Raw genomic sequence first — 113,082 nt, forward strand, 5'->3', positions numbered from 1 at the left:
AGTCCCCATCACCCCCCGCCGGCTGGTGCTTGAGTCAGTGACAAGCTGGGCTGTTTGCCGGGGAGCCCGTGGGGGGAGCTGAAGCCTGGTGAGAGCTGGGGGGGGCCGCTGTGTGCCCCAGGCAGGGGAATAGAGAGACAGGTCCCCAGTGTCTTTTCAATCCAGCAGCCCTCTTGAGGGTCTCCAGACAGGGCCTGCTTTAGGAGGTGCGGAGCCCGATTCGAACAGTTTTGATGGGGCCTCGGCAGGGATGACTTAAAAAAAAAACACATAAAAAAACATATGAGGCTTGTACTCACCGGGCGGTGCTCCACGTCTTTGGTGGCACTTCGGTGGCGGGTCGTCCACTTGCTCCAGGTCTTCAGCGGCACTGAAGGACCCACCGCCAAAGTGCCGCTGAAGACCTGGAGCGAGCGAAGGACCCGCTGCCAAAGGGCCGCTGAAGACCCGGAGCGCCTCCAGATGAGTAAAAATTAAAAATGTGCCTTTAGCCAGGGAAGGGATTCTCACTGCGCGCGGGACCCTCTTAGGTGCGGGGACCGATTCGGGGGAATTGGTGGAATAGGCCTAAAGCCAACCCTATCTCCAGACTCCATTAAAGGTCCTCAGGGAACATGGCTGCTCTGGCCCCTAGATAGAGGCCCTGGTTGCTGAATGAGTTTCCCCCCTCTCTTTTCAGTGCAGGGGGCCATTTATTTGCAGAGTGCCCCCAAAGTGGGCCTGGCGCTTTACTGCCAGATAAAACGCAAGGGCTTTAGCCCATGAAATCACCTCCCTGGGGCTTTCATCTTGCAACTGCGTCTGCTAGCCTGGCCCATGCAGAGCCCACGTGAGCAGGTCCCATTGCAAGTTTGTGGTGGGCGTGACAAAAATCTTGTTGCATATCTGTCCCTTCTAATAAACCTAGGGCTATATCTATCCCCATCCACCCCATCTATCTATCTTCATCCACCCTATCTATCTATCTATCTATCTATCCCCATCCATCCATCTATCCCCATCCACCTCATCTATGTATCTATCGATCTATCCATCCCCATCCACCCCCTCTATCTATCCCCATCTATCTATCTATCTATCGATCTATCCATCCCCATCCACCCCATCTATCTATCTATCCCCATCCACCCTATCTATCGATCTATCCACCCCCATCCACCCCCTCTATCTATCTATCTATCTATCCCCATCCACCCCATCTATCTATTGTAGGTACCTATATGGCCTTTATCATTATAATGTTGGAATACCTCATCTGAAGTCTCATTCAACTTCAGAGAGTATGCCCAGAAAATGTGTCCCTAATGGGCTTTTCTTGCAAGATGTTCAATTGCAAATAATGTATTTAGCGGACAAAAGCATTTCAGTAAAGACACTGGTTTTTCTGACCAATAATTTACACATGCTCACAAAAGCGCCCTGACCTGTTTACAGTAACTAACCTGTGAGAGCGTTCTCAGTGCTACACATTTTCTTTTTGGTTTATGTTCCAGTAGATGAGGCTTATCATAGAAACTCCACAGAGCTACTCTCATAGCCAGAAGAGACCATCCTGATTATCCAGTCTGACCTGTATACCAGGCCACAGCACCTCACCCACCCCCTCCTGTAATAGGCCCATAGCTGCTGGCTGAGTTACTGAAGTCCCGAAATCTTGATCTAAAGTCTTCAAGTTGCAGAAGATCCACCACTGACACTAGTTCAAATCAGCCAGGGACCTGTGTCACAAGTGGCAGAAGCAAAACAAAAAAAAAAAATCCAGCGTCTCTGCCAGTCTAACCTAGGAGAAAATTCCTTCCCTGTAGTGAGAAAACAAATTCCAAGTTTCTTTCTTTCATCTTATTAATTTAACAGTAACTGATAAGAATATTAATTATTGTTGTTTGTATTACATAGAGGCCCCATTGTGCTAGGCATGGTACGAACTGATAGAAAAAGACAGTTCCTGCACCAAGGAGTTTGCAATAGAAATAAACAAGGAAGAAAAACAGCAGCACAGAGGGGGAAATGACATGGATAAGGTCACACATAAAAGTTAAAACTCATATTTTTAAAATAATTGCTTGCCTGTGTTACTAAGAGCACTTTAGATTATTAAACCCGCACAGATATTTTTGGCGTTGGTTTGCTTTGCTTTGAATGTACTTTCCTTTTCAGCATGTAAGCTAGTTGTTTACTTTTGCACTTCACTCAGAGGGGACTTTGAAACCAGAATGTGCTCACTTTCACTTTAGTTTCCCGTTGGTTTCTATTCAGTTTTCCTTTCTGGTTCTTATATATTAGCACAAAGCTGCTATTGTTTAAGTTCATAACCCTCTAGGGATGTGCTTAAATTAACAAATAAATAAAACATCCTGTTTATTTAATTTTGCTTTTAATATAAAAAAAATATTCTAATCATCTTAAATCCCCTAGAAAGATTTTATTACCTCTGCCCTGGGAGTTTGAAACTACTAGTTAACAGCATCCCTTTCATAACAAGACTGGATTAACAGCCAGCTACGGCCTCTGGAGGTCTCATTTACTCAGTATTCTATGATCTGATGAAGTTGTCCATCTTATTTTTAGTTTTAATTGGCCCAGGAAAACAGATAAGTCCCTTGAACTTTCTTTTAAGCACCATTTTCATGGAAAACATAGAGAGCAAGAAGACGGTTGTGAGAGACATTTACCAAAACCCCTGGTACAAGTAGGAAAAGTGTCAAATGTCCCAGGCAGCAAGTGTTCCTCTTAACACAAAGAGATCAGCCGGGAGACCCATGGCATAGACCACCACAGTGGGGTGTAAATATATTCCACTGGGCCAGGAGAATTGTTTATCTAAAGTCAACCCAGTGAGTAGAAGCACATTTGAAAAGCACGTTGCCAGTGTCACTTGCAGTGTGGGAAAACAGGACCTCCTACCGGATCAGTTTGTGCACTCATTGCACTCAGTGATCTGCCTCCAGCATCTCATGTTTCAGAGGAAACCAGCACTCCCCCATTCTCCCCCACAGGACCAGTGCAAAGATATTTTGCGCTCTAGGCAAAACTTCCACCTTGTGCCCCCCGTGCACATCTTTTCATTGAGGGACAAATCCCAATAAGCCTTTATAGATCCCAGGGGCCAGCCATGCCCAGGGGCTGCTCCCCAGACCAGGTTCCCCGCTCCCTGCCCCCTGAACTCCCCTGGAGGGTGCACAACCCCCCCGCGAGCCTACCCCACCCCGTCGGCCCCCACCCCAAGTCCACTCACTTGCAGCAGCCCTGCAAAGGCGGCAGCGCCGCAAGAGAGAAGCAGCCGTGCCCCCCCCCCCCCCCCCATCCCTCTTGCCCCTAGCTGCGGCCCGGCACCCCTCCCGAGGGCTCCTGCAGGCTGCAGTGGATGCATGCGGGCCTTGGACCCTGTGCACCCCCTGTCTCCTGTGTGCCCCCCTGCACCATGCCAGCTCCTCCATGGCTGGGGCTCGCTGCCCCCGCAAGCTGATGCTCTGGCTTTCCGGTACCTCCGGAAGACGACTCCTCCCTGCTGAGCCAGGGCAACGCTTTTTGGCACCCCCAACCACTTGGCACCCTAGGCGACTGCCTAGTTCGCCTAGTGGTTGCACCGGCACTGCTCCCCCACCCCAAAAAGCACATCTCCCAATCAGATTATTATATCCTTAAGCATAAGACTTTCCTGCCCCTATTTTAGGACCTGACCCTGGAGGTACTGAGCTAGAAGAGGTCAGACTAGATGATCGTAATGAGCCCTTCTAGTCTTAAAATCTATGATTCACCTACTGACTACCGTGAGAGGTGAGAGCACTCAGCCTCACTCAGGAGGTACTCAACACCTTGCAGGATCAGTCCCTTTGCCTGTATCACCACAAATGCTGCTATAGTCCATAAGTCCAAGGCTGGATCAAGATTCTGAACACTTCAATGTTCATGGGAGTTCAGTTCTGGATTTTCAGTTCAAAGCATTATAAAGATAGGGAGGCAACTGGAAAAAGGGAATTAGCTCCTGGATTCAGAGTTCAGACAATCCCATATTTCAAGGAGGTTTAGATGCAGGGTTTTCAGTCAAGCCTGTAATGCCCTGGCAACATCCCATCATGATTCCTCTTCAGGACTTTGGAACCACCATTAGAGAATCCATCCCAGGTTTTACTGCAAGTTCATGGAAGACAGGACTTTTAAGAGTTTAGTCAGTGTAGAGTGGATGCCAAGCTCTGTAGTTCACTACCCTCACTGCCTAGACTCAAGTGTTTTACTTCAGGAGGCCCTCAGAAACCTGGAACACAGCTGGGCGTATGCCTAGCTTAATGGGATCCAGGCATTTGCCAGAGCAATTAAAACAGTTGATTGACATCTGATCTGGACCAGATGCTCCTGGAGCAGCAGAGTAAAGAAAAGTGACCAGACAGGTCAATTCCGCAGGGCAGTGTTGGACAGCAGTTGGACACCTACTTGCACAAGTTTAGTTAAATTGGAAATGGGATGCATTGCAGCTGCTACTAAACCAGTTTAACTCCCATTAGTAGAGGGTTGCTTTGGTTGCAAGTCAGATTAATTTGTGTCAGTGGAAGTCCAGAGAATTCCCCCAGGAGGACATGTGTGCATGCACACACAGCAGTTGCTACTGGTATAAGGAAAGTTATATAGATCCAGGTTTGGTGTACAGACAAGATCCCCCAAGTGAAATAGAGTGAAAATCCCAAATGAGCCCAGCACATTGCAATGTGCCGATTACCATTTTAGTTGTAGGGAAACATCTGTTTGGAATAAGAGGGATCCGTGGTGTGTTTGCTCACTCACAAGTGTACGCATGCACGCACGCACACACACACTCTGTCCTCTCATCCATCTAGCATTTCATTTCATAACAGAACATGGCATGGTTCTCCCACACCCCCTCATCATCCCCTCTTCCTCATCATAGACTAGGGTCATAAAGTCAGGAACCAGCCGTGTTCCTAAGCAATAATTCATTATTTTGCTTTGAATCTTAGGATCATTATTTTCACATTTGCCTGATCCTCATTGGCTTGGGGATCCATGAAGCAGTCTCCAGGCCATTGTATATGTGTGTGTGTGTGTATAGATATAGATATATATGTTCTCTTGAGGCTTTTGTATCACAAATGGCAAGGATAATATTCCTGTTCCCCACACCTTCTCCCCCGCCTGTCCCACCTCCATCCCGGCTCTCTACAGCCAGCCAGAGTCCTTCTGATAAGACTATGCAGCGATCCTTGTTTTGTATTTTATTGACAGGTGACCTAACTGACCTACTTGCAAAAAACCCACCACTCTGGCCCCTCTGTGTATGTGGAGCCCATGCTACCTAATAAAAGCACCAGCATTAGTATATAGCTCTGCCTTTGACTCCAGCAGCATCCTGCTTTCGCTGACGTAGCCCTGGCAGATGTACGGCTCTTGATCTTTCGCTCCTACACCCTGTGCTGGCTATTAATTGTCATTCTTCTGCTTGAGATTTATGCATTTTAAAAGCCCCAAGAGCTGGGGCAGAGCTCCATTCAGACAGGCACAATCGTACCATGTGTGGAGGCCTGGTGGAATAAGGAGCAAGATGAGAAATGACACATTTGTGAGAAGGGCTCAGAGGGGTTTGAAATGCCACAGATTCCCATAGAGGTTGTGTAATATTCAGGGATGAACTGTCCAGACTATCTAGCTAGGCGTTAGCAGACCTTCCACAACAGCATCCTGCCAAGTAATTAAGTGATTAGTATTGATTGTTGAGATGCTTAAAGCTCAGTTATCACTGAATGATTAATTAATCCAATAATGAGAGTAATAAAAATTCTACAGGTGTGATTATATCATCTACCCACTGAGCATGGGTAGACGAATCTCTCTGCATCTCTCTCTGATTCTGATATCTAGCTACATGTATTTACATACTGTGCGCATAGAGTATCTGACACTGAACACTGGGGTAAATCAGGAGTGCCGATTCTGTTCTAAGGGTCTGATCCTGCACCACTGAAATTAATGGGAGTAAGATCAGATCCTTATTCCAAGGTAAATCTGGAGTAACTCCACTGAAGCAATTGGAGTAACACCAGTATAAAACTGGAGTGAGATCAGAATCAGGCCTTATGGCCTCTTGCATTCAGATCAACCTCCACAAAAGTCCTTGGTGCCCAAACTGCATTGCTCTGACTCTCTGCCTTCCCATCAGGTGTGTGGGGATTTTTTAGATCATCCTTTTGTTCCAGAAAGAGCTGAAATCCAACAAAGGATCAGTGGCTGGCTGGGAAATTATATAATTTCCCATGGAAATTTTGAACAAAAATAACTGTTGTTTTTGTTAAAAATATTCATCATTTTTTTCAGGCTTTGGCATTTTTTGTTTACAAGATACCCAAATTTTTCAAAAAAAGTGGACATTTTTCATGAAATGTCAAAAAAGCCATTTCCCATCCAAGAGTTTCAATGGAAAGTTTTTGGCCAACTGTACAAAGAGCTCATTAAAACACCTCAGCTCTGTTAGACTGCCAGACCCAGAGAGGCCAGGCAAAGGAAGGAGAGAAGAGGTATGATGGGGTGGGGTGGCAGGAAATCAGGGTAAAAAATAACTCATTAATTAAGGGCCTTAGGTGCCATCCAGGCTCTGTTGAGGTATCATGGGAATTGTGCCATGTACTTCAAATGGAGCCAGGATTTTTATCCCTTGTTTCCAATGGAGAAACTTTTCTCAGTGGCCTATATGGCTCACACCACACTGGCCATATGGACCCTTTGATTAACTTGTTTCAGCTTCTCTCCAGTAATTTAGATCACAAAAGCCCTGATAATCTCCAATAAACCCACAATAAATCCACAAACCCGGAAATCCTGGACGCCCCATCATCTCGGGCATTGGCACTCTCACTGAGGGACTGTCTGGATATGTGGACTCTCTACTCAGACCCTATGCCACCAGCACTCCCAGCTATCTCCGTGACACCACTGATTTCCTGAGGAAACTACAACGCATTGGTCACCTCCCAGAAAACACCATCCTAGCCACCATGGATGTAGAGGCTCTCTACACAAACATCCCACACACAGATGGAATACAAGCTGTTAGGAACAGTATCCCTGATGATGCCACAGCACAACTGGCTGCTGAGCTCTGTGCCTTTATACTCACACACAACTATTTCAAGTTTGATGACAATATATACCTCCAGATCAGTGGCACTGCTATGGGCACCCGCATGGCCCCACAATACGCCAATATTTTTATGGCTGACCTGGAACAATGCTTCCTCAGCTCTCGTCCACTCACGCCCCTTCTCTACCTACGCTACATTGATGACATCTTCATCATCTGGACCCATGGGAAGGAGACTCTAGAAAAATTCCACCACGATTTCAACAACTTCCACCCCACCATCAACCTCAGCCTGGACCAATCTACACGGGAGGTCCACTTTCTAGACACCACGGTGCAAATAAGTGATGGTCACATTAACACCACCCTATATCGAAAACCTACCGACCGCTACGCCTACCTTCATGCCTCCAGCTTCCATCCCGGGCACATCACACGATCCATTGTCTACAGCCAAGCACTGAGGTACAACCGCATCTGCTCTAACCCCTCAGACAGAGACCAACACCTACAAAATCTCCACCAAGCATTCTCAAAACTACAATACCCGCACGAGGAAATTAGGAAACAGATCAACAGAGCCAGACGTGTACCCAGAAGCCTCCTACTGCAAGACAAACCCAAGAAAGAAACCAACAGGACTCCACTGGCCATCACATACAGCCCCCAGCTAAAACCCCTCCAACGCATCATCAGGGATCTACAACCCATCCTGGACAATGATCCCACACTTTCACAGGTCTTGGGTGGCAGGCCAATCCTTGCCCACAGACAACCTGCCAACCTGAAACGTATTCTCACCAGCAACTGCACACCGTACCATAGTAACTCTAGCTCAGGAACCAATCCATGCAACAAACCTCGATGCCAACTCTGCCCACATATCTACACCAGCGACACCATCACAGGACCTAACCAGATCAGCCATACCATCACTGGTTCATTCACCTGCACGTCCACCAATGTAATATACGCCATCATATGCCAGCAATGCCCCTCTGCTATGTACATCGGCCAAACTGGACAGTCACTACGGAAAAGGATAAATGGACACAAATCAGATATCAGGAATGGCAATATACAAAAACCTGTAGGAGAGCACTTCAACCTCCCTGGCCACACTATAGCAGACCTTAAGGTGGCCATCCTGCAGCAAAAAAACTTCAGGACCAGACTTCAAAGAGAAACTGCTGAGCTTCAGTTCATTTGCAAATTTGACACCATCAGCTCTGGACTAAACAAAGACTGTGAATGGCTTGCCAATTACAGAACCAGTTTCTCCTCCCTTGGTTTTCACACCTCTACTGCTAGAACAGGGCCTCATCCTCCCTGATTGAACTAACCTCGTTATCTCTAGCTTGCTTGCTAGCATATATATACCTGCCCCTGGAAATTTCCACTACCTGCGTCTGACGAAGTGGGTATTCACCCACGAAAGCTCACGCTCCAAAACGTCTGTTAGTCTATAAGGTGCCACAGGATTCTCTGCTGCTTTTACAGATCCAGACTAACACGGCTACCCCTCTGATACTTGACTCCAATAAACCGGCTTCCTAGAGAGCCACAGTCCTGTGATCTCTTCTCAGCCATGGTGCGTCTTTGGCAACCGTTTCACTCTTACTGGCTGTGTGTCCTTGCATTGAATCGATACATTCGCTTCTAAAAACACCCAAAGTGTCCTCTCAAGAAATGTAGAGCCATGGGAACATTTCTGTGTATAATGAGAGTAGGATAGGAGTATGTTCTTTTGTTCTGAAGTGCTGTTGAGACCTCATGAATTCCAATTACATCTCCAGAAGTTCTCAAGTGGCAGCACTCAGCTTTCTGTCTCTTCCTGAGACATACATGCAAATAGTATAATATATAATCCTTAGAATAGTGTAATAAGTATCCCCGAATAATAAATAGCCCTTATTTATGAATGACACTTCCAACCCCTCCATCATTTGGCAAAACGTTTACCAGTGGACCAGACGATTTCCCTTCCAAACAGATGTGGTAGACACAATTGTGATAACACATCAGACCAATATCTCTTTGGCGTTGATCTCCTGTCTCAGACAATGTCCAGGACCAGATGTTTCAGAGGAAGGTGTACTAGCTTGCTACACCCCAGGATATGGGCCTGGCATCTTTCCTAGTAAGGAGGGGGAGCGGAGAGGAATGAACAAATCCTGAACATCAGGAAGCAATTCCTGTCTGCAAGCTTTATTAGGCTGGGTGCAATTCATGGCCTGCGTTAGGCAGGTCAGGCTGGGTGGACATGGCCTTGCAGCCTAAGACCCTAGACTGTGGTGGAGTTTCTGAAGGGAAGTGATGGCTCTGTCCCTTGGGTAATTTAGGAGTAGAATTGATAATGTGTGAGGAGCGATCCTGCATGGAGTGAGAGGACCGGCAGCAACACCCTCTTTGTCCTTTTGTGCCTCTGGCTCCTGGGATGGACGGATGAACAGACAATGGGGCACGTGCTTGATTTTCCCCAGTGCTGCCTCATTATTAGCAGCCCCCAAATGCGGATAGTGATGATTGTCCTCAGGGGATACCAAGCCCTGCCCAAATGCCAGTAACTCCGACAGTTTGTATTACAGTAGCACCTAGAGGCCCTCATGGACATTAGGTTCCATCGTGCTCGGCCCTGTGCAGACACAGAGTAAGAGCCAGTCCCTGTCCCTGAAGAGCTTAAAGCTGGGAGAAAGGGAGTATTATTATTCCCAGAAGGGAAACGGAGGCACTGAGTGATTAGGTGACGTGCCCAAGGTCACACAGACTCCCCAGAGTGACTCCAGCCCCTTCAGAACAAGGCCTCCTTCCCTCTCCTCTTTGCCTGTAATTCTGAGTAAAATCTCTCCAAGCATCTGGATCGTGTCTGCCAGCAGCCTTTGTGTGGGGGCCCTGCCCTCGGCACACTGCTGCCATGACAGCCTACCTATCAGGGTGACTACATCGTCCTACCCCAAGACCGATGGTGCCTTCGCCGGTAGCTGCTTGGTGTAGGGAACAGGCACATCGTCGGAGACCTGCACTCGCTCACCACCCAGCATCATTCCAGATTACAGCCTCAGGGATTTTATCTGCACAGAGTGGATGTGAAAAGCAGATGGGTAGCTCTAGGGTGCTGCTGACGCCAGGTTTTCCGGAGGGAAACCTCCAGGGTGGAAGGATGGCAGCTCTCCCTTCCAGACACAGCAAAGGGAAAGGAATCAGAGACAGAGCGTCGAGTAGAATTCAATGGGATTGTTTGAATTCACCCTAGTGGGACTGATTATGCTGCTAGCTCTACAGGAAACACAAGCAGTCAGAGTCTGCTTTGAGTTGCACTGGTGTAAATTAGCATCCCAGGGGTGAGCCTGGTGGAAATAAAAGCAGAATCCAGACCCCAGCCTCTCCTATCATCCCCATGGAAACAGTTTGTGCAAAAATGGAGAGCAGCACAGCAGCCTCCCTGCTTCCTCAGGTCCTATCCTACAGGAACTTGCCTTCAGGGGGTCGGGGCAGGTGCTCAGCACCTCTCAGGATCAGGCCTGCAATCTGTTATGAGAAAGATTAGGGACCCAGTCCTGCAAGGTGCTGATTGCCTTCTGCACATGCAGAGATGAGTTTAGGGAACTCAATCCACTACAGGATCAGGCCCTGGGCGAGGGGAAAGGAACAGCTTTCTCTGCCGGAGGGATTAACTCACAGACCAGCCAGGCCATGGGAGTGGAGCAGGGGATGGGGCCTTCCAAAGGACACGCACACTGTCAGGAACACCCAGACACACACTACCGCACAGAGACACAGCCACTCTCACACACTAACTCACAGCCACACGCGTGTAGACTCTCACACACCCGAATAAGGAGATGAGCTCCCCAGGAGGCATGTGCCCCTCTTGCACACTGCATTTAAAGCGACTCGGTCACATTGCAGAACATATGTGTTCACTCCCGAGAGCGCCCAGCTGCCATCTCTTGGGAGCTGTTCTGCAAATGACAGAGGCGAGGCAGGATCCTGAAGAGGAATCGTTAGATCATTGCTATGCAATATTAGAGCAGGTTGGATCCCCTGGGATTGGTAATTGGCTGATTCCTTGTGCAGAGACTTGCCCTCATCACATTTAGCCCTTGCTACCAATTTGATCTTGTCAAAGGAATGTGGCCCAGCCCACAGGGCTCAGGGAGGGACAACAACTACTCACAGATCAGATCTTGCTGCTTGATTTGAAAGGAGGAGGTTTTGCTTTCCCAGCTCCCTGCTGTAAGCCAGCTCTGCTGACTGTCTCTCTGAAAAATCCCCCTGAGCTGCCCCAGTCTTCACGGCTCATCAGACCAGCCGAGAAGGCAGGAAGTTGGATGTTGGCTTTGCGTGAGAGTGAACAGTTCCCGCTGGTGACAGCCCAGTCATTCTGATGTGTCACTGAGCACTTGCCCACTCTTAAGAGGCATCCAGATTAAACCATGATCCAGTATCTGAGGCAGTGTGGTCTAGTGGATAGGGCACAGGTGTAAGATTTAGGAGGGTTTGGGTTCTATTCCTGACCCCACACTGGGTGACTGTGGATAATCCACTTCCTCTGTCTGAGCCTGTCTATAAAACAGGGGCCGAGGACGCTTCCTTTCTTTGCCAGTGCACTGAGCTATACAGATGAAGGCTCTGTATAAGGGTTAGATGTTGTTATTCTGAAATCCAGTGTTTCTGCCTCCGCTCAAATGCTAGAGGTTTCTGACTGTGGAAGTTCTGCTTAGCAAGGTGTTTCTCTAAATTAATTTCCTAACAGGACAGGTGTCCCCGTCACAGAACCCATCAGGGCCAACTGGCAGCTTCAGTAGAGAGTCCTCGGACTCAGAGGCCCATGGACAGAAATCCCCAAAGCAAGGATATTCTGCTAAGCAAACTCACATCTCTGGGTTTGCCAGTGAGCTAGTCTGGTATGTCAGTTCTTATTCCCTTCCACGTGGGATCTCAATCTCTCCCTCACAGACATGCGTCTAAAAAGAGATTTAAATCCACATTAAGCTACTGCAAAGAGCCTGAGATGAGCCAGCACCACGAAATGCAGAGCTGAAAATGAGATTCTTTCTCTTCCACCCACCCACTCTCTCCCCTGTTATTCCTGGGGAGGGGAGGCAGCAGGCACAGTGCTTACTGCATGTGGTCGAACACGGCAAGGACTCCAGCTACCTGGAGCCCTCAGGTCAAGGTTTCCAGGCTGGGTCAAGCTAATCCAGGGCCCCCTACCAAGCCCCTTAGCTACGCCTGCTGTTGTAAAGCCCAAGATTTAGAAGCCTTCTCCCCATCTGCCCCTACCTGTTCTACCATGAGGCTAGCGGATCGCTTGAGCTCAGGAGTTCTGGCTGCAGTGAGCTAGGCATCTGCTCTAAGTTCAGCATCAAGACGGTGATCCCCAGGGAGTTTACAGCCACCACCTGTAACACTGTGCCCTTGGGTGGGTTATCATCAACAGGGATTGAACCTTGGATGTCTGGTTCTAACGGCGTGCTACAGCCTCAGGTAAAAGAGCCTGCCCTGTTATCCGCGGATGTAGCAGGCTCATAGATTCATGGATTATAAAACCAGAAGGGACCACTGCGACCATCTTGTCTGACACCCTGTATAGCACAGACATAGGACTTCCTTGAATTCCCATGTGAACTACCGTGTTTCTTGCAGAAAAACATCCACTCTTGATTTCAAAATTTCCAAAGATGGAGAATCCATCACAGCCCTTGGTAAATTATTCCATTGGTTAACTACCTTCCCTGTTAAAAATGTCTGAATCTGTCTAGCTTCTTCCAGTCATCGGATCTTGTTATACCTCTGTTTTCTAGATTGAAGAGTCATTTATTACCAAATTCCTGTTCCCTGTGTAGGTACTTATAGACTGTGACCAAGCAAACCCTTAACCTTCTCTTTGTTAAGCTAAATAGATTGAGCTCCTTGAATCTATCATAAAAACACGTTTTCCAACCCTTTAATTGTTCTCATGCCTCATCTCTGAACCCTCTCCAATTTTTCAACATCCTTCAGGACTCATGCGCTGGACACAGTATTCCAGAGGCAGTCGCACTAGTGTCAAATAAAAAATATAACCCACCCACCCCGCACTGCTCTTCAGTATTGCCCTGTTCATACATCTAAGGATCATGTTAACCCTTTGCACCACAGCATTGCACTGGAATCTCATGTTCAGCGGATTATCCACCAAGACCCCCAAGGTTTTTCAGAGTCACTGCTCCCCAGGGTAGACCCCCTCATCCCCTAAGTATGGCTGACATCCTTTGTTCCTAGATGTATACATTTACATTTGTCTTATTAAAAGGCATATTTTTGCTTGCCATCTAGCTTGCCAAGCTATGTATCAGTGACCAGTTCTCTTAATTATTTACCCCTCCTCCAATCTTTGTGTCATCTCCAAATTGTATCAGTGATGATTTCATGTTTACTTCCAGGTCATTAATAGAAATGTTAAGTAGCACAAGGCCAAGAAAGAACCAGTCCCTGCAGGACCCCACTAGAAACATATTCACTTCATGGAGATTCCCCAGTTACAATTACATTCAGAGACCTACTGTTAGACATTTTTCAGTCCATTTAGGGTGTGCCATGTTGCTTTTGTATTGTTCTAGCTTCTGCATCAAAATGTTGTGTGTTACCAAGTCAAATGTCATACAGAAGTCTCTTACATGGATGGCATTACCCTTATCAGCCAAGAAGGGGGCTAGTTGTGATGCACTCCAGGCAGAGCATTGAAAAAAGGGATAATGCCCTGAGCCACCAAGAGCCCAATCAGCATGAAGCAGCTCACACTGCACTCTGTTAGCATTAAAGAGGAAACATCATATTCAGGATTTCCCCTTCTGCCTAGTGAGGTGGGAACTGAGGGCCCCACATGGCCGCAGGTTTGACCCATCGCCCAACCTGGGATTCCCAGCTCCGCTCAGTAGATGACAGACCCCTATTTTAATGTTATTTTCTGTTCATCCTTTAAGTGTTTGAGGCAGATCATCCATACTTCCTGCATCTAACTCACAGCTGGCTGTACACAATGCCATCAGCTGTCTCTGACTGCTTGACAGGGCTGATGTTGCTGGGTGCAGCAGTTATAATTAGAAATGCTAATCGGCTCTTGTTTTTCTAGCTTGGCAGCCCACCCACCCCCAACACAATATTCCCTTTCTCTGTGTGTGTGTGTGTCCTCCACCCCTTCTCTGAATTCCCCATTAATTAATTAATTATGATTAAACTCTACTGAAATCAGTGAGTCTCCAATTTGGGAATTCAGGGTCTGTTCAGATCAGCATGCAGGGCGGGTTAGGGGGAAAGAAGCAACATTTGTATTACCTGCCTGCCGGGACTTCTTGTTTGCAGAATTGGGCCAGGATTCTCGAGAGTTCAAGCGGATTCCCAGCACTTCCCCCTCTTGCCTCAGCCTGAAACAGGGCATGCAGACACGGACCAGGCTGTTTCAGAACCTGAACGAAAAGGCCGGTGAAGATTCGGGAAGTAGGAGGAGAGGAAGGTTCTGTCTTTAATTTCTTCCTCACCCCATGGGACGTCAGGATTCCATTCCCTCAGCTGAGACTCTTAGCGTCTCCCTTTCCTATCCCCATCCGCTCTCCCTCTTCCCCAGAGGACCCCTGGGTTCTATTCCTGGCTCTTCCGCTGTCTCCCTCGTGCGAGTCCCACACAGCCACAGCACTGGGACTTCTCCAGGGCTCTGGGATGCTCAGATTGAGGGCTTGGGGCATGCCCCCTCTCTGCGCCTCAGTTCCCTGTCTCTAACATGGAGATAATACCAGCCAGGCATAAGACTAAGGACACTGAGCCCCTACGTACCACCAGACATTTCTCAAGGCACAGGGTGAATATGAACAAAGTCCTGTTAATGATATTGTTCCCCAGGGGATAATAATCCTTCCTCACCCCCTAGCAGGGCCTTGTGAGGCTTATTCCATTCATGACTGTAAAGTGCTTTGAGATCCTCGGATACCAGGGGCTAGAGAAGGGCAACGGATTCTGGGTTCAGCTGGATCCTTGAGATGGTTTGTAGAGACAAGATGGTTTCTCAGGGACTGATTCAGCTTTCCCTGCTTTTACCCCAGTGTCATTCCATTGACTTCAGTGATGTTGCTCCTGATTGACACAGGTGCACGCTGGAGGAGAACGTGTCTTTGCCTTGGCTGTGTCCTGACCCAGACAGCCCCATTTGCAACCGGATTTAGCACAGCAGGAGCGAGAGCCGAGCCCCAGGGTCTCTCCTCAACCTCTCATACAGTGACAGAAGTAATTGCCTATTGACTTTGTAAGTGTTTCCTGTTTCCGGCAAAATGTACATTGTTATAATTGTCCCTGTATACCCCGCCCTGTTGGTTCAATCCATTCCCCATGCTAAAAACATTACTGCAGCTCAGGCTCTGTGTCACGGCAGCCTTTCTACCTCTTGCCCCCTCGCCTCATCTCCTGACAAACCGAGATGGAAAACACATTTCTCAGGGAAGTGAAATCCTCTCAGGCCACATGGTGAAGCAGTGGGGAACAGCTGCACTTGGCTTGTGTCTGCAGAGCTGTGGAGTGGGTTTGCCTCACTCTGCCCAGATGGGGTGTGGCAAAGGGGTGGGAGGATGGACCAAGGGGGCAGAGGGCAGCAGAATCCTGCTTGGACCACGAAGTTCTCATAAAATAGGAAGCGATCTGAATTTTTGCCAAGGCACAAACTGACCCCAAAGTCTTTGTCTGCAGTGGTGCGGTGGTCATGTTGGTCCCAGGACATTAGAGAGACAAGGAGGGTGAAGTAATATCGGTTATTGGATCAGCTTTTGCTGGTTAGAGAGGCAAGCTTTCGAGCTCGCACAGAGCTCTTCTTCAGGGCTGGGAAAGGTACTCAGAGTGCCCCAGTGCAATATGAGGCGGACTGGATTATTAGCATAAGGAGTTAACACATGTTGCAAGAGACCATGCAAGGTGAAGTGGGCAGTTAACATCTCTGCAAACATAGGGCACAGGAGGGTTAATGGGATACAGATTGTTGTATTGAGCCACAAATACAGGGTCTTTACCATCATTTCTGGTGTCTAGCAAAGTTGGAATTTAAGCTCCCAGGCTCATCTTTTGAAGGGGTTGTGCAGGTTTCTTTGGGGATGAGGACTAGGGGGTCTCCTCTAAGAGGCATGAGTGCGTTTGGAAAAGTGTTTGCCCGGGTGATCAGGTGTTTTTGTCTTTTATCGCTTTTCCGTGCAAATTCATTTTAAAGCCTAGTGATTGTCTCATTTCATGCACAAAGTTGTCATTGGGACATTTAGTGATTGAGCAGAATGTGCAAGGTGAATGTACCCACAGGGACTCTGGATCAGCACCTGAATCCAAACACTGAGCCAGCAAAGGTTTCCCCATTGCTAGAGGAAATCTTCCTGGGCAGCTAAAGTGGAACTCAAAGGCCCAGGCCTGGAGGTTCTGGGCTTGTTTTTGTGCCAGGATTGTCACAGAAGAGAGAGGGATGGACCTACGTGCCCAGCCCCAGAACAAGGGGGAGGCAGTGCCCTTTGCTCAGCTTACATGACTTTAATGATCCCAGTGCATCTCTGGGCCATGGTGTTCAAGGTCACAACCTATCACTTGCCCAGCACCAGGGCAGTTCCTCACCTTATCTGTGCCAATAGGGTGCAGAGGCAACAAGCTGATACAGTGTGGGATGGGGGAAGGAAGAGGGCCGGCCTGTTCTGCACTGCTCCTTTCCTCAGTTTCCTCTGTCCTTTGATTTTTTTTCCAGGAGGGACACTTCCCCAGGCATCAGGCCGGTGGAAGTGTGTGTGCGCGTGTGTGTAGGTGTGCTAGTGCATGTATGGGTGCTGTCTGCACGAATGGGTGTGGTTCCCAGGAGGGCTGACCAGCAAGGATTCCTTCTGCATTCCCATGCACCCGGAGAGTTCAGCAGCCAGGCTGTGAGTGGGTAGGGACAGGGAGGGGAGAGGCTAGGCCATGCCCTCCCACCACTAGCCACCTTGCACTGCTGTTGGCCCTGTCATCACGTCTGTTCGTCACGCAACACACTGAGGATCTCCCTACAGCTTAACTCTTGTTGGGGAGATCTCAGCTGGGCCAGAGCCCTGATATCAGCCGGGTGCAGCACCCAGCCTCCACCCAAGCCCCAGGTAAGCTGAGTTAGGCTTAAGACGCAGGTGACGATCCCTAGCAATGCAGAAGCCAGGGAAATGTTTTTCCTCTTTGCCTTTCTCCACCAGGAGATTCCAAGCTCAATTCACTGGGCTCGGCCCAAGCTGCTTGCTTAGCAGCCCAATTCATCAGCTTGCCGGGGCTCAGATGCTGGAGTTAAAGGCAAAAAGGTGGAGTCAGGAGGAGTGGGAGGAGGCTGCCATTCAGAACAGCCAGCCAGGCGGCTCTGAAAGGGTAGCTGCTTTCATTAGGATTTCTGTCATGTGCCAACTGCAGGCTCTTCCCAGCTAAGAATCCAAGAGCAGAAGGAAGACAGGGGGTTGCTGAAGGAGCCTGAGACAATGTAGGAGAAGAATGTAGCTCACTGAGTTAGTGAGTGAGTGAGTTAGTTAGTTGTTAGTCAGTTTTCACTGTTTGTGCTGGAAGATGAAGGCTGCAGAGAAAAACCCTTGGAAAGTGTCCTTTGCTTCCCTCACCTCTAATCCCTCCCCCCCCCCCCCCACAAGGCATCATCCCACCATTAGCTCTTAAAACAAAGAAGCCTGGGTCTTCTCCAGAGAAAGAGGCCGTGAGCCAAAGCCATCTTGTTCTCCCTGCAAGAGTTACGGCCAATGAGATCAGTTCCTTGGAAACAAGGGCAATGGACTTTGGATGCAAAGTTTTATGCACAATAACGCTGTACACACAGGGCTGTACACACGGAACCGCTATACACCCTGACCCCCCCACACACACATACAGCTAATACCACAGAGCAGACACACCCAGAGAGCAATACACGCAGAACTGCGGTTCACACACACACTGCTACACAAAACCACTGGACTCATGCACAGAGTTATACACACAAGCTATGGCATACACAAATGCTGTATATGCAACTACCGTAAATACACACAGAGAGCGATATACGTAGATGCTGTATACACACACACAGAGCTATCGTACACACACACACACACACAGAGCTATCGTACACACACACATATACAAACACAGCTAATCAGTTCCTGTTTTGGCCCATCTCTAATGTGCACGCGTATATTTACTGTGTATTTGTCCCATTCATACAAAGCGTGTGTGTCTGGGACTATACTCTGGCAGGTGTGCAGATAAGCCATAGTCAGACAAAGACAGAGGCCTCAGGCTGATCAGTCACTAATACTGGACATGTGCTTAAAAATGCTTAAAAACATTGAGCTCCTCCTGGCATCAGAGCAGTGCTCCGAGCTGGTCCACGTTCTGAGTGAACCGAGCTCTCCAGTGCAGCATCAGGCAGTGCAGTGAAGAGGTTACAACATCATTACAATAAAGCTTCAGACACATGGAGGCAGGAAATGAAATTTTATACTGAGCTACACTTCTAAGAGCGTCTGCAGAATCCATGAAATATCACAGCTCCTTTAAGTGGTGTTCTGCTGGGAAAGAAATACACAGCTCTCGGGTTTATTAAAGTCAGTCTTCATCTCCCAAGTGCGTCTCATCTACTGACATAATATGTCAGTAGGAAAGAGCTGGACTCGAATGAGTGAGCATGCAAAAGGGCCGGATTTGCAATAACACCGGAATGGCCAGAGGCCCAGAGCAGATTAGAATTATTCCAGTTCACCTGTCTCAGACAGTAGCTGGCACCAGTTGATTCAGAGCAAGGTACAAGGATTTCCGTAATGGGCAAGTATTATTATCTATTATTTGTATTACCATAGTGTCCAGGGGCCCTAATCAGAGACCAGGACCCCACGGTGAAAGGTGCTGTATAGATGCAGAACAATGCAATAACCTGCCCCCCAGGTTAATGCCCCTTTCTTCCATAAGCTACCACCCAAGCACCTAATTCTTCTTTCAGAGACTCCTCAATAAATCCCCACTGAAGTGGGAACTGAGGATACATCATAGAGTCAGCCTCCTAGGCCCCGATCCTGCAATCAGATATGTGTGGATGGACCCCTGGCTCCCTGCAGAACTCAATGGGACTTATGTGGACCTGAATGCAGGATTGGAGCCTTGTAAGCCCCTTGGGGCAGGCACCTGTGAAAAGGGTATGTCTGCGAGCTGCAGAAACAGGAATGCAATCTTTGGGAGAAGCCCTGTTGTTTAACAGGTGAGCTCAGGGCTGTGAAGGTGCTGCTGATTGCAACACGAAGGATCTCGGGGAATGGGGCTGGTGTGATAAGACTCCTTTCCTGTGCAGACTGATGCAGGCTGCACGGTCTCACTTCCCCACAAGGCCTGGAACAAGCTGTCAGACTCGACAAGGTGACACTTAACGTAGCGTTTACCTGCTCTGGGCCTACAGTTCTCTCCCAACCCCGCTCACTCCCCATGTCCCAGGGCTTTCACCACAGAAAAGCTACCACGAGCTCCAGGCAGGGAAGGGAAAGGAGACAAACAGTGGGGTGGGGTTTAAAAGTAGGAAAAGCTTTGTTCAGTCTCTCTTTGCCTTAGTCAAGGGTGTGTTACTGAGCGTCACACTGAGCGGCAGGTGGCGCCCAAGGGTCAAGTCCTGCCAGAGGAGGCTGGGTTTGACTGGTGCTGCTGGAATATGGTGTGACACTTGGAAGAATCATGTAGTGGGGACACTGCTGTGCATAGTCAAAGCTGGTCACACGCACGCACACACTCGTATCCGTGTGCACACACACGATGGGCACATTGCACCTCAGAGCACCCGTTCCCCACAGCCTGTGGGAAATAGATGCCCCAGCTATGATCTGACTCGTTTGCAGCCCCATCTCTTTCTGGAAAGAGCATCTGGGCCTAGGGTGGTTTTTCTTCTTTCATATTCTGAATATAGTTCTGATGTGGGGGCATTAATCCATTGGCCTTGCACCTCAGGATACTCGGGTCCAGACCCCGGGTTCAGGTGAAGATGGGAGTTGGGTGGTCTCACCCCAGCCTATTTGTGCCTGACACACACTTTAGCACAAGGGGAACACTAGCCTCTCCCAGTCCTGGAGAATGACAACAACAAGACGCGTAGACAGCGGAGGTCCATAATGCCAAGTGTCCATGACCACACTGCACGGCTTTATTCCAGTGTCTCGGAGAGCCGCGGACCACAAGGTTATTACTGACCTGAGGCAGCCAGGGGAATTACGGGTGATGGAGGAACTGCCGCCCGTTCTTGGCAGGGCAACATCCCTTCCTGAACTCAAGGCCCAATCCCGGAGCCTTCCTCAAATTGTTGTGTCAGGGCAGAGGTTCAGCTGCTCAATGGAGCCCACCTCCAAGATTGGCCCACATGTCCGGGATCCGCTAGATACCCAGAGTCATCCCGATGGACGCTCGGTGCCAGTGGTTCTCAGCCTTTCTGGGCTTCCGACCCATTTGTAAACCTTGATGGCCCATCATAAGCCAGGAAATACCTTTAGTGCAAAAAAAAAAAATCTGGCTTGCTAAATATTTCTTACCCACAATATAGAATATACACATTAACATACGTACCCCACAGCCTCTGTCCTGTGGTGCTGGCTCGGCTCAGCTCTCTGCTCCGTGCAGTGTGACCTGGGTGACAGAGCCTTTCAGGTTTGGCCCAGCTGCTGTGCCACTCATTCAAATATGGCCTGGCTCAATCCCCTGCTCTATGCCTCACTTCAGCTCAGAAACCTCCTGTTCTCCTGGCAGTGTCATTCCGCTGCAACCCATGTCCTCTGCACACCTGGATGTGGCCTCTGGTCCGGAACACCAAGGCATTGGTGCTTTGATTGTCTAAGGTGTTGGGCAGAGGAACCAGTGAGGCAGATAAGTCCCACTTGTTTCTTCAGTTGCATCCTAACATCTGACTTGTGTCCTGCCTTGCTATACAGAGCAGGAGATTCTCTGCTGCCCTCTGCCCCAGGCCAACCTCCATCATGTGAGCAACAGCCCAGTTTCCTTGGTTCCTTTGCGAGCCTCCAGGCACCCTTTTTGTTTCCCTTTGATGCAGTGCCAATAGTTTGTCCAGAATACATTAAAGGGCTGGGTTAAAGAGTGATTCTCATCCCTATACAAATCTCCCAAAGACTCTGTAATCACCGAGAGACGCAGCGCTGGCAGTCGGGGTTCTCAGGTACTTTTTTCTCAACTCTCAGGTGATGACATTGGAGCAAGAATTAATTACCAGACCATACCAGGAGTATCCCTGGGCCTGATTCCCACTCCCTCCGTTCCCACAATAGGAGCAGGGATGGAACAGGTGAGACTTTAAGCTGATGTTGTGCTTTCCACACCGTGGGGCTGTGCTGGGTCCTGCTTGGGCCCTGGCGTAAATTAGAGCAGCGCCTGCACCACTAGTGTAGAGTCAGTCTCACTTCCTGGGGCTTCTTTTGCCAGCAGGGAGGTGTTCAGTTTGTGCTTTCCATGATTCGGTCTTGTTTATTTACAAGGAATGTAGGAAGTCCTGCTTCTGTGAGGGCTGGAGGAACTAAAGCCACTGGATCGCTTCTTTCAGCCAGCGTGCCACCCCCAAATTTTCCTCTAGGCTTCTCCCAGAGCCCCCCAGGCTGCTGCATCACTTCCCTGCTCTGGATCTGAGTCTCCCTTAGTTTCTTGTCTGCACCCCAGCTTGCCTTTTTCACACCCACTCCCAGTGATGCGGACACATAGATGCAATATTCAGTGGAACTGTCCACACGGTGCTAGTTTCTCCATAGTCTCCTCCTGCCTCTTATAGGTGAGGCCCCTTACATATCAATTACTGTCATATTAAATGAAAGGACCTTCGCACCCATCAGCTTCAATGAGGTTTTAACCCAGCTCACAAGAATACTTTTAATACCATGTAATTTTTAGTCACAATCGGTTTTGTAACTCCTCTTACTTAAAAAAAGAAATCTGCTGCAGCTGAAAATAGCCACCCATCCTGGGAAGTAGATTATCTTTGTATCTATGTTCATCTGCAACTATCATGTGAGACCAAATTAGGGCCCAGTTCTGCTCTCCATCACGCCAATGTGAATGCCCGTGAAATCAGATTTAATCCAGATTCTCCCCGGTGTCACAAAGAAGAATGTAGCTCCAAACCATCTCAGCTACCCAGGGCCTGTGCTGTCTGTGTGATTGCCCCTTAACCAAATAAAGGGTTTACACAATGAAAGGCACTGCGGGAATCGTGGATGAACAGGAGCCAAAGCGAGTGTTTGCAGCAGCTCTTTCACATTTGGGAAAGAGCAAACAGCCTTCCCTTCCCCTCGCTTGGTTGCCAAAACATTGCAGTTTTCAGAGGGGGGAAATAGAAGAAATAAGGCTGTGTAGCAAACAAGAGAATTGGTCCTGGTCTTTGCAATCAAAGCTTCTTTCAGAGATTTTCTAGCAACTTGAAGTTGTATTTATTTGCTAGACTCCAGTTTGTAGGGTGTTCAGAGACTCTCAGTTTGATTGGTCAGGGAACCTGACTGTGTAGGTGTTTAATGAGCATCAGGTCACTTCCTTGATGCTGTGAGGGGGCATGGTCCCCCCAAGGGACCAGTAAGGGGATGCTGACCCTTTAGGACTCTGTTCTCATCGAATCATAGGACTAGAAGGGACCTTGAGAGGTCATCTAATCCAGTCCCCTGCACTCATGGCAGGACTAAGCACTATCTAGACCATCCCTGACAGGAGTATGTCCAACCTGCCCTTTAAAATCTCCATGATGGAGATTCCACAACCTCCCTGGACAATTTATTGCTGTGTTTAACCACCCCGACAGTTAGGAAGTTTTTCCTAATGTCCAACCTACACTGCCCTTGCTGCAATTTAAGCCCATTGCTTTTTGTCCTATCCTCAGAGGTTAAAAAGAACAATTTTTCTCCCTCCTCCTTGTGACAACCTTTGGAAATGGTTATCATGTCCCCTCTCAGTCTTCTCTTCTTCAGACTAAACAAACCCAATTTATTCAATCTTCCCTCATAGCTCAAGTTTTCTAGACCTTTAATCATTTTTGTTGCTCTTCTCTGGACTTTCTCAAACTTGTTCACATCTTTCCTGAAAAGTGGTGACAAGAACTGGATACAATACTCCAGCTGAGGCCTAGTCAGTGCAGAGTAGAGCGGAAGAATTACTTCTCGTGTCTTGCTTACAACACTCCTGCTAATCCAGCCCAGAATTATGTTTTCCCATTGCTGTAGTTATTCCACCTCCCTGACAGGCGGTAGCTAGTTTGATGGAAGAATTCTTGAATCAATGTAGCGTTGTCTACAGCGGGGCACAGATTGGTAGAGCTATATCTCTCTGGGGTGTGGATTTTTCAGTGTAGACTAGCCCTCTAAGCTAGCTTGATGGAAGTATTCTTCCATTGACATAGCTGTGTCTGCACTACAGGTTAGGACAGAATACCTATATCAGTCAGAGGTGTGGTTTTTTTCACACCTTGCACCGACATAGCTATATCAACCTAACTTTTAAGCATAGACCAAACCTGGCTTTGCAGAGTATTATTCTGTGTCTTCCCCTCCCCTCCTGTTTATTTTTACTGGGAACAATCCCCAGTAACCAAAAATCTGGGTCTGAATTTTGGGAGAGTGCTGTCCCAGGATCCAAATGTCACAGCTTGTATGAGGGATGGAACCAAATCTCAACACTCTTGGTGTTTGGGTAAGTCTGGATCTGCACCCAAACACTGGGGGAGGCCTGTAGCTCTGCACAGGACTGAATCCAAATTTTGGATACAAACAACCCTGGTCAAAATCTGCGGCCTACATTAACGAGTGAAGAAAGAAAATTGACTCTGACATCAGTGAAAAGGTCTAACCAGAGCAGCCAGCTGATTGGGAAGTCTCTGGGGATGAGTAGTTAAAATTTGCCAAAGCTAATTGAATTTCTCTGGAGCTCAGGTTCCACAATCCATAGGAGACAGGTTCCAAGCTTTTAGAAACTAATGAGTTTGACCCTGTCTGTGCAGCCATTGGAGCTTTGCCAATAAGTCGCTTGGCTTAAAGGGCCTCCTTTTTGTTTACATATCAGATCAATTGGGATAGTTATAATCTAGTCTCTGTGAAAGACTTGAGGACCTGCTTTGTTATCAAGCTCTCTTGGGGGAAGAGGGGAGAGAGAAGTCATGATGAAATATCGATGTGGTGGTTTTGCTCCCAGAGAGGACTTTTGAAGAGACCCTCCGCCCAGGAGATCTTTTCTCTGTGCCTCTTGCTAATGCCTCTCCATTGATCTCCCCTCACAGCTGCAGCTACAAGATTTTTTAGCTGGAGTCATTCAAAGGAAGCAATCAATAAGAGGTAAATGCACATGAATGTGTTGGGGGGGGGCAAAGGGAGGGGAGAGAGAGAGAGAAACTGTTCCCCAAAGACATTTTCTCCGCAGGAGTTTTAGCAATTCTGGATTTGTTGTTTTTCAGCTGAGAGTGAGGCCTGCCAAAATAGTCAGGTTGCCCTCAGCTTTGGCAGCTGGGGCACTGTCTCCTAACCCAGCCGTGCCCACCTCTTGAACTCAGCCCTGTCAGTGTGATAGAAAGAGGCAAAGGTAGGTTTAGTTTACAGTAGTATAAACTTCAGTTTAGAATAGGGTGACCAGATGTCCCGATTTTACAGGGACAGTCCCAATTTTGGGTTTTTTTTCTTAGATAGGCTCCTATTCCCCCCACCCCCTGTCCCGATTTTTCACACTTGCTGTCTGGTCACCCTACTTTAGAAACATATAGGGCCAGGCTCCCCAGTGCTCAGCATTCACAATTGGAGCCTTATCTTCCAAAGAGTGAGGCCCCTATCCAGACACCTAAATAAGAGGCAGCATTTCCTAACAGCTCAGCTCCTGGCTGCTCCCATTGTGAGACTTGTGGTCAGATTTTCCAGCGAGCACATGAGACTGGGTGTGGAGCTGTTCAGAAAAGCTGGCTCTTGATTTTCATGCCTAAATGAGAGCTGAGCTCCTTGGAGAATTCTGGCCCCTGGTGGCTGAATTCTAGTCTCATTTACACCTGTGTAAATCCAGAGTCACTCCATTGAAATCAATGACATGACTCTAGATTTGGACCAGTGCACATGAGGTCATAAACCAGCCCCAGACACTCCCCTGCACCCAGTTTCACATCTTGCAGCATTCCTTTGTCCTTTTCCCTGCTGATGGAAAATGAGATTCCTCGGGTGGAGAGTGAATGCGTTTGTGAAAGAAACGGTTTGTGTGTGAAATGCCAAAGATGGCTCTAAATCTCCCCTTCCTCCCTCCCTCTCAAAAGTCATCTTGGGAGTTACACAACTAAATACCTTTGGGGATCAGAGTCATTATGTCTAATCCACATTAGCATTACCCAGATGTGGGATTATTCCTGGCACTTGACTTTGATTCTGCAGTGTTTGCAATGCAAGTGTCTCTTTCACAGGGAGTCTTACAACTAGAGGGCTAGACTAGTTGTAAGGTGAACTGCTAGAGGGCCGCGTGGCTTAGCCTACCACAGTGCTGTCCTCTCTAAAGATCTGCTGAGCAGCTCCTGACTCCCAGCTACCTGAGGATAAATAGCCCATAAGGGGTTGCTCGACTCCTTCCTTCTTCAGTTTTTGGAGGTTGGGAAGTAAAATGCGGTTTGGAGACACAGCTTCAAAAGAAACAGCAGGAGAACAGGGTAACGTTTGAAGCTGTGATGCAAATATGGGGGACATTTTAAAGACCACCTGAGGCTCTCCCTGCCCAGCTCTCCAGCAGTGGCAGGATCCTTAGCATCTTTGCAAAAGAGATTTCCAGGCAGAGAGGCAGGTACTGCATGCAGGATAGCTCTGAGTACCTCATGCCTTGCAGAATAGCATTCATTTTGCAGGAGATCCCAGTTAGAGCCAGATCCTCCACAGTGCAGGTGTGGGGAGGTGCACATGCAAGCAATGAGCTGGCCCGAATGGGCGGGGAACCTTATGCTCCTTTAATGACAGTACTACTGGGAAGACGCCACCTTCTTCCTGTCTACCAGCCGATCATTAGCACTATGCACTCCAGACACTGTTCTCCACTCAAGCCCTACCCTTCTGCTAAGTCCTGCACTTTTGCAGGGAAGCAGGATTCAGGGCCTTGCTACTCTGTGCAAAGGGTCATGCCAAGCATTTAATCCAGTATCGCTGATCCCAAGTGTTCAAAAAACATGGGTCAGGTCCCCAAACCTTGAGATTGGCTTAAAAGTCATTCAGAATTTTTTAAAACGATCAATGTTGAGTTCTCTTTCTTTGTCTTCTGGTTTCTGAGTTTTTGCTTTATGTCTCCAAGCTTTTCTCATCAATCACAAGGGCTGGAGATGAACTTTATGTCAATGAAAATGGAGATTCTCAGGTAATTTCTTGATTCCAGCACCTGGAGCATTAAGAAAAAAACACAAATATCATGAAACTCAGAATAAAATCTCAAAACTGGTTATACTGCTAACTTTATTTGTTCCCATGCATGGCCTCTGCTCGCTCCTGAGTTGGAGTGAAACAAGTTCACACTCCATGCCAGGACTAGAGGTGGACAGGAAATTATTATCCCATCCTATGAAAATTTTTGAGATATCAAAAAAAAATTCCACGCCAAAGCAGTGCAAAGATTCAAAATCTTGAAGTGTTTACAAGCTGAAAAAAAAATGGTTTGTGTCAATTGAAACGTTAGATTTATTTATTTTATTTTAGTCTAATTGTTCTAATTTCTAAACCAAAAGTTGTTTTGAGCCAGAAAACTGGAATTTTCTGTTTTGAAAATGTCAAAACAGAATGTTTCGACAATTTCAAAACTTTATAGTCAAAAATATGTGTTGAAACCAAACCTTTCCCGTGATGTTTCAGGTGTGACAAATGGGTATTTTTCGATGACAAACCATTTTGTCAGAAAATTCCTAACCAGTTCTACTGGGGACTTTCAGGATCAAAGGTTTAGTGGGATACTTATTATTGAGACATCACATGGGTGAATGGTGGGCCTGAATCTCTTTTCACACTGCGGTAATTCAAGGAGAAACTCTTTGAAGTTAGTGGGCTGGCTTCACCATTACCCTTCACTGAATACAGTCATCTACCCTGGGGTAAACCTTGTTTTGTTCAGAGCAGCATCAGTGGAAATCATAAATAATGTTGTCTCCAGGACACAGCCAGGGAAGAAGAGCGTTCAGCGTAGGACTCCTGGGTTCTATTTCTGGTTCTGCTACAGACTCACTGTGTCGCTTTCGGCAAGTCACGTGCCCCATGTCATTTTCAAACATCCCACTGATTTTAGGTGTCCCAGTTTTTGGGAAGCCCAGCTTGAGATATCTTTTATTTGGGAGGCAAAATAAAAATTTTGGAGCCTCACTTTAGGCAAACAGGTATGAAAATATTGGCCTTAACCTTTGTGAGCCTCTGTTTAAAGGCGTATAAAAAACTGCCCTGACACCAAGGCTGTTGTGAGGGATAGTTAATTAACATTTGCAGTGCACACCTCTGAAGGAGTGCTGGGTTTGTAAAGACTAAAGAAGAACTCGGGAGTCTTACAGAGAAATTAGAAGTGCACAGATATATTGACCTGATTCTTATCTCAGGTGGGTGTCAGAGCTCAATCCTGTAAGGTGCTGAGCGCTCTGGCCCTGATTTTGCAATGCAATTGAGCACATGCTTGACTTTAAGCCTGTGCTTAAGTTCCACTGATTTCTAAAGTTATACATGGCCTTCAATGCTTTTCTGAACAGGAGCCAAAGTGCTGAGCCCTCAAGAAGGAATAACTCCCCCGACTCAGCGAAGTCACTTGCCAGTAAAGCAAGAGGTGAATCAGACCCTTATTTTCATTAAAAACATAGGCGCACCACCCACCAATGGACAGCATGAATGATTCGTATAGTATTACAATAATAATGGCACAGTAGTGTCGTATTATTACTCACAGATCTTTGGTCGTCTGCCCATCGATCTGAGATACCATTCAAAACCAATGACGCCAGTGTGATTGCTAGGGATACAACTGCTACATGCCCAATGCCCAATAGAAACAAAGGAGCAGAGCAGGAAAGAGAGGGCGTCTGGATGACAGAGCAGGCAGCATGATACTGACTGAGCTGTTTCGCTTCCCTTTTCATCTGTATTACACCTCTTACTTAAATCTCCCAAACCCCAAATCATCTGCAGCTCTGGCTCATGCAGCCCTTTGCACAGTGGTAATTACAGCAGCTGTCTTGGGAAACCAGTTTTTTGGCTTCTACATAATTACAGCTGCATGTCCGCAGTGAAAAGATCAAGAGGGAACAGGGGAAGTGTTAATTATAAACTTGTGACCACGAACCTTTGGCGCATGTTGTAAGAACTCGGTGCTCACACACAAATGTGTTTACAGGCATGCACACCCAAACGCCTCCAAGTGCATCAGTGCAATCATGCTTATAAATGCACATGTGGGCGTGCACACACACAAATGCATAGCAGCTCTCTCTTTGTATTCTCCCACACACACACCAGGGGTTGGCAACGTGTCCATTGTAAAAATGTCGAGGTCTGTGGCGTGGGAGGCTCTCACCTCGGGCAGCTCAGCTTCCCCCACAAGTGACTCGCCATCCCTGCTGTTGCTGGTGGTGGGGAGATGTGGCCAGGCAGCTCTGCAGGCACCACCCCCGCAGCTCCCATTGGCTGTGGTTCCTGGACTCGGCCAATGGGCTGGGACGGGAGCTGCGGAGTCAGTGCTTGGGCAGGGAGGATGGAGGCAGTGTGCAGCATGCTGCCTGGCCATGCCTCGCCTCTGCCACCAGCAGCGGGGATGGGAGCTGCTTGCAGGGACGGGGAGCCGCCCAAAGTGCTAGAAGCAGATGAAGAAAAAAGAGCTGTTCGAGCTGTTGGCACTGCAGGTCTCTGTAATGGAATGAATCCCCACACAATTAGCCAGCTTTACCCACTGTGCCATGTTGGCAGGCTATGTAGAAGAGGGCCATCTCAGCAGGAACACCAGGGGGCACTGAACCTGATGGGAGCACAAGCCCAGACCCACAGGGTTAGAACCCCCAAGGCCCCATCCATCCCTTCAGAATAGTAGCCATGCTCCTCACCTCCTACATCCGAGCAGTGGGCAGACCATGACCCTGCCTTCTCCTCAGCCCCTTTTGTGCCCAAGGAAGCCCAGCATGGCCTCACTGACAGCAGAGCTTGGGAGGCAGTAAAACCTTCACTCTCCATCCACCGGGCTCAGCTATGTAGAGGGTTATGCAAAATTATTGGTTGCATATCTCCTTTATTTGCACCTCTCCCTGTTTCCCCACACACTTGTCTCATCTCCTCTGTCTGCCCTGCATGTGCATGTGGGTGTGAGAGACAGAGGGAGAGCTGCTTTTCCCTTTCTTTCTTTTCTAGGTGAAACCTATTCAATCAAAAGTGGCTGCTTCTTGCCCTTGCTCAGTTTCCTGTACTGTTTCCATGGGAGGCAATAAATCAAAACAAGTAAAAGCTGAATAACCTTGTTGGGATTCTGCCCCACCCACTTGCATGGATTTGGTCTGATTTAAAGTAAATGGAAAGTCACCGTTTTTGTGCATATTTATATATAACTGTAGCTTCTCCAAGGCCTCAGATGTGGAGAAGCTCCCATTTGATAGATACAGGCTCTCAGTCATGAAAGGGGGGAATTTAGTCACAACAACAATAACAGTGCTGTACAAACAATCCAGGAATGAGCATTTAAAAAAAATCTATTATGTCTTTGAGATTTTGTTTGAAATCCCAATCCTACAAGCTGCCCAGCTGGGCTCTCTTATGCCTCTACAGAGCAGTACTGAAGTCAGTGGGGCCTGCATAGGTAGGTCTGCTGAAATGGGAAATGCAGGATTGGGGCCTTGGTTTGTTCTATTTGTATTGTGGCAGCATCTAGAGACCTCAGGTGAGGTTCAAGGCCCCACTGCGCTAGGTGCTGTATATAGACTAAAAGGACAATCCCCTCCCCTAAGAGCTTACAGTCTATTCAGGGTCAGTGGTGTTTTGATTTTGCATAAACGTGTTGGACACATGCCTTTAGAGCCACTCAGAGGCACATTTGAAATAAATCTGAATAATTAAATCAATCTTTTAAATATGCAAAATGCACTGCACAATCTAGTAGGTTTTATTAAAAATACAGAATGTTGTATAATGTACATTGTTGTTGACTCTTGCCCACGAAGAGATGCTCTCCCTATGCTTTCAGCAGAGGATGGGGTAGCTGTGCTACCCTGTGTTTCACTTTAATCCCTGCCCAGAGCTGGCTGCATTTCAGTGATTGTGATGTGATCCTTGCCACATTCTCTTGCCATTCTGTGAAGTACTTGGGGGCTTGTGTGTGCAACTGTATAAATCAGTTTGTTATGATAATATTAATGCATGAGCAGTTGTAATCCGGAGATAACTATCTTCTTTATGCAGTAACTCAATATAACCACTCCACTTCCTAACATACAGTACAGGTCCATGTTTGGTTTTCTAGTTTGGCATCAGAAATTACTCCTTTTCCTTCACTTAGCAGCTACAGACTTATATTAAGTGTTTCATTTGCATTGCTCAAGCAAATCCATCAGAGGGCTTCAAGACTTATAGCGGAAATAGACATTAACACTTTATGAGAGACGGGTAGGTGAAATAAACTGATAACACAATGATCTCTTTTATATTGTATTTGCTACCATCACTTCATGTCATCTTTAAATTTCATTTTTTCTAATAGCACCTATTTTCAAGCAGAGTAGCTTAGCTATAAGACCCCGAAGTGATAGATTGTGAGTAACTTTCTTAACACGTTAACAAAAGTGAGTATCATAATAAGTCAATGCAAAAGTGTTCCAGCACTGAAGAGTTCAAAGATTTCCACAAACACATGCTGTATGGTGCAAAATCCTAACAAGGATAATTGAAAAGTCTTGTACGGTACAGACTACACAGATTAATTTAATGCAGTATCTGGATGCTAATAAAATCAGGTTTCTTGGTGGTATGAGTGGGAATCATGAGGCCAGCTGTGAGAAGTCACTGGGTGAAACGTTCTTGCCCTCCTTGCATAACACTGGTGCAAACAATTTTAGGGACTGCAAGCCTTGATCTATAGAAATAAGAGATGTAACAGCTGCACTTGTCTCTCTTTTTAAGTATTAAAGCTGCTGAATGATCAGATCCTCTTTAAGAGGACAGTAAAAATACACACAGGCAGACCCTGTTTTTGCTAAGTGATGCGAAAGGTCTGTACCTCTGTTATTGAATGTAGGGATCACAGTGAAAGGACAAGAGGTTGTAAAGGGAGGACTTAACTAAAATGACCCCATGGTGTTCATTATCTATGATCTGTTCTCTGTCTTTTTGTGACTTTTAGGTCCTGATGTAGAGAAGTCAATAGGAGCTGGGTGCAGCCCTAGACGGCACAAGAGCCTCATCCTACAAATATTTATTACCAGTCTTCAGGTGAAATCCTACTCCAATGAAGTTAATCAGTTTTCCCATTGACTTTAATGGGGCTAGAATTTCAGGAATAGGGTCTATTGCAAAACTCACTTAACCCAATGAAAATGATCCCATTGATTTCAATGAACTTTGGATCAGGTTGATAATGTTTGCCACCATGAACTGACCCAGTGAAGTCACTGGTCCTGATTTTGCTATCACGCTGGTGTAAATCAGGAGTAACTCCACCAAAGACAATGGATTTATACCAGTGTCAAGTGAAAGCGGTAAAGCTCAGTGGTTCATTCATAATCATCATCACTTCACCTAGTGCTACGCGTTTGCAGGTCTGAGCCCTTAGCGGATTTCTGGGAGCAAGGGCTTCATTTGTTATTGTTCCTTCTTATACATTGCTTAGTAAATTGCAGTGTACTGTCCATCTCCAACAATGTGGCAGAGAGTGTTGAAAATTGAGAACACCTTTGAATCAAGGGAGCTCTCTGTTTGGTAGAAATTCCATACCTCTGTGAGCAGTGTTATCACGCTGAAAAGGAATAAAGAGGTGATGCACAATGTCAGGGTGCATCCGAAAATCAGAGCTGCATGAGAGATTGGGGATGTGTTTAGAATTTGAAAAACTGTAGCCCTTTGGAAAACATTTACACATCTGTATTCAGATGTTATGCAGTTGAATGGGTACAAATGATATAAAGCAAAGGCTCACCGTGTGTTAAAGGGACACGATCAATTTAACTTTTGCCCACCAAATTTTGATTTTGTACAAACAAGCCCTACTGTGACTTCTTCGGGGCTCTGTGCAGATGTAGAGCCCACTTGCGAAGCAGCTTGTGCAAGTGAAACCAAAAAGCCTTGTCTACATTAGAAAGGGCTTGCTGGTATAGCTAGTATAGACAATAGACACAGCTTATAGAGGCAAAAGAACGTTTTTGCCAGTATAGCTTATGCCAGTATAACTGTCTACATTAGGGCTTTTGCAAGTATAAAAATGGTGTAAAAATCACACCTTTAAGGGACATTCTATATCGGCAAAAGATTCTAGTCTAGATCCCGCTTTGGTGAATTATTTTAACCTTTTTTCCTTTTCTCTTTAAATACCTTGTGTGTGTGTTTGTGTTAGTCTGTGTTTACTTCTGATCCTGCAATCCTTGCGCAATATCTACACTACAGACTTCTCTGATATAATTACATTGGTCAGTGTGTGAAGAGGTACGATCCCCAACCAACACACCTGTGACAGCAAACACCTCTAGTGTAGACAAAAGTTATACCAGCAAAATTGAGCTTTTAGCACTACAACTTGTTTGGCTTGGGGTGGCTGAAATAAGCTTTTCTGATAAACGCACACTTTGCCAGTATGAGCTGCACAACACTAGGGGCATTTTGCCCATAAAGCATACTGATATTGCGAGAATGGTAAAGCACTCCTAGAATAGACTTGGCCTTACTCACTTGAACAGTCCCACGGCAGTTAAGCATGATTCCCCCCTCACCTTCACTGGGTTTTTAGTGGTGTAACTCCATTGCTTTCAAGGGCGTTGTGCCAATTTACACCAGTGTGAGATCAGAATAAGGCCCAATATGGTCACTTGTATGAGTAAGGATTATTCATGTATTGCAGGGAGGGCTCTATAATGGGTGGGGTGCGTGTACAATGGGAGAGTTGGTCTCTTTACATAATAAATATTTGACAACACTTGCTGACTTCTCAGTTGTTGTCACTTTGGACTGTGACTACAACCCAACTACCACCTCTACTGAGCAATCCCTCCTGCTAATCAACATGCAGGAAAGAAAATTCAACTTCTGGTGCCACTTCAACCAATGCAGCAAATGTTCTGTCCACTGCAAAGCACTAGAGGATAAAACACTAGTTAAAAATGAAAACACAATCATTCCTATGTATCGTCAGTCCCCCGTCTCCAGTGACCACAAACCAGAGATGGAAATTGGCAGATACAAAGCACAGTCTAAATCCAGAGAGCAGCAACTGTGCAGTCAACGTGACTGAGAGATGGAAGCACAGGGATGCTTTCCACGCCAGTGTCTGAAAGATGGCGTTTTATGAGCTTTCTTCAAATGATCAGGAATCATAAAAGCTGCCTCTTCAAAAAGAGATGAAGAAAAATTTTGCCTGACCCTGGGAGAAAGAAGAGAGACCAAAGTCAGTATCACGCTGCATACCAGCTTGCCCTGGGATACAGAATGGACAGTGCTGAAAAATGGACACAGGGAATCAAACCCAGGACACAGCATGTGACACTTTCCTGGACAGGTCAGACCCTCCTCCCCGATGGGCACCACAGCGGTCTGCCTTTTCCTTTCCCTTTGGCATCACTTGCTTAGCTTGTGGTGCCGACAAAGTCTCATTAAATACTGCAGGAAGGGAATGCCAACACTGGAGAGCACAGGGCCTGGGTCAGGTGAGCTGGATGGAAGGGGCAGGGAAAGTCCGCAGAGGGTCTTGCCCAGTAATATCCTTGGCTGGGAAGTGTCTGTTGGTGCTCAGATGCCAGGGAGGGAAAAAGTGTGTGTTGGGGGTTCGAAAGCATGAGTGTCACAGAGAGGGGGATAGAGTAAGAGTGTCAGGATGCAGGGCAGGAAAGAGTGAGTGAGTTGGGGTGAGATGGAAGAAAAGAGCGAGTGTCAGGGTGAGCGGGTTAAGAGTGAGTGTGTCAGTGTGCAAAGGGGAAGAGTGCATGTGTCAGGGTGTGGGGGGAGAGTGCGTGTGTCAGAGTGAGCACGGGGAATTGTGACTGTGTCGGGGGTGGGGGAAAGAAAGCGTGTCAGGGTGAGCAGGGGAAGAGTGAGTGAGTGTGTCAGGCTGAGCACGGGGAAGGCTCGGTGAGTGTGTCAGGGTGACCAGGGGAAGGCTCGGTGTGTCAGGCTGAGCACGGGGAAGAGTGAGTGTGGCAGGCTGCGCACGCGGAAGGCTGAGTGTGCCAGGGTGACCGGAGCAGCCCCAGGGTGAAGGAAGAGAGCGGCCCTGCCCGGGCGGAGCTGAGGACCAGCCGGGGCAGGGAGGAGCCTCGGCCGCAGCAGGCGTGAGGAACAAGGGTCCCGCCCCGTGTGAGCGCCCGGCCGGAGCACGGGGTGGGGCGGGCGGCAGTTGGCGGGGCGGGCCCGGCCGATCCCCTCCCCCGGGCGGGGTGCGCGAACCGCCCCTTAAGGGCGGCAGGGGCCGCCCCTTGGCGGCCTGGGTTTAGTTCGGGGCTGATTTCGCCCGGCTACGAGGATCCCCGCCGGGCACCCCCGCCCCGGCCGGCCGGCATGGAGCCGAGCTGGCTGCTGGGGGGCGCAGCCCTGCTGCTGCTGCTGCTCCTGCTGCTGCCCGCGCTCCTGGCGCTCAGCCCCGCCGCCCACTTCCAGCTCAAGATCGGCTTCTACTGCGTCCTGTGCGTGGTGGCCTCGGCGCTGGCCGTCCCGCTCTGCCTGCTGCGGCACGGCGGCCGCACCGTGCGCAACATGAGGCGAGTGCGGCGGGAGAGGGGCCGGTCCCCGAGCCGGCTGGGGAAGCCCCCCGCGCGGTCTCCGGTGGGGAGCGGGGCGGCCGAGTCCCCGCCGGGCAGCCGGGACGGGGTGGGGGGAAACCTGCTGAGCGGTGGGGGCCTTGGTTGTGCCCTTCGGGGTGCTGCTCACGCGTGTGCCCCCCTTGGGACCCGCCAGCTCCCCTGCCCCGCTGACCTGCTCTGGCACCTGCTCCCGGGCGGGGGGAGCTCAGCACTTTAAAGGGGGCTTGTTTGCCAGCCGGGTGTGACAGGGCCTCAGAGGGGCGCTTGTTAAAACTCCTCTGTGCCGCCTGGCCTGCTACCAGCCTGTCTGCTTGTTTGGGGTGGCAGCTGTTGAAAGGCTGCACGCCCTCTCTGTGCCCCAAAACTAGCCCGGTGTTGTAACCCTGGCGTTGTCCTCTTCCTAGACCGACTGTCCTCCCCTTCCTTCAGCGATGGGCCCCATCCAGTAGTCATGGTGCTGCAATCCTTTGCTGTCAGAGCAACAGCTCGCTCACAAATCCTGTCTTGTGACAGCTCGGAATGACTTGAGCAAGAGGAGACTAATACAGGTGGCTTACAAGCCTTGGTAGCAGGCAACACTTGGAGGAGGAAGAACTAGGATGTTAATGCTTCTTCCCCTCTCCTGCCTCTTCCTTAGAGGCTTCCAACCAAAACGCTGACAGCTTTTAACTGCCGGTTAGCTACTGTGGGCTACTGAACTGTGGCCCACTTACCACAGGTAGCTTGCCAAGGGATGTCAGGCCACAGGGTGCTGGCTCTCTTCCTTTCCAGCTATTAAACTGTATTAGAAGGTGTGGTGGCTAAAAATACATTCCTACCCTTGTTTGTCCCTGTAACCAATTACTGTTGCAGCCCCAAGGATGTTAAAGCTATTGCAAATTGGCAGGGAGGTGACCTGTGTGGTTATGAAGGAGAGAGCTCCATGAAGTTTCTATTAAGATGTGATCTGCACTGTAAACATACTTGGGAATCTTTCTTTATTATTAGAATGTCCTCTTTTCTGCTTCTTACATGTGTAGTAGTTTTGTTTTGAAGTGAGTGTGGATTTTCTGTAGGTTTAATGCACTCAGTTGCTAGTTGGAGAACATGTATTAGTTAGACAGAGGTTTTCTAAACACTGTACTCCTCGAGCCGTTTTAATCTGTTCAGTTTTTTATCCACCTCATTGCCTACAGTCAAACACAACCGACTGAGTGGGGCGATCTGTTAGATTGAGTAACTCGTCACTTACTTACACAATAGTGCACCTGATGACTGAAAGTGCTAAAGGAAGATGTGATAGCTGGGAAGTCACTTAATGTATTTTTTTTTCCTGGTTTATTCCAGTCTCTAAAGAAAGCTAGTGAGCTGTATTCGGGCCTAGGTAACCTGTGCCAGTTGGCATCATGACTTGTTTTGCCTCTGCTTAACAATCTTTCCCAACCTGCATGTAGCTCAGATACCCCACTTCCTTGTCCAGACCTGAAGAAGAGCTCTGTGTAGCTCAAAAGCTTGTACTTCATTGGACCAGCTTCTGTTAGTGGAAAAGATAAAACTTCTGTTTGTATTACGGCACCAGTGCTACACTTAGAGGTATGCGGCTCTGATTCTGACCATGTTCAGCCCTGCTTGGGGTGAGGATCTTTGGGAAAATGCTTAGTCATGGGCTTTTGAGAACACTTGGGACTTTCACAGCTGTAATATCTTGATCGTGTTCACTCTGGCACTGCTGAAAGTGGTGTTGTATAGAGTCCAGGCAAGCTGAAGATGGCTGTAGAACTTCCTATCACTGTCCTGATTTACTTGAGAGAGAGATCTTCTGACTAAACAAGTGTCTTGGTGGAACTAGCGGGCGGGGTGGGGAAGAAGCAGGGAGGGCAACTGAAAAGAGACTCTATGTTACCATTTCCTGTTACAGGCACATATGTGCCCTGACCACTTCCCAGAAATCTACAAATGTGAAATATCCATTGTGGTAGCAGGGAGCTAAGGTGCAGGTGTGATGGATTTAGAGCAGGGATAGTCAATTATTTTTATTTTTTCTGTGAACAAAAAATAAGTAAATATTTTTTGAGGTCTGTTCAAAAGCATCTGGTTGTCCAGATTTAGTGCTCATTTGCCTATTGACTAACCCTGATTTAGAGTGGCTGTGCAATAATGAATGACTACTGTATGTTGCCTGGGTTACTGGGATGCTTAAATATGATAGTATTGGTTTAGTTTAATGGAGGGCTGGGGTAGGGAGAAACAAGCAGGAAGGGGAGAAAATGGCTAAAGACAAGCCACTTCTTACAAACACTTGAGTTAGAAGATGATGCCAGGACAGGAAAAGGCCTGAGAATACAGGCCACTGGAAGAATTTACAAACGCTGTCAGTGATGGGGTGTATTTTGGCAAGCCAGACTGGGATGCAGGAACCTGCTAAGGTGTCTGTATTAGCTAGGCCTACCTAGTTACCACCAGGGGATCTTTCAGTAAGATAGACATGCTGGTAGACTTTTGAAATCTAAATGCTTTGTTTCTACTTAAAACCAAGTATTGTTTATATTGCAGAAGGCTGTTTTGTCACCGTAGAATCTGTAAACTATTGGTCCTACACCTTCAGAGTCCAGCCAAACACAGTCAAATCTGCAGGATAAGAATGGCTGATAGACCGGCCCCTAGGTAAGAATGGGAAAATTGTGGGATTCCACCCCAGGAGAGGTAAAGGCAGGAGGCTAAGGCATGAGAGGTGCACTCAGACCAGCAAGTGTTCAGAGGTGCAGCTAGTCCGGTAACTGACAGTACTGTATTGAATTGGAGCAGGGCCACAAAGCCTCTTCCTCAACAGGGAAATACTGTTGTAGAAATTTCCCTACTGTTGCTAACCCCATGCTGACTCCGCTTGGCTCTATTGGCAGTCTTGCTGTCAAAGGGCTGCTGGCTTTTTAAACAATCCTTGGGATACCTGCTCAAGCAAGGTTAAATATTCTTATTCCCCAAATATGTCCATGTACAGTTATAGCTGTTGCTTCTGAAAGAAGTGTGTCTCTTTGCTCTTGTCTGTATGTTGGAGCATGGCCACCAGATTCTGCTTCTGTTATCTCTGTGGCAGCTTCATTTTTATGTCAGTTGCCATAGGCATCTTTCCCCATGCCTCCCCACTCCTCATAAACTAGTTTAATCCATAATTGCTGCTGTTTCACTCTAGTGTGAGGGCGCTTCTGCATTGTGGTCATATGAGTTTAATTATAATCTTGTGAGCAACCAAAAGGGTTTTCAAAGAGCAAACACAGATTTATCCTGATGCTTAAAACTGTCATTTTTGTCTGTTAACTTTCTAAAGTATGTAGCTGGAAGTGCTGTCTTCTGAATAAGGTATGAAAACACGAGACTGACCGGTAGGTGTCTAAGCTGACCCTCTTCTGAAGTGTAGGGATGTTAACCTTTTGGAGTCCTAGCCAAAGTCCAGTAGGTACATGATGTAATCTGGGATGCAGCAGCAAGCTACTCTGTGTTGATCTTGCATATGAGCAAAATGACTTGATTCAGAATGGTCTTTTCCCTGCATGCTTCACATCTGTATTTTAAATGCAAAGTTGTAGCTGTCAAAGCAGTGCCCTGATAACTGCTGTGTACCTTTTCACAGCAGTGGCCTGCCGTGGCCAGAGATAGGAATAGTCCACCCAGTGTTCCCTTGAGCTGCACATAACAATTCCTGCATCCTTTGTGTGCGCCTCTTAAGCCGTTCATAGTGCACAACAACAGATACTGGTCTCACAAAACCCAGGAACCACACTGCATGTTGTCTGCTGGCACCTGACTTAGCTGTATATGTAAACAGCCAATAGATGTCTCTTACAGAACACTAGTCTAACAAGAACCAATATTATTTGGCTAAAGAATATTTCTGCAAAAGTATATACAAAATACTTTAGCTGAGGCTACGGAAGGGCTTGTAGGAACCACCACAAAACTGAAAGACATTTCAATCTATTGAGAATATACAACTGTCCTTTCAAAGCAGGCTGAAAGTGTGCTTGATACAAAAGTACTTCTATAAAAGCAAAAACTTCTTCTCCTGAGCTCTTGCTGTTAATCTTGCTACCATGACCTCTCTTTAGATCTGGAGGAAGGAAGAAAAATCTAATTGTACTTCATTTGACCTCCAAGGCAGTGTTCTAGTGTTGTCAAAGCAACCGCTGTACTTGAAGGGAAAGTCACGCTACAAGTAGATGTTTGAAAATTTCCTTGGGTCATTGACTGTAACTCTGAATCTTTCACCACTCTCCGATGTGTATGTTGAGATCCTGGCTTCTGTGTGGCCTGTCAAGTTTTTGTTTTGTTGATCTGTCTCTCCAAAGTTCTGTTGCCTTGATAAACAGCCAAAAGGGTTCTGTAGCTATAGGTAAAAAATATCAGCACATTGGGGAAATGGTCTTTATGCTGTCCTAGCATTTGTAGTTACAACACTTGGTCTGAAGACTTTCACTTCAGAAAGACACCACTATTCAAGGGCTTTCCCTTCTCCAGCAAGCATTCTTTGGAGAGCTGACTGACTTATCCTTGTTTGGCACTGCTGTCTGTCTGTCAGTATACCGCCCGCCACCCAAACATCTCAGTTACTCTGGTCTCATTTCCCTTGCCTACATGTGTGAAGGGGAGAGGTGGGACAGGGAAGCAAAATTGCAGTGCAAGTTTGGTGGGAGGGTCAAGAGCCTGCACTTCTTCCGATCACTGGAGTGATGGGCTTGGCCTTCCCGGGTGAGGGGTGGGTCTGAAAGATTTTTTCACCCAGGTGGGTGGGGAGTTGAGGCCAGCGAGAATAGTGACTTGCATAGCAGGAATGCAGGCAAGAGAGTGAGCAGAGGACAGAAGTAGCACATGGGGAAACTGAAGACAAGGTGTAACTATTACGATATCCAAGTATTGTGCTTCCTCTAACTGTGTTTAGGATGGGGAATGTGGTGATTCAATGCATGTAAATGTATACAAATAAGCTGCTGTCCTCCACTTCCTGGGATATTGCCAGCATGGCCCTGCGTGCTGTAAAGGCTATACACAACGGACCTAACACATTTCTGCGGTTACAAATGCCCCTGAGAAATGATCCAAGTAGAACTGTCTTTCATGGAGTTAAAAGCCCAGTGGAAGTGATTCCATTAAGATTCAGAAGGTTATAGAACTGTGTCTCTTGTAGTTAAACTACACAACGGTGCCCCTTTAATTGTAAATTATCAGAGGGTAGCTGTGTTAGTCTGTATCCACAAACGACAAGGAGTCTGGTGGCACCTTAAAGGCTAACAAATCTGCCCAAATAAATCTGTTAGCCTTTAAGGTACCACCGGACTCCTTGTTTAATTGTAAATGTATATTACACAAGCAGCATGCTGGTGCAAGCAACTGCTGCACTAGCTGCCTAGTGGTGGTCCTACATCCCGGCAGGCGTATGATGACTTGCTTTGCAGTCTATGAACTCTGAATGTATTGTGCCGTGTTAGCAGGGTACTTCCCTCTGAGACGTGCCAATACCCTGGCTCTCTGATTGTACATGATAGTAACTCTCATCATTGAGCTTAGTCTTTTCATCCAGAGTATCATGCTTTTTATAGATGTGGGGCACAGAGGCTCTAAGGACTGCGAAGGGTATGTCTGCACTGCAATTAAAAACCTTCAGCAGGCCCGGGCTCTGGGGCTGTTTAATTGTGGTTTGGGCCGTTGCCTAAGCTCTGGGACCCTCCCACCTCACAGGCTCCTAGAGCCTGGAAATCTACACTGCAATTAAACAGGATGGCAGCCTGAACCCTGTGAGCCAGAGTCAGCTGGCCCCTAATGGGCCAGCCCTGGGCACCCAAAAAGAGTTATTGTCAAGTGTGGGAGTGGAGCCTAGGAACTCGAACTCCTGCTGTCCGCCAGACGACACTGCCATCTTTGCCTACCCTTCTTTTAGTAGGGAACCCCTCTGCCATAATGCTACACCTAGAGGCAGGGCTGGTTCTGGGGTCCAATTATTGTGGGGGGTAGGGGAGATAAGTGGGTATTTTGGGGCCCCTGGGTATCATGAGTTAAACAAACAACCTTCCAGGACCCCAGGGGTGGCAGGTAGTGCTGGGCCTGTGTAGAGGCAAACTGCCTCCTGAGGAAAGCTGGGGGCAGGAGACAACTCATGGCTTTAACTTGTTCTGGTTAGAACAAAGGTCAGCTTATTTTGAAGTCCAGCTCCACTGAGGCAGATTGCACATGCTGAATGATGGACTTTTTGGCATAGCAGCTTCCCGGATAGTATGTGAGTCAAGTCCCTTGCTGGGAGGGGGAGAGTATCCATGTTGTGTCTCCTGTTTGGTGCCGAATATGCTATTGCTGTAGATAAGGGGCTGCGCTGACCTGTCCTTTCTGGGAAAGGCAGGATGCCAGGCTTTACAGCAGAACTGGAAGTTAGTTTTGGGGCTGGTGTGTTGAGCACAGCTGAACTCTGGTGTGTGTGTGTGTGTACGTGAAATAGTTCTGTGCCCTGGAATTTCTGGAAGCAGTTAGTACCTAATTCAGCTCTGTGTTTAAGCCCTGATCCAAATGAACTGAAGAAGTGTGGTCTGTGCACTCACAGAAGATCTGGATTAAAATTTTGGATTATGGGACCCAAATGTCTGCTGGGTTAATTCTGTACTCAGGTGCCAGTGATTCCCCAACTGCTGTCTTCAGGTAGCTGCACTGAAGTCAGTGCAGTTTCTTCTCAGTCTCCATAGGTGGTAAGAAAGGTAGGGGTGGGGTGTGCGTGCGCATGCACACGTATGGGAGGGTGGAGGGGTCACAGTATGGGGAGTAAGTGTGTAGATTTTGGCTTTTAACCTTTAGCACCAGTCTCCTGGTATATCCCCCTGGCCTCATTCTCTAGTCTCTGCACCTAGACTAATGGATTAAGGTTTAACCTGCACTGATGAAAGTTGACTGAATGATGTCTGCAGCTCAGAGATAGCCGTGGCAGACTTTATGGCCTGGTACAGAGATCCTTGCCCCAGCTGCTGATTCAGCTCCTGGTTCCATAATGCCAAACCCAACATGACTGAGAAGAGGTCACTATATGGCAGTGTGAGGCTCAGATGTCACTTGTTACACAGCCGACTGTGAAATCTCATTAAAGCTGCCAACATGTAGCCTGCCCCATGAAATGCATCCTGCATTGACGATATATTTTGGTACCTAAGGGGATGTGTGCACTGCAGTTAAACACCCGCAGTTGGCCTGTGCCGACTGACACAGGCGCATGGGGCTCAGGCTATGGGGCTGTTTTAATTGTGGCGTGGAGGGTCTGCACCAGAGTTCTGGGACCCTGCCACCTCACAGGGTCCTAGAGTCCGGGCACCAGCATTTATGCTGCAATTAAAGAGCCCCACAACCTGAGCTCTGTGAGCCTGAGTCAGATGGCACAGGCCAGCTGCAGGGGCTTTAATTGCGGTGTAGACATACCCTTGGAAATACATTGTCAGGTCTCTGATAACATGTTGGCTGACTAATTAGACTTAATGTTTTAGTTTCACAATCAAGTGTGATTGTTGAGGCTTGTGAAATCCAGTCTGGTGGTCAGGAAGCTTTCTCTGGTGAGTGTCTGTGACTTGTGCAGAATGTAAGCGTCTCGTCTTAAAATAAGAACTTGGACTGTGGCATGTAGTGTTGGAAAGAACTTTACAAACCTGAAGTGAGCACACCTGATCCAGTGCAGTTTAAACACACACATAGCAGAGACCCTGGAGTGACATCTGGGATCTGAGGAAGCTGCAGCAGGTTGGCTGCTCTTTCTAACCCTTTGGGCAGCCTTGAAAACTGTCAGGTCAGTTTAGTACAGCAGCTACTCCATACGACTGAGCACCAGCAGGGTCAGGGACTGAAGGAAGACCCAGGATTTATCTATACAACAGACTACAAAGCCTGGACCGTGTAGCTGTGCTGGCGGAGACCCCTAGTCACCCCACCTAAGGAGTGGAAATAAAGGAATGCTGTTTCCTATGAGGCTTATGACTCTTGTAATGCTGTCACCACATGTACTGGAGGACCTCCTAGCCGTAATGCCCCTCCTCTTGCCTGATTAGTGTAGCTGAATGAGTCGGGCCCTGTGTGCTCTGGCACTGCTCCAGATCAGTACGTCACCCCTTGTGGTCTGAGCAGTTTTAGGACAACCTCTTCACGTGTTGTGCAACTTTAACCTTTCTCTTACCACATCAAGCCACCCCCTCATTCTTGCCAGTATGTGCCCTTAAGTAATGTGTAACCAGCTCCTGCTGCTGCTTTCTGCAGAGCCCTAGTTTCCAGAGCAGTGACCTCTCCTCTGGTTTGGAGATGGAAGGGAGGTGGGGTTGGAAATTGGGTCATTCTCATGGCTAGGATAACTGGTGATCCTTGTGCTGACTGCGTCACGTTGGCTCTCGTAACCTCACTACACAATCCTTTTGATTGTGTGCCTAGAGTGAGACAAATGGGCTAAACCTTTGCCTCTGATTTCTGCAAAGAACTAGTGAGTGTGTGTGTTTGGCAATTGCTCAGACCGAGCATGCACAGTCTCCTGTTCGTTACTCTTAGTAGTAAAATGATCTGTCCAGAAGCAGACTTGAATGCAGTCTGGGTTGGTAATCACTGGAAGTTTGTTTGTGTGGATGGAGCACTATCTCATTCGGACACTCTGAGAACCAGAAAAAAGGAAACCTACTTTATTTGCAGTTTACCAGACCAGCACCATTAGCTTCATCCTGGAGGCCAGTTGGTTTCCTGCAGGCCTGTCCTTGGGCCGTGATTTGCTGTGGGTCGATGTTCCTGGTACAAACCACTCCTGCAGCTGGCAGGAAGTAGGGCGTTCTCCCAAGTCTTGGCATAGATACTGTGCAGGGTAGGCTACGGGCATCAGGACTGACCGGCCCTGCTGTGTTGGGATCAGTGCTATGCAGAGGTGCTCACGTTTTGTTTCCTGAGCTGTGTCTGGTAGATCAAGGACTTGAGTCTCCTAGCACCAGTCCTGCCAGTATCAAACCACATTGGGTGTTCTGCTGACCTGACTGGTCTGGGGAGTGAGTGCTGTCCTGTCAGGGACTCCTGCTGCCTTGCTCAGCATCTCTCTAGTAACTCTAAATCAATAGGATTTAGTAGTAATGCAGCAAGAGAAGTTGCCCTCTCCTGACCTTGCTTCTATCTAGGAAAACAAGTAGCTGCTGAGTCGGGCTAGTCAGACGTTTCAATCAGCTTTAATAGAAAATCATGTTTTGACAAAATGAGAATCTTTGCAGAAAGCTGCTGCTGCTTCTCGTTTTGTTTTTTGTCAGAAACAGCTTTGCCTGAATCTGGTGTTTTGACCAGTTGGACTCTTCCTGTGGGAAAACTTGAACATGTGAAAAATTGTCAATTTTCTGCAGAGGAAGAACCCATCATGACCAGCTCTAGTGCTGGCACAGTGCCCCATGTATTCTCCCTCGAGTTGTCTGCTTCCGGTGTCCCACTAGCTAGTTGTAAAAGCCCCAGTCTGTCCAGTCCAAGCCAAAACTACTTGCAGAGTTATCTCCAATCTAGTTGGACTCTGAATGAAACTGTACTTTCCTGAGGGTGCAGGGGCTGGGAGGAACGGAGTGGTCCCCTCCCAGAAGCCATGCTGTAATGAAGAGAATCCAGGTAGAGAGGGAGAAGTGCATCGAGGGGTGTCCTAGCAGATAGAGGATGTGGACTTGAGAGAACTGGGTTCTGTTCCTGGCTCTGTCCCTGATCTGTTGGTCCCAGGCCTCAGTTTCCATATCTGTAAAATAAGGATAATGCTGACATCCTTTATAAAGGGTTCTGAGGTCTACAGATGAAAAGTACCATGTAAGAGCTAGGTGGAGGTGTTAGGGAGGAGAGAACCCTAATGTGTAGCATGGACAGGGGTGCTTGTGACCAACTGCAGGCCTGGTGGCTTGTGTGGCTAAAACTCTGCTAGTAACCATGGCAACTCACTCCCTAACAGAGGTCTAGCTTGGGACATGGATGGATGGTCTTATGTTTTGTTTCCTATGGAGAGTAGGAATTGCTAGCCTTGTTTATAATCTGCTTTAGCCAGCTTTCTGGGCAGAGCTGGAAGGTAAAGCATCCCGGAGCATGCTGCTCTGTGTGAATGCCCCTGGGCTGTGAGATAGAAGGCATTCAGCCAAGGTAGGCCCAGGAGGTGGGCGCGGCTGTGCAAACAGTTGTGCTGACAGAAGATGCTATGTGAGCACAAATGAAACTGCAACCTTTGCCTGGTCTAGCTAAAGAATTGCTGCTTCGTGCCGATGTCAGCCAGCAGGAGCTTTGGAAATGGCCCTCTTTTGCTGGGGGTGCTTATTAGAGAGTGAAAATGCCCAACTCACGCAGTCTTAAGCCAGATGTGCAGGGGAGGTGGGGGGAACTTCAGTCTCAGCAAGTGGGGCTGTGCCAGGCTGTCTGGCATGTTCAGGAGGAAAGGGAGGAGAGCAGCTGCTGCTGCCCATGGTGTGAGACGGTCTGGTTATGGTGTTAGCTCCTTGTGCCCCCAAGCTGAGAGCCACAAGACACCCCTCTCTTTCCTTCCCCTGCCAGCATTAGGGGAGCATGAAATACGCTTATCCCAGGTTCCATACATGCTGTCACACCTTCATCTTCCTCTCTAGGCAGCAGTACCACCCCCCCCCCCGCCCCACCTGAAACAGCCAGTATGTGGTGGCCAGCTGATCTCTGGGCTCCACACTCCAATTCTGAGCTCGGGGAACCCTGGCCCACCTCTTTGGCTTCTAAGCACAGATCCAAACACACATTCTTAAGCGGCGTATGCATGACAGTGTGAGATTCTCCAGCACTTAAACACTAAAACAAAAGCAGCCCGCGTTCAAGTTTTTTACACACACACCCATCTCTTATTCCCTACATCTGCTGAAGGAGGCTGTTAGTTTCTAGCATGCTCCCAACAGAGGTGCTTGCTTCCTCTGCCTCTCTGATGGGGATGCCTACTGACTGCTCCATGCCCTGACCCCCATAACTGTTATGCAGGAGGTGTAGGGCTGAGCATTGGAGCAGGGCAATGGGGGGTTTATTCACCACAGCAGGCTCTTTGCATAGGTCCTAGCACTGTTTGGGCAGCTCATCTCTGTGGTAGCTGCTGAGGGCTCCCAGCCCTGTGTCGTTCTGTTCGTCCCAGCCCTGTGGCATGCCGGGAAGAGGGATGGGAGGCTGGCAGTTGGAAGTTCTGGCTTTTACCTGCTAACCTTAATCTAAACAAAACTCTGGCATGGCACTTAATTCCATAAGGGCTCTTTAAACTCCACCCAGCTGTATGAGTGGTAGGAGCAGCACTCTAATCTCTGCTTGCTGGCAGGGAGCTAGCATATGTCCTTGTACGGGGTGGGGTCTTGGTTCTTGAGTCTGCACATGTCACCTGTCTCTGCTCCATGGAACTCGCTCAGCAAACAGCCAAACTCTCACTTTGTTTACTAGAAACTAATCCACCTGTTTCCAGATTGAAACCAAGGGAGCCAATTTACAGCAACAACAGTGACTGCTTATGCTGTAGGGCGCTCAGCCCGAAACAGAGTCACATCATAAGTGCTCAGCGCAGTCTCTTGTCACTGGGTGCTGAGCTCTCCTGGAAACGTGGCTCCCGCCCTAAAGTGCCCACAGTCTAAAGCAACAGGCAAGATGGAGCGTGTTGGGGAAACCCAACGGTGGGGCTGGCATGGCCCATCTGCAGCAGGTTCAAGAAACCACTTTTCTCTTGCCAGAACTTCTGAAGCAGCTCTGCCCAGTGCAGCAATGGGGTTTGCACGGCTGGACCCCTGTACCTGTATGGGGAGCCCCACTGAAGACAGTGGTGCTCCCTACAGATAGGGAGCTCTCCTCGGGGTTCATTGTGGGATTGGACCCTTGCTTCTTTGTCAGGAATCACTGGCCAAGATGGCACTGAGAAGGATCCCAAGCTGCTCTATGCCTTCCCACAAAGCTCCTTGGAGTGAACATCTCTCCAAATCAGTTGCATTAGGCTGATATCTCAAGTAGCATTACATAAGGGCTGATGCACCATGGCTAGTCATTGTGCATGCTGGAAGATGGCAGGTGGTGAATCTACTGAACTGGTTCCTGTAGTGGGCTGTTTCGCTAGAGAAAGCTTTTCCCCTGCAGATGGCAGTGTCTTACAATGATGGTACAAACAGAGGTGAAGAGAAGTAACAAATATGACTTCCAGAGTGAGTTCTACAAAATCCTGTCATTCGTGTGTTTGATCAGTGAACTCTGTAGATCACTTGTTGGCCCTTCACTTATATGGGCCGTTCAGTGATGTAGCTTGGACTGAGAAAGTCAAAGCAATTTCCCAGACTGGGGAAGAATGTCGCACCTTTTTGGAGTGCAGCAGGCCTGCGGCAGAGTGCTGGTGTCAGTGGGAGAGCAAAGGGTAGTTTGATTGACTTGCCTTGGCACTAAAGTGTTCTATGAGGGATTCACTGCTTCTCTGCACACCTCTGATGTGGGAGGGCAACTGTTCTGCAGAACTGTGTGCTGTACTGCTCGGAGGAAGCTGCTCCAAAGATACCTTTGCATAAGACCTTGTGGGGGGAGGCTGTTGATGAGAGTGGGGTTATGTGACAACTGTTTGGAACAGGAATTGAAGGACATTACATGTTCCTGCCCCTCCTAATAAACTACAGGGCAAATTAGGCAGCTTCCAGCTCGTGCAGGGACATCCCAGGACATGTGTGAGGGCAGGTAAATGAGGGAAGTGTTGACCCCTTTTTTTTGGTCCTTAAGCCTGTTCCTCTGGCTTAACAGATTCTTTCTGCTGTGCTACTGCTGCGTCTTCCACACAGTAATGCAGACACTATCAACTCCATGAGACCTGCTGGCCTCTGACTTCTCTTCTCTCTTCTATGCAGAATCATCAAAAATATCGTTAAGACCTTCAAGTATATTTATGGCCTGAGATTTGAGGTGAAAGGACTGGAGAACTTCCAGATCGAGAGGCCATGTGTCATCGTGTCAAACCATCAGAGCATCCTGGACATGATGGGTGAGTTGTTTGGGTTGGAAAAGAAGCTGTCCCGTCTGAAAGTGAACTATTGGGTGCACCTAGCTTTGCTGTTTGGGAAATCCTGTGCTTGTCCCAGATTTGGAAGTCTCCAAGCCTTGTAGGCTCCAGGAGACCTGCCTGTATGTCACAAAGTGCGTCAGCCAGTTCTGCCTACAGGAATTGCCACGTGTGGTGTTGAAAACTACAGCAGTGTCTTGAGGGGAGAGATGCACAGCGTAATGGGGTATTGGGTGAGCAGGGAGGGGTATTCTTGTGGTTCAGGTGCTTTCAACAGAGCAGTAGAAGAGCCTGGTACATAGCAATCTAGGTATTGTCAGACTGGATCAGAGCCAAGGTCCATCTAGTCCAGTGTCTGGTCCATGACTGTGATCACCAGCAATTGCTTCAGAGGCAGATGTAAGAACAGCTGTGAGATAATCAAACACAGGCACATGAGGGATTTGGTGTGACTTAGAGCAGAGGTATGAGTCCTAGTCTGAACTGTCACTGACTGGCTGTGTGTCCTCTGGGGAGAAGAATGTGGCTGCCCCCCCCCCCACAGCCCCAAGCATAAATCCCAATCTGAACCTAGTTGTCCAAAATGTGGGTGCTAGCATAAATCCTCTAAGCTTAATTACCAGCTTAGATCTGATAGTGCTGCCACCAGCCAGATTTCCAGTCTCTGGTGCCCTCTGGTCCTCCCCAAACCTTCCCTGGGGGACCCCAAGACTCAGATTCCTGAGTTTACAAAAAGGGAAATACCACTTCCTTCCTGCTCTTTACCTCCCCAGATTTTTCCCACCCTGGGTACACTAGGAGATTTCCCTGCTTCAATTCCTTGAAACACAAACCCAGAAGATTGTGTCTCTCCCCTCACCCAGAGGCTATGCAGATTCAAACCTAGTCAATCTAACACACAGAGATTTCCCCCTCCTTCGTTCCTTAGCCTAAACCAGATAAAAACTCAAACAGGTTTTTAAAAGAAAGAAAAGGACATAAAAATGTTCTCTTGTATCGAAGGTTGACGAATATACAGGGTCAATTTCTTAAAAGAAAATGAATTAAACAGCCTTATTCAAAAAGATATACAATAAAACATTCCAGCAACTACACACATGTAAATACAAAAAACATATAAACCTATTGTTCTTCTACCTTTTGTACTTATACTTGGAAACGAAGATTGTAAAGCTGGAGATAGAAATCACTCTCATAGCAAGAAGGGCACAGAACAGGAGAGACAGAGACAAAGACACACACCAAAATTCCTCCCTGAGCTTTGAAAAATCCGGTTTCCTGATTGGTCCTCTGGTCAGGTGTTTGGTTCCCTTTGTTAACCCTTTACAGGTAAAAGAAACATTAACCCTTAGCTATCTGTTTGACACCCCCCGCCCCCTTTTCCCTTCACCCATGCTCTCTGGTGATCCTTGCAGGATACTTGTTACTACAGCTTGCTGAGGCTCTGAGCAGATTTAGCTGTATCACCCCAGTTACAGGCATGGGTCAAATCTTAGCCTTCAGTTTAGTGGAAAGGTACTTCTGCCCTTGCCCTGAAGTAAAGGCCAAGGTCTCCCCATGGCCTGATATAAAAGGCAGGCCAGGCAGTGAGGTATGTGGAGTGGCACCCGGAGGCCATACTTCCACTTTCTCCAGGCTGGGACAGTAACTAGATACTGCACTTCATCCTTCCATAGGTAAATAGTCCAGCTGAAATGCCTCTTGTTGCACTGTCTGGCTTGCCAAGGGTTTGGTCATCTTAATAGATGACATTAGCATGACAGGGGTAGTGAAAGGGTTTTTGTTTTTTGTGTTTTTGTTTTAAAATAACCTCTTGACTAACCAGAAAATAAGCTAGTGGAGCCCTTAGAGCGAAGGAGGAGACTGTGGTACACCTCCTTTCTAGCTGCAGCCTGTCTGCTGGCTCAGCAATTGAGACTACATTATTACTATTCATCATAGTGCCTTAGAAGTCTGTCATGGACCAGGAATCCATTATGCCAGGTGCTGTACAAACACAGCTAGAGTCTAGGAAGGAACAGATGATCCAAAGATGGTGATGTCGTAGCCCCATCTTACAGACATGGGAGTAAGCAGGACGGGTCTAAGGCAAAGTGAGGAGTGATGGCAGAGTCTCCTACATCACAGCTCCTTGCTCCAGCCATTGACTCCTGCTGCCACCCTGTAAGTGCATGTATAAAAAAACTACCTTTCTGGGCTGCAGCCCCTGTTAAAGAGGCAAAGGCTCCCCTAGCTGTGGCAAGCACATGGGTCCCTTCTGCCATGCTCCTGCTGCAGAACCAAGGAGGCCCCTGAGGCAGAGCCGTGGAGGCAGGCCCCAGTCTCTTTAGTGTCCAATACCTGAAAGCTGCTGAAAGACACATGGTGGTTTGCGAGCCAGCGATCTGAATCAGCAAGGGATCATCTCTGCAAAGCTCTGCCTGTACATGCAGCCTGTTGCACCTGTTTGCTCCGGGTGCTTGTCAGCAAGCCTGGGTTGGGTCACTTGTACGCTGCCGAGCTGGTTTGTGGGTGGAGAGAAGGGTGTTCTTGTTGTCACAGCTTATTGTGGGTGGGCTTCTTACACTCTCCCTTTGCCTGGGGCTTAGGGTTGATGGAAATCCTCCCAGATAACTGTGTTCAGATCGGCAAGAAGGAGCTGCTGTACACTGGCCCTGTGGGCCTGATAATGTACCTGGGTGGCGTCATCTTCATTAACAGGAAGAGTACGAGCAGTGCCAAGACAGTGATGTCCGGGGTTGTCCAGACCATGCTGGATGAGAACGTGAGTACGGTATATGCCAATGGGTTTTTTGAGTGCTGGGCACTGCTTGCATCTGTTGGAGTAGAGGGCTGCTTGTGCTGGAACATTAGTCAGCTGCTGGATTAAAGAGATGGGGGAGGGTGGAATACTATGAACTGTTGTCTGACCTCTAGTACCTGGTGGCTAGCGTAGACTTCAAATGCCAGTCCTGGCTGTAGCTGTATCCCACAGCAAAATCTTCTGAGGGGTTCCAAACTAGGAACAGAGGCATGCAATCTATGATCTGACCTAGCACTAGAGAGGTTATGTGGGTTAATTCTACAGCTAACTTCTGGTGTGCCGACAAATGGAATTCATGGTTTATCTCCCCGTCTTACAGGTGAAGGTGTGGATATACCCAGAGGGCACGAGGAACGGGAATGGTGACTTGTTACCATTCAAGAAAGGAGCTTTTCATATCGCTGTACAAGCACAGGTAACGCTTGTTGGCTTCTTTCGCAGGCCAAAGCACTAAACAGGCCTTCCAGTGAAAGGTCTATCTGTGGTGACCAGATACTGGCAACGTGGGATTCTTTAGCAGTCCAAAATGTCAGCATAATAAATGACACCCAGGCCCTTTGACGTGAACACTGTCTTCAGAGCACCCAAGATAGTAAGCTGCAGAGAGAGGGAGCTTTCTCACTGGGCTCCCAGAAATATGCGAGTCTCCTTGGAAAATGGCACCTGAAACTTTTCAGATAAATGGGCTTATGGGGACATGGGTGGGGAACAGAGGGATTATAAGGGACTGCCCTCCTAGGTGCATGGGGCAGAGATGATAGCTAGCCAATACCATGGTGTAGGTGGCATTCTTCTCCAGAACAACCCCATGGAGCATCATCAGATTCTGGTTAACTTGGCTCCTTCTGCTACTGACTTGCTATATAGCTTCTAAAGTCATAATTCTGAGCCGCACATCTAGCCTGCAATAACATGGGTTAGAACCCGCCTTTGTCAGTTAGATCCTTCCTTTATTCAGCTGAATCACTTCCTCAGTGATGCCTGCTCTATAGTGCATGATGACCTGGTAGGTGCTGTGGTGTCTGTTGTTTAGCACAGTGCAGGTGGGGACTGATTGATTAGTGCCATGTCTTGGAAGAAGCAAGATTAAAATGCGGTTCAATACATACAAATGCTGCACAATTTATACAGGCTGAGGTCTGGATAGTTTAATTTCCAACTCCGTAGTGGTTGGTTAAATGAGTTTAATAAACTGCAGCATGGTATGTTCTACAACTGAAGATCAACTTGTGTCTGTCTTCTAAAGTGGCCATATTTTGTGACAATTGTACTGTGACTGTTTTTCCTCTTTAAAAGAGAGAGAGAATTGGGTAAAGACAACTTAAATAGTTGCCAGCGTACTGGAAGGGGATAACGCTTGCACTGGTGCAGTTGCCTCCTGAGCAGATACATGGAGGATTCTAGTTTCCTGGGCCACTAATTTAGAACTTTACTAAGTTCACTTAAAGCGGAATAGCCAGACCGTTTTCTCCTGGATTTCTTCAGGCTTAGGAAGTCCTACCAGACTCTAAAAATCAAACACTGCTTCATATCTCATGTCCATTCTGTGTTTGTGGAGGGCATGATGTTCGTATGCAAACAAGCTTTAGTATACCAGGAGCAGAAGGGACCATAACCAACAGTGAAGCAGAAAATATTAAGATTGTAACTCTTAACCTATTTCCTGTATAGTTGTCTCACCCTCCTTGATCTCTAATGTGTGGAGCCTGTGATTTAAGAAGCCAATTCCAGCTAAAGACCACAAATCAATGTATAAATTAGCCACCCAATAACAAGTCATTAAAGATGGATTTCGAGAGACTGGGCTAAGGACAACATCTGAAGTGGTGGCTGGCTTCATTTACATTCTCAGCAAGTCACCAACAGTAGATCTTCCATATTGTGCCAGATTAAAAATAGCTGCCTCTTCTCCATCTTCCTCTGTCAGAGGCATTGCCTTGCTCAGAAATGATTGCAAGCAATGATTCCTATTCCTAAATGTTTAACCAGCACCTGCCCCCTCTTGTGTGCTTAGAGGCATTTGCAGTGAATGTTTGAGCTGCTTATCAGCCTAGGGAATTGCAGGATTAAACATGCTGAGGAGAATGGTGGTGCCAGGCTTTGACTTGGGAGAGTAACTGTGTGCTTAGAGCACCAGCCTGAGACCTCAGGCCAATTCCCAACCCTGCTGCAAGCTCCCATGACCTTAGGAAAGTCACTTGGGCCCCACTCCTCAAAGGTGTGCAGGTGCCTAATTTCCATTGATTTCAATGGGAGTTAAGCACCTAATACCTTTTTGAAGATCTGGGCCTTAGTCTTTTACTCTCCCCATTCTCATATGTAAAATGGGGTCACTTTCTCCTACCCTCTGTATTCGTTGATGAGCCTACAGTCCAAAGTCAGAGTTAGGACTTGTTCTGTATTTGTAGACTACCTAGCACAATGGGGGTTCAGTGTTGGCTGCTGCCATGCTATTGTAATACAGAAAAACCCTTTAACTGCCTGGTGTTCTTTTTCCCCTCCAAGGTTCCGATTATTCCTGTGGTTTATTCCTCATTCTCTTCGTTTTACAATCCAGCCAAGAAGCTATTTATATCAGGTACTGTACTGCTCTGAACCCCTCTTGTTTATGGGCAGACTGCGTGTTTCTGGTTTCCCCGCAAAAGACCTCTGGGCCTTTGTAGCAATATCTCTACACAAGTTGGGGCATAGGGAGAGATGTAAGCACCCTACTGCACTAGATTGTGGGCTGAGGCCTGGTCCAGTTAACTCTCATCTGGCCCAGACTTGCAGTAGATAATGGGCAAAGGAATGGGTGAACAAAGCACCTGATGCTATTGGGTCATGCACAGCAGGCATGTTCTGTCATAATCAGCAGATGTTTCCTGTGTTCTGGCCTGCTTCCTCAGCACATGCAAGCTAGGTCACTGGGTTGGCTTTTTGGCTGACTCGTTATCTCAAGAGTATCAAAATGCACCTGGCCCTGTAAGAGAGAGCACCTGAAGGTCTCCTGCTGCCTCGTAAACACTCTTGTGAGGTGAGGCTGGAGTTTCTTTAATTGCTCACTCAGGAGCTTTTGGCTTCAAAGGAACGAATTGTAATTCTCTCCCCGAAGGACTTCCTGAGTGTTGTCCTAGCTGGGTTCCGAGGCACCTGCTCTGCCCTACGGATGTACCCAGCCTTTGTGACTGTAAAGGGCACCCTGAGAACTGAGGAACTAGGAACTTCTGAAAGAAGTAGCTATTGTTACTTTCCTTGAGTGGGTGCTTAGCAGCCCTGTTGAGTCCCCTAAATGCCATTGTATGCCACAGCGGTTCCTGCTGCTGCAGAAGAGCAGCTGGGGGTATGTGGCTTGCTTGTTGCAACAGCAGGGTCTCTTGGTTTAATTAACCAAAAATAAAATAAACTTGCTCCACACAGCAAAAACCACCTCCAGAGAACAGTACTGCTGGTCATCCATGTGGAGGGTCGCTGGCACTTCTTACTGTCTGGGGAAAGCCAAACAGGACTGCATGGTTTCCACATGAATGTGTGCCCCCATAGGTGGGAGGGTTAAGAGGTAAATATCACCCAGCCAAATCAAAGATGTGATGACTTCAACTCTGAGAGCTAAGTGGCCTGGCCTCAAGTGAAGCACCTTGGCTTGATTGTGGCTTTCAGTGACTGGGACCTGAGCAGATTATTAAGCTACACACCCTCTGGCCTACCTAAAGGAGCAGAAGTAGTTTACTTGCAGAAGCAAAGCTTTAAAGATCAAGTCAAAATATCTTGTTTCAAACTATACTCTTATTGTGTACGTATTAACTCACCCCTGTAATCCCACCAAATACCTCCAAGGATCTAAAGGCTCCCAGAGAGTTAGATCTTATTCCAGGTGGTTCAATTCACTCCCAAGAGTGCGCCTGAGAGAGACTTGGGTATTGCATGTAGAAATGCTAAACCCTGGGTGTCATGTGCCATGTATGTTGCATAACATTGACGTTCATGACACGACGTGTGTCCAAGGAAATTGGCTCTGTTGAATGCTAATCGCTATTTGATTGTGTATGAGTGGGTTGTGCTGTCACAATCCTCTCTAGAGAATTCTTTGTTAGTAACAGCTACAAAAATTACCCTACTTTCTAAAAATGTCACACCGATGACTTTTTGCAATAGACTCTGCCAATAGCCTGTTGGGGACAGGGCAAGGAGTCGCAAGTTCTGCCAGAATAGTCCATTCTTTGAGCATTTCCTGCAATAGGAAGCCATGAATGCTTGGGGTGTGGGTGCCTGCTGCCAGGAACTCCTTTTACACAGCCTTGTGACACATATGGAAACGAGCTGTCCCCACTAATGGCTGTTACAGCAGATGTAGTGGTACATTTAGACTGGATCCTGGTAACTAGCACATGCGAGCTTTGCTATGCTGTCTATGGCCATGTCTGCTGGGCTTCTGGGGTTGTAAAGATGAGGATTATGACTGGTATTTTAGCCATTCTCCACCCTCCCTGTGACTATATAATGGCCAAATGCAGAAAACTTGAGTTTCTTCTCTTGTTCCTAGGTAAAATCCAGGTTGAGGTGCTCCAGCCAATTGAGACCAAGGGCCTGAAGGACGAGGATGTCACGGACCTCACGGAGCGATGCTACTGCACCATGAGGGAGACCTTTTTCAGATTATCTGGCATGACGAGTGAGGCGAACGGCTCAATGCAGGGCCCTCAACAATAGTATTCCCAAATAGCAGGGACTGAAAGGACCTATTTCCATTGCCAAAATATCCAAGGGATTTCTCCCCTTCCTTTACAGCAGGTTTGGGCAAATCCTAAACCTCTGCTTAGGGTAACCTTAGTTGACACACCATTTGTTGGGCCAGTTCTACTGTTCGGTGAATCTCTTTTTGTGGGTTATCTCCCATGGGGAAGTGTCTGCTGCACTCAGTTTATCAAACACCCTACAAGGGCTAGTGAAGGGCTCTTGTCCTGATGTCTAGTGCAGTGACCATTCTGAACTCTTCTGCGAGCTCCTGCCACGCTCAGGTAGCTGGGACACTAGGTGTTGCAGAACACCATGTTAAGGTCCTGGCACTGAGCACTGTAAGCCTGGTACTTGCCACAGCCAATCCATTGGATGCCGAAGACCGTGTAAGGTACATCTTTGCAGCCTCCAAATAATTAAAACTCGCTCTCATCCTGTCCCTAGCTGTTGGTGCTTGAGGAGGTGAGGGTGGGAGCAGTTCAGATGGTGTTGCTCTTGTGGCTGTGCATTCCCAACACTTACTGGCAGGGACTGATGCCCTAGCTGAAATCTTGCTCACAGCTGAAATCCAGCTTCTAAAGTCTCTGCCCAGTGCTCAGTTCCATTCTTCCCAGCCTCGAATCTCACTTTAGACACAATTTGTTTTTTGTCAAATCAACCTGTTTGGGTTTTTGTTAAGACACTAAGCACCTGTGATTCTGCTCAGACACAAAGATGGGAGACCAACCACTCACCCCTTCCTGATGGAATGGCCAAGTCGTAACAGGGAACTGAAATGTGCAGGATGCTCTTACCAGAAATCCTGGGGCAAGCTTTGTACAGATGTCAGTCCCTTGCTCACTCTCCAGACAGAGTGAATTCCCCAGCAGTACTTCTGGCCATCTTGCAGCCTAAGGCTTTCTTCAGGTGGGCCTCTAAACATGCTTCCTTTGGGTCTCTGGGCTAGGACAGGTGGGCCTTATGGGGCCAGCTACTCTTGATGCTGTCCCTTAATGAAGTCAAGTTTGTGTCCACTGAGTGGACAAGCTCCATGCAGACTCATTTAGGGATGGCGTAAGAGGGGGGAACATGGAAACCTAAAACACTCAACCAAACCTGTGGTATAGTGTCTTGGTAGGTTTTTATCTAAACACTTAGCATCCCCATAGAGGTTTGCATTATGGCAGCCATCAGGCTCTCTAAACAAAATCCCTGGGGTTTGTAAGTGATGCATTAACATGCCAAGAACTAAACTAAAAGGATGAGACAACCCCACAAGAGACAGGGACTCTTCTCTGCTCATCCCCATTGTTTTGCATTACAGCCAGCGTCCCTGATTTAGTATATACTCTTGTACTCCACGTGATGGCTTGCCTTTAGGATAGAGCCAGGTATGACGGGCTGAGGGAAGGGTAGATGTGGCACTTCCTTGGTATTTGTTGCAATGCTTTCAGTGCTCAAATGTTTTGTTTAAAGTTGTTTTTAATCTAGGTTTTGTACCTAGACTCTTCGCTGCTGCTCTTGCTTCCTAAGGGCTATACTGTGCTGTTCGACACACTGCACATCGACCAAAAGACAGTGCCTGCCATACAAACATGTCTCAGAATGTTAGCCTTACTAGGACCGTTAGTGTTAGGTGAAAGCCATGGTGCTGGAGATGTAAAACATGCTGGATGGGAGAGGGGTATTATGGCCCTGAATCAATATTTCCTTCGGTCTGAATTTGCCAGCTGGAAATAGCAGCTAGAGGGATTCCTGGTAACTGAGTTTGACTCTCCTCACCCAGCAGTAGAAATATAGAGCTCCTGAAAGGGAGTAACAGCAGAGATGTTTATGCTCCCTGGGGGAGCAGGCCTTGACCATGAAAACTCCCAGGGATTTGCTTAGAGGCCTTGTGGGAATGTTGCCTCAAGTTGACAAAGGCAGTGCATCTCTTCATGTAAAGTAATCTTGTGCAATGCATCATCCCCAAGCCTCCTGCTCAGTGGGTGGCATTGGAGATGATGATGCTGTCTCAATCACGGAATTCCTATTTTTTCTATAAAGGACACCAAATCGAATGCTTAAAAAGCACTAATGCAGAACTGGGAGAAACCAAATAGAGGATGCTGGGAGTAGGTAGCTCCACATGGTTCAGAGCTGCAGCTAGAGCCGTGTTTACAAATGAATATTCGAGCGTCCATCTGTTGAAATCTGATTTCAGTACAGAACCAATCCTCCTGCTCTTCAGTTCTGAAATCCAAAGCAGCACTTTTTTTTTCCTTCCATAAGAACGGCAGACAAAGTGGCTATATCCAAATTCTTGGGGAGATTTCATACCCTCCTGCCCAGCAGCTCCTGTGTAGAGTGAGCAGTTGGGATGGTAGGGTGCTTGTAACGGGTGGATATTTTTCTTTGGCCAAAGATGACTCTGTATCAGATGTATAAATTTGTCTGTCTGTTTATGACCGAAGTGGGAAAAGAGATTGAGCGTGCACAAAGGCAGTTGTCTGCTGTTCTGTTTTTTAGTCGTTTAAACAATGTATGTTTGATCAAATGTACATTCTTATAAAGCAGTTATTTAAATAGAAAGTCTTGTGTGGAGTTTGTTTAGAACCCAGTTTAAGTTGAACTTATTGCCTGGAGGAGCTTTTACTGTGGGTGGGGAGTGTACCCAATATTGTCCATTTTCCCTTTGGTATTTGAGATTCTGTCGCTAGCTACATGTTTGCCCCATGAGCATGGTGAGGTAACGGGCAAAGAGAGCCTTGTCTGGAGCAAAGCTGTAGGCAGTTTCTGCTGCTTCCACTGAAATGCATCGCTATTTACTACATGGATACATGTTAGTTTGTGTACAATAAATGTCAAAGATTGCATGGCTGTAAGGATTACTGCAGAGATCCTGCCTAATTACCAATTTTGTAGAAAATCTTTGGTGTTCTCATAACCAAGCCCTGAAAGCTGGGGTGAGGTTGGCCAAGTGAGCTTTGGCAGCTAACGAGCTGGACTGAATGACTCTGCATAAGGGAGTAAAAGGTGTTTTTTGTCCAAGCTTCTACAGTGAGGTCTAGTTTACAATGTGGTGTGTAAAGCCCTGCACCAATACAGATTTTGGATTCGCATCTCATTGGCCAGCTGCAGATGTCTGGATATAAAGCGGATCTCTACCGACTGGTGGGACTCCATGGTAACATCCTGGGTGCACATGGCTACAGTGCAGTGTATGCCAGGCAGTTCCTGGGCACACAAGACTTTCAAACCCAGGTGTGGCTGAAGGTCTGGGAGAGGACAGCCTGGGCTCCTGTTCTCCTAACCCTAAGGTAAGTACCCTCTCCTCCCTGTAAAAGCACCAGCAGGAGACAGGAGCAGAAAAGATTTGCTAGTCTTGAGTTGCTTCCTTAGCAACCCTTCTCTTCTGCTCCTGTTTCCCCAGGGCAGAGGAACAGGCTATAGGCACAGCTGGCAGTGGGCCCTCCACTAGGCACAAGCAGAGCTGGTGCCTGCCCTAAAGGGTTCCAGTAACTTCAGGGCTTCTAGTGTCCATGTTCCTATGTATGGGTGATGGGACTGGTCATGTTCCCTATACAGTTGTTTTTACCCTCAGCTTCCTGCTGGACGCTGTTGCCCCCTGCAGGCAGAGAAGAGATGCTACTGCAACCCTTCCCCAGGGCTACCATGACTATGGTCCCCTTGCCATAGGCAGGACCAGGAAGTGGGGAGAAATGCAGACATCTCTACCTGCAGCTTCCTATCTGGGTGTGTGCATTTACATCAAGTTGCACCTTGGCTGCAAGCAAAAGGAAGCTGCTATCCTCCCCAGCTCGCCTCTGTTTCAGCAGTAAGTGTGGCCTTAGGCTCCTACGGGTGAAGTCATGACATAGGGTAGAATAACTTCCCTAAACAACTGGATTCCACTAGGCCTCCTTCATGGCTCAGCATCTTGACCAACCAATGACAAACCCATACCCGAGAGCTGTACAGAACATAACTTTAATACAAAAACTGCACCACCCTACACAGTGCTTGGCTATAATAGACCTCAAGTCTCTGGCTGTTTACAAGTAGGAAAGCATTGTACCATAGACTCATTAGTTCTCTATAAACATTAGGCTCCTTCCTCCAGCAGCCTTAAGCTAACCATGCAAAGAGGCATGAGCACTGCAGGCTTTGCCCACAGCAAGCTGGCAATGTGCATCTGTTCCGCCACTCCTAGTTCCAGTCTGAGCCAAGCCTGGTTTAGCTGGCAAAACTAGCTGGTTATCTTGTCACAGACAAGCAAGTGGGCCAGGCTTCAGTGTGTAAATGAAGCCAGTTTAAGGGATTATCTCTATCCTCTTCCCGTCCCCCTCCCCCCAGCATTTCAAATGGAGAATGTATACTAGTTCCCTTTGAGGGAAGGTTTTAGTGACCAGATTTGACTTGGTGCATTTTGAATCTGTTTGAATTTCAGGCATCTATAAAAAGGAGTTAGTGGAAAAGCCTAAGAGCAGAATCCAGCCCTCCTGTCTCCTCCCTGCTCTAATAGTGAAATAATGTGCAGTTAGGCAAAACTTTCCCCTGGATGTCAGTAAGAGCAAAGTCTGGCTATATAGTTCTCTAAGAACATAGGCTTCTAAGCTAAACAATCTGCTGCTTGCACAGCTCATTTCATGCTGCTGTACCACATGATTAATTGTTGGCCCAGGGTTTCCCCTCACTTAGTCACAAACAAATTAAGCACCACATGGTTTTGCTTTTAACAAGTCTCTTGTATGGCACTGGCTGATGCTGTGCCAGCTGGCCAAGTGCTTGGAAGAAAGTGTTTATTACCCTGAGCATCTCCTACAACTTTGCCATAAGGGCAAAACCTAAGTCCAATTTAAAATCAGTCTCCAAGCAGCTTAATTCTTAGAAAAACACCCTAGGCCCTTTCGTATCAAAATAAGCTCTTTATGGCTCCATCCCATGTTGTGCAGAAGGTATCGTGGCCTCTTTCGGCAGGCTGGGTCAAAGGGTGCTGAGACAGGAAATCCAGTCTGCTCCTCTCTCTTATTAGCGTTCATTCTTACATGAACCTGAAACCAGACAATTCCAGAGCGAGCGTTAGTCAGGGCCAGGCTGGTGCCAGGCATCTTTGTACTAGTATAACGGCCTGGCTGTGACTGGACTTTATTTTTTAAATTGGCTGAGCTTGTGACCCTTTATGTGCAATCTGAGGGGGTGTGTCTGTAAAGGGATAACGTTTGACCAGCACAGCTGATCAAGTCCCAGACTTCACGGAAGATCCTCGGTATTGATGGGTAGAACCCTTACACAGTCAGTCTGGGAATGAACTTCTTTAACATCAAATGCGAAACTATTAAACCATAGCAAAAAACCTCCAAACCACCTAAAACCCTCCAGCTTCAACTAACACTAAGGGCCTTGTAAAAAGCAGCAGAGTGTCCTGTGGCACCTTATAGCCTGACAGCTGTATTGGAGCATGAGCTTGCGTGGGTAAATCCCCATTTCGTCAGACCCACGCAAGCTCATGCTCCAATACACCTGTTGGGCTATAAGGTGCCCCAGGACACTCTGCTTTTTACAGACTAACGGGGCTCCCCTCTGATAATTAAGGGTCTTGTTATTTGGCCTTCTATTCACAAACCATTTATTGCTTCTGTTCCACTCTCCAGAGGGCTCAGATTTGCAGCGCACAGTACAAGTGGGGTATTGAAAAGTCACTCTCTGTGCTGTAGGGTAACCAAGCTATAACAGGCCTGATTCTAAACCAAGAACAGCTACGTTTTTCTAGCTGTGGCTGTTGATTGCTTACCATTTAGACAGCCAAGTACCCCATCCGTATAGCAGTGTGGAAGCAAAACTGTGCCTAACCCTGAAGCCTCTAGACTCCCCTTTTTAAAAAAACTGGAGTCTGGCTGAAGATGGAGGGAAGAGAATTCCAGCTACTTTCCTAAGCCCTGTTCAGGGGCAGGGTTTGCACTGTCGATATTATTTAATTTAGTGTGATGGGTCTTAGTTTCCATCTCAATTGTTCAACATTCTTGTTTTAAAAGGGGGGGCAAAAATCCATGTGTCAGGATGTGGCCTGGCACAAATTAGTTACAGTTGTGAACTTTAAGCAGCATCACAAGGTAGGATGGAAATATTCCAGTTCATGGCTCCACATTCCAGTATTGTGCTGGTGCTAAGGATGTGTCCTTAAAAGACAGTGAACCTATTTCAAAAAAAACTCACTACAGAGCAGTGCCTGTAACATCCCCCCTCCCCCCACAACAAATGTTTGTTTTTTAGCAAGTAACAGAAAAAGTTTTACCCCTTTAAGAGGAACCAGCTGAAAATTGACTGTGTCTTGTAGGGCCTGTGTTCTTCCACACATAAGCAACTATACTGCAGGACGACTTCTACTGCTTAGAGGCAGGGTAGCTAATCAGGAATTTAGCTGTATTGCTGCTGCACACCAATTCCTGAGTGGACAAATGATTGGGTTTCTCAGCAAGTTTGATCAAAAGCATTTAATGGAAAACAAAAGGCTTTCAAATGCAAAAGTTGTAAATGGCTGGCAAATTGCATATAAAACAAAGCACTTCAGAATTGTAATGGAGAATCAAACATCATACTATCCCAAAGAGCAGTGCGCCACTAATGGCTCTGCCCATTGAAATTAATGCAGCTGTGTGAAAACACAAACTTCTACAAGGCTGTATGCTGAAATTAACAGCAAACATTGTTACTTATTTCAGCAAGCTGGGTTAATTTCCATGACCCACACGTTAGCTGGATAACTACAGCTGACACGAACATCTTGGTGGGAAATTAAGCCCCAGGTCTGGTCTTTATTCAGCTAGTTATACTTTTTCAGAAGCGAAGGTTTTAATCAAATGCTTTTGTTCAAAGTTGTGGTGCAATTTTGCCTTTTCTAAACAGCACATATTTGCTGCATTGCTGGAAAAAAATGGCTTGTAGAATTCTAGGAGCAACTTTCCCCAGTGTTCCCTGTACTCACCAAACTCACGTGGACTGTTAACTTTTGTATTGAGTTCTGACACTGCACCCACAAATCCTATAATCTAAGGCAGTTTCTGATGTAACTGCTTATGGCCCCTAAACAGCAGTGGCATGAAAAGGAGCTGAGATAATATGTACCCTCGCCACTGCCCAAAACTATGATCTCGATGCAGCTGTTTATTATCTTTGGATGCTGCATGAAGGGATCAGATTCAGCACAAACAGCTCTGAAATGAAACTCCGGCTGTTTGCGACCATCATTTATTAATTACAAGCTGATGGTTTTGGAGTTGGCGTAGAAGTAGATTAACTGTGGCATAGACAAAACCGATCCAGTTGGTCTGCATGTGCATGGTATGTCTGCTGTTCTGCTTAGATCTGCTTTACAAGAGGGGAGCAATCTGGTATTTGTACTTTAAATGGCCTGTTTTTTGTGCATTCCTAACGGGTAAATCAGAGTATGCCACCTACTCCCCTCAAGGGAGGGACATGGCTCTTTGATGTGTAACCCTAATGCAGTGGTAGAACTGGGATTAGAATTCAGCAGCACGATCGTGTCTACGGCAGTGTCATTGTAATAGCAAAAGGGGCAGGGGGAGAAGAGAACACACTGGTACAACCTCTAGCAATAACCAGCATCGAGGCCCTTCTCCTAGCTGAGCGCTGCCAAACTACCCTTGCTACTTACATGTCTCCAGTCGCTCCTCCAGGAAGGAGATCTGCTCACTCAGGGACTCGATTCTATCCAGCTGCCGCAGGGAGTAGAACAGCTGGCTGATGGGGTCTGTGCTAATGTCATCTGCTGCCGATGGCATGAGGTTATGGAATGGAGCCAACAATAACTGGAGTTTCTTTTGAGAGAGAGAGAGAGAGGAGCTGTTAGTTTCCATCCCTCTCTATTACACTATCAGACCACCTAGCGTGACCTGCCACCAGCTGATACAGCCGGCTCAGCCATCTCCCAGGCCAGGGGGCTGGCAGAGCTGGTTAGGGGTAGCTGATTACTGCTAATAGGGCTCCTGGGGGGAAGAGTTGTCACAGCATTTGCTGCAATCGGTGGGCAATGCAGAGGGGAATGCTGATACCAGAACCCAAGACTAGATTAGGTGGCAAAATTAAAAATAGAGCCAGCGAAGGGCAAAAATTCCAGATGTGAACAGCTGTGCAATGAGGCACTGGAGCCAAATACTCTGACTTAAAAGTGCATTAAAAAAAGGCTGAAATACAAGCGCCTGCATCTCTGGCTGCACTCGCTGATGGGAGCTCACCTGCTCCAGCACTTCCACCCGGCTCCGGAGGGCTTGCATTTCTTCCTTCATTTCACTGGAGGCACCTGCCAGGAGCAAAACACCACAGGAATTAATAAAATTCCTTAATGTGAACCGTATCAGAGGGGTAGCAGGTTAGTCTCGATCTGTAAAAAGCGACAGAGTCCTGTGGCACCTTATAGACTAACACGTATTGAAGCATGAGCTTTCGTAGGTGACATGCATCCAACGAAGTGGGTATTCACCCACGAAAGCTCATGCTGCAATACGTCTATTAGGCTATAAGATGCCACAGGACTCTTGGTCGCTTTTTAAAGTGAACCATCATCCTCAAAACGGGCTGTGATGGCAGAGCGAGGCTGCTATCTCTCAGGTGCAAAAAACCCAGGAGCCCTTAACAGGGTGGAGTTGGCGGTGTGTACTGAGCCCCCTGGCAAATTTCCCAGCCACCCTGGGAAAACCTAGCCAGGTGCCACTGCCAATCCTGGGGGGAGCAGCAGCCGAAGGGTTAACCCGGAGGTCTTCCTGACAGTTAGGGAATGAGCTGGCTGTTCTCTGCTACCCCATGTGCCACACACTGACATGCTTGTTGAGCGCAGGGGGCTCCCTTAGCAGTTCATTGAGCAGCTGCAGGAATGAAAACAAGCAACAGCTCAGGTGTCACCCCCATCAATCTACGTACTAGCTAGAAATCCCTGCGGAGAGTTTACCAGCAGCCCCCCACTGCCTCAACTAATCCAGGAACTATGGAAAGGGGCTTGCGCAGTAATGACCAGCCAGGACACCAGTGGCTGATTGAAAACACACAACTGCCCTCAGCTGAGCCACTGAGGAGTGCCACTGACTGACCCCTGTGAGCTAATTAATCTGCCCTTATTCTGAAACCTCTGCCCTGGGACTAGAAGAGCTCTGCACCATGTGTTTGCACAGCCTCGGCTTTTGGGATTCTTACTTCTGGAAGGTCTTAGCTGTGGGGTGGGCTGCAGGGCAAGGTCTCAGTCATGCATGAACATGCCTTCTGCATGCTTTGCCCCGCTACGCTCCTGAAAGTGGGTTTGTTGTACAGGGGGACCCAGGGCGAACCTACTCTCATCTTATGACTCCACTGACTTCTCTGGGGTTGTGCAAAAGGTTGGCCCTTTAATTATTTTTTTTTCCCAGAAATTCACCAGTCTGGATCCTCCATCTGCTGAGGATCTGGCCTAAACCAGGCAACCAAGCTACTAGTATAGTCAAGCAATGCCGGTTCTTACTGAAGACCGTGGTCTTTGCAATGTAGCAAACCACAATAGGAACACAGAAAGCTGGCCAAGCCCCAGCCTCTGACCCTAATCCTGATGGGCACATTACCCCACAAACTACAACCAGCCTTTGCTCCTCAGGCCTCTTCAGGCTTTTCCCCTTATCGGGTAGCACAGCATAGGTCCAAAATGTGTGTGCTTGAGGAGGGGAATTACCTTTGTTCTGAACAGGAATGAGATGAATGTTTAGAATTATTGTCTGGCTGTAGCTAAGCTAGCCCTGGAGTAACCTGTGTTTCCACCAAAGGGTATTAAGAGACGGCTGTCAGCCACTGCCACTTTTCCTTAGAGATGCTCAGGTGCCAAAGATATTTAAAAAGTGATTTGTTTTCATTCCTTAGCTTTGGCAGGATTTCAAAGGGCAGCTTGGGGTCTGTGCTCCACAGGGCCATAGAGCTGCACTCCTCCAGCAAAGCAGGCATGGTCTGACACCCGGCACACAACAGTGGGCTACAGCCAGGTGCAGTTAGCAAGGGGAGGCCTCATTACCCTGGGCTAGCAATTGTCCTTGTGCAGGGCCCTGCTTTCACTTAATGAGTCGCTGGAGCCTTCTCCCCATCCGCAAAGCCCAAACAACTGGCCACTGATGGGAGCAGGTGTTGCTAGGCTGGGCTGTGGTCAGGGCCAGCCCTAAGAGGGCCCTGCACCCAAAGCCCCAGTACAGCGTACTGGCAAGACCCTGTGCGCTGTACTGGGGTGGCCCGGCTTCCCAGGGGGCAATTTAAAGGGTCTGGGGCTCCCAGCAGGGGCTGGAGCCCCAAGTCCTTTAAATTGCCACCAGAGCCCCACTGCTGGAGCCCTGGGGTAGGACTGCAGGGCTCTGCGGGCTATTTAAAAAGTCTAGGGCTCCCATTGCTTCTACTGCCCCGGCCCTTCCCCAGGGCTCCCTCAGCTATTTAAAGGGCCGGGACAGTAGAATCAGGGAAGCCCTGGGCCCTTTAAATAGCCCCCAGAGCCCTCGGGTAGTAGGGGGCTCCGGGGGCTATTTAAAGGGTCCAGGGCTCCAGCTGTCTTTGCCACCCCAGTCCTTTCAATAGCCCCTGGAGCCCCGCCCCTTCCCCAGGGCTCCCACAGCTATTTACAGGGCCGGGGCAGTAGTACCGCCTGTACCTGCATGCCCTGCCCGCAGCCAGCCCCGCCTGCACCAGCTCCTGTCTCCAGCCAGCCCTGCACCCCCTGCCCTGCCTACAGCCAGCCCATCTCCAGCCCCGCACCCCCTACCCTGCCTCCAGCCAGCCCCGCAGTCCCTGCCCACAGCCAGCCCTTGAAACACCCCCTGCTCTGCCCGCACCAGCCCCTGCCCTGTCTCCAGCCAACCCCTGCTGCATCCCCCTGCCTGAAGCCAGCCAGTCCCATACTCCTCTGTCTCTAGCCCTGCCAACCCATGCCGCACCCCCCTGTGGCCCTGCCTGAAGCCAGCCCGCCCACCCCACACTCCCCTGTCTCCAGCCAACCCCGCACCCCTTGCCCTACCTGCAGCCTGACCCTACCTCTAGTCAGCCCCTGCCCTGCCTCCAGCCAGCCCCATGTCCACTGGTGCCCTGCAGTTCCCAGGGCAGTAACCCTGCACACCTGCTTCAATGAGGGGGGCAGGGAGCAGCTGGGACCCACACATGTGCACACCTTAGGGTGACCAGACAGCAAGTGGAGGGTAATAGGATCCTATATAAGAAAAAGACCCAAAAATCTGGATTGTCCCTATAAAATTGGGACATCTGGTCATCCTAGGACACCCCCAGGGAGTGGCGGGACCCACACATGTAAAACAGAGCTCATTTCTAGTTCAGGCCCATCTCTTTTAAAAAGAACATCTGTAGTTTCCCAGACATGTCAGGCTTTTGGTTCTTAAATCGCCATCTGGGAGGAAAATACAGACATATGGTAACCCTATTGGTACAAAATATACATACTGTGGCACATCCCTTAAATCAGAACTTTTTATAGGGAACCGGTTGCTAAGAAATGAAAGGCTTTTTTTTTTTACATGTTTTGGTTTTTTTAGTTATCCCTCCCAGGGCCCCGCCACAAATGTTCGAGTTGGGCCCCGCACTTCCTAAAGCCAGCCCTGGCTATGGTATATGCATGGTGTGTCCTACCCTTCCATGGGCTTGGATCCACCGTGGAGGCAAACCGGCATAGCTCCACTGACTTCAGCGGGGCTGTATCGACCCCATGAAGAGAGGAAAATGGCACCTGCACCCTGCCTAGAGCACCGTCCTCCACGCTTCTGCTGTCCTCAGGGCTGGGCAGCTGGCGTAGCAAAGAATTTGCTCAAGAGGGCAGGACTCTATCCCATTCAGCTCTCTGCCTCCTGCATCGCTCTAGAGATAAACCGGGGCAGGGGGTGGACCTGTGCACCTTGTACCACGGCAGAATTAGTGATAAAAAGGCTACGGTGTTGTCACGGAGGTCAGCAGTCACAGATTCCGTGACTTCTTCAGCTTCAGCACCCTTGCCCTGCAGCTGGAACCCGGCCCATGCGCGCCCCTGCCCCAGAGCTGGGGCTGGAACTGGGGCTGTGGGCCCCTGCCTCACGGCTTCCACCGGGGGCTGCAACTGGGGCCGTGTTCCCCATCCTGCAGCTTCCAACGGGGGCCAGGGCCGTGCGCCCCCCTCGCGGCTTCCCAGGGCTGTTACACCCCCCTCCCGCCCTGTGGCTGTGGCCCAGGCTGTGCGCCTGTGGCTGGACCTAGGACTGTGTGCCCCTTCCCTCCGGCTGCCACCAGCTCCAGAGCCAGCGTTGTGCACCTGCCCCCCCGCAGCTACCCCCAGGCCTGCGACCACTGGATCCAGGGCTGTGCCCCCCTCCTCCCCCCCCCAACATGGCAGTGGGGCTTAGACTATCAGTCCCCCCTCCCCATCCCCGAGGACCCCAGCTGTCATTCCTCCCCCTACCTAGCCCTGTCCCCTGGTTATTTCTAGTGAAGTCACAGATAGGTCACGGGCGCTGGTGAATGTTTGTTTGCGGCCCATGACCCATGCGTCACTTTTACTGAAAATAACCGTGACAGACTCTTAGCTACATTGCGAGACTTGCTGCAGCAGCCCAGGAGGAGATGGCGGGGATGGCCCGACACGGGAAAGGGGCTTGGAGGGGCAGGCCGCGGGATCACATCCATGGCCTTGTGCCGGCGCGGCTCCCGTCTGTCGCCAGGGCTGGCCGCAGCGCATTATTACTCACGGTACGAGTTTGAAGTGTCACAGCGCGTACCAAAAGTAATAATGAGCCGGCACCAGCGTCGCCACCGCGCCGTCCTCGCGGCTCTGGAGTCGCGCAGAGAGACGATGACACTGGGCTGACCCACTTGTCTCCCCGCTGGCCGCTGTGTCAGTCGCTGGCTTCCAAAGCCCCTGAAGTCCCACCAGCTGCGGGGGGTCTGGCCCAATAATCAGTTAAACCTCACAGCAATCCATTATCCCCATTTTACAGCCAAGCCACAGAGTCACCCCTCAGAATCGAATCCTGGCCCTCAGAGCCCTGCTCCAGCGCCTAGAGCCCCCTACTGCCTCGCACCCTTTGGGGCAGGCAATGCAGTTACCATTCAGCAACACGCCCCAGGACTAGCTCCAGCCCATGCGGTGCTACCTGATCGGTTGAGGGCGGGGGAGGCCTCCACCTCAGTGGGTGGATCCGAAGCCTGGCATGATTTCCCATCGGTGGAGAGCCTTTGCCCAGCCCGACAGGCACATCTGTAGCTCCCAGGCGTGTTGGCACAATGCTGGCTGCAGCCGTGGCTCGGGCCAGCGCATTCATCCACATCTGAAAGTACAGGAGTAAGGTCACAGGAGCTCGGGACGGGCCACCAGGGAGCAGCCTCTGTGAAGCCAGGGTTAGCACAGAGCATGGCAGATTGACACCACCAAGTGAGACATGGGCCTCTCGCCAAGTGCATACGTGGGACAGCTAGGACGGGAGAGCCGTCAGCCATCCCTTGTGGGATGGCTTAATCCAGGCCACAAGCTGGGGAGACCAGTGCGGTGAGGGCAGGCTGGATTAGTTGGGAGCTGGAGAGAGAACCCCACAGCCTCTGGCTGTACCCAGCTGCCTGAGTAAAGACTCTCCTTTGCTGTCAATGCAGCCAGCTCGGGGCTCGCTTCATGGCCCTAATTCATCACTGTGTTACTCCTGTTTTCCGCCACGGATCCTAGACCAGGTAAAACAGGAGGAGCCATGTGACGCATCAGGCCCAGGACGCCTAAAAAAGGCAAAAACAAAGCCCCTGATCTGAACGCTCCCTAATTCTGGAACTGGAGCCAAACGCTCCCCGATTGGGTGAGCGCTGTCCAGTGCTGGTTCCAGGAGGTGGGGGTGCCACATGTGCCAGGCCATCCCCGGTGAGGTGCTATCAGCCTTTCGAGTGTGTGTGTGTGTGTGTGTGTGTGTGTAGAGCCCAACAACCCGCCTCGCACAAGGGGTATTAACACCATGCCACAAAGTGACATGAACGACAGCCCCCTCCTGTGCCTGGGTGAGTCTGTTCTAGGCACCAGGAAAATCTCTCCAACCCTCTGAGCTGGGATTAGGGTGACCAGATGTCCTGATTTTATAGGGACAGTCCTGATTTGGGGGTTCTTTCTTTCTTATATAGGCTCTTATTACCCCCCGCCACACCCCCTGTCCTGATTTTTCATACTTGCTGTCTGGTCACCCTAGCTGGGATCCAAGCTGTCGCTACAGCCGGCCAGTGAGTCATGGCTAAGCCAGTGTTTCCACCCCACACACATGCACTTGTATTACAAATGTGCCAGATCCTCAGCTGGTGGAAATCAGTGCCACTTCACTGGCCTCAAGAGAGCTGATTTATACCTGTCAGGCATCTGCCTCCAACCATGTACTGGACTCACTGGGCCTCTGATTTAGCCTGGGACAGGTTTTACACCATTCGAATCCATAGTGACTCCTGGAGAGAACCAGAAAGGCTGCGACAGGCCTGAATTCCTGGGTTGGGGCTAGGCAGGCCCATGCATGCACCCCAGGGGTGTAACATGAAGCCCTCAAAATGAGGCCTCTCGAATAAATCTGGCAGGAAAGGGCATTTAGGGACAGATTCTGAAGTGGTGTAAAGCAGCAGAGTGCCCGTAACGTCATGGGCGGGCGTGTCTCCCATTTAGCCCAGCTGAGATGAAATGGAATCCAGTCTCAGCCCTGAGCGTTAGCAGAAGGGGGAGGGAATGGAGGGAAGGCCTCCCACAGCTAGCGCCCCCCACCAAAATCCACCGAGCAGCCCAAACGTGTTACCCCAATCTGCCAGCTACACGCTAGCTTCTGCCTCCCTCTGCTGGGTCAACAGCATTAGGCCATCCAAGCCCTTTGGCTGGCTTTGGCCCACCCCCTGCCTGCTGGTTTGTGGGAGCTGTGGGCATAAACAGCAGCCTCCCCACAGCCACATCCGACCCCTCCAGTCCCTTGCTGTCAGTGACCTGCCCCAAGTCACCACTGCCAGAGCCCAGATCCACGAGCCAGTCCCTCCCCAAGCGCTGCCCATGAGCAACAATGCCCTGCCCCTGGGAAGGCAGCCAGCTCACCAACCAGGAAGCAGGGAGGGTCTTTTGCACAAGCACCTGACGTGGCCATCGGTGAAGCACAAGGGCAAGGGCCGCAGAAAGCTGCTGAAGGTGCCTGACGGCCCATTACAGGCGTCGGGTGCAGAGCTGACGCCCTGCAGAGGCAGCGCCCACGTATCTCAGGGGCTGACCCAAAGCATGGAATGGAGGCACCACGCAGCTGGTGTCATGGGTTGAGTAAACACGCTGGGTCCTGTAAAGAAGCTCTGACAGCTAACAGAGCATGGAGTTACTCTCTCAGCCCATGGGCCTGGCACGCTGCCTGAGCACGGCTCACGTTCACTCCCTGCTGGGAACCAACAGAGGAAACCATTAGGCATGGGTCCCCTTCATGGTGCCACTGGACTATCATGGAGATTGTCCTCAGATACTGCAAATCACCTGTGACAAGTCACTTGCTTTATCTCGCCATCCCCCACCACGTTCCCATCGCCCTGGCAAAGGGAAGCCCAGGGGAGATACTGAAATACAAAACAGGGGAACCAGAGCTGTTACCTGTCTGGCAGGATTTCCCCATCCATCCTGGGGGGCAGGTGCATCTGTCTGGGGCTGAACAGCTCCCGCCGTTTTGACAAGGCAACCTGCAAATGGCTGTAAAACAATAACACACCGTCACAATGCTGCCGAGGCAAAACTCCGGGCCTCCTGCCATACGCAGACACGCACGTGCTCCCACCATTGCAGATTCCTGCTGTCGAGGCGATTTTTATTACACACGCAGGCATCTTCTGAGCTCCTGTCCTGGCCTTTGTGCTGAGCACAGTTACAGAATGTTCCTGGCCGCCAGCAGAATTCGAGCAAACGTTTAAGGGGAGCGAAAACATGGGGCTGGAGCCTCAGCTGGTGTCAATACCCATAGCTCCATTTATGTCAGCGTAGCGCAGCCCCTTGCCACCAGCTGAGGACCCCACCCCGGGAATGCACCAGCCTCCATGTGACTCAGATCTGTATTACGCTCAGCATGTGGCACTCCTGATGGGCGCTCTGCGTGAGACAAGTGGTAGGATACCCCACAGTGACTCACAGAGGGCAATGGCTGTGAATGCCTCGCTCTCATGGGCCAGCAACGAGCCGACGTGTGCAAACAGCTGCTCCCAGTGGAAGTAAGAGGTTCACACTCTGGCCCAGAGTTCCTCAGAGACCCCTGAGCAGATCAGAAAAGAGGATTCGGCCCCAGAAACTCAGCATTTTCATACAGCCTTCAGTAACTCTGGGAGCTCATCAAATGAACAACAGATCTAGGATGGTGTCTTGAATGGCCCTGAGCTGATGCCTGGAAAGTCTTTCCACTGGTGTTCGCTAGCACAATAAACACTTTCATTTGTAACTTAACCCATTTCAGTCCTGGAAAGAGGAAGACGTCCTCAGAGTCTGTGTAGGGAGTAGGAGGGGTGTAAAGGGGGACTGCAGCAGCTCTCAATCAGCGACAGGCTCTGGGAAGGGTTAGTGTATTGCAGTCTGGTTTGAGCTGGTAAGAGATTAGCCTCTGACGGGCTTGGCATTCCTTTTGTGCTGTACATCACTAGTTCCCCCTAAAAGCAGAGCTGTGCCATTACTGCTGATTTATGCGGAAAGGGTTTATTAATTTCTCCTCTGGTATAAGCCAAGCTAATAAAGCGACATACGCAAGGCAAGCAAAGCAAGGCTATAAATGAATGGCTAATTGAAACCGATTTGTTCTCACAGGCGGGTGCTGGAAGGATAAGTGCCGGCTTAGTACAAGAGAGAATTACACGAATTTCAGATAGATCTGGTAACAAGGGCAGTGGCTTTTGAGGCACACAGAAGTCGTGATCTGAGAGGTGCTGAGAGCCCTCTGCAGGGTGTTAACAACCCCTGTCTGTGCTATATTTCCTTCTCTCCAGCATTCTGCACTAGGAGAGCCCCTCCCACCAGCAGGATGCTAATACTTTTCATTCAGCGATCTCAAAGCACAAAGCTTTTTGCCAACGTGGGCGTAGTAGTTACAATCCCTGTGTTACGGATGGATGTGCTGAGACGCCAAGAGGGTGTGATTTGCCCAGGGCCCCTGCCAAAGTCAGGAACAGAATCCTTATCTCTTGACTCCCAGGTCAGTGCTCAAGCCAGGCTGTAGCTGTCCCTCTCAAGACTATGGGACTGATTCTGCTCTCGTTTACACCAGTGTAGATCAGGCAGAAAGCCGCCGCTGTCAATGAAAAAAGACTGGTGTAAAACAAAGTGGAAGGGTAGCAGGACCAAGGCGTCAAAGGGGAGATGCTGCAATCTCATCACAATCCATATTCTTCTCTCTCTCTGCCACTCATCTACCTTTGCTGCATCCGACTGCGTGGCTGTTTGCCCGTCTCCATCCAGGGCAGCACATATAGATGGGCTGGGAAAATCTCCTGTAGGCCAGGCGATAGGCAACCTTGTATGTGGTTCTGCAATAAAGTTCAGGAAAGTATTAGGGACTGAGCCTGTACGGGGTACGGAAAGAGCCGACTGCTTTGCCCTGGGGAGAGTCACCATCCTTCCCCCGCCTAGCTCCTAGGGTTGGGGAGTAAACCAGGTCATCCCTTTGCCGTTTACTTCCCCTATTGTGCCAGCCTGCCTCTGCCCACTCCCTATCCCTCCCTGCTCACATGCTCCCAGGAGTAGGGGCCACGCCCACCCCAAGTATGGCTGTCTCTCCCAACAGGGGAACGGGGGAATGGTCTTCCTCCCTGCAGTGTGCAGGGTGATGGCTCCTTATACACCTCTGAACAAACCCTTTGCTAAGCACCCCGGAGAGATGCTGTGTCTCTGGGCAAATACTTGCCCTCAGCTTCCGCGGAGACTGCAGCCCAACCCTGGAGCGGACACGCTATTCCAGATGCCACCTGTCTGCAGAGATGGCGCCCGTCATTCCCTGAAGCAGGCTGCTCTCCTCACCTGTACGTACTGCAGAGCCGGTGTCCCTGGCACGTTGTGAGGTAGGGCTGGTAGACAGGCTGCACGTGGGACTCCACATATGAAGCGGCTCTGTTCTGCATCTCTGCAGAGCACACCCTGCAGCTAGACAACAGGCGTCGTGTCTCACTCAAAGTGAAAGCAACAGGGATCAGGCCCAGAAGGCAGATAAGGAATGTGATGTGAAAACCCCTTCATGGGGCCAAACCCAGCTCCAGTGCAAGAGGATGCAATGCCACTGCTTTCAGTACAACTGTGCCTTCTTACTTCCTGGCTGCATTTGGCCTATGGGGGACCTGATTCTCAGCCAGCGTCAGTGGCCCCATGCCTCCAATGGAGCTGTGCCAAGTTCCCCTAGCATAGACTCTGGCCAAGAACCTCACAGAGGGTTGGTTAAGATGCTATTGCTACGGCTCCCTTAATTTCTCATTTACTGAAGCAGAGTTATTGGGGTGTGGTTGGGAAGAGAAGCTAATAGGGGCTTCCAAAACTTAACACAAGTAAATCCCTTGACTATCAGCTCCATATCCTGCCTCACATATCTGAGAACTTATATCCTTCACCTATCTCAATAAATTCTACACTCGCAGGGACCCTCCCTTCTACCCTCAAAGCTGCAAGGCTGCCTCTACTGTTTGCATCCAGGCGCCCAGGATGGCCATCTCCAATCTCACTGAAAACAATGTCGGGAGCAGGTATCCGCAGCAAACGGGCTGCTGGGTGGCTGTCATGCAAAATCTCTGAACAGAGTCCTCCGAAGGCTGCTGTAAAATTACCATGCAAAGGAGAGGAATGCAAATCCATTAGTGGGGGAATCATTTCCCCCTGAACAGCAGATTAAAGGGGACATGTCAACGCGGTAAGAAAAATCATTTGGTTTTTAGCTGGCCTTTGATTTGTTTTCGTTCTGAGACTGTGGCAGCACTGAAAGACAACACTTAGGTGATGACTAAAAATCCACAGCAAGGACCAGATTCTGCTCAGTGGAGTAAAATCCCTTCCACTGAAGTAGCTCTCAAGTAGATCTGGATCTCCCCACCCCGCCCACCCGCAAAGGAAAAGTTTCATGAAAGTCACATCCAAAGCGTTCTTGGTTAAAGATTTTTGCACCGTTTTGCCTTCTGCCAGCTTGAGAGGTTCTGTTCAGCTGGATTTGTGTGACATCGATCTTAGCCTCTGGAGCAGAAGCCCATTAAGAAACCCGATTAGTTGTGTCAGCTTCCCAGACAAATTAGAAACTTGAACTAAAGTGCTGAAAATTAACACTGACATCAGATGCCTTCCATTAACTCAGGATAACTCATTTCACCCTGCTGGATTAATGGTATGAAAGAGGCAGTTTTGCTGACATTATTATAAAGATCTATCTACTCTGGGTATATGTGTATATATATACCAGCAGCCAGCTCTGAGTGTGTGTGAGAGAGAGAGAGCGCGAGAAAGAGAGATTCAGCTTGTGTGTGTGTGTGTGAGAGAGAGAGAGAGAGAGATTCAGCTTGTGTGTGTGTGTGAGAGAGAGACTTCAGGACTGCAAAAGATTCAATATTGTATAAAGGGCTGGGTCACTCTGTAAAACCAAACGAGATAGGTCAGAACTACAAAATGGGGGTCCAGATATCACTGTTTCCAAAGTTAGTGGGAAATGAGTTAACTGGGGCAGGAGGAGGAGAAGTCAAATCCAGACTTCCCTAAATTTTAACAGGGCAGTCAAAGGGGAAATTTTGCTTTGGAGCTGGGATGCTGTTTTGACTCATTACAGAGCTGAGAGCTCGTTGCCCAGCTTATACCCAAATCTGCATTTCCCTCCAGTTCAAAGTGTGTTTGGATCCTGGGGTTTGGTTCAAACCCATCTCTAAGAACAATAATAATAGCAATTATGCATGATCAATAGGGGCCATCAAATCCCATGCTTCAGGGCACAAACTGATTGACACTGTGGTCAGGAAGGAATTGTTCCATCATCTACAGCATTGCCGATTTAGGGATGTGAGATTTTGCCATAGTCTGATGCATCTCATATTGGCTGCTACTAGTGGCAAAATATTCAACGTGGTGAACCAGTCATTTGTGTGTGTGTGCATATATACATGTGTATGGGGGGGGTGCATCTGGAGTGTGTACGTGTATGTGAATGCATGTGGGTGGGTATGTTGGTGGTGGGTGTGCAGTTATGCTTGAGGGAGGGTGTATGCATGCAGGGATGTGCACTAAAGACACAATAAGAAATCATGAGCAGTGTACGCTCTATTTAGCTTTTTGACTCCCAAAGTCAACTGGCAAAGATACTCTCTTTGTATGTGCTGCATGGAACTAGACTGATACACTTGAATGTATTTGGATGGCTTTCCGCTTTACAGACGCAGCAAACAAATACCACAAAAGCTTGCCAAAACCTACGCTACCCCGGGAAGAATCTGCAAGGTTGTCTCTTGCCTGTCCCCACACCTTGAAAGCCGCTCATCCAAGTGCAGCAGACTTCTGAACTTGGCCTTTCATATCTCCTTGAGCCTAGCCCCCTGAATCAATCCTTACTGTGGCTTGCAGAGAAGCCCAGCGGTATGCATGCAGCAAGCCAGACTTCTGAAGGATGGACAAAGAAGAGGCTTACCCTGACCGGGCAAAACGCTCAGCGCTGGTCACACCAAGGATTAAGACAAATCCCGTGAGGAGACAGCTGATTCTCTGCATTTCCTGCCCTCTGCCGGCTCTTTCTTTCCTGCTGTGTGATATTGTGTGGCATGAAGGGGTGTCGCTCTTTGATGGGAAGCACTGGCTCTTACTGCATGTGTCTCTTCAGTGGGGAACCCTGAAACCAAAAGAATAATGACCTTACCATGCAGCATCCTTTCTGGGACGGTGACATTTCAATGGCCCCCTTTGGGCCTATTGAAAAAGGAGCGCAGGGGAGCAAGGTGTGGTGCTGCTTTCACGCTAAACGACTGGGAATTTCCCTGCTGTGCACTAGCAAAGCAAAGCGGGATATGCTCTTACAATGACGCAGCGGGAGCGAAGTAGGTTTTAAAAGTGCAGCAGCAGCAACAATAATTTCATGGTGACGTTTCTGGCTTGGGACTCAGGAGATCTGGGTTCAACTCCCGGCTCAGCCAAAATCTCCCTGTGTGACTTGGAGCAAATCACTTAAGTCAGTAGTTCTCAAAGCTGGTCTGCCGCTTATTCAGGGAAAGCCCCTGGCGGGCCGGGCCAGTTTGTTTATCTGCCACGTCCACAGGTTTGGCCGATGGCAGCTCCCACTGGCCGCAGTTCGCCGCTCCAGGCCAATGGGGGCTGCGGGAAGGGCGGCCAGCACATCCCTCGGCCCGCGCTTGCCTCCCGCAGCCCCCATTGGCCTGGAGCGGCGAACACAGCCTGGTGTGCGTTGAGTGGAGTCCACGATCGGCCAAACCTGTGGACGTGGGCAGATTAAAACAAACCGGCCAGGCCCTGCCAGAGGCTTTCCCTGAACTAAAGCAAGCAGACCAGCTTTGGAAACCACTTGTCATAAACAGATAGCTAAGTTATGTTTTCTTTTACTGTAAAGAATTAACAAAGGCGAACTAATACACCTGACCGAGACCAATCAGAACCGGGATTTTTTAAGTCTCAGGGAGGGAAATTTTGGGTGTGTGTCTTTTGTCTGGGACTCTGTGTCTTCGGCCTTCAGAGAGGATCTCTGCTACCTTTCCAGGCTTTCTAGTCTTACTGATTTCCGTTGTAAGTACAGGCATAAGACAATATAGGTTTTTATACTGTTTTTGTTTTACATAAGTGTGTGATTTGCTGGATGTTCTTCATTGATATTTCTTGTTTGAATAAGGCTGTTTATTTTCATTGTCTTCTTTAAGCCAATAACCGTGTATATTGTCACCTTGATACCAGGAGCACCATTTTTATGTCTTTTTTCTCCCCTTCTTTTTTATATAAGCTTTCCTTTAAAACTTGTTGGATTTTCTTTTGTCGTAGTTTGAGTGCTCAGGAATAGGAATCTCTGTGCCAGGATTACTGTCTCTCTCAGTGAAAGTCTGGGAGGGGGAAAAAGAAGGAGGGGGGAAGGTGAATTGTCCTCTCTGTTTTGTAATTCAAGGAGTTTAAGTACAGTAATCTTCCAGGGTAACCCAGGGAGGGGAAGCCTGGGAGGAGGTAAAGAGGGGGAAGGGAAGTGGTTATTTCCCTTTGTTGTGAGACTCAGGGCATCTCAGTCTTGGGGTCCCCCAGTGAAGGTTTTGGGGAGACCAGAGTGAGCCAAACACTGGAAATCTGGCTGGTGGCAGCGCTACCAGATCTAAGCTGGTAATTAAGCTTAGAGGAATTTATGCTAGTACCTCATACTTGAACTCTAAGGTTCAGATTGAGGAATTATACTATGACACCACTGACTTCAGTTCTTAGGTGCCCCATCTGGCAATGAGGATAATAGCAGCTCCTTTGGCTTGTAAGACCCTAAGCATTTTGGGGCAGGGACTGGCATTTCTCATTTGTCTGCACAGCATCTGGCACAGCCTCATTATTAGTGATACTAGGATAGCAGTCCCAACGATGGGTTTTAAAATAAGCAAATGTCACTAATGCCAGCCACCCACTGCTCATGAGTCACCCTACAGTGACAGCGGAGCAGGTGCAGCCCAGCCCTCACAGGCAAGTCGCCCTGTAATAATAAACGAGTATGTCCGGCCAACCCTACAATAACAAAGTCCCCGTGCAGCCTGCAGCTCTCAAGTCACTCTATACAACCCAGCACGCACAGCAGCCTTCCAATACCAAACCATTGTGCATGTACCGGCAAGGATAAGAAAAGAAGGGAACAGAACTGAGCCTGAAGGGTGTTCCAGGTAAAAGTGCTTAAAAAAAATTAGAGAAGGTCATTGTTATTTCGCACCTGAGTCACATCAAATATTTCAGGGTCAAATCTTCTGTTGGCATAAAAACCCATTGCTCCAATGAAGCCAGTGGAGTTATGCTGATTTACACCCTCTGAAGAACTAGCTCCACAAGTTTAAGATTTTCTTTTTCCAGGAATAGAGTAAATGGCTTGTTGAGCTGTATCATTCTGAAATATGCCACTAGTGCCAGACAGGGAGGCCAGTACAAAGGGCTGCAATATACATGGCATCATAAAGCCGCATGTTTCTCACCAAAGGAAATAGTGAAATTGGGTCTCCTTCCCTCTTAAACACAAGAGTCCTCTCCAGTGCTTTAGAAGGCTGAATGCTTTCTCTGCAAAGCCAATACTAACCAAGTTGGGAATAAAGAGGCATTGATTCTGCCAGCAGAGGCAAATATATGAGGAAGAGTTCTAGCGGGTCAATAATGACATCTAATTTAAACAATCCATTGACCTTCAGATGATGGAAGTTAAAGGGAGAAAAAAACAAATCAAATACATGACAATGAAAGAAGGTTCGCCTTTCTGACCGCACCCTCTGAAACAAACCACTTTTATTGGGAGACACAAGTTTAATAAGAAACAACCCCATGGAAATGGGGAAATATCACACTGATATAGCAAAAAGCTTGTAAAAGGGGAAATCAAGGCTGGAAATAGAATTGGAATGGTCCAGGCTCATGTCATGGCACTTTAGAAGAATTTCCAGCTTTGCAGATCTCCAGCTGGTGTCGAGCGCTATAGCTGCACTGAACTTCAGTGCAACGCCAGCTGACCATCTGGTTCAAAGCAGAGCAAGGCGGTCGCATGGCTAATAATGGTTATGCGGCACAAATCAACTCCTCGTGGATTGGATCCTATGTCCGGGGGTACCATGGGAGAGGTCAGAAGCAGCGAGGAAGGTCTGGAGCAGAGGGGGAAGCGAGATCCAGAACAGAGGAGGAAGAGCTATAGAAAAGATAACACAGGCCCTCGCTCCAAACACTCATGCTCAAGGAGTGGCTGGATGAGCTCAGCTACAGCCAATGAGGGCACTCATATTAGTAGGCAGATTGTATCCTTGAAGAGGACAAGTGCAGTGATGCCCAGGCACTGGATTGGGCTCCTCAAAAACGTGAGGGAAACGGCCCACAGAAGCAATTGAGAAAGACGGTTGGCTTGAAACTGGTTAAAATCCTGAGCTCAGTTTCACCCCTGATATTCTATGGACTAGATCCACACATCTGAAAGCCTGAAAGGACTTTACAGCCACCTGGCCCCAAAAAGCACAGCAGACTCCATCAGAAGGCCGACGAGCAAACCTCCCTCTTCTTGTAAAGGCACAGAGGCCACCATCACATCACCCTATTTTGTCTGATGAATTCTAAATAGTTTGTATTTCCGATCACTGATACTCTTGGTTGCCTCCCATGCACCCCCTTGTGGCCAGGGGCAGGCTGTGCAGTGCCCTGCCTCTATTTTCCCCTTCTTCAGAGTTCCTTTAACAACCAACAGTCCAAAGAAAATGAAAACACTCCCCACCTGAGAGCTCCATGTATGTAAACACACTCTGACCCAACCCCAGTACAATTCAATGGCTTCCCAACAGCTGCTTCTTCAAGCCAGCTGCAGCTCCTTCGCCCTCTGTTTCCCAAGGAATCCCCCCACCCCTCCTTCCCGCTTTACTGCAGCCACCTGCTGCTCTTTATGGGGAATGACTTGATCCCACTCAGGTGGGGCTCATCCTGTATTCAGGGCTGGGTTATCCCCAGGCTCTCCAGCCCATGGGGCAAGCCACCCCATTACTGTTGCCAAATCACCGCCCCTTTTGGGTGGTGGGAAGGGAAGAGGTCAAAAATCTTCTCCACCCTGGGTGACAAACACCAGCTCAGATGCTGCACAGACCTTGTGCTGGCTGTCTACACCGAATTTCACCCTCTGGTTAGTTATTTGTGGTGCTGGCCTCCATAAGAAATCAAGCTTCAGTTCATTTACAGAAATAAGGACATCAATAATCAATGGAAAGGAAAGAAAACTCTTTTGCACACCTCAACGCACATGGAGGCATCTTAGAATGTCTTGGGCGGTCTGACGACCCTCCTAATTCCCTCTGACCTCACCTCAGCTAGAATACGGTGCAAATTCTCAGTGAAATCATAATCCTCCGTCCCAATGGTATTTCTTCAATGAGACTGAATTCCATGTTCTAAATCAAACCCTGAAGATCAGCTCAGACCTTCAGCCAAACTCCACTGACAGAGGTAGGAGTTTTGCCTACATGGGGATGGCAAAGGATTAGAGGCCTGGGTCCCGAAGGACAATTTGTTTTGTTCTGTTTTTAAAAATCAAAGAGTCTAAAACAGAATTGTTTCCTCCCCCGCCCCGTCAGAATGTATCTCCACCTCCATGTGTGTTAAAATCAGGGTTGTTCCGTATCAGATAAAGATCCGATCTTGATCAAATTAGAGCTGTTCCACACGTGTTTAATGCACATAGGACCCCAGGACCCCTGAAAGCTGCAGAAGATGCCTAATGCTTGTTTGTCGAATTGTAATTTAGCATTGTCTTTTCTCTGATCTCTTTTCTAAAATGACTGTCAGCGGTAACAATGCTTTTTCTGTTTATGTACCAGAAAAATCTTTGTATGATAAGAACAAAAAAACCCAAAAAACCAACGCAATACATTTTTGCACAGTCTCTCTAATCTCAAATGTGTCTCAAGTTTTATAATGTAAAATATGTTGTTGCTCTGTTCATATAAAGCTACTGTATGTAGCGCTATGCTCCTGAAATGCTAGGAGGCATCAAAGCCTTGTAATATGAGCATCTGTCACCAAATATGATTCCAGTAGTTGCATCTGACTTCCATCCAAAACTATACGCTAAAATTCTGGCCCTCAGAGCTGTTGCCTAAACTACTGCGGGAGCCAACAGAAAACATTATCACATGTTGTGTGTCAACTCTGCTACCATCTCCAGCTCTGTAGCTGAAATCCAAGCACCAGCTAAAGTCTATTACTGAATCATTGTGTCGGGGGCTATTTTCTAAGTGGCGCAAGACGATTCAGCTCTGCAGCTCCCATTCACCTCCAGGAGTGAAAACATTCCTGATGGATCCATTCTGACATTCATCATGTGGGACTTCTGGGAGTCATGTTCCCATCATGAGAGTGCCCCGATTCTACCCGGGGAGGTGTAACTCAAACTCTTCTGGACCTGAGCAAGAGACAGAGCAACTTTCTCAGGGACCCATCCCCAAACTACTCACAGCAATTCTTCCTCCGGACTGCCAGGACGGGCGCTGGGGTTCATTAGTATTCCACAGGCAGCTGTGGTAGGATGCCGTGTAGCTGAAATGTCATATTCACTAAGCATATTATGACTAGATTCTGCAGTCAGTGGTACTAAAGATTAGATACATAGATAGACAGATAGATACAAATTTCAGATGAGCCCAGCTAAGATCCAAACTTTGCCAAACTTTGGGGTGTCTGGTTAAGAGTTTGGATGAATCTTTTTTTTAAATTAACCATTTTTTTTTAAATATAGAGATGAATCCAAAGTCTGCCCTTGTGGCGTACAGGGAAGATGTGTCTCCTTCTGCAAGCCCAATAGGATTCTGCTAAGATTGTCAACCCTGAAGGTCAATCACCCACTTAAGACAACTGTCAACAACCATCGACTTCCTGAACGACAGAGTTGTCCATGTCATGCCTCTGGCTGCCTCCCCTCCTTTGGGCATTTCAGTCTCAGAGCCGCTAGAGGGGGGCCTTTCCTAAGGGTCAAACAGCCCCTGGAGCTATTCCGAGCTCCCCTGCAAAAGACCAGCCAAGTGTTGCAGGGGTGGGTGCGCGCTGCTGTCCCAGTAACCCAGGGTAACCCTGCTGGGGGGAACCCCATGTCACGGGGCTACACCGGGCCAGGCCAAGCCAGCAGCTCAGTTGTCAGTTTCTTTCCAACTGATCCAGCCACCACGCGTCTGGGCTGACCGGGTGCAGCGGCATCTGCGATGCAGGTACAGGTCCTGATGCTGCTACTTCGCATCTCTGCAAACTCCCCACCTGGCCCCGTAGGATCGCCCCTTTCGGGTCTGAGCTTGCCGCTTTGGGAACCGCTCTGCAGAAGCGCGCCAGATTTTGCAAATAACCCAGTGCATCCATTCTCACCACCGCCGCCACCGCCTTTTTGCAAGGAGGCTTCCCCCACAAATTCAGACCCAGCAGACAGCGCGTGTAAAGAAATCCGACTTGCAAAGCTGGGGAGAGGGAGGGAGGAGACCTCAACGCACGTGAGTCCAAACTTTCCAGCCCCCTGGTCAGAGCGGTTTGCAAAGCCAGGGCCCAGCCATGAAGTTACAAGCTCCCATTTCCAGCCTACTTACTTTTCCTGCCGGTCCTAGGAAGGGGAATTTGCAGAGAGCTCGCCTGCCCCACGGTAGCGGCGCACACGCAGCAGCTCCTGCCCCCAGCTTTTGCCTCCTTGATGGAGCCGCCAGCGGTGTGTAGCCCCTTTGCATTTCCTCCCTCCCCCGCCCCCCAGTGCCGCGTCCCTCTCCTCTTAGTCCAATGAGCTCATGGGAAGGATCAGAGCCGAGCCCTGCACCGCCGAACTGAAACCCACAAAGCAGTTCAGGGGACCGAGGAAACACGCAACCTGCGGCTGGAAACACCTCCACCTGCAGCCTATCCCGCCGCCCCCGCCGGAGAGGGAGAAATCCTCCCTGGCCCTTGCACCTGCGCCTGACATTCACCTCCGGGCTCACCTCTCTGGATCCGGAATCCGGATCGTGTCCTGAGGGTGATTGCTCCCCCATTGCAGCGAGGCGGGGCCGTGCAGAGAGGAGCAGCGTGAAGGGGGATCCCAGCGGGGTGCCCCGTGGTACCCTGAACCGGTTTCTAACTCCCACCTCCTTCCCAGGAAAGCAACGCGCGCTCCGATCCCGCCAGCGCCCCCCTAGCTGCGGATTGCCCGGGGGTGGCGACTGAGTCTGAGTTCTAGGCTAGTGAATTCTTCCTGACTCCTCTGTCAACGCTCAGCCTGGCTAGGGTCCCTTCAGTGCAGCTCTCAGCCAGCCTGCCCGTGCAGAGAGACCAGTGCACCCAGCCGCCCCCCAAAGACACGGGCATCATGTGGCTCAAGGATTCGCTCTCCAGGCTACCATGGATTAGCCGAAACCCAAACTGCTCCCCTGCCTGTCGTGCTCACTGGGGGCGCCAAGCCAACCACCCATCCCAAACCCAGCTGCAATTGGGGTTAGTTTTTTCCCCCTTCTGTTTCTTTGGGTGCTGAAATTGCTCTCCCTCCAACACCATCCAACCAGACCAAGCTGCCTGCTTTGTAGACTGCTGCTTCCCCAGAGAGAAGAGCTAATTCCACCGTGGGGTGGGGGTTTTGGTTTAACATGTGCCCAGCAGAATGAAAAACTAAACCATCTGAACCTTAACTGCGCAGATGTTTTTCACATTTGTTTTAAATGCACTTTAGAGCAATTTTTACCCCCTACTTCATGGAAATAGTGGGGCGGGGGTGTTTTTGTTCGTTTTGTTTTGTGTGGTGGAGGTTAATTCTGCCTTTTATTTCCAAGTGGTCCCAGTCATTGTGATTAATGGGTTGGTTTTTTTTCCAGTCTAACTTGCAAACTCTCTTTCCAGACATTTATAACTCAGTTCAATGTAGACTGAAACTCAAGACACAAGGGGTTAGCTCAGAAGCCAATTTGTTTCTCTTTGCAAAATTTTAGAAAACTCCTTCTAGTGGTTTTTGAGCTACACAAGAGCAGCAGTGAAGATCTGGATGTCCCAGGTGCATGACTGAGGAATGACATTATTTATCGGAGCATCTTGTACACTAACAATGAGTTACAGTGAATTTGAATTCTTGTCTGTGAGTCAGTGAAATATCCTTCAGAACTCTCCAAATTACCAAAACATCGAAGGGTGTGTCTACAGGGCAGCCACGACAGCAGCACACCCGTGGTGTTGCAACTGTGCCTCTGTAGTGCCATAGTGTAGGGAGGGATTTTTCCACTTCCATGGTTAATCCACCTCTACGAGCTGCAGTAACTAAGTCAATGCTAGAATTCTTCCTTCAGCTTAGCCATGTCTACAAAGGGGCAACTTAGCTATGTCGCACAGGGCGCAACATTTTTCACAGCCCTAAGCGGCGTAGCTAGGTCGATCTAATTTTTAAATATAAATCTGACCTAACAAATCCTCTGACACTCCAAGGACCAGGCTTCAAGTCTCAGGGACATAGGGCCCAGTTTTAGCAAAGATAGTGGTGCTCAGCCATTCGCAGGATCGGCTCCTTACACATTATATCACCAGCAGAGTAAAATGAAAGCATAAATACTACGGCCCAAATGTGTCCCTGTTGCATTTTCATTTCATCTAACCCAGTTTCACTACAAGGATCACATCAAGCCCAATGGTCCAGCTGCCCACAGACTCCCTTGGCTTGCATGTTACTTTGTTAGACGCCTTGGTCAACTATCAAAGAAAATGGTTCAGTCCCTTTGTGCAAACCGGGATTTCCTTTGTCACCATCTTCCCTCGTAAAGGAATTAGAGCAAAGTAGCGCTATTGTTCCTAAAACAATTTAGCGCAGTCTCCTGTCACCTGGCCGTGCACAGAACTTGTCCCAAAGTCAGCAGGAGCTGGCATGTGAAGGAAGGTCAGGGTATGGGCCATATGGGAATATTTGTTACCCTCTAGCTTGGGTTGTTTGGGTTTTTTTAGCACATGTAGGGGAAATAGTTAGCAGATAGACAACAGCAGCTCAGAAATCGCTGGCGCTTCTACTGTTTGGGAGTTGTGCAAGCTGCTGATTTAAGCTCAGCTGCCCCCTGTCCATAGTCACATCAGCTGAAGGTTGATGCTACAGTCTCAACGCAAGGTCATGGTGCACTGGGGCTGATTCTCCACTGCTACGCATTCATTTACACCCGTGCAAAGTGAGCGTGAAACACACCGAGCCAGATCCTCAGCTAGCGCCCAAGCTCCATCAGCCGAGGCACTCGCCCTGCCGTTGTGTCTTGATAGCACGTTACCCCCTCCTTTGCTCTGGGTGTAAATAACAAGGAGCAGAGGAGTGGAGAATGAGATGCCATGCGTGTGATGGGATGGAGCGAGCACGTGTGAGGAGTCTGGATCCCTACAGGCAGAGATGATAACCAAACCCATCAAAGGAAAAGGTTATTGGCTCTGATTGAAAAGGCAGTTCCCCTTTGTGTAGCATCTTGCATTATGTAAGCACAAAACAGGAATTTTTTTATTCCTCCATCTGGATCCATCTACCCATGGGGAATTATTGAAACTCATTTAATCTCATAAACTCAAAGCACGGACAGCCCTTCCCAAGAGCCTCACAGGGACAGTAATAATCTTCATGCACAGTCAATTATTGCAGCCCTAGCGCCTGGGGGAAAAGAACCGTGCCCGCTATGGAACTCTGCTTCCGAGTATGTTTCTATTAGCCAAGTGAAAAGCTTGTCCATAAAGGTGCTGGATTTCATTTCACTGCTGTGCTACTCACCTGATCTGTTGAAATCAGTCATTTGTCATGAACGGAGGATGCTTCCTTTAAACGGCACCATGATTTCTTACTGTTGGAACAAATAAAACCACAGTTATGCACTGCCATTCTCCTGACGTATGATTTCCTTGATTCAGATCTTGATCATTCTGGGCCTGCCTTTGGCTTCCTTGTGCACGCAACTCTCCCTCCGTACTATTTGGGTGGGGCAGCAGGAGGACAGGATCAGGCCCAATCTCAATGCACACTTTTAGCAAATATTTATAATGAAACCACACTACAAAAATACAACCATATGTTGGTAGGGAATGGATGGACAGAAGTGACTGGTGCTATTGTAGGACAGTGTCCATCCTTCGGATGGTACATTTTTTCCTGTGCAACACAAGTCCAGGAGGACAAATTTTCACTGGGGGGTTTGCATGAGCATGATCCTTTACACTGATATAAATTGGGAGTATCCCCACCAAAGTCAGTGGAGTTCCACTGATTTAAATCTGGCACAAATGGAAAATCAGGGCCTGTGTGACTTCAGATTATTCCAAAGTGCAGTTATAAAATAGGCAGGAAAATGAACATGTTGTTTCTAAAGGACTCCAGGTGGGACCATCTAACTCAGAGCTGGTACTCATCCCCCAAGCAATATGTTATGTGTATCTAATATTCATTCCAAAGCAATGCGTGAGGCTGAATTAGCTGCTTAATTCGCAGTGAATTCTGATGGGCTTTGAACATCCACCTTCCTTAGGCTCATCTGAAAATCCCAGTTTTAAACCATCAGGACATGGCCCCAAGTCGTGTGTTATCCCATCCCAAGCACTCCTCCCACAGGGCTTGTCTGCCTGGAGCAATAGCCCGGATTAGCTACATCTACTGTGGATGCTCTTATTCTGCACTGCCTTTGGGCAGTTTAGCTTAATCCACTTTGGAAGCAAAAAGGCTTCCTGAGTGGAATAAGAGTACACCCTAGCTTATTTCACAATCGCTTCCCCAGGCAGCGTGGTATGCCATTTGCAGTGCTGCACCCCTCGGAGTATGCTATGCCAGCCCCAAACCGAGTGTGATCCCATCCCTAATACTCGGCCTCGAGCAATGTTATACCATACTCAGTGCCCATCCCTAAACACTATGATATACCAGCTGCAGCACTTTCAGCCACGTGTTCTAAATCTGCCAACAAATACAGAAACACAATTCCACGGACAAGTAGTTCAGTTCTCTTTGCATTCCTAGTGCGTATAATGTTCTATCAACATTGCACAATGAATCCTCATTTCATCCCTTGGAGGGAGGTCAGCGATATTATCCCCACTCTACTGATGGGGAAATGGAGGCAGAGCAGTTATGTGACTCACCAAAGACCACAGAGTTAGTGTCAGAGCTAGGCATAGAATTCAGGAATTGCTGGTGTCGTGGCCTGTGCTGCACCCACTCCATTACACCACCCTTTACCAAACCGCATGTGCATTTAAGGTGAAACATTTGACTGGAAAATTTGGGGCCCAATCCTGTAAGGTTCCATGCACCCTCAACCTCAAGTGAATGAGTGGCAGATGCTCAGTTTTGCAGGATCATTCCTTAGTTATGTAACGGAAGTGTAAAATCATACTCAGATACCAATGTGTGAATGTGGGTGGATTAATTCACACCTAACTGCATTCACGGCACACAGCTCTTAGCTTCACCTCTAATAACAACATGCTAGATAGGAATAAATACACCATTATTCAAGCTCTCTGTTATTGCTCAATTATTTCTGACATGCATTGCAGCAATTTATAATTTTGCAATTATTTTAGTTGCTAAAATGTTTGAATTTTGGCTCCTTTTTCTAGAACAAATCTTTATTCAGGCAAACTCTCACTGACATCAGTGTCACCTAGGTAAGGACTGAGGATAAACTGATAAAAGTCTATTTGATCCCGTGTGTAAGGAAGCATTCAGTGCCTGGGACTGTAATATTCACTTCACTGGGCCAACGCCCAGATCTTCAAAGTTATTTAAATACCACTGAGTATCTGGGCAAAAATCCTCAACTGGTGTAAACTGAGATCTCTCCCCTAATTTCAATGACGCTGTGGTAATTTACGCCACTGGAGATCTGTCCTATTGCTCTGTTAATGCTAGTGCTATTGGATTGCTGAAAAGAATGTTCAGGTGTTTTAGTTCTTCAGTTTAAGTCTGTCTGGATTTGATACCATCCCTAAACTGATATTCTGGATGATTCACCCACAGTGCACCCTGCTAGGCATTAAAAATAGACTCCTACTACGTCTAATATTATTGTTTGTCTCAAGACCAAGAAAGAAACGTTCCTGCATAATCGCTTCTTATTTGTAAAAAAGTTGAAATCTATCTGCCAATGCAGAGTCTTGTAACAGCAGCGCTGCTTTCCCCACAGACGAAAATGTAGATTATTACACACTCCAAAATGCTTTACAGGATCAGTTCTAAATTAAAAGCCAGGTTAAATTTTAAGGGTAAAATTCTTCTCTCACGTCCTCACCCTCATGTCACCTGTAGAGCAGATTCTTATAGCATATGCTGCAGACATGGTAGGCGCACAGCTCTGGTGATGTCAGTGGTTTTAAGTAAAGCAGACAGGAGATCCTAGGCACTGAAGGCTGAGTGTAGGATAAAGATGTGATCCTGGATTCCTTGCACACCTGGTTCCCAGTGATATCAGAGTTTTGGGTGTGCAGCAGATTATGCAGTAGGGCCCTGAGGGAGGAGTACAGGCTTTGGCTCTAGGTCCACAAGGGAGTTGTGACTCTGAAAGAAAATCGTACCCAGCATATAAGAAAAATGGATATGAATGACTATAGTAGACTCAGCACCAAAGCCTCGATTCAGGAAACTATCCCTATTCAGGAAGGCACGTACATAAGAGAATAAGAACTGCCATACTGGAGTTAGACCAATGGCCCATGCAGTCCGGTATCCCGTCTTCCGACAGTGGCCATTGCCAGATGCTTCAGAGGAAATGAACAGAACAGGGAAATTTATCAAATGATCCATCCCCAATCATCCAGTCCCAACAAAGTCAATGGGACTTAAACATGTGCTTAAGTGCTTTCCTGAACTGGTAGGCAGTAATGGGCAGGAAAGAAAGAAAGAAAGAAAAGCAAATTCTTAAAACATGTTTGCAATAATTTTGCTACAAAATCAGGCCTGACCCAGTAGTCGTTCTACACAATGACCTCTCCTGGACTGCAGTGGGGGGATTGCATGCAGCATAGCTCCAGGAACAGATAGCTAAAGTAACAATGATTCTTTAGTGCTTCTTTTTTAAGATACCAAGCGTTCTATTTTTTGAGGGAAAACTTTTCCAATTGGAATGCTTGGGTCTTTTACATTAAGGAAACAGAGGAGCAAGCCCTATTACACAAAATATGCCAAGAAAAAAAGAATGCCCACCATACTGTTCTCTACTGCACTTGCTGTGGACCAGACTCTGATCTCATTTACATGGTGTAAATCCAGAGTAGCTCCACTGAAGTCAGTGCAACTTAAAGCAAGTGAAATTGAGATAAGAACCTGGCCCATAGCCTTTAGTCTGTCAGCTCACCTATCGCCCAGTGCTGGGGGTGCCTCTGGTCCAAAGTCTACAGTCATTAATCAGGCAAATAGGTAAATGTTTTGCTGGTGTAAAGAAAAACACTCAGTGAGGATCTCAGGACTGGCCTCTTATAATTAAATACTATGGCAGTAATTCACTGCAGTCTAATCATCTCCACCATAAAGCATATGTATGAGCAATATTAATATCTTTTATTATTTAGCCAGGTTTATTATATATTATTACTTATGCTCACATATTATTTGCACAACATTTACATGAGACAGTGATGGTCACTGTATGAAAGTCAAGAGAGAGAAACTTACAAAACATGGCTCTCTATTGCTCCTGGATCAATCAAGAGTCACTCCATTAACTTCAGTGGAATTCACTGATTTAAAATCGGTGTAAGTCAGGAGAGAAATCAGCCCCCATGTTTGTTCCTGTATATTGACCCTGCAAAATTACTCCCTAAGGAAATATACTGCCCTCAATCCATTGTGGAAATCGATCTGAGTTGGATGCATGGATTAAATTGGTCCTTAAATCACACCTCTGCCAACAAATAGTTGCTTCAAGCAGAAATCATTTTAAAATAGATCATTTTGCTCTTATGATCCTTTGATTCTAAAAAGCCGTTTCTGGTTCAAAAGTGATTGCACATAAGCATGGGCTAAATGGACCAAAGTAGAGCTTTCCTAGCTTATCAGCTTTACAAGAAGCAGATCAGCTAGGAATACAGGAATTCCCACCGCTGTAGGGCGGGTATTGTAGTGGGAGAGGAGGGCAGAGAGAGATTGAATACGGGAACATCTTAACTTCTCCAGTTTGTTTTTTCTGCCATCTGTTCTCTCCTCTCCCCGCATTCTCTTTTTTTGTTCTTTTGTGTCTATTTTTAAGGCAGACACTAAACCTGCCCCCTTATGCTCCGAATTGACTTACTGTCGCATCGCCCATGTATACTGATTGAGACTTAGATTTCTTTATAATATAGATTCTGTGGAGGGGCAGTAGATTTACAAATTGCAGCAAAATAAATCTGTCAAAATGAGCAAGCTTCTGAGATTCAATTTCTCTTCATTAGCTGGGGGGGAACCCACCGGAGTTGAGCCTCAGCTATTACTGAGGGGTGCAAATTGAGATCCCAGAATTAGACTGTGGATCACAGGGAATAATGTTTAAAAAGTCAAACAAATACACACTCTGGGTACAGTCACTGTTTTCTTACCCCACTGCTAATTCCACTCTGATCTACAGTAGATCCAGATTTAATGATGGTGGACAGGGTCTGAGTCCAGCCACTGTATCTGTGTTGCTGACTCATGCAGTCAGCTTCCCATGGCCGATGAAGAGAGTGTCAAAAGCTTGCCCGTCAGCTCATCACCTACAATTCCTTGTTCTTTTATTCTTTGCTTAGTGAATTCATCCCTCCACCATGGCTGCACCCTGCAGAGAAATACGCAAAATCGTCTTTTCACTCAGAATATAATGCCCAAGGAGAAAGCATTCCCTAGCATTATACTTCTGTATATCCTCTATCTCCAGTGCCAGGCACCTTTTGGGTATTACAGTAACTGACACCCAAAGTACACTCCAAACTAAGGACAAATATTGTCCCCAAACCACAAACCGACCGCCCACCCACATTGTGTTCTGCCATGGATCGAGGGCAGTATATGGCTATACACACACTGTAGAGATATAACATCACCTACCCCTGAAATGCAGCCTCTGGGGTGAAATGAGACAGCTCTTTAGCAGCTCACAGATGCAAATCACCTAGCTACACAGCTGTAGCTTCAGATGATCTTTGACTTCTTGCTTGCCAGAATCAGATAATTCTCAGCAAATAGAAGCACACTAAATATCCAGGATATGCTGCCCCCATTTGAGATTGCTGGGATCTTCCCAGCCCCTGGGGATCATTCAGTGCTGTATTTTGCCTAATGACTTTTTTAGTATTGGCAATTGAAAACAACTGGATCTGATTAGTAATAAGCTTTGTCCCATGGGGGTGAAGTGAGGAGAGAGTGGTGCATGTTTGCACTGTACAGCTACGGACCAACATGCATGTATCATACACAATACCTGCAGCCCTCTTAATCATTGTACCAGTATGGGGTGTGGGGGAAGGTGAAAGAAAGTAACTATGGAAACAAATGAGTACTATCTGTATAGTTCTTGCCACTGTGTCTGTTTGCTCCCAGCCTTAAACCCCAGTCTTTGACCTGTACATGGACAGAACATAAATTAATCTTCTTATATTTGACCTCCATCGCTCTTCTTTTGAAGACAAACAGCCTGAGTGGCGCTGAACTGAAATTAAAAATTTGCACAAAGGGCTGGATTCTGCTCTCAGAAATAATGAAGACAAAGGAATTCCTCTGGAGAGCAGAGTTGGCCCTATGTGAGCGCACTCTGCTCTTCTCGAAAGAAGCCAATAGTTGCTTCAGAAAAACCTCTTTGTTGTAAGAATCATTTTTTATTGTTCTTTACTGAGCCAGACTCTGAGGTTCTTAGTCACTTTCTCTGTTCTCACTTTCTCTGATGTTCAAAGTCCTACTGAAGCCACTGGACAGAGACCTCAGGAACTGGCCTGTTGCTACTGGGATAATGTAGGCTCCGACTGACATCTCTTTTAACCCTCATGCACTGGCTTTTCTACCCATCCCAGCACTCTGCAGCCCTTGGGCACTACGCCCATTCTGGCATACGGTACCTGCTACGTCCTCGCCTCCTCTCTGCATCCCACTGCAGCGGCCATGGGAAATGGGCCACCTTCTCCTGCTCCAAGCAACTCTCCACAACCCAGCGGCCACCTCCTCTGCTGTTTGCCGCCACTGCTGCATGGCCAAGGCCTTTCCTCCCCAGCTGGCTGCATCTGCTCCTTTCTTGTGCCTCCCCATCGTGGCTGGTCACTGGTGCTTCAGGCAGGCAGGAGGTCCCTTTAGAGGTGGAAGGGAGGCTTTTTATGCTTTTCTTCCTGTATAAATCAGGATTGGAATGGACAATCCCAGACAGGACTTCCTGTGTGTGTTGCTCACTGATAACGAGCTCAGAGAGCAGAACAAATACAGTGGACAGCTCACAGCGGGCCGAGAGAGGGAGAGGGTCTCGGGACAAGGCAGCCCCAGCAGCCCTCGTGGGCTCCCCCGTGACACCGCAGTAACAGCAAGGGGGGGCTAAGAGCGTCTCCAGGCCACTTCCAAACAGTATGGTGCTGGGACCTGCAGACTGACAGAGCGCAGACAGCCCCAAGTGGCTGCAGTGAGAGCCTCTCTCTGGGGCTCCCCAAGCTACTCTGAGAGTCCCCCCCCAGACTGGGCAGATGGATGGGGGGAGCTTTTCAGAGACACTGGCACGTCTTAGCTTTTAGCAATGAACCTGGCTGCCCCTCCGGCTCTGTGTCAAACCCAGAGCTGCTGCCTAAAAAACAAGGTTTCCCTGCCACACGGCTTTGGGATTGGCGCTGGGTGGGAGAGCTGGGCAGCCAAGTGGAACAGACCCGCCCCACCCTCCATCCCGGAGCACACCCCAATGCTTCTCATGGACGTTCTGGCTGCACTCAGGCCAAGACCAAGTAGGACTCTTTCTAGAAGTGTTAAACCCCTCCCGGAACATAGCATCCCTTTCACTCCCTCCACACTGAATCTGCTTATATACTGGAGACGTTTAAACACACAGACTCTCAAGTGGCTGATGAGTGAAGAAAACCTACCCAACCCCCAACACCTGGTGAGCCAGAAAACCCTGGCCAAGCTACAACTGCATCGGGCAGAAGACAATGACCCTTTCCTATCTGCTTCATCGCTTGGAACTCTTCCCAGGACAGCAGTGACTGAAAGCCAGTAGCATCTGCTGGATGTCCGGCAGCCTACACAAAATGAGTCTCAGTCAAGTTCCCAACGGGGAGGCATGCATGTCCCCAGCTGGTGGCTTGCTGGAAGCCAGTGCTCTCACATGGCTCTCTAGGTTCAGTTCAGGGCACACTGGTGGGAGAAGCTTGCACAGTCTATGCTGTGCCTGGATTTGGATTAACATCTAATTACAGCTAATTACTGTAGCTATTCATATCTAAGTATGGAATTATACATCACAATCATTACGGGATTTCAAAATTCCCCACAATTCAAAGTCCAACAAGTTGTAGCCGGTCAAAGATTGGAGGCGGGGGGGTAGAAGTTCATGTATTTTTCCCTTTTTAAAAATATTGAAAGTTGCAATTTGGATGAAAAGAAATCACATTTTGAAAAACGTGCTATGCCTTGTAAAATATTTGAAACTCTTGCTAATTTTACCTAATCCACCTGAAAGGAAATAATCTGAAAACACAGCACGTGTCTTTACAGCTGCACTGCCTCAGGTTCTCTATGCTGCTAGGGTGAGATTTTTATTTATATCCATGCTCATTTACACCCTGACTCAGTTACACACTTAAGCATGTCTGGACATCCCCATTCAGCACAGCATTTACTCCTGTGAACAGGCTCATTGAAATCACAGCAACTTCACACGTCTAAAGTTATGTGCAAACTAAAGTGTTTTAAGGTCTCGAGATAGCAAAAGACTTTAGCATGTGCTTAACTTTAAACACACAAGTGATCCCATCCCCATTCAACAAAGCACTTAAGCATGAACTTAACCTTAGCTGAATCAGCTGAATATTTATTTCCCGTATTTACTTATTTTCCTTAGTGGAAGCCTTTTCGTTGTTATTTTTCCTACCATCATTTTAATTTGATATTTTTAACAATATGTAATTTCAAATGGTGTACAATTCATTATTATTATTATTAGCACTGTTTTCAGAAGCATTTCTGTGTCGCCGATCACCATGGTATCTGGGTGCCTATTGAGTGGTGCCAGTTGTACTGACTAGTGCATTTGAGGCCTTTTCCAAAATCCATGGAATGACTTCCACTTATCTGAGTGGCCTTTGGATCAGGCTAAGGCAGATGCATTATACACGAAAAGCAATACAGAACTCTAGCTAACCAGAGCTAGGAGGACAGCATAACCTCAGATCGGAGACCCCGCATACTGGGAAGTTCAGATCCAGAGTCGATCTAATGCTCTATAACGTGCAGTCATGGATTCAGTTCTGCAAGGTGCTGAGCACTCAAGTGAAGTGCTGAGCAATCTCATGTCCCAAGATCCCCAGGTCATTTTTTGGGAAAGATCTGATCCAGGCCCAGTTATCAGCTCCAGCGACTGCCTCTAGCTCTAATCCATCCTTTCCCATGTCTTCTCGCCTATTCATAGCAACAGGTCACAATCCATTGTTGAGAGCATATCAGCCACCCACCCAGCAACAGCTCACATGGAGACAAGTGGAGGACTCGTCTTCTGACCCCTTCGCTCAAATCAACGGGAGTGAAAATGTGATGTGTGGAAAACATTTCCTGTTTACTGAAATGTACCGGTCACGTTAGCTGGTGAGGCGGGAAATGATCACAGGAGGCCTCAACACTGTGTATTTTTAAATTCAAAATAATGACACCTCATCTCCAAGAGGTTTGTTATCCTTTTGTGGAGGTCAGAACTTCTGGTAAAAACAGTCTGGGGGGGGGAGGTGCACACATGTGTGGGAATGTACACATTCAAAGTGCTGTATTGACTTGTAGATAGCACTGCAATTCGTGTGTGTGTGTGTACGTCCAAAGTGGTGTGTGGGCGTGTGTACATTCAAGGTGGTGTGCTGACTTGTAGTTAGTACTGCAATCCATGTGTGTGTGTGTACATTCAAAGTGATGTGTGTGTGTACAATCAAAGTGGGGTGTGTGTGTGTACATTCAAAGTGCTGTACTGACTTGTAGATATTCAGTACTGCAATCCACGTGTGTGTGTGTGTGTAGTGCCGTGCTGAGCTGTAGGCAGCTACTGCTTGGGAAATGCTCCTCGGTTTGAATGGAGGTGGATGCTAACCGTGCAAGAAGGGGCAGCACAGTGCAAGTTGAGCGAATGCCGTGGCAAAGAAGGGCTCCTGTTGGAGGTGCTCAGGCTAGGGCACTTGTGGGAAATAATGAAGGCTGAGGAAAATGAAGACGACAAACAAGCAGGCCTTCCTAGCCCATGGGAAGGACAATGAGCAAACTGCTGTGTGCCAAACTGGGCCATTTCATCTGCCTTGAGCAGGGCATATGGTGCTTAGGAAGATAAACCTTTAGGATTGTTTAGCCTGTTCTCCCCAGGCACCCCACCCCCTTTTGGGACAATTTGGCCCCCAGGGCACATACAGGGGCAGTCCTTATACCCGGCACCCAAAGGTTTCCAAGTGGTCCCCTATGAAGTCCACTAGGCACTGGCCTGTAGATAGGGTGACCAGACAGCAGATGTTAAAAATTGGGACGGGGGGTAGGGGTAATAGGAGCCTATATAAGGGAAAGACCCAAAAATCGGGACTGTCCCTATAAAATAAGGACATCTGGTCACCCTACGGCTGGAGATCAAATCTATCAGCTCAGCATTGACGTACTAGGCCGATGGGCGATACAGAAAAACTCTGAGAGAGAGAGAGAAGCCAGGACATTTATTTTCAAAGCAGGGGACCTTGATCCTGGGGTTGTGGTCTGTCTCAGTGACGTTCCATGGGCCTGATCATTTGTCTCTGATGGCAGTTGAAGTAGAAGAATCACTAGCTAATTCGTTCCATTATTGTTCCACTACAGGAGACCTGTTTGCTCATAAACGTTTATCCCCCCGACTCCAAAGTCTCATCTTTTTTGCAGAGAAGCTGGATTCTGCCTCGTTTGAAATTTTATATTTTGGAAGCTATTGGCATGAATTCAGCTGGTCCCCAGTATGCTATGCTTGCTGCGATATTCTGTTTGCTCGCATTTCAGTCAACAACCTGAATGATTTTCGGGGGAGAATATTATTCCATAAAAAGGTGTGACATTTTAATTAACGCCTGTAATGTAGTATTAAAACAGAGGGTCTCAAACTGGGGATCAGGACCCCTCAGGGGGTCATGAGGTTATTACATAGGGGGCCACGAGCTGTCAGCCTCCACCCCAAACCCTGCTTCGCCTCCAGCATTTATAATAGTGTTAAATATATAAAAAGGTGTTCTTAATATATAAGGGGAGGTCACCCTGAGAGGCTTGCTGTGTGAAAGGGGTCACCAGTGCAAAAGTCTGAGAACCCCTGTATTAAAAGAAGCAGGGAGCAAACAAAAGCAGATGGCAAAAGCACCATTACATTCCATGGAGCTTTAATTTACAAGATTTCCACTCTTGCAACTACTTTTATGCCACTTCTCCTGGCTCGTCTCACATTTGTTTTAGGCACCTGTGTGGGGCCACCAGGGCCGGCTCCAGGGGTTTTGCTGCCCCAAGCAGCCAAAAAATTAATATAAAGCCGCTATCGCAATTCCGATTTGTGGCAATTCAGTGTGAGGTCCTTTGCTCCAACTGGCAGTGAGGGATCCTCCGCTGAATTGCCGCCGAATAGCTGGATCTGCCACCCCTCTCCGGAGTGGCCGCCTCAAGCACCTGCTTGCTAAGCTGGTGCCTGGAGCTGGCCCTGGAGGCCACATCCTCAGTTGGTGTAAATCAGCATAGCTCCATTGGCTTCACTTGCGCCATGTTGACTTCCACCAGCTGAGGACCTGGCTTGTGATTCTTTAGCGTTGAACTTTGCTACATTTATAGAAACTTTGCCAGTGAATTAAACAGTAGGTAGGGTGCAGTGTAAATCCTTTACAGGCGTCTATGGCAACACAGTGAATTTGGGAATATTAGCTAGTGATTGGGCTTGGGCCCCAGGTCTCCCGTGTTCTAGTCCCAGTGACTTCTTGTGTGATCTTGGGAATGGTATTTAATCTCTCGTGCCTCCATTTTCTCAACCGGGGAAAATAAAACCTACAGTGCTATCACAGGAGTGTTGTAATGCTTAATCAAGTGAAGTCTGTCAAGCTTTTTTTAGACTGATGCATGAAATGTGCTATGTAAGCGTGACTCCTTTTATTCCAGATGAGATGGAACCCCACTGGCTTTCTTTCCCGTATTAGAAAAAGAAATCAGATGTTTACCAGAGCTGGAAAAGGTGGCTGGAAACGGGATTTTAAACCTGAAACTCTTTAAAGACCCTGGGAAAAAACAAAACCTTTCCATGCTAGGCCTCCATTGCTCCTGGCTAGTGGCTCTCACTCATCCTTTCATGCCTTATTTGCTAAAAGTGGGGGGCGCATCCATTAGTCAGCAGCACAGCAGGTGTTTGTCACCTAGGCGGACCTGGAGTGAATCGAAAACACTGACATGAATGCTGGGCTCCAAAATGCCAGTGTTGCTCCCATTAAATTCATAGCCCCATGTGCACATCCAAGAACATGGGCCCAATTCATCACACAAAACTTCACCCCCAGAGTTCATCCTGGTTCTTATACATGCTACTTGCCCTGAGTTGAACTGCAGCTATTTCTTATCTTTGTCTCTTCTTTAATAGGACGCTAGTAGTGCATATAGCCAGGGATGCACTGGTGAGTTAAGATTAAAGCCACCTCTGGGATTTCTATGCACACTGCTCAATAACTGCACAGGGGAATTAGCTTTGGGAATCTCAGCGACGTTCCTTTTGACAATCACGGTGGAACAAACAAGGCAGAGACTGAGAATCCATGCCAGATTTTCCAATGAATCTAGCACATGCTAGGCCAGAGCTTCGGGAGTTTAGGCAGCGCAGGGTGGAGACATGGTTAATAGAACGCTTGGAGGAAAGGCGCTACCACAGTGAACCCGGTGCCCCACAGTACAACTGGTCAAAAAACGGAGGGGAAGTCTGGCAAAACTTGTGGACAAAAATGAAAAAGATTTTGCCAACTTTTCTCATCAGAAGTTTTGGGGATTTCATAGAAAATCTGAAAACGGCAACAACAAAAACAAACAAACAAACAAAAAGCAACTAACAATTGGTTTTGAAAATAAAAAAGAGTCATTGACAGCAGACATCTCCCACGGCAATTTGTTTCGATGAAACAGCAATGTTTGTTAAGAAAACAACAGAATAACATCAAACAAAATGAAACAACAAACAAAAAATATTTCAGTGAAGACTTTCAGCCGGGTCTGAACAGCACTCCCCAGCTTTTCCCAGTAGGGAACCACATATGCACTCGGGTACGAAGGTGGTGGGGAACGGAGGACATATCAATTCCTCAGATAGATTGGACAGATTAATTGACAACATGGCCAAAAGCGTCAAAATGGCTAATGATTTGGGTTACCTCAGTCTGTGGGTGTCCCAACTCAGGGTACAGGAGGTCTTTCACATTGGGAACCCAAAAAATGGAAGGACCAAAATGAGATGTTGCTGTTGGACTACTTGGCTGCATGTCATTGGCGTTTGCAGTGGGTTTTTTTTTTTATCCTCTTATTTTAAAGAGTTGATCTCAAACAAACTTTTTTAAAAATAAACATTTTGGAAACTCTGTTCACGTCAAGTCTTTCCCATATTGTTTCAACTTGCCTGATCCTTGTTATCAATTCATATTTCACAGTACGTATTTCCAAGCTGTCTGAAGATATTAATTAGGAAGGGTTTCTAAATTCCAGGATCAAAGTTGCACCTTTACATACCAAAGGGAATAGCCACAAATATTAAATTCTACCCCCATCTCATTTTGAAATGCCAGGGTTCTAAGATCAGAAATTATTCAAGAGACTCTCAGCTCTAGTCCCCAAAACTGAATTCAAGTTTAGCACTTCTTGGGGCAGGAACCATCTCTCATCTGTTAACAGCACCAAGGAAAATGAGGTCCTGACCCCTAACTGGGCCATCTAGACACTAGCAGAATGTGGATAAAGAAATGATTCATGAATAGCCTGCTCCAGCTGCGCTGAAATCAGTGTGAGTCTTTCCATTTGGATCAGGCCCTTTGTTGCTACTTCTCCTAACTTTACACCATGAGCTCATCATTATTGATTCAGGATTTAAAACATTAAACTCCCTTGGCCCAGTCTCACATGGGAAATGAGAAGGGTTTTGACCAACGACAATCTGATCTCACCAGTGCTGGCTTGCATGAGCGAATGGTCCCATTGACTTTAGTGGAATGACTTGCTCAGCTCAGGACTACTTGAGTGGCTAAGAGTTCACAGAGCCAGGATTTAAAGCCCCTATTCAGGAAAAGGTCTCTGTTGTGGAAACACTTGAGCACGTGCTTAAAATTAAATATGTGCTCATGTGCTGTCTCGAAAAGGGAGGGGCTGGAGCACATGCTAACGGGCTTTTTTGACTTGGGACTCAGGTGAGAACTATAGCACATGGTCTGGATGATTATGCCAGGTTATCAGAGCATCACTGCCCAGACTACTCAGCACTGAGGTGCTTGTTGTTGTTTGGCTTATGTGCCCCACAGACCAGCGGTGCAAAGTGCTCGACTGCATTCTCTCTGCTGACATGCCACAATGTAAATTGTACCAGCAGCCTTCTCTGCACTGACAATTCCACTCCCTCAAGCCAGGCTCTGAGTAGCTAATGTATTAAGTTCAAGGTGGCCGTTGCCGAATCAGACCCCACGTGATATTAACCTTGCCTCTTGCTTCTGGTATGTTGCTGATATCAAATGAGAGTTCCAGGGAAAACCAGATACAAGAGGGAGGGAAGGATACTAAAGAGCATTGCAAAGTAATGTCTTTCTCACAGGCTGGGAAATCTGGGTCTAGCAACAAAACCAGGGTAGGAAAGCAGGGCAGCGTGAGTTATCAGACTAACACGGCTACGACTCTGAAACCTGAGTTATCAGAGAAACTGTGGCTTAGATCTTTAATGCTGCCTGGGAGATTCAGATCCTTAATTCCCATTCATTTTAGCAGGAAATAGGTGCCCAAATCCCTTTGGCAGCATAGAAATGATCATCCTTTATTTGAACTTTCTAATTTCATGCATTCTCCAAAATGTCTGTAAGATAGAGAGAAGTGTCACGAATGTAACTAATGAAACAGCACTGATGCTTCAGCTGATATGTATTTGATGAAATGGTTGGGAAGGGAATGAACTCATCTTCAAGCTATATTCTAGGTGGTCAGCCCTTTCGTAGTGTGAGAGGGGCTGGGATGGAAAGGAAAAAATCCGTGGTAGTAATTTCACAGCCTCTCTTTAGCCAAGCTGACTTGATAAAAGTTTCCTGGTGGTTCTCTTTATCTTCTCTTTAGTGTGGGATAATGGTTCATGTTTGTCTTGCAAGAAAGAGCTTTCCCTTATCTCAAAGGTATCTCCCTTGCTGGGGCTAGGGGTTGCTCACAAAATATTTGTGCAAGTCGATGACTCTGTGAAGCCACAGAGAAAGGAAAGAAACAGACGGTGGGACAAATCACATTTGTGGTTTCAGATGTTTCTCTTTGTACAGCTGGGCACTAATGGGCTGTGTTCAGAAAAGGCATGATACACATCATGGTAAATCGCTTTTTTCCAGGGCTCAGCAACATGCAGGATTGGGCTCTGATGACCTAACCTAGTTCTCATCTTTCGCTGAAGTCCATGATAAAAAGGCCTACCAAAGACTGAACAAGAACCTGTGTATTTGGTCCCAAATGATTTACATTTGCCAATTTACATTGGTTAGAAGATAGGAGAGTGTTTTTGTGTTATACACCTATTCTTTGAATGTAAAAAGATTAGATCCCTGGATTTACCCGCACCTGATCCAAAACCCAGAGAAGTTAAACTCGCATTAACTTCAGTGGGCTTTGGATAAGGTCTGTAGTGAGGGACTTTTATATTATCAAAACATACATAAATCCAGTCATTAATTTCACACAGTTAGTTTCATTTCCATTAGAAGGATCTGTACAAACAGTCAACCATGACTTCCACAATCACCTTACTTACGCTTTTGGAAGCAAATAGACCTTAATGTTTGTCTCTTTCATTTTTTCATTTCCCCTTAGTTTTATATCAGCACAGGCTATCTCAGAATATGTCAACATGTCATTACCTAATGGCTGATATCTGCTGCATGCTGTCTTGAATTACATGCATCATAATTCTTTTTTTTCTTTTTTTTTTCTTTTTTACTAACCGCTTGCCAACAAAGCGTAACTCCTAAAAGCAGAGCTCCTCTTTCAGCAAACAAATAAAATATGCATGTGGAATGTTCTGTAATAAATGACATTAAATGATCAAATGAGTATAAATAAATACATCAATCCCAGACACTCCTTACACTGTGTGAATGCAGCAAAGAAACACTTCCCACCCTGTTTCCAACCTTAATGATCTGCTTGTCTAGTGTATGAACATTTTTAGGAGTAAATCATGTTTAAATGTTTAAAAATCAGTGCGTCGCCATTGCTTCTCATATGGGGAACCTGATTATGCAGGTTTATGAAAGCCTTCCTCCGCCGTTGACTTCAATGATTTAAAATACCTTTCAAGGTTGGGCCTCTATGTAGCGCCCTGAGGTATGGCTCCAAAAAGGAGATGGGTCATCAAAAAAGGGTACAGAGAATGAAATTCATCCTGTGCAGCATGAAGCCTCTGCACCATTTAAATTCCACATCAGCCCATAGGACAAGTTGGCTGAGGAAGTGGGGTTTAAATAATACAAAGGGATTACTCCCTATAGGGCTGAAGTAGGCCTTAACTGGTATGTTGTGTTGGCCCTCTGCACAGAGGTGGATTTGACCCCATATGAAGAGACCTTACCATAAGAAGGCAAGTATTTTCCCCGCCTCCTCGAAACAGAGCCCTTTTATGAATGGCACAAAAACAGGCTTAGAATCCTGGAGGCTGTTTCTGTGTGACACGTCCCTCAATCTCAGCAGTGAGAGCACGCACATCACTGAGCATCCAATTCCAAATATCTTAATAAAGATATAGAAAAAAAATGCAAAAGAAAAGAGAAATTCAGAAGCATCGAAGAAAGGACTGAACACCACGGATAGATAGAGGCTTGATATTCGATAATGATGTAGTCCTTATAAGTCAATGAGAAACGCTTTGCAGGATGAGATCTATTATTGATTAATAGAATAGGACTGAGCAATGAAGAGTTTTACTATTGAAAACCTTGTCGTGGTGAAAAATATACTCTAAGGACCTAAGTCTGATCTTGGTTGCACAGGTGTAAATCCAGATTCACCTTCCTTCTGGAGCAGTCCTGTAGAATTTAATAGACACTAAACCCGTAGAGTTCTATAGACATGAACTAGAGAGCTCTAGATATTACTTGAAAACCTACATAACTGAATGTAGCATGATCTTTTTCTATAGAATTGTTAAAGCAACCTGTAGCGTGGAATAGAGAATTATATCCCCATCGGCAAATTTTCTCCATTGCTTTAAAGACTCTATACAAAAAACGTTCTCTGTCTTTCCTTCTGACTTGACTGGATTTACCCCAACGTAGCAGAGAGCACAGTTCAGTCCCAAAAGTCACACAGTGAATGCAGAAGTCCAAACTTAGGAAATAGGAAGAACAACAAAAAAGAACTGTTGATGTGTTTTTTCTTTGAGATTGGACGTGAATCGAAATGGCCACAGCCATGTATTTTGTTGAAGCACTTATCTCAACCAAAGGAAGAGGAAATTCCCAAGAATGTGTGTTCGTTAAAAATATTAACTAGATCTGATGATTATTTTTGGTAGCTAAAACTTCCTGGGCGGAGGGTTTTCTGTATGCACTGGGCTTTACCGAATATTTCAGTGCAAGTTTCATAAATACCCATTATGCTCAACTCACTACACAGTTTACAATGCAATTAATAGAGGGTGGAGATGTGTTTCTCTTTCTTTTGTTTTGTAAGCCACTGGTAAAGTGCACGGAGTTGCACTGAATTAATGTTTGGTTATTTACTCGTATCCTCAAATAAAGGACGCTGGTTCACACAGTCAGAAATCTCTGTTTCCTCTCTGGCAGGAAACAGGAAGTGAATGCAAAGGGGAGATTTGGAGTTTGCTCCTAAGAACAATTAAACTCTCCTCCAGAGGGGAAAGGGATCTGCGTCAAAAGGAATTCACCTTTTTTTGGAAGGGAAGAGAGACTGACCTTTAGTTTAAAAGCCGGGAAGACTAAAAAGCCCAGGCATTTAGAGCTGCCTGCACAAATATAGTCATAAAGGTCTTTTCCTGATAAAATGATTCCAGTAGCCACCAGTGACTTTGTTCCAGTGGTTCATACTGGCTGGAGTGGTGGATCCTTACTGAAAACGCCCTGACTTGCTACTCCAGGTGAAGGGTGTCGCCCAGATCTGCCGACTATCCCTGTTTCAGAGACACAGTCTCTGTTTTTTTTTAGCAAAATATTTCCCATATTTTACTGCGTCCCTTCCAAAAGCTCTCTCAGCCCAAGGCACTTCAATGGACTTTAGAGGACTGTCCTTATCTTCCTTCCCAAATATCCCTATTTATAGCTCTCCAGCGCTGGCAGGTAGGACTTCAGTACAATGGAACAGCCAATGCTGCTCTCTTTAAAGTCAACGACAAAACTCTCATTGACCTTCCTCAGTGCAGGATTGTGCCCTAATCCACCCCCCAATGAAATTAATGAGAGTATTTCTATCGACTTCACAGGGTGCTGAAGGGAGCCCTTAATTAGCAAATGGGGTCCATTTTAAGAGACATATATACGTTGGGTCAAGTTCTTATTCATTTTGTACCCAGTTCTTACTCAGACTTAAATACAGTCTGGAAATCATCAAAGTACAACATCCAAACCAAACTCAGGATTTATCAGAGCTGCATACTTCCAACCCTACTTTATAGTGCAGAATGCTAGGGACTGACAAAGTATGACATGTCCAAACTGTCTTCATTCCATACAACCTGCCTCAGAAAAATCCTCTATATCTTTTGGCCCAGAACAATCTCAAACCAAGACCTATTCACACACAGTGCAGCCAAGAGGATCTGAACGTCATCATTGCCAGGAGGCGCTGGAGACAGATTGGCCATGTGCTTTGGATGGACACTGATTCCATCACCAGAATAGCAACAAGATGGACACTTGAAGGCAAGCAAAAACGAGGCAGCCTGAAAACAACGTGGCAAAGAGCTGTGGAAGCTGAGCTGAAAAACCCGGGGCACAGTTGGGGAACCATTGAAAGACTGGTCAGAAATAGACAGGTGTGGAGGAGCTTTGCTGCTACCCTAAATACCAGAGGCATAATGGGCACCAACTAACTAATTTACTTACTCAGGCAAGGTTCCCATTGGAGATGAAGCCAATGGAAGTTCTGACTAGGTGAGGCTGCGGGTACCAAGCCTCCTGAGTTCCCACTAAAGTCAATGCTCTGCTGCACTGGGCAGGATGAGCCCTTGTAACATGACTTCAGATCTTGGCCCAATGTAACTAAACACAAGGAAATCGCAGGTTTCACCTCCCTCTGGTGCCTTTCGCCTGGAGATCTCAAAGCACTTCACAAGTATTAATTAGACTTTACAATGGCCCCGTGAGGTAGAAACTGTTAAACTCACTGTACAGACAGGACAGCTGAGACACTGGCAAAAGAGTCAATGGCAAAGCAGAGAGTCCTGACTCTTGGCTACCCGCTCTAATTACTGGACACTAGGGGTCAGATCCTCAGCTGGAGTAACTCAGTAGTGCACCGGCTGAGGATCGCTGCCTTAAATGATGTTCCAGTTTTCAGCTCACTTTTGGCTGCAGCAGCTAGAGCATCGTTTTCCCTGTCACGCGTGCCACACGTGTGGTAGGTAATTTATAGGGGATGGTTGATTGAGGGCCTTTGGGATGTTGCAAGAATCATTCCTCCCACATATTTAAACAAGCTAGTCCCGAGCAGGTTTCCTCTCCTCCAAGCAAAATATTTGTTCAGCCCATGAAACCACAGCTGGGCAATGTCAGCAGTGAATGTTGGTGAAGTGTCAGTGGAAGGAACAGAAACTAATTAGACAAAAGGGGCCAAATTCCTCCCTGGGAGAACACTGCTGAAATCAATGCAGGCACACTAGGAAATTGAATTTGGCCCAATAAGTAAATCCATGATTTTGTGCTTCCTTCCTACATGAACAGGCTTCACTCAGGCAGACAGTCCCATTAATCGCCATGCACGTATGAGTCTACAGAACCAGCTTCTTAATGCCCAATCCCATTCCAAATGACCTCAGTGAGATCTGAATTCGGCCCTACGACTATACGGATTTATTCAGTGTGATCTGTACTGGCTACCTAGCAAATACAAGGTTTTAAGGTTCTGGGATCAATGCTGGACTCACTGAAGTCAGTGGGCATTGACGTAGGCTTTGGACCCTGGTCCTTGTTGTCTTTCAAGCCCTAAATAGGCTAGGGCCTTGCAACATGAAGATGCACTTTTGTGAGATAGCTACATTCAAGGGGGAAGCTAAGGCTGGTAGAACCCAGATTCAAACTCTGAGGGAGAAGGTCCATGCAGTGCTCAGCAATGGGGTCTCAGCCAAGGCATTCACACCCAAGGCACCCGGACAGAGCCTACACTTTGCTACTTGTCAGCAGCACTGCTCTTTTTCTGCAAACCTTGTCTCCCGTATCTGCCCTGAGGGACTGCCTGAGCTGCAGACTGTAGGGAACGTACCTCCTAGATCTGATTCCTCCTGCATGACAGCTTAAATCTGCCTATGGGCTGGGAGAGAGAATGCCTGCCATCTCTTAAAGTAATGATTGCTACTTTGGGGTACATGTAATCGGTGCGCAAATACTGCAGTGAGGAGCGTTTTCGAAAAATACATAATAAAAACCTGGGTGAGAGAATATCTTTTATTGGATCACCTAGTGTGGTGAGAGACCAAACCCAGAGCTCTGGGTAAGCTTGAAAGCTTGTCTCTCTACAGAAGATGGTCTAATCAAAGGTATTACCTCACCCACCTTGTCTCACTAATCCGGAGACTGACTCTGCTGCAACAACACTGCACAGAATAAAAAAACCCTACCAGCTGAACTCTGCGGAAATCAGCTCCCGATGCTAAAACTGCCATCCTCCAACCATATCTTGGCAGGCATCCACATTCCTTGTCCTGAGGACCAGGATTCAATTTGAATGCAGCTGGAGTTGCATCACCATCCGTCCAGCGCTTAGAAACACAGTATCATAGATCATAGAGGATCTTAATGAAAGATGTAATTGTTTGTGAATGGAGTGGGTATCACCTTTGTCAAGATTATGTGTCATCTGAGCCTTGTGCTGGACAAAGGTGCGTCTGGAAATGGCCTCTGTTGTTATTAGTCATCGTATATCAGGAAATGGTGTCATTCTCTACGGCTGCTCTGTCTTCTGCAGTTTCATTGCCAGTGTTAATCTCTAGGCTGCTCGGAATTTACATCTTTTACCTTATTAGCTGATTAATTTCACCCAAGGCCTAACGAATGTAGCCAAATCAACCTACAGCAACCTGACAGAATTTATTAGAGTTCGAGGGTGAAATTCTCGCTCCCTTCAGGACAGCGGCAAAACTCCCATTGACTTCAGTGGGGCCAGGATTTCTCCCCTAAACTCTCTCCTAGTCATTGAGACTACAGAGCTTCACAATAAACTTGGCCCACTGTAAGAGAATGTGCAAATAACCTATCAGGAATGCAGCCTGTGGCACGAAGGACTGGAGCAAAAAGGGAAAGACAGTGAGATGAATAAAGAGAGAGAGAGTTGGTGGACCACACTGAGAAAGAGTTCATCGGCTGACACTTCAATGGAGAAAACACACACTTGAAAAATCAGCGCAGTCACCTGGGGTGTTCTATTATGGGGTTCTCTCCCATCATCTGAGCTAGAGCTTGACATGATGTATACAGCTAAATAAGAGGAGCCTGGGTTTATTCCCAGCTTGGGATTGTTGATATTTAAATTGTGTAGCCCAGTGGGTTTCAACCTGAGTTCCACAGACTATGTCTAAGGGGTCCATGAAAGGTGGTTGTTACCTCCATTCAAAAATTTTTGGGGATCCACTAATGAAAAAAGGTTGAAAACCACTGGTGTAACATAACCCCCAGCAAACAGTTCTTAGAAGGGCAAGGAAGTGGGTTTGTTCTGGCTAGAAGGCAGAATGCTCCATAGCATGGATACCCAGTATATATTTTATCTTCTACAAAGGAAGGCTAGTTCTGGGGAGTCACAGCACTGGACTTGGGAATCGGGAGACCTGGGTTCCCTTCCCAACCCTGCTACTGACTTAGTTCTATTACCTTGGGAATGTCACTTAAACCCTCTGTGCCTCAGTTTTCCCTCCATAGAGAGGGGATAAGACCTATTTCCTAGGAGAGGCCAAACTTCTTACTGGTCCTTAAGAGCTCTGAGATGCTCGAAGGGAAGGTGCTGTAGGAGGGCTCTGCAGTGAGCTCAGGGAGGATGTACTGTACACAGGGGGCTGGCGGAAGTAGGAATGGAGGTGACTGTGTGAAGATGACAAGCAGCTGGACAAGGCAGGGGCTATTACCAAAGCTGGGGGCAACATGAGGCTGCTTGACAAGCACTGATGTCAATATGGTCCAGAGAGCTTCACAGGCTTCTTTCAGCCCAGAGGTCCTGCTCATTTGATACTCAGTGCTTGCTCAGGCTTTCACTGAAATCAATGGGATTTAGCCAGGGGAAGGATTGGGAGAAAACGAGGGACAGAAAGGACCTCAAGAGTTAGACTTTGATCTACATATGCAAGTGCCATCTAGATGCATTAAATGCTTGCACTGAAAGGAGAGCGTAAGGGGAAGCAGACATGCTAGAAGCAGATACAGCTTTTAGTGCATTCCATGGACAGCCTGAAGATGTTATGGCTTTCTCTCCACTGCTATAGGATCGTTCTTACTCAATGAAACGCAATGGAACCTGTGCCAGACAAAGAGATTGCTGGAAGGCTGAGGCCAATATTTACTGGTAGGAAGAAAAATAACCCTTTAGCCTCTTTATTCATAAAATGCAACGTCCTTTAACGAATCAGACCCTTGTGAAAAGCTGCTCTCCCAGTGGCTGAAGTGCACAATGGGTCTGTTCTCTAAGCCAATGAGGACTCGGAAGGTCAGTAAAGGCACAGTGAGTTAATGTCATAGACAAAGCGATAACATCGATACCAGTGGGTTGATGGAATAGAGACCAACTCATTGGGCCAGAACATTGTCACATGATCAGTGCCTCCTGCTTTGGAAATAAACATTTCCGTTTCGACACATTTATTTTCCATAAATGCATTGAGTTTTCTCTCATATTTTGGGGAAGGTAGTGGCAGGAGACCATCATCTCCAGAGCAAGAGCAGTACCTCAAACTCAACACTATTGCTCTCAGAGCCCTATACCCACAGCTGCTGAATGCTCTGCAGTCCTAGGACTGTTCTCTAACAGATTATGTACAATCATGAAAATCATGTGGACTCAATCTATTCCACTGTATTCCAATGATTCTAAATATGTATTTCATCTAATTGTTTTTCTTTACTCTGTTTTTATTTTTCTGTTCTCAGACCTAAACACAGCTAGCGACGCACCCTTGAGCTAATTCAATGGCAAGCGTATTTTAGCAAGGACACATTTTATGACACTCTTTTGAGAGCCAACATTCTGATTTTCTTGGCCCTTTGTGCTTGCCGCACGTTATTGTGAGAACAAATTTGTTCTGGGACTCACTGTGCATGGAGCTGAGCAGCCCTTTGCACCCAAGCAATTTTGTTCAGGGGATACGGCACACTGGCTTTGTGTTCAGGGAGATGACATTCATTTCCCAATTGGTATTGTTTATAGCCTGCCAGGGAATATGGCAGAGAAACAACATGCTTGTCAGAAGCTATTTTCAAAAAGAAACACTGGGAAAGAATGTGCGAAAGATAAGAAAATGCATTTTTGCAGCATCTGGGAAGCCCTTGTGCAAAAGGATAAAGACAAAGAACGAGAAAGCTCTTTATTTGTGACAAATTTTCCAGGCTGGGCAGCCAAACAGGACATCCTGCTTCAGTTCTCCTTCCTCTCCTTAATTAGCATTGTGTTCAGGACACCACCATTACTGTTGGCTCAGCATTTCCATTACACAGTCCTGTTTTTAAGAGAGTTTAGGAACTGGGCCCTAGAAAATTTGCTGTCAACATAACACTGTTCAGCCCAGGGTTGTCTCTCTCATTCTCTTTTCCAGAGAAAACCAGAAGCACTTTATGTTGCCGTTGACATGATCATCACACAAAATGGATGCCAATTCAATGGGTTTGGTGAATGTTTACATTATTCTGTACTTACAAACAAAGAAGAGTTTGAAACCCTAGATCTATACTCCTCTGAACTCTGGGAAAGTTTAGGTTTAGCTCCAAACTGTGCACCCTGGGCTCATCTCAACTTGAAATGTCTTAATTCTCATCTGAAATGTCCCAGACATTTAAATCTGTAACATTGATTTGAAACTTGGGTGGCTACATTTTTCAAAAGCGACTAGCGATTCTGGATGCCTCAATTTTCAGGTGACCCATGCGAAATACCTTAAATGATTATTTTCCGTGGGCGAATGCTCAGCCCTATCTGAAAATCAGACCCATCTTTAAGGGGTCTCACTTTGGGCCCTGTAAAATTGAGGCACTCAAAATCTCTAGGCACTTTAAAAAAATGTAGACCATAATATCGTAGTATAAGAGCTGCATTTTCAGCTGCATTCTTCACACCTGACATTAAATTCAGTCCAGATTCTCAGCTATCCCACATTAAGGTGGGCTCCAAATTTCTTAGTGGAAAAGCATCAGCCTAGGTTGTTGTTTTCCTTCTCTGACAGAGCTCAGGGTTTAGAGTATGTCACTTGTTTTCTAAGCATATTTTAAGGGTTTCTCTCACACATACAGGAAAAACAACTACAAATGATATGTCATAAAAATGCTGTTTACAATAACAAACCAAATTATTGGTATGGGTGGAGGCAGTATGAGGGGGTCGTAAAATTAGATAAAGGGACCAGAAATCCCACACAGGCCGGGTGGGAACTACACAATGCTAATGACAGAACTGGCAAATGGTTTGGCTATTGAAGGACTTGTAAAATGGACTTTTGACCATACCCGACTGAAGCCTAACTGATGTGGGGAAAGATGGATCGCTACAAAGCGTAATCTGACTGAATGTTGAAAATCCTCCTGTAAGAAACCCAACTCAGATCAAATTTAACTTGATGGGTTTAAAACACCAAATGAAACCACCTCATTTCAGGTCTGTCCTGTAGAGAGAAAGGTGTATTCTCATCCCCACACAGTCTGCTCTGTGGTACTAAGGAGGCCAAGTTACCTCCCTGTGATGAAAGTACCTACCTGGTGCACTGTTGAGATTATTGGTTAATGAGTGAAATGCAGCCAATGATGTTGATTAAAGAACTAAGTATTATTAGTGTACAGGAAGCATTTCTACAATGTGGTCTGATTGAGCATATCTTTGTGTTTCTGCCATGCCTACCGCAAGAGAGAAAATAGGGTCACTCTGGAAGGTGCAGGTGTAGTTGCTGGTATTTATAGAGCCGGAACCCTGGAAGAAGATACAAAGCTGCATTGCAGCAGAGGATAGCGGAGACCCTAACTGAAGACAGAGTCAAGCCAAATGTCCTTTCAGTCGTTTCTGCACAGCGTTGGCACTACCCATTTCCAGGCCAATGATTCAATGATCCGGTCTGCTCTGTAGAAATGCTGCGTTGGGGGACCCTGTCGTACACAGCCATCCCCAACCACATTTAAAACCCGGCGTGGTCTTGCTGAGCAGACAGGGTACAAAAGTCCCTATAGCATGCCTCAGGGGCTTTGCAGGGGCGCAGCACAATCTGGGATGCCTGTTGAACTATGATTCAGCTCCCATCTACGCTGCAAATTCAAGCTTAAATCAGAGTGGGTGACGGCTGTGTTGAATCGGGTGGTCTGGCGTGGGTCTTTCTCCAGTGTATATGGAGCCTACAATACACAGAGCATATGTCAAAAAAGTGTATCAGTAGCCAGAGAATCTTCATTAATAAAAACTATTTGGAACATTCCAGTGCAGAACCATCAGCCCTGACAAATTCTGCCAGACTCAAGCCTCCCCATCCACACGACTGCAACTTTCCTTAAACAATGGCCTTTATTTACATTAGCCCTCTCGCCTGTTTCCAGAACCCTGAACTGAGTGCTACTATTTTGAGAGCTATGCGGGAGGCCTGTGCCATTAGCTATCGCCACTGGGGACGTAAACGTGCTGTAAGAGTTGTTAACAGCATGAAGTTTGCTTGTCCTGGGGTCTTTACACCAGCGCTCTGGAGACATGCTACCTCTGAGCAAATGTAACAGGGACTACGAATGTTAGGCTTGAATTAAAGTGAAATGATGGGAAAGCAAATGAATTCCCTCTCCTCAGTAAATCAGCCGTTTTATTTGTTTATCACAGGCTCTAACTACTGCAGTTGGGTTTTGGGGAGGGGGAATCTTACTATTTATTATCACTGCTAGATTATGAGCTGTGGCAAGATTGAGAAAGACAGCTCCACACATCAGATGCTAGGATTTTGCACACTCCAGAGTAGGAGATTTAGATACCTAGTTTCCATGAAATTTAATTTTAATGAGACTTGGTCAAAATCCCTTAGGCAGCTTTCATGGAAGGAAAACCACAGCACAGGTCCAGCCTGGCCAGCAGCAGCAGCAGCAGCATGAAGTTCCCCAACATCACGGCATACCAGTGTACTGCCAGCCTAACCTGGAGATCCAAAGGGGTTTTCAGTCTCATTACCCATTCAGTCCTAACGTGCTAATGGGGGCTGTGATGTGGATGATTGTCAGTGGGGAACTGGAGCGAGACCATGAAGTTCATTTTATATATGGCACCAAATAGCCTTCAGGTGGGGATGACTTTCATGTGCTACTGACCTGGGCTGTACATAAGAACATAAGAACGGCCGTACCAGGTCAGACCAAAGGTCCATCTAGCCCAGTATCTGTCTACCAACAGTGGCCAATGCCAGGTGCCCCAGAGGGAGTGAAGCTAACAGGCAATGATGAAGTGATCTCTCTCCTGCCATCCAGCTCCATCCTCTGATGAACAGAGTCACCGTGGACTTACAACCTTGTAAAAGAAGCAGTGAAGATAAAAAGGACTTCCTTTAAAGTGGAAGTCAATCCTAGTGAGGCAAATAGAAAGGACACAAACACTGCCAGCTAAGTGCAAGAGTGTAATAAAGAAGCCAAAGAGGGTTTGAAGACGGCATAGCCAGAAAATCCAAAGGTAAATAACAAATGTTTTTAAGTACATCAAGAAGCAGGAAGCTGACAACAACTCAGTGGGACCCTTGAATGGGATCGAGATACAAAAGGAGCGCTTAAAGACGATAAATATTGTGGAGAAACTAAATGGATCTTTAGCTTCAGTCTTCACGCTGACGATGTAGGGATTCCCAAACCTGAGCCAGCAATTTGTATGGCTGACAATCGAGGAACTGTTCACAGAATTGAAGTGTCACTAGAGAGGTTTTGGATTAATTGATAAAACCAACTTAACAAGTCACCGGGACCGATTGGCTTCACCAAGATCTGAAAGAATCAAATGTGGAGTGCGAACTATTAACTAAGGTTTGTAACCTTCTTTAAAGGCGAGCTTGTACCCAATGCTGATTAGCTAAGTAACCCAATATTTTAAAACGGGTCAAGGGTGATCCGGCAATTACAACCAGTATGGTCTAACGTGTACCGGAAATAG

The 113,082-nt window shown here is 47.5% G+C and overlaps 2 protein-coding genes across 9 annotated transcripts; one reads left to right on the top strand and one right to left on the bottom strand.

Moving 5' to 3' along the window:
- Positions 1–34,675: 34,675 nt before the first annotated feature.
- Positions 34,676–58,105, top strand: AGPAT2 (1-acylglycerol-3-phosphate O-acyltransferase 2). Of its 3 annotated transcripts, none has more exons than XM_032767471.2 (6): positions 34,676–34,997; positions 47,885–48,018; positions 50,625–50,800; positions 51,159–51,254; positions 53,345–53,417; positions 55,362–58,105. In XM_032767471.2, the coding sequence occupies exons 1-6, from the start codon at positions 34,798–34,800 to the stop codon at positions 55,526–55,528; spliced, it is 846 nt and encodes a 281-aa protein (XP_032623362.1). In that variant the 5' UTR covers positions 34,676–34,797; the 3' UTR covers positions 55,529–58,105. The 3 variants fall into 3 exon arrangements, with proteins under 3 accessions (XP_032623362.1, XP_032623363.1, XP_074916738.1); XM_032767472.2 differs by lacking the exon at positions 55,362–58,105 and adding an exon at positions 53,934–54,119 and having other exon boundaries at positions 34,722–34,997; XM_075060637.1 differs by lacking the exon at positions 34,676–34,997 and adding an exon at positions 37,578–37,682.
- Positions 58,106–59,487: 1,382 nt separating this feature from the next.
- EGFL7 (EGF like domain multiple 7) lies at positions 59,488–92,580 on the bottom strand. Of its 6 annotated transcripts, XM_032767475.2 has the most exons (11): positions 92,214–92,580; positions 90,723–90,940; positions 85,936–86,005; positions 76,153–76,350; positions 73,527–73,649; positions 72,924–73,036; positions 71,130–71,225; positions 68,656–68,829; positions 63,769–63,833; positions 63,189–63,351; positions 59,844–60,567 (listed from the first exon to the last, which is right to left on the bottom strand). In XM_032767475.2, the coding sequence occupies exons 4-11, from the start codon at positions 76,230–76,232 to the stop codon at positions 60,545–60,547; spliced, it is 837 nt and encodes a 278-aa protein (XP_032623366.1). In that variant the 5' UTR covers positions 76,233–76,350; positions 85,936–86,005; positions 90,723–90,940; positions 92,214–92,580; the 3' UTR covers positions 59,844–60,544. The 6 variants fall into 6 exon arrangements, with proteins under 6 accessions (XP_032623368.1, XP_032623366.1, XP_032623365.1 ...); XM_032767474.2 differs by lacking the exon at positions 90,723–90,940; XM_075060444.1 differs by lacking the exons at positions 90,723–90,940; positions 92,214–92,580 and adding an exon at positions 88,843–88,974.
- Positions 92,581–113,082: the final 20,502 nt, after the last annotated feature.

This window comes from Chelonoidis abingdonii, chromosome 24 (assembly GCF_003597395.2).
Source record: "Chelonoidis abingdonii isolate Lonesome George chromosome 24, CheloAbing_2.0, whole genome shotgun sequence".
NCBI lineage: Eukaryota > Metazoa > Chordata > Testudines > Testudinidae > Chelonoidis > Chelonoidis abingdonii.

Excerpts from the sequence above, each read along its gene's own strand:
- AGPAT2 (XM_032767471.2), top strand. The coding sequence starts at position 34,798 with ATGGAGCCGAGCTGGCTGCTGGGGGGCGCAGCCCTGCTGCTGCTGCTG. Across the intron at positions 34,998-47,884 it reads CGCACCGTGCGCAACATGAG|AATCATCAAAAATATCGTTA; the intron begins GCGAGTGCGGCG and ends TCTTCTATGCAG. Across the intron at positions 51,255-53,344 it reads ATATCGCTGTACAAGCACAG|GTTCCGATTATTCCTGTGGT; the intron begins GTAACGCTTGTT and ends TTCCCCTCCAAG.
- EGFL7 (XM_032767477.2), bottom strand. The coding sequence starts at position 76,232 with ATGCAGAGAATCAGCTGTCTCCTCACGGGATTTGTCTTAATCCTTGGT. Across the intron at positions 73,650-76,152 it reads GAGCGTTTTGCCCGGTCAGG|CTGCAGGGTGTGCTCTGCAG; the intron begins GTAAGCCTCTTC and ends CCTGTTGTCTAG. Across the intron at positions 63,834-68,655 it reads CCCCGCCCTCAACCGATCAG|GTGCCTCCAGTGAAATGAAG; the intron begins GTAGCACCGCAT and ends TGCTCCTGGCAG.